Genomic DNA, 105174 nt, shown 5'->3' with positions numbered 1-105174 from the left:
TCCACACCATGACGGGGGAACCCCGGTTCTTTCATCTTGTGGCTCTGTCCTTCCTTAGGGTCTCAGAATCTTCTTCTTGATCCTGTGCGTCACGGGAAGGGAAGAAACAGAGCAAGGCAGATCACAAAGGAGAGCCAGGCCTGGAGGGGTTACCTGTCCCTTGCTCTGCCCTCACTGAATTGCCCAGAACTTACCTTGGCCACAAATCACTTTTAGTGAAGCTGGGAAACACAGCCCCGCCGTGAGCTAAGAGGGCAGTGGGCTTGGTGAACCACTGGACAGTTTTCTGCTACAGACAGATCAAACCTACATAACTGTTGGTTGATAGGATGACTTGAAATTACAAAAGTGTGTCAGGCACGGTGGCTCATGACTGTAATCCCAGCACTTTGGGAGGCTAAGGCGGGGGGATCACTTGAGCCCAGGAGTTCAAGACCAGCCTGGTCAACATGGTGAAACCCATCTCTACCAAAAATACAAAAATTAGCCAGACATGGTGGTGCACACCTGTAATCCCAGCTATGCGGGAGACTGAGACAGTAGAATCAGTTCTACTAGAATCAGTTCTAGAGGCAGTTGAACCCGGGAGGCAGAGGTTGCAGTGAGCCGAGATTGCACCACTGCACTCCAGCATGGGCAACACAGCAAGACTCTGTATTTAAAAAAAAAAAAAAAAAGCTGACTTTTTGATTCAACGCAATACCAACCAAAATTCTAACAGAGCTATTTGCAGAATTTGAACAGCCGATCTTAAAATATATGTGAAGAAGGAAAGGACCAAGAATAGCCAAAATTGTCCTGAATGTGGGGAGAAATTACCCTGTCAGGAAAAAGGGCTTGCTTTAAAGCTATAATAGTTTAAACAGTGTGGTATTGGTTCAAAAACAGAAAACTATATCAATGGACAGAATTGAGAGTCCGTAAACAGAGCCCTACATCTGTGAGGGACACCAAAGTAGATGAACCACAGATGAGCAAATAAAGAACAGACTTTTCAATGAATGGTGCTGGAATCAATTGAATGTCCTAATGTCCACATTACTATTATCCAAATTATCCACTAGTGACTTTTTTTTTTTTGCTGTTAAATAAACAGGTAAATGTGAATGGTAAAAACTTCAACACTTTTAAAAGAAAATATAGAAGAATGTCTTTAAGACCACACAGAAAAGGATTTTTTAAAAATAAGTCACAAAAGGTCAGGTGTGATGGCTCACACCTGTAATCCCAACACTCTGAGAGGCTGAGGTGGGTGGATCACTTGAGGTCAGACGTTTGAGACCAGCCTGGCCAACATGGTGAAATCCTGTCTCTACTAAAAATACAAAAATTAGCTGGGCATGGTGGCAGTTGCCTGTAATCCCAGCTACTCAGGAGGCTGAGGCAGGGGAATTGCTTGAACCTGGGAGGCAAAGGTTGTAGTGAGCTGAGATCCCACCACTGCACTCCAGCCTGGGCAACAGAGCAAGACTCCATCTCAAAAAGATAAAATAAATAAACAAGTCACAAAAATGTCATATGAAAAAAGAAAATGATTGACACAAAAATTAGGAAATTGAGTTCATCTAAAGAAGTCATAAAGAAAATGAAAAGACAGGCCGGGTGTGGTGGCTCACATCTGTAATCCTAGCACTTTGGGAGGCCGAGATGGGCAGATTACTTGAGATCAGGAGTTCGAGACCAGCCTTGCTAACATGGTGAAACCCTGTCTCTACAAAAACACAAAAATTAGCTGGGCATGATAGCATGTGCTTTTAATCCCAGCTGCTAGGGAGGCTGAGGCAGGAGAATCACTTGAACCTGGGAGGGAGAGGTTGCAGTGGGCCGAGATTGCGCCATTGCACTCCAGCCTGGGCAACAGAGTGAGATGCTGTCTCAAAAAAAGAAAATGAAAAGACAAGCCACAGCCTAGGAGAAAACATTCATGACACATATAACTGACAAAGGAGTAGTATCCAAAATATATAAAGAATTGTTACAAATCAATAAGAAAAAGAAAACAACCCTATAGCAAAATGAAATAAAGACAAGAACATACTTTCACTAAGACAGGAAATCCAAATGACCAATTAAACACATTTAATGATGTTTAGATTCATTACTAATTGTAGAAATGGAAACTACAGGGTGCATTACGATGCAAATTAAAATGACAATAAAATGTTTTCCACTCACTAGGGTGGCAAAATTGTAAAATCTAACAATTGGGGAGCAACAGGAATTCATTTACACAAGATGTGTACATATGGTGTAAATCTATAAAGAAAAAGAAGGGAATAGGCTGGGCATGGTGGCTTACGCCTGTAACCCCAGCAGGCGATTTGGGAGGCTGAGGTGGGTGGATTACCTGAGGCCAGGAGTTCGAGACCAGCCTGACCAACATGGCAAAACCCTGACTCTACTAAAAATACAAAAAAAAAATTAGCCAGGAATGGTGCCACGCACCTATAATCCCAGCTACTCAGGAGGCTGAGGCATGAGAATCGCTTGAACCTGGGAGGTGAAGGTTTCAGTGAGCCAAGATCGTGCCATTGCACTCCAGCCTAGGCGACAGAGCAAGACTCCATCTCAAAAAAAAAAAAAAAAAAAAAAAAAAAGAAAAAGAAGGGAATAATAAACATCAAATCCAGGACAGGGGTTACCTCAGGAGGGGTGGTATAAAGAGAGAGAGGCACACAGGAGGGCCTCCCAGTCTCACTACATAGGCAATGTTGGTTACACAGATGTTTCTATCATTATTTTGTGTACCTTATATGTGTTTTATATAATATTCTATTGTACACATATATGTGTATTCTATTATATATATGAAATATTCTATCATGTATTTATGTATTTATTTATTTGAGAGAGAGTCTGGCTCTGTCACCCAGGCTGGAGTGCAGTGATGCAATCTCGGCTCACTGCAACCTCTGCCTCCTGGGTTCAAGTAATTCTTGTGCTTCAGCCTCACAAGTAGCTGGAATTATAGGCATGCACCACCATGCCCGGCTAATTTTTGTATTTTTAGTAGAGATGGGGTTTCACCATCTTGACCAGCTGGTCTCGAACTCCTGGGCTCAAATGATCCATCCGCCTCAGCCTCCAAAAGTGCTGAGATTACAGGAGAAATATTCCATCATTTTAAAATTAAGTTACTAAAAATAAGATAAAATAAAGATACTATTTTGACTCTGGAAGGGCTTGAAATATTGTCAAGAAAACAGAAAACCAAATCATTCCAATATAATGTAGGTGGGTATAAGATGCCATGGGACCCAAGAGGAGAGACTTGCTAACTCCGCCTGAGAAAGTTAGAGGGGCCCTATGAAAGAGGGGAAACATTGAGTTGGGTCTTAAAGAATGAATAGGAGTTTTCTGGGTCATTTGATATCAGCAGCACTAGATTTACAAAGCATAAGAGAGAGGAAGGCAGCATAAGACAGTATCATGAGGAATTGAAAGAACTTCAATGCTCTGGTCTCACAGATATATCCATGCCATGTTTTTATTTTTGCTGTTAGGCTGAAGGCAAAATGGTTGGGTCTCTTGTGTTTTTCGAGCCATGTTGCCAGTATAAACACATATAAACTGAAAATTGAATTTCTGAAATAAATGAGATTGTGGTACGAGCATGAAACAGTCATGTAACCATGATCAGCATAGAGTCATCTATGGTCAAGGTGGTGAAGTGGCCCAGCCAGTCAGACTGCAGGATGTGTCACTGCACACCGTTCTTACCAAGCAAATAGAGGAAGCTTGAGAAGGTATTTGCAGAGCCTCAGAAAAATGCTGTGGTTATTCTAAGTAAACTTAAGCATGGCTTTGAGGGAAAAATAAATTTTGGATTTCGAGATCTGTCTAAGTTTTAGATACTTTATATCTAACCACATTACACTTACAAAAAAAAGGAGCAATTTTTTCTCATCAAACCTCTAGCTAGCCTTATTAATTAACAAAATGACTAATTTAGAATTCAGCTTTCCTCCACAACCCCTGCTATTCTCTGACAGAAAGAGGAAAGGGGAGAGGAGAGGAGATACATTTCTAGAAGGCAGGTGCCCTGAGAAAAGTAACCAGCCACTGTGGTTGGCCATGTGCACAATCAATCAGTCCATATGTAACTGACCTGCAGTAACATCAGGGAAGACAGCATGAGCCAAAGACCTGCAACCAGAATCCGTTTAATTTTAGGCCCGGTGCGGTGGCTCACGCCTGTAATCCCAGCACTTTGGGAGGCCGAGGCGGGCAGATCATTTGAGGTCAGGAGTTTGAGAGAAGCCTGGCCAACACAGCCAACTAAAAATACAAAAATTAGCTGGGGGTGGTGGTACACACCTGTAATCCCAGCTACACGGGAGGCTGAGGTGGGAGTATTGCTTGAACCTGGGAGGTGGAGGTTGCAGTGAACTGAGATTGTGCCACTGCACTCCAGCCTCAGTGACAGAGCAAGACTGTCTCAAAAAAAACAAAAACAAAAACAAACAAACAAACAAAAATCCCTTTAATTAAAGAAAAATCTTGCATTATTGTTAGAAAGTCATATTACTATTATCCAGATTCTCCAAACATTGCTTTTGTTTGATCAGCCTTCTTCATATACCCTGGGTTTGGCTGAGGGGTTTAGGTGTTTTAATAATATTATTACAATTGACCCAGTAAAGCAGTCAGAATCCATGGACACTTACACTGACTTTAACTTGTAGCTGTTTTGGTCTCTCAACAGGAATCAGGCAAAGAATCTCAGAGGAGTCTGTTAACCTCTCAAAAGTGACAACTAGGATAACAATGTCAGAAATCCCTGAACTACCCCAGTTATTGGAGAATGGGGGTATTGTGGTGCACTGACTGCTTTTTATTAAGTAATCTACATTTTGAAAAGCTTTCTGTTGCTTTTTCTTCTATGGTGGTTAATGATTTTGTTAAATCCAAAGAGGTAGTAGCAACTAAGAATGTGGGTTTGGAGTCCGACCAACCTGGTTGGAAGCCAGATTCTAGCCCTTTAGTTTTAGTAGTTTCCCTATCCAAATAAATGGACTATAATTTCTTTTTTCTTTCTTACATTTTTCTTCTAGAGACAGGGTTTCACTATGTTGCCCAGGCTGGACTCAAACTCCTGGGTTCAAATGATCCTCCCACCTCAGCCTTAAGTGTACCATAATTTCTTAACCCCATAGTTTCTACTTCTTTATATTTATGAATAATGCTATATCAAATATCTTTGTATGAAAACATTGGTTCCCTGTGGCAGACACCATTGGCTGCTTACCCAAAAGCAATTTACCCTCCTTCCTTTGGAATGCTACCCCACTGGTATTCAGGCAGCCATGTGCCTGCTGGGCCTTGAGTGGCCTGAGCCCATCATGGAGATCTCACTCCTCTTTGTTAATGAGACACATCCAGAAGGTGAAGGGAAGGGTTTACAAGCTTCTGAGAAAGGCGTTTTGGGAGAAGGTCTGTTTTGCCCCACTCTCTTCTTTTGTATTTGTCCATTGTCATATGAGGACAGGATGCTGTGAGTGCTACCATGAAGGAAGACAACATGTGCCCCCAACTCTTGATGGCAGAGTGAGAAAAGAAAGATCCCAGGTTCTTCGTTATACCATGGGGACACAAAACCACTTCCAGGGTTTCTTACTACCAAACTTATATGAGCAAGAAACGTCTGAATGCTGCAGTCACATTAGTTGAGTTGTTTTTTTTTTTTTTTTTTGAGACAGAATTTCACTCTCGTTGCCCAGGCTGGAGTGCAATGGCGCAACCTTGGCTCACTGCAACGTCTGCCTCCCAGATTCAGGTGATTCTCCTGTCTCAGCCTTCCGAGTAGCTGGGATTACAGGTGCATGCCACCACGCCAGGCTAGTTTTTGTATTTTTAGTAGAGATGGGATTTCATCATACTGGTCAGGCTGGTCTCGAACTCCTGACCTCAGGAGGTCTACCTGCCTCAGCCTCCCAAAGTGCTGGTATTATAGGCATGAGCCACCATGCCCGGCTGAGTTTTCTATCACTGGCATCTGAAAGCATTTGAGCTCTTAACCTAAATTTAATTTATTTCTAGAGTAGGTTCCCACGTGTGGAACTTCTAGACCTCATCTATACAGGCAAATCTCACTCGAGAAAAGCCTCCATTTATACCCCATCAGCATATAGGAGACTACCTTCTCACCACAGTCTCTTCAATAGTGAGCCACTGAGTATTACAGATTATCATTCTTTAAAAATCACTGCTAATTTGGTAGGCAAAATCTACTATTTCAAAATTAGTGTTTGCTCATCTGGAGTTGGTGGAGCACAGTGTGATTGGACTTGGCATAAGAGAGCCTCCTGGCAGCCCGCCCAGGCACTGCAGGGAGAGGTGTGGTCGGTATTAGGCTTCCAGAAGCAGTGACAGTGACGAGTAAGGGTCAACAGTGAACTCACATGGGAAGGATCAAGAGCTCTTCCAGGTGAGGCCAGAAATGTGAAGGCAAGGGTGTAAAGCTGGCCTGAGCCGGCAGGAGGTGACCAGGGATCACAGATAAGGGCAGGCCCCAGGCAGGAGTGGCCCTCTGGAAGGCCCCAAAGGCTTGTGTCTTCTCAGCCAGATTGTGTGTCTCTGCTCTGTGTGTTCCACCCAGAGATGATCTTAAAGATGCTCCTTAGCCCCTGAGGATCTTTCTTTATCTTTTTTTTTTTTTTTTTTGAGACAAGGTCTCACTCTGTTATCCAGGCTGGAGTGCACTGGCACGATCTCGGCTCATCGCAACCTTGACCCCCTCCAGGCTCAAGCCATCCTCTTGCCTCAGCCTCTCAAGCAGTTGCGACTGCAGGCGTGCACCACCACACCCAGCTAATTCGTGTATTTTTTTTTTTGTAGAGACGAGGTCTCACTCTGTTGCCCAGGCTGGTCTTAAACTCCTGAGCTCAAGTGATATGCCCAACTGGGCCTCCCCAAGTGCTGGGATTACAGGCGTGAGCCACCATGCCCGGCCAAGATCTTTCTTGATAAAACCCAAAACAGAGGCTGGGCATGGCGCTCCCACCTGTAATCCCACCACTTGGGGAGGCTGAGGTGGGCAGATCACCTGAGGTCAGGAGTTCAAGACCAGCCTGGCCAACATGGTGAAACCCTGTCTCTACTAAAACTACAAAAAATTAGTCGGGGTTGGTGGCAGGTGCCTGTAATCCCAGCTACTCGAGAGGCTGAGGCAGGAGAATCACTTGAACCCAGGAGGCGGAGTTTGCAGTAAGCCAATATTGTGCCGCTGCACTCCAGCCTGGGCAACAAGAGCAAAACTCCATCTCAAAAAAAAAAAACAAAAAAAAACCCCAAACAGGAAAATGGAGGAGGCCAAGATGACCTAACTACTGTAAACTGTCTGCTCAAATTTTAAACAGAGCCAAAATTAAATATGGGAATTAAGTTTCCTTACATTGAAACTCAGAAACAACACTTGCGCTTTTTGTATCAGTCAGAGTTCAGTCAGAAAGACGGAAAACACTCCAGTTATTTCAAACAGAGAAAATTTAATTTAGGAATTTATTTTTTACTTTTTATTTTTATTTTTTTGAGATGGAGTCTTCCTCTGTCACCCAGGCTGGAATGCAGTGGCGTAATCTCGGCTCAGTGCAACCCCCGCCTCCTGGGTTCAAGTGATTCTCCTGCCTCAGCCTCCCAAGTAGCTGGGACTACAGGCATGTGCCACCATGCCTGGCTAATTTTTGTATTTTTAATAGAGATGGGGTTTCACCATGTTGGCCAGGCTGGTCTTGAACTCCTGACCTCAGGTGATCCACCCGCCTTGGTCTCCCAAAGTGCTGGGATTACAAGCGTGAGCCACCGTGCCTGGCCTAATTTGGGGAATTTTCAACAAAATTGTTAGAAGGTCTAGAAGAGCAAAAGGATGAAGAAAGAGTGCTGGAGAAACAAACAAAAACAGAAACAGTGATACCCAAAGACCAGAAGCTGCTAATACCACCCTGAGTAGGACTCTGAGACCCTACATCTGCTGCCACAATTTTGGAGCCACTATTGCAATTAGTTCTAAATCCATCAAAGAGATGAAGAGATAAAACCACTGAAAATGTTCTGCTTCTATCTGGGCTTCTAGGGCCTCGGAATGACCCCACTTTCTGCTGCCTCAACAGCAACTGTAAGGACCTGCCAACAACTGCCAGGGAATGAGGGCCAGTGTAGGACTCTCCTCCCTTCTCCCTACCCTCTGGTCTCCTGCTTGTCCTCTAATTGGAGGAGCTCACGGAAATCCAGTTGGCAAAGAAGCCTGGGAAATGTAGTTTGCAGCCTCTCAACCCCAGTAGGTCAGAGTGTACCAGGGCAGGTATGGAGCTGAGAATAAATAGGAAGTAACTTGCACATTATCATATCCAATTCTACAACCTCTATTTTTCACTCTAAATTGGACTATATAACTTATTTTTATATTTGGTTCTGGGTGAAATTCTCATATGAATCTAACTGCTCTCCATGAGAGTTTTTCATAAAAGTTGACCATGAAAAACAATTTGTGTTGTCCATTCTACACAGAATGCAGGAGCTTGGCACCGAACGGTGCTGTCTTTTACATAGAAAGATGACTGCACTGATGATCCAGTCAAAGACACTATTTGAGAGGTTCTGTTTCAAGGTGTACTTTGATAGCCAACATATCTACGTCAAGGAACCTCATTCTAGGGAATGTTTTTTGTTTTTCCTCTGACCGGTTTTCTCTCCACCTCTCATCTGGCAATAGCACCCCACACCTTGCAATAGGAAGACCCAGTCGATTCTTCCTCTTTCAAGAAGTTGGATCTTGAATAGACACAGACACAGATCATGGTGCTGTGGAGTCATCTAATGGCACATGGTATAGAGCAATGGTACATGCCCAGGTCCCCAGGGGTGACCTGTTTTCTGTCTTTCCCAAGCCCTGGTTGTTCAGCTGTCCCTTAGCAGTGTATTAGTCAGGGTTCTCCAGGGAAACAGAACCACTAGGGTGGAGGTGGTGTGTCTTGAGAGGGAGAGAGATTTTGAAGAATTGGCTCATGCAATCCTAGCAGCCAGCAAGTCTGACATCTGCAGACAGGCCTGCCAGCTGGAGACCCAGGGAAGAGCTGAGGTTGCAGTTCAAGTCCACAGGCGTCCAGAAGCAGAATTCCTTCTTCCTCAACGAACTTCTCAGTCTTTTCTCTTAAGGTGTTCAACTGACTAGATTAGCAATCACCCACACCATGGAAAGTGGCCTGCTTTACTGAAAATCTGTTTATTTAAATGTCAATTACATCTAAAAAATACTTTCCCAGCAACATCTGGACCAGTGTTTGACCAAAAACTGGGCACCATGGCCTAGCCACGTTGACACTAGAATTACTTGTCACAAAGATTCTGCCAATACATCCTTTTTTTTTTTTTTTTTTTTTGCCCTAGTTTATTGGAAATATTTTCTGTTGCTTGCACTGCAGAACACGAACTGCTACAGAATATAATTTGTTTGAACACCAGGCTGTCCAAATTGAACTTTGACCTGGCAGGTTGATAATTTGCCTCAGTACACAAAGATTTGACGGTGAATAGTGGTGGTTCCTTTTCCTATGGCATCACTTAACTTTTATATGAAAATAAGGCATATATTAATAATAGCAAAAATACTTTAAAAATAATATATGGCCTATCTCTCACTAGTTCTTGTCTTTACTTGCTATTTTTGGACCTCAGGTCCCTGGAAATTCCTGGGAGATGTTTTCGGGTGTTTCACACAGATTCCCCAGCTAGCCCAGGCAGCTGAAGTGGTGCTCTGCTTTCCTTCTCCTCCCCTGTCATGTGCTGGGCCCAGACACAACTCTAACTGGTCATCACTGTTAGTGCCACTGAGCCACCCTTTCCTCCCGTGGACTGCTGCCAGGCCATGTGAGATCTTGAACTACCCAGGGCCTGCAGGGAGGCCTGGAGCTTGGCTAGGGTACCACACTCCCTTGCTCCCCACTGTCTGCTCTCCCACATCCAACCAAGCACAGAGGCATGCTTATTAGTACAAGTACACCTCCCCCTTCCACAGATAAGGCTGGCTCCTTTTTCCATTAGGAAACCTCCCTGGTCTTCCACATCCAGTCAGCTTCAGATAGCCCATGCTGTCAATTCTTCAGATGTGCCCAACAGATCTGAAATTCAGCAATGATCCCAACAGGGGGTGGGATGAAACCCCTACTATAAAAGTGATAGAGCTACAGACCTGTGGCACCTTGGATAATCAAATCAAATTTAAAACACTGGGACAAACCATTGGTTTGATCTAAATCATCCATACTCTCAGACTTTAAAACAAACCAGGGTCGGGCGTGGTGGCTCACGCCTGTAATCTCAGCACTTTGGGAGGCCAAGGCGGGAGGATCACGAGGTCAAGAGATCGAGACTATCCTGGCCAATATGATGAAACCCCGTCTCTACTAAAAATACAAAAAAATTAGCTGGGCGTGATGGTGCGCACCTGTAGTCCCAGCTACTTGGGAGGCTGAGGCAGGAGAATTGCTTGAACCCGGGAGGTGGAGGTTGCAGTGAGCTGAGATTGCGCCACTACACTCCAGCCTGGTGACAGAGCGAGACTCCATCTCAAAAAAAATAAATAAATAATATATATATATATGTGTATATATATATACACACACACACACATATATATATAAAACAAAAAAATCCATATGGCCATATGACCATATGCCTGTTAGCTAGACTATGTAGTCATGTCTTCTCCAACTGGATATAAAATTGAATGGAAGCATTACTCACCTTCATAGACACTTTGGCTTGGAAGGCAGCTCATAAAGTTCACCGAGGAAAGATAAAACTATCTGGGGGAATACAAAGCATTAACAACTACAGAATCTGAAAAGTAACAAAAAGTTCACTCATTTACAAATATGTGAACTCATATAATAGGAAATACTTTCTGATGCTTGCAACCACAAGACTAATTAATGAATCTGTTCAAACTTAAATTTTATTTAACTAGCTGCTACTCCACCTCAAGAAATTATGTATTGTGTTTGAGAATATACCCACTTTCAGCATATAACACTTAACTATTTGTGGAAATGACTATGTTTTAAAAATAAAACAATTTCATGCATTAACAATACCATAAAGAATTATGTAGAATAGTGAGGACTGAATGACACAGAAAGAGTTCATTAATGAGAATGTCATCTTCTCCATTGTGGTATCTTAGGCTTGTGAGAAAGAAAGCTGTGGGAGTTAGATAAAATGTCTAAAACTAACTTCTTAATTCAGTAATTTTTGTCTGGATCCTAAGCCGAATTTTGACTCAGCAAAAGCGGGAGCTATTTGTCTCTGCTGTCCCACACAAAGCCCACAGGGAAGCCCTCAGGCTTAGCAAAAGTTCTCGTGCGCTCAGATTTCTGAACCTGCAGGGCTTTGCATGGCTGCCACAAGGACACTCACAACATGAGAACCTCAGTGTAGAAAGGTGGTGATTGCAAATCTACAATGAAATTCTATTCTTGAATTCCACAAGAATAAAAAAGTCTTTGCTCCTCTTCTGTACTCAGGAAAGGGAACGCAGGAGGATCACTGGAGCGAGGACAATTATGGAACCATGCAACTGGACTTCCCAAATCGGTGAACTGCGCGCCTGCAAGCTTTTTCCATGGTCTGTGGCCCACCTTCACCTCACAAGATGGGGAAGAGATAAAACACTTTGGTTTTCTTAATGCAATGTTGGTGTTTCTTTAAGAAAGTATAGCCTAGACCTTTATCACAAGCACAAAGTCAAGGCACCCAAAGTCCAAACACTCCTTTACTTCATGGAGACATCCAATCTTTCAGCCCAGAGTCCACAGTGGTTTGGGAGTGGCTGCCCTCTGTCTTGAACTCATCCCACCCAGATTCTCCAGGGACATGGTCTTCATAGGGACGCCCTTGGGGCTCCACACCTTAGAACCCTCCAGCTCCTCGGCCTTTACTCACCTCCTTCCCCAGGGTCCTTTTTGCAGCTTCTCATCTATGTGGACAATCATTCCGTTTTCCTCCTGATGGTGTGGGAGGAGGACTGTACTCCTGGAGATGAGGCATCTACAAGGCAAGTAGGCCTTCATGTTGTAAAAAATGGCCCCCTCTTAGCAGTTTACTGTGTGGGTTAAGCTTAAAATATGTTATTATACTGAAAAAGGGAGGGGGTGCTGAGTTGCATTACCAAGGCCATATCTGTTAACTTCAGCATGCAGCAGGAGAGCAAAATTGCTGGGAGCTGGGGAGGATGAAGGGAAGAAAAAAAGCTCCATCCTATTACCAAATATAAAACTGAATACTCAAATTTACTTGAATAAGGTTTAAGTTAATTTGAGTTAATTAATCTGAATAAGAAAAAGTTGTCAACTTCAGCAATAAGACTCTGACCTCGTATTTTTGCCCTGTTTATCAACAGCTTCTAAAAGAGGTGCCTGATATTTTGCAGCAGATAGCAAAGTACAATAAGATCTTACTTGAAGAAAAGGCAACAAGTTTTATTCCGCCTGGCTCTTCTGGTATGCTACTTCTGCTCTGTTATCTTTTAAGGTGACAGATTTATTAGGTTTCTGGATATTACTTCCTTGCAAATACTTGACACAGAGAACTTGGCCATGAGAACAGAAAAGATGGGGAGATAATATTTTTAAAGCAGGCACATTGGATTTGGAGAGGAGCAGAAAGGACGTCCAAAATAGTTAGGGTGCTCTAGAGACTGAGCCAACAGAATGTGTATATAGATAGGTTTATCATAAGGAATTAGCTCACATGATTGTGGAGGCTTAGCCAAGTTCAAAGTCTGATGGGGCAGGCTGGAGACTCAGAGAAGGGTGGGAATCTGAATCTAAAGGTAGTCTGCAGGCAGAATTCCTTCTTTCTGCGGGGAGGTCAGTCTTTGTTCTAGTAAGGGCTTTAACTGATGGGAGGAAGTCCTCCCACATGATGGAGGGCAATCTGCTTTACTCAAAATCCACTGATTTAAATGTCAATCTCATCCAGAAAACATCCACACAGAAACATCCAGAATCATGTTTGACCAAATATCTGGGCACCATGGTCTAGCCAGATTGGCACATAAAATTAACCATCATACTAGGGAAATGGTGATAGGTCCAAGTTCCCAGAAGGAATGGCTCCTCAGGGAACAAAATCCTGGACAATGCTGGGAAGGCATGCACTAGTGGCCCCCAGGATCACATCTGCTGTTGGTGGATTTTCAGTTGGGGTACTGAGGAAGAGCAGTGGTTTCTGTAGCAATCAGAAAGACCAAGTACCAGAGAATCTAAGAACCAGAAGAGATTTTGGAATTTACAGGGCAGAGGTCCTCAGATTTGAGCATGCTTCTGAATCACCTAGAAGCTTTGTTATAACAGACGGTTAGATCTTGTCATACTCGGAGTCTCAGAGTAACAGTCAAAAATTTTGCATTTCTAACAATTTCCTAGGTGTAAGGACAGTGGCCGCACTGCAGTCAAGTATAGGCCGAGGTACACATCCAGCACAGCATGACACAGCAGGATTGGAGCACAGGCGCACAATCCCATATATTATATCATCACAGCTATGTAGCCATAACATGGGAGGGCTCATCACCTGGCTCTGAGCTACTATTGTCTGTGAGGTGCATAAATACAGCATTGACAGTGTGAGAGAGCTGCTGAACAAAGCCATGTCCCACCTACCTGTGGTCTCTCGAGTGTTCTTTCAGCTGCCCTCCCCTCATCCACCAACTCCCCTTGGACCTCAGCTTGGATCGGAACCTGACACCAGGTGACGCTGAGGCTGGCTCCTGGTCTTGGGACTACATTTTAAGAACCACGGACCTAGGACCTTGCTGTTCCAATTACAGCCCACGAACCAGCAGCATCAGCAGCATCCATGAGCTTCTTAGAAATGCAGGTCTCAGGCCCCACTCTTGACCTACTATACCAGACTCTCACGTTGACAAGATTCCCATGTAACTTGTGTGCACATTATAATGTCGGAAACACTGATATTGCAAATGAGAACAATGAGAGTGATGGAGAACCTTGCTTGACAAAGGAGAGGACTGATTCCTGATTCCTGGTCTCAGCATTCTTCCACACCCCTGTGCCTTTCCACGGCTGCATGTTAGAACCACCTGGGAACAAACACTGTTGCCCCACCCCAAGGATAATGATGTAACTGGTCTGGGGCAGGGTCTCAGGCATGGACATTACTTTCAAACTCCCAGGTGGTTCTAATGTAGCACTGGGATTAAGAAGCACTGATATAGCCCACATTTAAGGCTAGGTTTTATATCATTACCCCATTCACCTTGTTGAAAAACTATTTGAGATTTGTTTTCAAATGTCTTTCTCCATTGAGTTTTTTATTGGAAAACATTCCTGGCCCTTTAGTTAAGATGTTTACTTGAGTTTTTTTTTTTTTTTCTGGTCAAATCGCGTTTCAGAAACACCTGCAAATGGTTTGCAAGGCCAGTCCTCACTGAGCCCACAACACCTAGTGCCTATGAATTTCAGATATACCCAGCCCCAGGAAAACCTTCTCTTCCTTCTAAGCACACCCTAGAAGAAAACTCTTCCTTACCTGCCTGATGTAAGGATCTCACCATTTCCTCACTGAAGATTTTGCTTCTTTTTGGCATAGGAACCCTGTCAGGACTGAATGATGACTACAGAAAGAGCAGAAAAGAGAGAGAGCTTCCTTCCCCAGAACTCTGCTGGGAGAAGTGGGCTGGGAAGATGGTGGCTGCCTGTTTAAGGGTCCAAGTCGTCTCCTTTCTCCTCTTGTTGGTGCCAGAAGAAACAGACACATAGATGGAGGACAAGTTATTTGAGGCCAAGGTTGAATGAGTTTCCAAAAATGCCAACTCCTGCCAGGGCTGTGCTCTGTTGGCAGCTCCTCCCACCAATTCCTGACCCTGCTGGAGCCAGTAAACAGGGGAGGGGCTTATAGCTCTGGCTTTGGGTTCTGTTAAATGTCACTGACCAAAGATTACCTCGATTTCTTTGACCTGCAGTCCAAAAAAAAAGACGTTAGATTTACTGGCTTTGATGCAACAGGAGCAAATGTCCCCAGAGGAATGTGGGGACTTCAGGAAGACGAAGGAGTTGGGAGAGGCTTCTTACAGGATTGGACTCACACGGGGTGACTCTAGGAGGGGAAGAGGAAAGTAGGGGGCAATCCTAGAATGGATGCTGTCAAGGAGTACGGGCAATTTGTAATCGTATATGAATTTTATCAAGACGGTAGGAGCACTCCAGATGGCTGTCATTGGTGACGGGCAGCAGTCATTCAGGTCCATCAGAAGAGGACATTTAGTCACTTTTGTGCTTGTAGAATGGCTTTGTCTGTCTTGCGCCAAACATATTGTTGGGAGGTGGGAGCAATGTTTATGTGCAATTTGGAAACCACAGTCTGGTGGCCAGCAGGGCCAGTTGTCACCTTTTTAGTATTCAAAACTCAGTGTTCTCCTTGAGAATGAAATGAGATTGGAGATTGTTTCCTAATTTCTTTTTTGAGACAGAATCTTGCTTTGTCGCCCAGGCTGGAGTGCAATGGTGTGATGTTGGCCACTGCAAACCTCCGTCTCCCAGGTTCAAGTGATTCTCCTGCCTCAGCCTCCCCAGTAGCTACCATTACAGGCACCCACCACCACGCTCCACTAAGTTTTTGTATTTATAGTAGAGATGGGGTTTCCCCAAGTTGGCCAGGCTGGTCTTGAACACCTGACTTCAGGTGATCTGCCCACCTAAGCCTCCCAAAGTGCTGGGATTACAGGCATGAGCCACCACGCCTGGCCGTGTCCTAATTTCTTACCACTATAATCCCTGTTCTCTTCAGAACAGTTTCTGTAGGTTTCAGAGACAGGTGAACAACACAAATTCACCAATCAAAAATGTGATACTACTCACTGCATACTTTCTAAAATTTGGAATTGAGTGTTTGCACATTTCTAAAGATGCATCAGTCAAGGAGTTTATATATCTGTAAATCTGAGAAATCTGAACAGTTTTGCTTTATGAAATGAGAATCTAGGCCAGGTGTGGTGGCTTAGGCCTATAATCCTAGTACTTTGGGAGACCAAGGTGGGAAGGATCACATGAGGCCAGGAGTTAGAAGCCAGCCTGGGCAACATAGTAAGACCCCATCTCTTAAAAAAAAATTTCTGTTTTAAACTTAGCCAGGAGTGGTAATGTGTGCCTGTGGTCCCAACTACCTGGAAGACTGAAGTGGGAGGATTGCTTAAGCCCATGAGTTCAAGGCTGCAGTGAGCTATGATCGTGCCACTGCATTCCAGCCTGGGTGACAGAGAGTGAGAACGAGTGAGAACCTGTCTGAAAAACAAACAAACAAACAAACAAACAAACAAAATACAGAAGAGAGCAACTCAGACTGGTTCAGGGGCTCCACGATGCTACTGAAGACCCTGACTCCTTCCACCATCTGCTCAGCCATCCAGGCAGGATGTGTTTGACATCTAGTGATTATAGAACAGCAGCTTTGTCTTCAGCACCATGACTGTATTCCAAGCAAGAAGAAATGGAGGAACAAAAGACAGAAAAGTCAAGCCACCTGGGTCTCCCTCCTTGTAAAGAGCCTGCTGGGAAGCCTCTTGCATCAACGTGTGCATATGTCTCATTGGCCAGTGCTATGTCACATGGTTACCCCATCAGCAAGAAAGCCTAGGGAATGTTGTTTTTCCGGCTTGTGGGCCCGGCTTGTGGGCCTACATACCAAAATTGAGTTCTGTTAGCAAGGAAGAAGAGAAGAATGGATATTCAGGCACTTTGGCCATGCACTGTCTGGGACCTGTGAATCTTCCATTATGGAGAAAGAAGTTCCTAAGTGTGTTAGTCTGATGTTGGTGGCAGAGCAAATTATTCTACAATGTGATGGCTTTATACAACAAGCACTTCTTATCGCACACAATTTCTGAGAGTCAGGATTCTGGGAGTGGCTTAGCTGGGTGGTTCCAGCTCAGAGTTGCTCATGAGGCTGCAGTGACTTGAAGGCTTCACTGGGCCTGAAGAATCCACTTCCAAAATGACTGTTGGCTGGAGGCCTCAGTTCCTTGTCACGTGTGCCTTTCCCTGGGCTTTTTTGGGCATTTTCACAAACACAGGGGCTGCTTCCTCTCAGAGCTGGTGAACCAAGAAGAAGAACAAGAAGGATGTCGCGATGCCTTTCTGACCTAGTCACACACTATCACTTCCACCATGTTTTATTCACTAGAAGCCAGTCACTAAGTTCAGCCCATACCCAAGGAAAGCAAAATGAAGCTCCATCTTTTGAAGGGAGGAGTAGATGTATTTGTGGATACATTTAAAACCCCCACATCAGGAGTGGGCCACCCCTGAACTGTTCTGTCCCTTTGACTTCACCTTCCTCCTTTGCCTCTTCTCCCTCCTATTCTCATTTTCTCTCTTTCTTTCTCTTTCTCCTTTCTTTTTCTTCTCTCAGGATTTCTCCCCTCTGGCATATACTCTCTTGTGTATTTAGTAGCACAACAGCCCCTCTCCACCAAAAGCAAAATTCATCTCAAAGGCCTTTTAACAGTTCCAGTGATGGATTAGCAGGGAGCAAAGGCACCTGGTGGGGTAGGCTGATATTGATTCTGAGTACCTGGTCATGTTTTTAAGAACCAAAGAGATTGTGGCACATCCATCTTTCTCTTCTATGTAAATCGAAAACCAAAACAGCCCTGCACTGCAAAATATAAATAATGAAGCCCATCAAAGTACTGATTTTTCCCAAAACTATTTTGCTGGGTTTTTGTTTGTGTGTTTGTTTGCTTGCAGTATGAAATAGCAAGTTCTTTCCTTCTCATTGCTATTGTTTTGTTTCCAACTTTGCTGGAGCCCTGCACACATGCTCGGTTAGCCTCTTCGGTAATTCAGCCCTGGTGAGTCACATCCAAAATTACAGCTGTTAAATGAGTTCCAGGCTGCCCTGATTTACAAATACTCAATGTGTGAGAAATCCACATAGTACTGATAGTGACAGGAGTCAGCCAAATGCCTAGGCAGATAAGGGCAGGTCCCTGGTGAAACCCCACCTCCAAGTCAAAGACAGTTTAAAGCCTGAAAGCCAAGCTACATGTCAAATCCATGGACCAGATTGAGAACCTGTCTTTCCATTTGGCATGCTTTCCTCTAGTTGATCCTCACCCTTCAGCTATTCTACATATACCTACACTTTCCTAAGGGTTTTCTACAGTGTTGTGCCCACCTTTGAGTGGTATCTTCGCTTTAAACTTTTTTGCATACTCACAAACCAATCAGCACGCACTTGCCATTCTGAATCCATAAAAGCCCTGATTCAGTCACATTGGGAGAGCAACCCACCCAACTGCTGGGATGGGGGACCACCCCCGCATCCCTTCTCTGCTGAGAGCTGTTCTGTGACTCAATAAAATTCTTCTCCACCCTCTTCACTCTTTGAATTGTCCCTGTATCTTCATTCTTCTTAGATGTGGGACAAGAGCTCGGAAACCACTGAACGCAGGTACAAGACATAACACAGGCGGGCCAAGTTATGGTGGGGTGCCTCCAGCAGCAGGCTGCGGGCAAGTGAGACCTGGGAGGCAGGTGGGGGCATTGCTGGGTAAGGAGGTCCCCAGCTGGCAAAGTGGCCAAGAAAAATCCTGTGTCAGTACTGATAAACGCAACTATCTCACCACTGCACCTGCCATTGCTGTGGCCCTGGCAGCTACCAGCTGCTGTGGCTCAGGGTGCTAGTTATCTCCCAATATCTGTCTTTCCCTTCTTCTGTAAGTAACAAAAGCTCCCATTTTCAGGTGGGCACATGGCTGCCTATAATAAAGACTACATTTCCCAGCCTCCTCTGCAGCTAGGTATGATCATGTATGGTCATGTCCCTAATCTAGGGGGATGTAAGCACAAGTGTCAAGTGCAGTTTCTGGAAGATATCCTTAAAGACAGAATGTGCCCTTCTTTGTCCAGCTGTCTTTCCTGAATTTGGGACAAAATGGCTGGAGTTCAACAACCATTCTGGGCCATCAGGTAGAAATCACACACCAAGGATGGAGGAGTAATAAAGTAAAAGTTGCTTCAGTTCTTTATAATCCTGGAGCTTCTGCAGTAGCTCTGGACTGCTCACTCCTGAACTTCATTTACATGAAAGGGAAGTGTATTGTATTGTTTCAACTGTGTAACTGGGTTTCTGTATTGTTTCAACTGTGTAACTGGGTTTCTGTCACTAGCAGCTGAACCAAATCCTAGTGACACGGTTCCTTTAAGAACCTGCCCACATTGCACACAAAGGACCCTTCATCTCAGCTCTGATGGGCTGTCTAGCTTCTGCCCCTCACTGTCCCTGTCCTCCGGCTCTGGCCTTCCTGACCATTCCTCTGCTCCCTAAGCATCTGCCCTGAGTCCTAGTGGGTGCCCTGCAGATGCCCTCTTGCCCACTCTGGAACTCTCCTCCCTCACTGCCCTCGCCTGCTTTTTGTCTTAGGAAGGCCAAAATAGTCATGCACAAAATAGAACCCTTTGAGTAAAGCTCTAAGTTCCAACAGAGACAGGAAGAGAAGAGGCAAAAAAAAAAAAACAACAAAAAACAAAAAAAAACAGAGGGGCACAGACTCCTGAAGACACATTCACGGGAAAGTCATGTTGGACCAAATTCAGGATCCCTCCTGCCCCTCCTTGACCCTCCTGACTTCACTGTGAGCCCAGACTTCCTCCCGTTAGAGCCAATTGGGTTTAAAACATACGCTTAGAAAACTACAGCCAGCCCTACCGGAATGAAGGGGTTACTTTCCATTCGCAGTTTACTGTGAATTTGTTTAATCCAACTGTTATTTTTATTCACTTTTTTTCCCATTAAGCGAGTATGCATTAAGCACCTATTCTATATCCTAAGATAGAGACAGATAACTTAGGTGCCAGATATGGAGGGCAGAAATCCCACAAAACTCTCACTGGACTGAAATCAAGGAGGCGGCAGGGCTGTGTTTCCTCACGGAGGCTTTGGGGAGAGTCCTTTCTCCGCTTTCCAGCTTCTAGAGGCTGCCCACCTTCCTTAAGTCTCCTTACCTCCCCCATTAAAGGCTTCAACAGTGCGTAGAATCCTTCTCATTGCATCTCTGTCTCTCTCTCTGATCTTCCTTATCTCTCTCTGACCCAACCTAAAAGGTTCTCAATGTCATATTCGCAGACTCTTGTGATTAGATAGGGCCCACCTGGGTAATCACGGATAACCGTTCCCCTCAGCCTGTACCCTGCTTCGAGGTCCGTAACTTTAATCTTGTGCAAAGTCGCTTTTGCCATGTAAGGTAACATATCCACAAGTTCCCAGGATTAGGGCATGCATATCTTCGGGGGACTCTATTCTGCCTACCACATCCTCCCAATCCTTCCTTTCTACGCCCCCAAACTACTGCCCGAAGCAAGTGTTTTTTTTTTGTTTGTTTTGTTTTTGTTTTTGTTTTTTTGACAGAGTGTCTGTCACCCAGGCTGGAGTGCAGTGGCGCGATCTTGGCTCACTACAACCTCTGCCTCAGGTTCAAATGATTCTCCTACCTCAGCCTTCAGAGCAGCTGGGATTACAGGCATCTGCCACCACGCCCGGCTAATTTTTGTATTTTTAGTAGAGACAGGGTTTCACTATGTTGGCCAGGCTGGTCTCGGACTCCCGACCTCAGGTGATCTGCCCACCTCGGCCTCCCAAAGTGCTGAGATTACAAACGTGAGCCACTGCACCCCGCCAGCAAAGCTTCTTAAAAATCCTTTTTCCTCCCCGTCCAGTCCTGAAAGCTTCATCTGTTTTGCGCCTTTCTCCTTAATATTCCCCAGAAAAAATCCTACACAGGTGTAGTCCCTGAGCCTCTGCCTTTATCCCTGCGCCCCTTTTCTCCTGGGATTGGGAGCGGGAAGCAGCCGCTCCACGAAGCCCCTCTAGTGGGCAGGAGAGGACTGGGCGGGACCGCGAGCGAGTCCCAGGCGCCTGCAGCTGCTGCTGGGTGATGCGCGGACGGAACTCCCTGGGAAATCGGTTGGCGGCTCCAGGGCTGGTCCACCGCGGCCTTGGGAGCGACGGCAACAGTCTGGAGCGTCCACGCTTCGGAGGCCCCTGTCTCCCCCAGATTCCCCACTGATGAACAGGGACGCCGGTCTGCCTTCCCCAACTTCCCCTATTCCCTGCCAGGCAGCGTCCCTCGCAGCGATGTTGGCTGCGACAAGCTTGATCTGCAGCGAGGACACCAGGATTTCTCAATTTCTCCAAATCCAAGCCCAAGCCTGAGCTCCGACGAGCCCCGGCACTGCTTCCTGCCGCCACCTGCCTCCTCCTCCAGCTCCCGCTATCTCCCCAGCGCCGGCGCCCTGGGTGGCCACGGTCCCTCCAGCCTCCGCCCCTTGTTGCCGTCTCCAGGGCACGGGACGCCACGCGGGCAGCCGGCTCGGGACGCAGGGAGAGTGAGCGCGAGTGAGTGCGGGCGCCCGGTGGGGCGGACAGGGGCCGGAGGAGGTTGCCCCAGCCCCGAGAACTGTGCGACCCCGGGAGAAATGCTCGATCCCGGGAGCGAGGCTCCAAGGAGGCCGGGATGCCCGCAGCTCCCTACTCTCTCCAAAGGCGCACCTCCCCTACCCACCCGGAGAGCCCCAGGGCGGGGGCGGGGAACAGTGCACGCAGCTGGGCTTTTCCCGGCCTCGACCTCGGGGTGGGCAGCTAGGATTCTCTAGGAAAATATATCAAAAGCACGGGAGCCTTGGAGAGGGAGCGCAAAGCGGCCCCTCCTTGCAGGCCGTCTCCATGTCCCCTGGGACTCCGAGCGGGAACCAGGAGCCGTCCAAGCTGGGCGGGCAAGGGACCCAGAGCAGGGCCCTCCGCATCCCCTCGGGACAGAGGGCAGAGTCCAGCCGCCCCCACTCTCAGCCCCTCCTCCGGCACCCACACTGTCCCATTTCCAGGACACTGGGGAGGGAGAGTCACTTTCAGAAAAGATAAGTAAAACTTAGCACAGGGCAGGACACATACACCTTAGACCTTCAATGAATAGTCATTGATGATTCAATCAATGCTGGCTTTGAAGTGCCTAGATATTTGCTAACCTGAGCATTTACTCTATATAAAAATGACAAATTCTCGTGATACAACATTAAGTGAAAAACTCAAGATTCAAAAGTGTCTTGTTAGAGCATTTGCAGAATCTATGTGGGTAGTTTGTGCATCTGTAAATATTTTAAATGTTGGTGAGGAATATTCCATAATGTGAGCAGTAATACTGTATACTACCTGTCTTATCTTGGGCTGCCATGACGAAATACCATAGATCGGCTGGTTTTAATACACAGAATTTTCTTACAGTTCTGGAGACTGGAAGTCAGATCAAGCTGCCATTGAGGTGGGTTTCATTCGGAGGCCACTCCTCTTGGCCTGCAGTGGGGGTGTCACTATTTCTCTGAGTGCTTTTTGTTTTGTTGTTGTTGTTGTTGTTGTTTGATTCGGAGTCTTGCTCTTTCGCCCAGGCTGGAGTGCAGTGATGACATCTCTTCTCACTGCAATCTCCACCTCCCAGGTCCAAGCGATTCTCCTGCCTCAGGCTCTGGAGTAGCTGGGATTACAGGCGTGTGCCACCACGCCCGGCTAATTTTTTGTATTTTTAGTAGAGACTGGGGCCGGGGCCGGGCGCGGTGGCTCACACCTGTAATCCCAGCACTTTGGGAGGCCGAGACGGGTGGATCACAAGGTCAGGAGATCGAGACCACCCTGACTAACACGGTGAAACCCCATCTCTACTAAAAATACAAAAAAAAAAAAAAAAAAAAATTAGCTGGGCGTGGTGGCGGGCGCCTGTAGTCCCAGCTACTCGGAAGGCGGAGGCAGGAGAATGGCGTGAACCCGGGAGGCGGAGCTTGCAGTGAGCCGAGATCGCCCCACTGCACTCCAGCCTGGGCGACAAAGCGAGACTCCACCTCAAAAAAAAAAAAAAAAAAAAAAAAGAGACTGGGGCCATCGTGTCCAGCCATTCTCTGCGTGCTCTTAAGGGTCCATGTATTTGTGCCTGAAACAGTCCTGGGAGTCAGGAGACCCAGTTCTGTTTTCAGCTGAAGTAAGTCCCTTCTTTTCTTTCCTTGAGCCCAGAAGATCAAGGTTACAGTGAGCTGTGATTGCACTACTGCACCAAAAAAAAAAAAAAAGAAAGAAAGAAAAAAAGGTTGACCTCGCCCAAGAAACAGTTTTCTGTAGCTGCCAAGTCTGGTTGCTCTGCGGCAGCAGACTGGAGCACAGACTTCTGAGAGGACACCTGGGAGATGGCCATGAGTGGAGGAGGACTGCTAGAGTTAACAGTGATCCTGGTTTGCCTAGCGCTTTTCTGGTTTTAGCACTCAACGTCCTGGGTTAGACAATCTGTGAAGTCCCAACCAGAACTATGATATTTTCCCTTACCCTAGTATCTGGATGTCTACATTCTACTGGGTTCATTCGCCTTTCCAGAATGCTCTTCACCCATGATGGGATCGTTTGCTATGTAAAAATAGGATACTAACACAAGTGTGATCTAATTTGAAATTGTAAAATACTTCCAGCTAATAATTCACATAGCATCTAACAGATGTTGCTGGCTTTCTCTTGAAATTTAAATTATCCTACAGTGCCCTGTAAATCTAGGGCAGTGCCCCGAAGCACCTCAGTGCAGTATGGGAACCATGGCTTGAAAGTGTAAAGCATTACTAGAGATAAACAGGAATATTAAATAATAACAAAAGAGTTAGCTCCTCAGGAAGATATATCAGTTCCAAATGTATAGACACCTAATAACATAGCTTCAAAATATATAAAACAAATGTTGGCAGAATTAACAGCAGAGATAGATGAATTCACATTTGTATACCTCTCTCAATAGCTGGTAGAAAAAGCATATAATAAATTCAGTAGAGATAAATGTAGTGGGAAACCTCTGTAGAGATTTAAGCAGAAGAGTCATATGACCTGATTTACATTTCAAAAACATCACTGTGGCTCATAATCCATTTTACAGATAGGGAAATGGAAACTTGAAGAGGCTTCATAATTTATCTAAGGCTACCCAGTGGGTTAAGTGGTAGAGACAAGACTAAAGTCCAGACCCAGTCATCTCCAAAGTCAACGTTCTTAACCACCATGATATATTACTGTCTGGCAAGAATTGTGTCTGTAAAGGGAACTATGCCATTTAAAAATCAGTATGTTCTTGGGAATTTTTAGTAACCAGTATTAATGTTAATTGCATTCCTTTATAACTGAGTTCCAGCGGCTATTACCCCTATTTTGAAGAATCTAAAAGAACGACATGGACCCATGAATAGAGAAATTGGAAACTGAACAATTCCTTCCAGTGGTCTCCATTTTGACTCCTAGTCCCATTTTAAGATAAATGAAGCACTTCAAGATTTTCAGAGAAGATTATGCAGCAATATTTTCCTAATGTTTTTAGTGGATGAAGTATGTTCTGCTCCTTAAAAAGACACCTATATGTTGGGTTTCAAGTTACTGTTTTCAGAATCCAAGAGAAATCTAACACTATAAAACAATGCCAAGAGCAAATGAAGGAAAACACAAATCTAAAGGGGCTCCCCTGCCCATCGTTTTGATTCTTCAAAAGTTTCTGAAAACGTATGAGAAGCACTGTGCACAGTCTCAGACGTCTGTGTGTCCAGCCATCAAAAGTGACCTGAAAAGCAGCATTGACAGTGACCAGGTGCTCAGGAAGGTGAGTGTATGGTCTTGTTTTCTTATTCTTCTCTAAAATGAACTGGCTAGGGTTTACTCCCAAGCCACATGGGTCCTCAGTCCTTGTGTAACCTCCCAAGGGGTTCTTCCTGCCCGCCGCACAAATAAAGACCACAGCATTGTAGTAAAAAAAGAGTTTGATTGACACCAGGCCAGCCACGCCACGCAAAAGACGAAGTTATTACTCAAATCAGTCTCTCCGAAAATCAGGATTGAGGTTTTTAAGGGTAACTTGGTGGGTAGGGAGGGGGTCACAAAGTGGGGAATGCTGATCTGTCAGGTTGAAGATGAAATCATAGGGAGTTGAAGCTGTCCTCTTGCACTGAGTCAGCTCCTGGGTAGGGTCCACAAGACCAGATGAGCCAGCTTATCCATCTGAGTGGCGCCAGCTGGTGCTTTGGAACACAGGGCCTGCAAACTATCTCAAGCAGCGAGCTCAGGTTTTACAACAGTGACTCCTAAACCATAATTTCTAATCTTGTGGCTAATTTGTTAGTCCTGCAAAGACAGCCTAGTCCCTAGTCAAGAAGGGGTTTGTTTTGGGAAAGGGTTGTTATTGTCTTTGTTTCAAAGTTAATCTATTAACATAAACTAAGTTCCTCCCCAAGTTAGTCGGGCCTGTGCCCAGGAATGAGCAAGGACAGTTTGAAGGTTAAAAGCAAGAAGGAGTTGGTCAGGTCAGATTTCTTTCACTGTCATAATTTTCTCAGCTATAATTTTTGCAAAGGTGGTTTCACTTGCAAACCCAGAGCTGGCTGTGTCACCCGCTCTGCATTCCTGACTGAGTGGAGTCCAAAGCCTGGCTTGCCTGCTCAGCCCTTCTCCTCCCTTCCCGCTTTGACCTCCACGGCTGCCCCTCCCATCCCTTCCAGCGGGCCTGTTCTCACACCACTTTCCTGGAAGGACCACCGGCCCTCCTCCACATCTGGAAAGCCCAGCTTGAAAGTCAGCACTTTGGTTATCACTGCAGGACCTCTGCTCCCAGCGCTCCAGCCACCCCCACTGACCCCTCCAAGTGAGGGCCTCCTTCTCTTGGCTGCTGATGCGTCCCTGCCGTGAGGTCAGACCTGCTCTTGCCCGCGCCTCCCCTCCTGAGGCCAGCTCACTTGGAGTAAGACCAGCAATCAGAATTCTGACTCCAAAAGCACTGGGTTTCAGAAAATATTCTGATGTCATATCTTTTCTGAGATTAAATCTAGGGCTTGGATGTGAGGGGGAAAGAGGAGAGGAGAGGTCAGCACCGAGATGAAATGGGTAACTTGGGAAGCGGGTACCTGACAGACCAGACGGGGGCGCCTGGCACCCCAAACACAGCTGGGCCAGGCCCCAACTCTTCCCTCTGTACTCTGAACTTCCAGTTCCCCAGCTGCTGCTCCCTCTTTCCTTTCCTTCCCCCAAGGCTCTTTCCACCCAGCACATCCTCCACTCTGCCCTCCCTCATCCACCCCCAGTCTCTCTAATCCTTCCTTTCAGTGTCTTAGCTGGGGTCCCTGCAATTTTCTCCCTGCTCATCCCAATGGACGACCTTCCCAGAACCAGCCCTTTTGTGGTAAAATTGTTCGTAAGTCTTTTTTTTTTAAACTGCAGTTCTTATAATCAGCCTCCACTACGTAATTATAAGGGCTAATCATAACTTGTTCAAACTAGTTCCTTCAGCAATATTCAATTATTTGTTTCACTGCAGTCACTGTCAGAAATCCAGTTAACCTCATGACCCCATATGTAAGTGTCAGCCTGCATCAGCACCACCATAAGGGCTGTTTATGTTGGGTGGGTTGCTTGGGTGGGGTCTCCATTATGATTTTGAATATCATTAAAATAAAAGTCTCATGAGGTAATCATTATTATTTTTACTCCATAAGAGGCACTCAGACAATTTCCTTTCTTTTCTATTTTGTTAAAGAAGAAAAAAGAGGCTGGGTGTGGTGGCTCAGGCCTATAGTCGCAGAACTTTGGGAGGCTGAGGTGGGAGGTTTGCTTGAGGCTGGGAATTTGAGACCAGCCTGGGCAACATGGTGAGACTCGTCTCTACAAAAAAATTAAAAAATTAGCCAAGTGTGGTGTCACCCACCTGTAGTCTCAGCTACTTGGTAGGCTGAGGTAGGAGGGTTGCTTGAGCCTGGGAGCTTGAGGCTGCAGTGAGCTATGATCACCCGACTGTACTTCAGTCTGGGTGACAGAGTGAGACTCAGAAGGAAGGAAGGAAGGAAGGAAGGAAGGAAGGAAGGAAGGAAGGAAGGAAAGAAGGAAGGAAGGAAGGAGGAAGGGAGGGAGGAAGGAAGGGGAAGGAGGGAGCAAGGAAGGAAGGAAGGAAAGAAGGAAGAAGGAAGGAAGGAGGGAAGGAAGGAAGGAAGGAGAGAAGGAAGGAGGGAAGGAAGGAAGGAAGGAGAGAAGGAAGAAGGTAAGGAAGGAAGGAGGAAGGGAGTGAGGGAGGAAGGAAGGAAGGAGAGAGGGAGGGAAGGAAGGAAGGAAGGAAGGAGAAGAGAGGAGAGGAGAGGCGAGGGGAGGGAGCAAGGAAGGAAGGAAAGAAGGAAGAAGGAAGAAAGGAAGGAAGGAAGGGAGGGAGAAGGAGGAAGGGAGAAAGGATGGAGGGAGGAAAGGAAGGAAGGAGGGAAGGAAGGAAGGAGGGAAGGAAGGAGGGAAGAAAAGAGGGAAGGAAGGAGGGAAGGAAGGGAGGGAGGGAGGAAGGAAGGAGGGAAAGAGGGAGGAGGGAGGGAAGGAATAAAGGAAGGAAGGAAGGAGAAGAAAGGAGAGGAGAGAAGAGGGGAGGGGAGGGGAAGGAGCATGGAAGGAAGGAAAGAAGGAAGAAGGAAGGAAGGAGGGAGGGAGGAAGGGAGGAAAGGAAGGAAGGAGAGGAAAAGGGAAGGGAGGGGAGAGGAAGGGAGGGGAGGGAGGGAGCAAGGAAGGAAGGAAAGAAGGAAGAAGGAAGGAAGGAGGGAAGAAAGGAAGGAAGGAAAGGAGGGGGAGAGAGGAAGAGAGGGAGGGAGGAAAGAAGGAAGGAAGGAGGGAAGGAAGGAGGTAGGGAAGGAGGGAGGAAGGGAAGGAGGGAGGAAGGAAAGAGGGAGGGAGGGAAGGAAGAAAGGAAGGAAGGAAGGAGAAGAGAAGAGAGGAGAGGAGAGGGGAGGAGAGGGAACAAAGAAGGAAGGAAAGAAGGAAGAAGGAAGAAAGGAAGGAAAGGAGGGGGAGGGAGGAAGGAAGGAGGGAGGGAAGGAAGGAAGGGGGGAAGGAATGAAGGAGGGAAGGAAAGAGGGAGGGAAGGAAGGAAGGAGGGAAGGAAGGAGGGAGGGAAGGAAAGAGGGAAGGCAGGAGGGAAGGAAGGACAGAAGGAAGGAGGAAAGGAAGGAAGGGAGGGAGGAAGGAAGGAAGGTGAGAGGGAGGAGGGAGGGAAGGAATAAAGGAAGGAAGGAAGGAAGGAGAAGAGAGGAGAGGAGAGAAGAAAGATGCTGTCTTTTTCTTACACTCCAGTTTATGCTTGTAAGATCTGATGACTCCCCACCAAGAATCCTACCAGTTTCCTTGGAACCTTTGCTCATGACAATTCAAGATGAGTGTTACACACTGGCGAAAGAGATCTGCATCTGGGGCCTTCCACTGAGCAACCCAGAGATTGCCAGACTTGTGAGTTACGGTTTTAAAAATATTTCTTCAAACCTTAGAATTGAATATAAGCACATTATATCATGTGTTCCAGCTGTAGTTCATGTGGTTGCTGACTGATATGCTACAAGGTTTTCTCTAAAACAAAACAAAAACCAACACTATATTTTAAGTTAAATATTTCAAACATTAAAATGGAGAAAATATTAGAACTGACATCCATGGACCCATGACCCAAATGTAATATATTTTTTAAAGGCTTAAAATTTGCAGGTATTGACAAATATATTATTACATATGCATGCATGTGTTTATTTACAAAGATGGAATTACACTGTGTATATGATTTCATGACTCACTCTTTTACTCACATTATGTTGTCAAGATTTCTCCATGTTTATAAATTTTGACTGCTATCATATCACACATAACCTTCATTCTTGAAAGATAGTTTTGCTGGGGATACAATTATAGATTAACTTTTTTTTTTTTTTTTTTGAGACAGAGTCTCACGGTGTTGCCCAAGCTGGAGTGCAGTGGCCTGATCTCGGCTCACTGCAACCTCCGCCTACCAGGTTCAAGCAATTCTCCTGCCTCAGCCTCCCCAGTACCTGGGATTATAGGCACCCACCACCACACTTGACTAATTTTTTTTTTTTTTTTTTTTGAGACGGAGTCTCGCTGTGTCGCCCAGGTTAGAGTGCAGTGGCACGATCTCAGCTTACTGCAAGCTCCGCCTCCCAGGTTCAAGCGATTGCCCTGCCTCAACCTCCCAAGTAGCTGGGACTACAGGTGTGTGCCACCATGCCTGGCTAATTTTTGTGTGTGTGTGTGTGTGTGTGTTTTTTTTTTTTTTTTTTTGAGACAGAGTCTGGCTCTGTCGCCCAGGCTGGAGTGCAGTGGCGCGATCTCGGCTCACTGCAACCTCCATCTCCCGGGTTCAAGTCATTCTCTTGCCTCAGCCTCCCGAGTAGCTGGGACCACAGGTGCCCGTCACCACGCCCAGCTAATTTTTTGTATTTTTTAGTAGAGATGGTGTTTCACCGTGTTAGCCAAGATGGTCTTGATCTCCTGACCTCGTGATCCGCCCCCCTCGGGCTCCCAAAGTGCTGGGATTACAGGCCTGAGCCACCGTGCGTGGCCTAATTTTTGTGTTTTTAGTAGGCACGGGGTTTTGCCATGTTGGCCAGGCTTGTCTTGAACTCCTTACCTCAAGTGATCTGCCCCCCTCAGCCTCGCGAAGTGCTGGGATTACAGGAGTGAGTCCAGCCAATTTTTGTAGAGACAGGGTTTCACTATGTTGGCCAGGCTGGTCTCAAACTCCCAGCCTCGGGTGATTCACCCACCTCAGCACCCAGCAGATTAACTATTTTTTTAAAAAACCAAACTTCTGTTATTACTAGTGAGAAGTCATATATAGGACTTTACTTCTGAAAAGGGCAAATCCGATAATTCAGACCAACTCTTTCACTGAAGACACACACACACACACACACACGCACGCACGCGCGCACACACACACACACATATTAGGCAAGGAATCTAAGAGAGTCTGGGAGGAGACCCAGGCAGGAGAACATCACAGAGGCAATTATGTCTACAGGCATTTTATTTGTTAGAAGGCAGCTGAGAAGCTGAGAAACTTAACAGAGCTTTTGACAATCTTTCCAATGCTAGGAGACACAGACTTCCTGGGGAAGCCCTAATACATTTTCTTGTGCTTTGATTTGAGACCATGAAGGGTCATAGCCTAAGAGCAAAGCCGAACTGCAGGTAGACAGGTCCTCAAGGGACTATAGATTGATTTCTGATAATCTCAAGTCCTGAAATTAGATTGAAGGAGGCTGGATTGCTGCTGCCCTCATGGGTCCAGAAGCATATGAAAATAACCCCTGGAAGACAATTACAATGTCTTATGCCTCAAATTACAAATTATACCTGTGAACAAGTTTGTGGGGGTTTGTTTGTTCATTTGTTTGTTTTTGAGACAGTCTCATTCTGTTGCCCAGGCTGGAGTGCAGTGGCATGATCACGGCTCATTGCAGGCTCCACCTTCTAGGTTCAAGCGATTCCCCTGCCTCAGCCTCCCCAGCAGCTGGGACCACAGGCATGTGCCACCAGGCCTGGCTAACTTTTAGATTTTTAGTAGAGACAGGGTTTTGCCATTTTGGCTAGGCTGGTCTCAAATTCCTGACCTCAGGGGATCTGTCCACCTCAGCCTCCCAAAGTGCTGGGGTTACAGGCATAAGCCACCATGCCCACCCTAAAATCTTAATAAATGGGTTTAACAGCATTTTGATAGATATAGAGAGATAATTAGTTTAAAAAAGGACAGATCAGAAGAAAATATCCAGAAAGAATGAAGCATGAAATAATAAAAGAAAGAAAAGTTGGAAGAAAAGGTAAGAGGCATAAGTAGATAAGCTAGTCACTGTGGCTTGTGCCTGTAATCCCAGCACTTTGGGAGGCCAAAGTGGGAGTAACACTTGAGGCCATGAGTTTGAGACCAGCCTGAGCAACATAGCAGGACCTCGTCTCTAAAAAAAATAAAAAACAAAATTAATGAGCCAGATGTGGTGGCACATGCCTTTGATTTGAGACCATGAAGGGTCATAGCCTAAGAACAAAGCCAAACTGCAGGTAGACAGGTCCTCAGGGACTATAGATTGATTTCTGATAATCTCAAGTCCTGAAATTAGATTGAAGGAGGCTGGTTTACTGCTGCCCTCATGGGTCCAGAAGCATATGAAAATAACCCCTGGAAGACAATTACAATGTCTTATACCTCAAATTACAAATTATACCTGTAAACAAGTTTGTGGGGGTTTGTTTGTTCGTTAGTCCCAGTTACTCAGGAAGCAGAGACAGGAAGATTACTTGAGCTCAGGCGGTGGAGGCTACAGTGAGCCATGACCACACCATTGCACTCCAACCTGGACAACAGAGCAAGACCCTGTCTCAAAAAAAAAAAAGACACATAGTAGATAAGTGAGATGATGAACATATGTGTAATTGAGTCCCAGAAGGAGAAGAGAATGAGAATGGGGCAAAAGCAATACTTAACTAAACTGGTGAAAGACATAAATCACAAATCCAAATAGAGTTATTAATCCCAAGAAGGTTAAACACAAAGACAATTTAGAAACATCATAATAACACTACTAAAGACCAAAGATAAAGAGAAAATATTAAAATTAGTCAATGAAATAACACATTACCTTCAAAGGAGCTGCAATAAAACTGGTATCTGACTTTTCAACAGAAACAATGGAAGTCAGTTACCAATAGAATATCTTCAAAATGCTGAAGGGAAAATGTCAACTAAGAATTCTATACCCAACAAAAATATTTTTCAAAAATGGAAGTGAAACAAAGGCATTGTCAGACCAACAGAAACTGGAAGAATTTGTCACAAGCAGATCTTCCCTAAAAGAAATACTAAAGCACATTCTTCAAAGAAAAATGATCCCAGATGGAAGGTTGGAGGTGCAAGAAGAATCAAAGAGCCATGAAAATGGCTTTCTTATAGAACTTAAAAGAACTGACTGTTAATTTTATATGGAGATATAAGTGGCAAAGAATAAGCAAGACAATCTTGAACACGAAGAACGCAGTGGGAGAATATTCTCTAACAGATATTAAACACTTCTTATAGAGCTACAGAAATTAAGATAGTGTAATATTGCTACAAGTATACATAAATAAACCAATGGGAAAGAATAGAAAGGCTGGAAACAAAGTCTTACCTATATGGACATTTAATTATTGACAAAGATGACAATGCATGGTATTGAGGAAAAGATGGTCTTTTCAATCAATGTTAATGAGACCACTGGAGATAAATGTGGGTGACAAAGAAGCTTGACCCCTACTTCACAACATACCCCCAAATCAAGGCTGATGGATTACAGAGTTGAAAGGCAAAACAATAAAGTTTCTAGAAGATAATATAAGAAAATATCATCATGACTTTGGAGTGGAGAAACACTTTTTTAAAAGTACACAAAAAGGCCGGGCGCAGTGGCTCACGCCTGTAATCCCAGCACTTTGGGAGGCCGAGGCAGGCGGATCACGAGGTCAGGAGATCGAGACCATCCTGGCTAACACGGTGAAACCCCGTCTCTACTAAAAATGCAAAAAATTAGCTGGGCGAGGTGGCAGGCGCCTGTAGTCCCAGCTACTCGGGAGGCTGAGGCAGGAGAATGGCGTGAACCCGGGAGGCGGAGCTTGCAGTGAGCCGAGATCCCGCCACTGCACTCCAGCCTGGGCGACAGAGCGAGACTCCGTCTCAAAAAAAAAAAAAAAAAAAAAAGTACACAAAGAGCACTAATCATAAAAGAAAAGATTGATTAAGTTAGACTCCATTAAAATTAACAACTTTCATTCATCAAGAATCACCATTCAGAGAGTGAAAAGGCAAGCCACAGAACTGGAAAAGATATTTGCTACATATATAATCAAAAAGGATTCTTAGGCAGTATGTATATATAACTCCCACACATCATTAAGAAAAACACAAATTATCCAATAGAAATGTGGTCAAGAAACTTGAATAGGCACTTAACACACACACACACACACACACACACAAAAACCCATCAAATAGCCAATAAAAATATTAAGAGGTGCTCAACCTCATTAGGAATGAGTAGAATTCAAATAAAAAACATGAAGATATACCAATACACAGCCACTGAAATAGTGAAAATACAAATACATCATCATGTGTTGGTGAGGAACTGGAGCAACTGGAATTTTTATACACTGTGGTGGGAGTGTATATTCACACAGTCACCTTGGAAAACTGTACTGCAATATCTACTGATTGCAAAGTCTGTGATCCAGCAGTTCCACTCTCAGTATATATCCAACATGAATGTATGTACATGGGCACCAGGAGATTTATAGAAAAATGTTCATGGAAATCAAGAACTGGAAACAACCCAAATTTCCATCAACAATAGAATAAATAAATAAATTGTGGCATATTCATATAGTGGAACACTAGGTAGCAATGAAAATGAACTAACTGTAGCTATACAAAAATAAAATATGATGACTCTCACAAACATAATGTCGTACAAATGATGAGAGATACAAAAGAATGAATACTGTATGCTTGCATTCATGTAAAGTTCAAAAAACAGGTACAACTATAATGTTTGATTATCACAAAATTATGTTTAGGGAAGAAGGAGGAAGTAGAGAACAGGAAAGGACACTAGTAGTCATTTTCTAGTCTCTTACTTAAAAAAAAAAATCCCTTATTTTATTTCTTTGAAATGTGCTAACGTTATTTTGTATTCTGTCTAATAGTTTCAATAATCTGAATTATTTGGGGTTGATACTGTGATCTCTTGCTCCTACTGGCTCTTACTCATGGTGACACCAATTTGTGTGTTTTGTGATTTCTTTTTTACTATTAACTCATATTTCCTGGGAAAATGGTTGTGGCAATTTCCTAAGCTCTGGTTTGAAGAGAGCTTCCTCTTCAGGGCTTGAATTTGTGTCTGCCATTCACTCTGGATGCTACCATCCCAGGGTTACATTAAATTAAATTCTTGACCTGTGATTTATTTGAACCATCCAGATGGTTAATTAACGCAGGGTGCAAAACTGTATTAGAACTAGTTTGTGAGTTCTCAGGGGATATATTTTTTCCTTATATTTATCAGTCTGAGATAGGCAATTTTCCCTAAAGTCCTTTGGGAAAAAGGAGATTAGGTTTTTATTTCTAGTTATCCTTACTTGAAGAGAATAAAACTATGGCCCACTTTGTATTTGGGGTCATAACTTCATGCAGCATTTTCTGCTGGACTCCTTGTCTCCAGTGGCTATGACTTTATCTCCTATTCCCTGGACTCCACGATCCATGAAAACCAACTACTGTTTTAGTGATGCTCTCAAAGGAAAAGCTGATGTCAATGCTCTGCATACCTCACTGGGCTCCCACTTTCTCGCATTCATTGACCTTTGGGTATTCCTGGCTAAACTGCCAGCCAATCGACACATTTTAAAAAGAGATTTTTTTTTTAATCTTTAGAAGAAAACATACAGGAAAAGCTTCATCACCTTGGATTTGGCAATTATTTCTTGGAAATGACACCAAAGGCACAGGCAAACAAAAGAAAAAGTAGATAAATTGGACTACATCAAAATGTAAAATTTCCATGCACCAAAGGACATAATCAATGAAGTGAAGAGGCAAACTTATGCAATGGGAAAAATAATTGCATGTTATATATCTGATAAAGTGTTAACATCTATAATCTATATGTAAAAAAAAAAAAATCTGCTATAACTTGGCTGGGTGTGGTGGCTCATGTCTGTAATCCCAGCACTTCAGGAAGCTGAGGCAAACAGACTGTTTGAGTCCAAGAGTTCAAGACCAGCCTGGCAACGTGGTGAAATCCTATCTCTACAAAAAAATTAGCCTGGCATGCTGGCATGCACCTTTAGTTCCAGTTGCTCAGGAGGCTGAGGCGGGAGGATTGCCTGAGCACGGGAGGTGGAGGTTGCAGTGAGCCGAGATCACACCATTGCACTCCAGCCTGGGTGACAGAGTGAAACCTTGTCATGAAAAAAAAAAAAAAAAAAAAAAGGAAAAAAGAAAAAGAAAACTGTTACAACTCAACAGCAAAACAGCAAGCAACCTGATTTTTTTTTTTTTTTTTTTTTTGAGATGGTGTCTCTCTGTCACCCAGGCTGGAGTGCAATGGTGTGACCCATCTCAGCTCACTGCAACCTCCACCTCTCAGGTTCAAGTGATACTTGTGCCTCAGTCTCCCAAGTAGTTGAGACTACAGGTGCGCACCACCATGCCGGGCTAATTTTTAAAAAATATTTTTAGTAGAGACATGGTTTTACCATGTTGGCCAGGCTGGTCTGGAACTCCTGACCTTGAGCAGTCCACCTGCTTTGGCCTCCCAAAGTGCCGGGATTACAGGTGTGAGCCACCATGCCTGGCCACAACCTGATTTAAAATAGGCAAGGAATTTAAATAGACATGCATCAAAGAAGATATACAGATGGCCAATACATGCATGAAAAGATGTTCAACATCACTAATCACTAAGGAAATGCAAATCAAAAGCACAATGACATGCCAACCTCACTATCAACAAAAAAAACCAAGTGTTGGCAAGGATGCGGAAAAGTTGGAACCTTGTGCACTGTTGGTGGCAATGTAAAATGGTGTAGCCAGTATGGAAAACAGTATGATGGTTCCTCAAAAAATTAAAAATAGAATGACCATATAATCCAGCAATACCACTTGTGAATATATACCCCAAATAATTAAAAGCAGGATCTCAAAGAGAGATTTCTATACCCATATTGACAGCTCCATTATTCATGATAGCCAAAAGGTGGAAGCAACCCCAGATGAATGAATAAACAAAACGTGGTGTATACAGACAATGGAATATTATTCAGCCTTCAAAAGGAAGGAAACTCTGACACATGTTGCAGCATGAGATGAACCTTGAGGACATTGTGCTAAGTGAATAAGCCAGTCACAAAATGACAAATACTGTAGAACTCTACTTACATGATGGACCTAGAGTAGTCAGATTTATAGAGAGAGAAAATAGAATGGTGGTTACCAGGGTCTGCTGAAAGAGGAGAATAGGGAGTTATTATTTAATAAGTAGAGTTTCAGTTTTGTAAGATGGAAAGAGTTCTGGAGATGGATGGTGGTTAGGATTGCACGACAATGTGAATGCTTCATGCCACTGAACTGTATACTTAAAAATGGCTGCCGGGAGCGGTGGCTCAAGCCTGTAATCCCAGCACTTTGGGAGGCCGAGACGGGCGGATCACGAGGTCAGGAGATCGAGACCATCCTGGCTAACACGGCGAAACCCCGTCTCTACTAAAAAATACAAAAGAAACTAGCCGGGCGAGGTGGCCGGCACCTGTAGTACCCGCTACTTGGGAGGCTGAGGCAGGAGAATGGCGTAAACTCGGGAGGCGGAGCTTGCAGTGAGCCGAGATCTGGCCACTGCACTCCAGCCTGCGCGACAGAGCGAGACTCCGTCTCAAAAAAAAAAAAAAAAAAAAAAAAAAGAGAGAAAAGAAATACATTTTTTAAGTTACTTTAAATATGTATCCTGCAATTTTAGTTGCTTTTATTCAGAGCGTCAGTCGGGGTACCCAGTCCACTCAAGCTGGAAATAAGATGCTGTCCATGCATGTTAAAAGTGATCCTTAATATTTCCTTAAATGTAGCCCTCTTGCTAATCTGGGGGCTGCTGAGGAATTATATCTTGGATAGCATGGTCCTTGCCCACGGCAGTACTAGTGCCAAAGGAGTGACGCACAAACCTCTGATTAGGAGCTTTAGGACCCATTCAATAACCTATTTAGCACAGACCGATGTTAACATAGGCACTGACATGCCACATTGGCTCCTCTGTCAGAAACACGGCTTGCGGCATCCAATCCAGCACTCAAACGAGGCACCTCTCATTAAAGAGGCCTTGGGCACCAGCTCTGTAGTTAAGGTTGCAAGTGCCTTTTTAATCTCTGCCAAGGTATAATTTGGAATCCTATATCTGACCATGTCATTACCTCAAAAAACTGAATTCTCCAAACTCCACCAAAGCCTCTTCTAGGCTGAAATTATGAACTGAAGGGATCCTCAGGATGTGATGGCTCTAATTGCAAAAAGGTGACCTGTCTTCTCAGGCTGCCATAATAAAGTACCACAGACTGGGTGGATTAACGAGCAGAAATTTATTTTCTCACAGCCCTGGAGGCTAGTCGTATCAAGTTGACAGGGTTGGGCCAGGTGCAGCAGGTCACGCCGGTAATCCCAGCATTTTGAAGGGGAGGGGATCATTTGAGCCCAGGAGTTCAAGATCAGTGTGGGCAACAAAGCGAGACTCCTGTCTCTACAAAAAACAAAATTAGCCGGGCATGGTGGCACACACCTGTAGTCCCAGCTACTCAGGAGGCTGAGGCAGGAGGATCGCTTGACCCCAGGAAGTCAAGGCTGCAGTGAGCTGTGATAGCACCACTGTACCCCGGGCTGGGTGACAGAGGGAGACCCTGTCTCAAAAGAAAAAAAAAAAACTTGACAGGATTGGTTTCTTCTGAGGTCTCTCTCATTGGCTTGCAGATGGCCACCTTCTTCCTGTGTCTTCCCCGGTCTTCCCTCTGTACATGAGTGTCCAAGCTTACTCTTCTTATAAGGACACCAGTCATATTGGGTTAAGGCTTACTCTAATGACCTCATTTTAACTTAATTACCTCTTTAAATACCCTATCTCCAAATACAGTCACATTCGGAGGAACTGGGGGTTAGGATTCCCAGATAAGAATTTGGGTGGGGGGTTGGCCGGGCGCGGTGGCTCAAGCCTGTAATCCCAGCACTTTGGGAGGCCAAGAAGGGCGGATCACGAGGTCAGGAGATCGAGACCATCCTGGCTAACATGGTGAAATCCCGTCTCCACTAAAAAAATACAAAAAACTAGCCGGGCGAGGTGGCGGGCGCCTGTAGTCCCAGCTACTTGGGAGGCTGAGGCAGGAGAATGGCGTAAACCCAGGAGGCGGAGCTTGCAGTGAGCTGAGATCCGGCCACTGCACTCCAGCCTGGGCGACAGAGCGAGACTCAGTCTCAAAAAAAAAAAAAAAAAAAAAGAATTTGGGTGGGGGGCACAATTTAGCCCATAACAACATCTAAAATAATAATTTGCAATATATCTTCTCTCTTTATAAAGCTTGATGTTTCCCTTGTAATTCTTCAATGACTCTTTGTTTTAAAGGGAAAGTATTTTATTTTCATGCCACCTTTTCCTCAGATAATTAGAAAGGTATCTTGGGGCGAAAATGTTGAGGTAATTAACATGATGGACTTGTAAGCAACATTTTAAAGCACAGAGCATAGTTGTCATCATTATGTAAGCATTTTTTATATCTTGCATTCTTAGGCTTTGCTTCTGGAATCGAAGGAGCACACCACCTGCCCGTTTACCACCCTAGAAATCATTGATTGCAAAATGGATCTGTGGTCTCTAGAGCGACTTGGGAAGGCTCTGCGGTTCAGTAGTTTGCGTTCTCTTGTCCTCGATTACTGCAAGTAAGGCTGGAATTCCTGCAGGGCTCTTACTGCTGTCAGCTGAGGGAAGCAAAGATGGGGAGGGTTGAGGGGGTTGCATGTCCAGTTTCCTTGCACCTTATCAAGGCATGGCTGAAGAGGACCCTCTAAAACCTTCTTAGAGTTAATGTTTCTGAGTAAATATTAGAGTTCTCAAGAAGAGTCACTTTCATTTGTTTATTCTTTCTACAAATATTTGTTGAAGGCTAGTTTATGCAAGATATTGTGCTCAGTGCTAAGAAAGATACAAATATAGAAGGCGATGCTGCTGTTCCAAGGTGTCCTTGGTACAGTAGAGAAGAGATGCTCTTAATGCAAGGTAGAAAATCTGAAGACCACAAAAGATGCCATGTATATTATTTTGGTAGTTTGGACAAGGGAAACCACAATTCCCTAGGTGATGGGTCTTTCTACTTCATCAGATGAGGAGGTAGAAAGAAAACTGTGGTGGGCTGGGCACAGTGGCCCTCACCTGTAATCCCAGCATTCTGAGAGGCTGAGATGGGAAGATCACTTGAGCTGAGGTGGGGGATGAAAGCTGTGGTGAGCTGAGATCCTATCACTGCATTCCAGCCTGAGTGACAGAGCAAGACTCTGTCTCAAAAAGAAAACAGAAGAAAGACAGAAAGAGGAAGGAAGGAGGGAAAGAGGGAAGGACGGAAGGAAGGAAGGAAGGAAGGAAGGAAGGAAGGAAGGAAGGAAGGAAGGAAAGAAGGGAGGGACGGAGGGAGGGAGGGAAAGAGGGAGGGAAAGGTGTGGTGTTAGGGAGCAGTGGAGCAAGTCCTTCAGAGCTGGAGTACCAAGCATGTTAGGGGAGTGTCCACAAGATGAGAATAATAATAATACTCCCAGCTAATGGTTAATAAGTGTTTATTGTGTGCCAAACACGATGCAGGAATGAGCTCATTTATCCTCCCAACAACCTCATGAGCTATGCACCATTACTATCCCTAGACTGTGGAGGAGGTCCACAGACTTGTTCAAGGCTATTCAGCCCCCCGGGGATGGAACCTTGATATGGATCCAGGTTGTCTGAATCAGAGACCACCTCTGATCCATGACACTAGATTCCCTGGGGTCTGTAAGTTGCCGTCCACGAACAACTTCAAACTGTGTGTATGATCTGGAGTAAGTCACAGAACCTTTCTGGTCTGTAATGAAATGATCTCCCCCACTCCAGGAGTCTGTGATTCTGTGACTCTTCCCATGCAATTGAGTGGGGCCTTAAACTCAAAAGGCCAGTGGGCTGTGAGGAGAGAGGAGATTCGAGCCTGAGAAGTGGTAGCCCAGAGATGCAGAACTGGGATCCGGTCAGGGCCCTGGTGGTAAAAGCTGGGGAGAGAGTATTCTCTGTGGAGGTTCTCAGGGTTTCTGAAATGCTGGGAGGAACATCAGGCAGGGTCTTGTAACGGGGGGCAGTAGAAGCCCAAAGCACACAGGACACCATGCAGTGACTGCAGGATCTGCTTACGAGTCCCCCAGCTTCCCGCACTCTATTGGGCAGCACCAGACCCACTGCTAAGAGACCCCTCCAGGCCCCAGCTCCTGGGAGGGGCACCCAGAGACCTGCACTGGTGGGGAGAGAGAAAGAAGAAAGACGGAATGCTCTTGTTCAGGAGACAGCTTGTGGTAATAGTCAGATGACACACCTCCGCTGACGCCAGAACACCTATGTTGTCAGGGTTGCCTAGCTGGGAATCACCACCCGAGACCTTCACACTGGTAACATTGCAGGATACTGGCCTCTGGGGGTTGCAGTTCTCTCCTCGCCGTCTCCACTGAGAGGCTATGAGGTCCATCAGACAGTCCTTTCTCACACAAGCTGCATCCCCATGCCCACCTTGGTAGGTGGCTCAGGGAAGGCCCTCAGTAATTACTTGTTCATGAATTGATACATGTTAAAAGTTATTTCTGTTCATCTTACCCACCTCATTTTAAGGTTCAAGCTTTGACATTCCAAATTCCTTAAAGATGTTGCTTTCCCTCACCAAGCCTCAGTTTCTTGACCCATGGCTTTTACCACTACCTACCCCCAGAGGCTGTGGACAAGGCACAAGATTTCACTTTGCAAAGTAAAGCCTGCAACGCAAGAGGAGGGAACAGCCCTGCTGGAGTCTTTAGGACTCCACCTGTCTCTGCCCTTCCCTGTAGCTCTTCTCTCGGGTTTAGAGCTTGTTCTTCATCCGCTGCCTGGATTGGGTAGTCCCAACCACCTTCTGCTCCCTTTACCCAGAAGGCGCTCAAATTAGGGATCAGCAGAAATGTCGCTAATTACCCTGGAAAGGGCTTTACAATTAATAATCCAGTGAGTGGCACAGGTTTCAAAAGTCACTAATTTGGCCGGGCATGGTGGCTCATGACTGTAATCCCAGCATGTTGGGAGGCCGAGGTGGGCAGATCAGCTGAGGTCAGGAGTTCGAGACTAGCCTGACCAACATAGTGAAACTCTGTCTCTACTAAAAATACAAAAATTAGCCAGGCGTGGTGGCATGTGCCTGTAATCCTTGGTGAATTTCTGAGCAAGACTCCGTCTCAAAAAAAAAAAAAAAGAAAAAGAAAAAAAGAAAGTCACTAATTTGTTTCTATTGTGAAAATTGTCAGATTAAAATGGAGTCACTTGTGTTGAACAACAAGAAAACCTGACAAATAGAGCCAGGGAAGGCCATGAAAGAAGGGCTCTCATGTATAAATGCCTGATAACAAGAACTATCACAAAAGACCCTGCAACAACCACAGCCTTGCACAAGGCCATCATAACCTTACACAAAAAAATACTTCTATGAGGACATCTACCCAGCCACTGTCCAACCTCAGTCTGGTGCCACCCTTGTTATTGATCCTTGTAGTCAAGGATAATTATCTGAAAACAATGATGTAATCCTCCTCACTTTTCATTGAAAGACCTTTGTCTTCCTCTGCCTCCCTGAATATGCGCATAGTTTACCATGGCCTGTGTATTCCCATTCCCATTGCAATTCCAGTTCTGAATAAACAGGCTTCTTTTAGACGGCCTCTCTGTTATTTAAGTTGGCTCTGTCATTTCTTTGTAGATTTGGAAAGGAAGAACTTGAGAGCATTTTCTCAGGCCTGGAGAACAACCAAAGGCTTCAAGGCCTCAGTCTGCGTTATTGTGGTCTGGGACCTCAGAGCGGGCTAAGACTGGGTTTGGTCATCAGCCAGAGTGCCATTTGGTGAGACATGTCCCCCGCTGCCCCCTTCTTATCTTGGCTTTATTCTGTCTTGATTTATACGATCTGTTATAATTCTAATCATATTTTCTCCATTCTTGTTATTTTTACTTGCCTTTTCTTAACCATAAGAGAAGGTCCTTTAGTTAAGTTTGAAAATTAGTGGTGTCATACTGAATATATGTGCTTGGCCAGCTGACATAGTCACTAGGTCTATTTTTTATTACATGGCCTATTATTAATTAATTAATTATTATGATTATTTCTTTATTATTTTATGACTAGGTATTTTATTTCATCAGATGAAAACTTTAAATCCAAATTTGAGGAAGTAGAACTAACATAAAATAGACAATGTATTCTGCTCCCTTCCCCAGCAAGCTGTACCTTGAAGGCAATTACTTGGAATGTTCTGGAGCGCTGGCTCTTCTCAGGCCCATAGCAGACTCTGCGGAGACACAGGGGAAAGACCGGCTGACCCCAGGCTCACCAGACGCTGGAAATCCCCCTCAGCCGCTCCAAGGTAAGTGCTGGGGAACCTGGCACTGAAATCCTGTTGGGGCCACCTAAAAGGAGGACGCTTCGCTCTGTGATTAAAAGTGACCTTCTCAGTGGTCAAGTATGATTCTTCTTCTTGAATATGTGCGGGAGACAAATTAATGGCTCCCAAAGATGTCTTTGCCCTAATCTTCAGAACCTGTGACTATGTCGCCTCACATGGCAAAAGCAACTCTGCCTGTGTAAGTTAAGGATGAGATAGTGAGGTCATCTTCGATCATCCCCGTGGGTCCAGTGTAATCACCAGGATCTTTATAGGAGGGAGGCAGGAGAGTCAGAGAAGATGTGACCGTGGAAGCAGAGGTTAGAGTGATGTGAGGAAGGAGCCAGGAGCCAGGGAACGTAGGCGGCCTCTACAAGGTGGAAAAGACAAGTAAACTAATTTTCCCCAGGGCCTTTAAAGGAATACAGCTCTGCTGACACCTTGACTTTCACCTTTAAGACCTATTTCAGAGTTCAGACCTCCAGAACTATAAGATCAGAAATTTATATTGTTTTAAGGCACAAAGTGTGTGGTCATTTGCAACAGTAGCAATAGAAAACTACCATAGTTTGTTAATCAGATTATTTAGGTTAAAAGTGAAAGCAACCCAAACAAGATTAAAAACCAGTATGGGTTTATAGGCTCACATAACTGGGACATCCACGGGTACAGCTGTCTTCAGAGATGACCGAATTCAGGGGCTCAAACCACCTCATCAGGAGACCCAGATTTTGCTGCTCTTGACTCTACTTCCCTTCCAAGGGTTGACCTTTCTCCCTCCGGTTGCAGCCAGGCTTTCTCCAAGCAGGAAAAGACAGCCGCTCTGCCTGCCAACAGTCCCGGGGCTACATCATCATGACTATAATCAAACAGAAAGTGAAAGCGTCTTTCTTCCAATGACTATGTGTCAAATCCCATACGGAGATTCTGATTGGCCCTCCTTGGGTCACATACCTACCTCTTGGCCCAATCTCAGGTCAGGGCGAACTGTGATTGGCCAGGATGCACCCCACGCCCATCCTGGGAGGGTAGAGCCCTGTGACCAGCAGCCTTGCCAGCACCACTGGATTTGCCGGGAGGAATTGGCAGTCCCTCAAAGAGTAGACAGATGGGAGGACAAATGCAAGACCGACAAGAACAACAACTGCTTACTCCTCTGTAAATGGCTTTCCATAGCTGACATTTAACTTCAGCCAACAGCCACATATTAGTGGGGTGAGGAGTAGATGGGAAAGAGAGGCTAAATCTGGCAATCCTATTCCATTCCCATCACGTGTGAACAAGGTTTCTCAGTACTTCAACTATACAATGAAAAATGGAAATAGAATTGATGCTGAACTCTGCCTCATGCTAGCAGTAATATTCAATGAATACATGAATTAATTATAAAAATAAAAGTGCACCATCCGTCTCACTGAGCAATACATTCAAAAAATTTATTTTTCTATGTAATTAGAATCAATTATGTACTTCTAAAAATTGATGAATAACTGGAGAAGAAACTTTTTTTTTTTTTGAGACAGAGTCTTATTCTGTCACCCAGGCTGGTGTGCAGTGGTGCGATCTTGGCTTACCACAACCTCCACCTCCCAGGTTCAAGCAATTCTCCTGCCTCGGCCTCTGGAGTAGCTGAGATTATCTGTGCAGGCCACCACCATATCCGGCTAATTTTTGTATTTTTAGTAGAGACGGGGTTTCTCTACGCTGGTTGGTCTGGTCTCAAACTACTGGACGGCCGCGATCCATCCATCTCAGCCTCCCAAAGTTGGGATTACAGGTGTGAGCCACTGTGCCCAGCCTGATCCCAATAAATTTTTAAATTTGAGTATTTGTACATGTAACATTTTTATTACAGAAGAGTATAACAGGATTAGCTATAACATACTTTTTTTTTTTTTGAGACGGAGTCTCGCTTTGTTGCACAGGGAGTGCAGTGGCGCAATCTCGGCTCACTGCAAGCTCCACCTCCCAGGTTCATGCCATTCTCCTGCCTCAGCCTCCCGAGTAGCTGGGACTACAGGCACCCGCCACCACACCTGGCTAATTTTTTGTATTTTTAGTAGAGACAGTTTCACTGTGTTAGCCAGGATGGTCTTGATCTGCTGACCTCGTGATCTGCCTGCCTTGGCCTCCCAAAGTGCTGAGATTACAGGCGTAAGCCACTGCACCTGGCTTATAAAATACTTTTTAATGCAAGATTTTACAGAATAAATAGAATGGAAATATAAGCAAAACACAAGAAGAAAAGGGAATAATGTAAAAATGTCAATTGCTAAAGACAAGTTTGCTCATGTTTTCTGTTGTTGCGATATTCTGGTGAGTGATGGTGAGTATCAAATGGTTTGGTTTATATTCCACTTGATACGCTTAAGGGAATGATATAACAGATTTTATTTTTAAAGTCACTATATGTCATATTCTAAAAATCTCTTTTGAAAGTTTAAAAGTGATGATGGGCTGGGCCCGGTGGTTTATGCCTGTAATCCTAGCACTTTGGGAGGCTGAGGTGGACAGATCACCTGAGGTCGGGAGTTCAAGACCAGCCTGACCAACATGGAGAAACCCCATCTCTACTAAAAATATAAAATTAGCTGGGCATGGTGGCTCATGCCTGTAATCCCAGCTACTTGGGAGGCCGAGGCAGGAGAATCACTTGAACCTGGGAAGCAGAGGTTGTAGGGAGCCAAGATCATGCTTGCACTCCAGCCTGGGCAACAAGAGCAAAACTCCATCTCAAAAAAAAAAAAAAAAAAGAAAAAAGAAGTGATGATGAAAAACTTAGATACCAACCTAAAAATGTGCAAGATAGTACATAAACTTTTTAATGTTCCTCTATGTTGTTATGAGAACAAAATGTTTGAGATCACTGNATCTCAAAAAAAAAAAAAAAAAAGAAAAAAGAAGTGATGATGAAAAACTTAGATACCAACCTAAAAATGTGCAAGATAGTACATAAACTTTTTAATGTTCCTCTATGTTGTTATGAGAACAAAATGTTTGAGATCACTGCTCTTTGAGGACCAAATGTTTGATCTCCTGTTCTGTGAGTTACTCCCAGGCCTCTCGGTAACTCTTCCTTCTGGCCAGAGTCAGCCACAGTGGCTTTCAGTTGATGACAACCAAAGGGGCCCAAATGCCTTAGGACCCAATGACAAGTTTGTTTTCTTAATCTTAATTACTTGCTGCAGTGTATAAATAAAATTTTATTTGTTTTTTTTTTTTGTTTTTGAGATGGAGTCTCACTTTGTCACCCAAGCTGGAGTGCAGTCGGGTGATCTCAGCTCACTGCAATCTCCACCTCCTGGGTTCAGCTATTCTCCTGCCTCAGCTTGAGCCACCATGCCCAGCTAATTTTTATATTTTTTTAAGTAGAGATGGGCTTTCACCATGTTGACCAGGCTATTCTCGAACTCCTAACCTCAAATAATCCACCTGTCTTGGCTCCCCAAAGTGCTAGGATCACAGGCTTGAGCCACCATGCCTAGCCTAAAATACTTTTTAATACAAGATTTTGCAGAGTAAGTAGAATTGAAACGTAAGTAAAATGTCAATTTTTACATTATTCCCTTTTCTTCTTGTGGGCAGGAAATGGTGTGGGTGGGCAGGGAGGCCTGTTGGGTGGCCTGTCCTCTAGGAGAGAGCTGTCTACCCAGGTGAGAGAAGGGCAATAGCAAGGAAGGCAGCGAGAAGCAGTCAGACTCTGCATTATCCCACTTCCTAACGAATTGGATGTAGGGTACAAGAGAAAGGAAGAGTCCAGAATGACTCCAGAGTGATATGTTCTAATATGTTGCTTTAAACATGCCAAAAAAGTGTTCCTCCCTGCTACATTCTTACTAATGCCAGGGCTTTGGAGTCACTTTTATAGATGGCAGCTTTGAAATGTAAAGAGTAAGCAACAGGAGGCTGGCAGGATGGTTGTTGGGGCTCTAATTGGTTGCATGTTCACCCTGAGACTTTAAGGAAAGAAACACAAAAACCACAGGACCCAGCTGGGTGCAGTGGCTCACACCTGTAATCCCAGCTCTTTGGGAGGCTGAGGCAGGCAGATCACTTGAGGTCAGGAGTTTGAGACCAGCCTGGCCAACATGATGAAACCCTGTCTCTACTAAAAATACAAAAAATTAGCCGGTGGGCTGGTGCACATCTGTAATTCCAGCTACTCGGGAGGTTAAGGTGGGAGGATCACTTGAACCCGGGAGGCGGAGGGTGCAGTGAGCCGAGATGGCGCTACTGTACTCCAGCCTGGGTGCCAGGGCGAGACTCCGTCTCAAAAAAAAAAAAAAAACAAAACCACAGGACTGAAGTGAATGTGATCTTGACAAGAGGTCAGATCATTCCCTTTTGTGAGAAATATCTCTGCCTAAAGTGAACATAAAATAAAGGCCATAACCAACATCAAGGTGTGTCAGAAACCCATTCATTTCACTTTCAACAGGCTGCTTTTTAAAAAGTCTTTTTTTCTCGACCAGCCAAACAGAGAGGAAGTTCAACTTTGAACCAGATTACAAAATCGTCTGAAGCTGTAACAGTGAAAACTACTTCAGGGAAGAAAAAGAGAAAAAAAGGTATTTTTTTTTTTTTTTTAGTCGTTTCAACTGTTCCTTCCACTTCCCTCATCTTCTAAATCACTTCCTCCTTTCATGAGCTGTGTGTTCCACTACTAAATAGTTGGACCAAACAGAGAAAAACTCAAGTGGAGAAAAAAGAATACTCAATGTCTTGTGACTTCATGTAAACCAAACACCAAATGGCTTTGCCACGGCCATCAGAGGAATTCATCTTTGACGTGTTCAACATTTAAAAAAAAAAGAGTAATGGGGCCTCAGCTGGTTTGGGAATATTTCTGCAATGAACAGCCTGTGGCATCTGATCAATTCAGCTCACAGACTTCCATCCTATGATTTTTACTTAGAATCAGCAACTGTGTAATCTGGAAGGAATTTTAAGAAATCAACAACTCTATAACCTCTGAACTGGATTAGACTATATGAGAAGCTATCTAAGTATTAAAGATGGGCAGCTAAGCATTAGGGACCCGGATTGTATCCCGGACACTTCCACTAATGTCTGGTTCTCAGAATCCTCTTCTGCAAACTGAGAACTTTTCGCTCACAGGATCCTAAATTCCACCCCAGCTTTACCATTTTGAAATTCTAAAGAGACAACGCAAGATTATCCTTGCGTGGTCATGAACACAGTCTTTGGGAAGTTCCTTGTGGAGGCTAATCTAAATTTGTGTTGTTCTGTTTTAGTCCGTTTCATGTTTTTCCCTACCATGAGTTTGGGGGAGGGCAACTGGCCCTTATAATGAAGCTCGTGATCCTTTGGCTTTCTCTTCTTCAATATTAATCTGTTTTTCTGCAGTCTTTTTCTGTCCTGGAAATTGCCCTTATAACTCCTCCGTGAAATCTCATTGAATTAGAAAATTATAAATTCTTATGATCCAAAATGTCAAATGAAAATGTAAAGTAAGAAAATTCATCAAACTGGCCAGGTGCGGTGGCTCAAGCCTGTAATCCCAGCACTTTGGGAGGCCGAAGCAGGCAGATAACCTGAGGTCAGGAGTTCAAGACCAGCCTGGCCAACATGGTGAAACCCCGTCTCTACTAAAAAAAATACCAAAAAAAATTAGCTGGGTATAGTGGCAGGTACCTATAATCCCAGTGACTCAGGAGGTTGAGTCAGGAGAATCGCTTGAACCCAGGAAGTGGAGGTTGCAGTGAGCCAAGACTGCACCATTGCACTCCAGCCTGGGCCACAAGAGCAAAACTCTATCTCGAAAAAAAAAGAAAGAAAGAAAGAAAGAAAATTCATCAGACTGTCTCTGTTATCTGATATAGGCTAATAAAGACTATTAATATAGCCTTGTCACTGGGCAGAGCTAATTTTGGAAAGTCTATTAAGGGAAAAAAAAGAAGAAGAAAGAACCAGGTGAGTTTATAATTTGTTTTTGACAGTGTCTTAGTCAGTTTGGGCTGCTAGAATAGAATACAATAAAGTGAGTGGCTTAAATAGCAAACATTTATTCCCTACAGTTCTGCAGGCTGAGAAGTCCAAGATGAAGGCACTGGAGGATTCAGTGTCTGGAGACGGCTGCTTCATAGATGGCTGTTTTTTTCCAGTGTTCTCTCATGGTGGGAAGAAGGCTAGAGAGCTCGCTGGAGTCTCTTTCCTAAAAGTACTGTGAACCCAGGAAATCGGAGACAAGTCTCAGTTAATTTAGAAAGTTTATTTTGCCAAGATTGGAGATGCGCCCGAGACACAGCCTCAGGAAGTCCAGACGATAAGTGCCCAAGGCGATCAGGGCACAGCTTGGTTTTATACATTTAGGGAGACATGAGACATCAATCAATATATGTAAGAAGTACATTGGTTCCGTCTGAAAAGGCGGGACAACTTGAAGCAAAGGCAGGAAGGCTCAAAGCAGGGAGGGAGCTTCCAGGTCACAGATAGGCAATACACAAACTTACATTCTTTTGAGTTTCTGCTTAGCCTTTCCAAAGGAGGCAAATCAGATATGCATCTATCTCAGTGAGCAGAAGAGTGACTTTGAATAGAATGGGAGGCACGTTTGCCTTAAGCAGTTTCCAGCTTGAGTTTTCCTTAGTGATTTTGGGGACCCAAGATACTTTCCTTTCATAATACAAATCCCATTCAATGGGGTCTCTACCCTTATGACCTAATAATCCCCCGGAGGCCTACACTTCATGATTCCATCACATCTGGGTTTAGGATTTCAGCACATGAATTTTAGGGTGACACAAACATTCAGTCCATAACAGAGTTACCACACAGGAGTTGGGACTCCTGTGAAGATGAGAATAATCCATATCTCCAGGACAAGTGGCCCTGTACTGGGCTGAATGACCTCGGAGGGGAGAGGAACGCTGGGTTGCCAATCCTAACTTGGAATCTAGGCTCAGTATCTTTTACCAGAGTAAAAGAACAAAGGAGCATCTAACTGCATCACACTGTGCAGCTAACCCGGCACTGCAGAAACACCAACAGGTCAAGATCTGTTTGGGAGTTTCAAGCCCTCTGAAGGCTGGGGTCAGGCCCTGACCACTCCTATTTCTTGAGCCTTCCCGATTTTAAAAACAAAAGTTAATTAATGGCAAGGAAGGTTAAATAGATGGCATAATGTTTGAAGACTTTATGTTTGATGCAATAACTCTCCTAACACACATAAAATCCCAGCGAATACCTGCATAACATCATTAGGCAACAGTACCAGAAGCTGACTGTGGCCCTTTGTAAATGTGACTCTTCCTACGTGCCATACCCCCAGGGTAGCCCTCGCAGGTGTTAAACCCCCCTTAGAAGGTGGATAGTTTGAGAGAAAAGTTAAAAAAAAAAAAAAAAAAAAGAGCAGTACAACTACTCATCCTTCAGCTTTTAAATAACAGCATTGTTGGCCGGGCGCGGTGGCTCAAGCCTGTAATCCCAGCACTTTGGGAGGCCGAGACGGGCGGATCACGAGGTCAGAAGATTGAGACCATCCTGGCTAACCCGGTGAAACCCCGTCTCTACTAAAAAATACAAAAAAACTAGCCGGGCGAGGCGGCGGGCGCCTGTAGTCCCAGCTACTCGGGAGGCTGAGGCAGGAGAATGGCGTGAACCCGGGAGACGGAGCTTGCAGTGAGCTGAGATCCGGCCACTGCACTCCAGCCTGGGCGACAGAGTGAGACTCCGTCTCAAAAAAAAAAATAAAAAATAAAAAAATAACAGCATTGTTGAGGCCTATCATGCGTGTCCCTCTGAAGAGACCACCAACAGTCTCTGTGTGAGCAATAAAGCTTTTTAATCACCTGGGTGCAGGCGGACTGAGTCTGAAAAGAGAGTCAGCAAAAGGATATCGGGGTGGGGCCGTTTTATAGGATTTGGGTGGGTAGTGGAAAATTACAGTCAAAGGGGGTTGTTCTCTTGAGGGCAGGGGCCGGGCTCACAAGGTGCTCAGTTGGGGAGCTTCTGAGCCAGGAGAAGGAATTTCACAAGGTAATGTCATCAGTTAAGGCAGGAACTGGCCATTTTCACTTCTTTTGTGGTTCTTCAATTGCCTCAGGCCATCTGGATGTATACCTGCAGCCTTGGGCTCAGAGGCCTGACATTCCTATCTTCTTAAATTAATAAGAAAAACAAAAGAAGATAGTGGTGAACTGTTGGGGCAGTGAAAATTTTGGGGTCTGGTATGGAGAGATAATGGGCAATGTTTTGAGTGGGATTAGGGGCAGCATGGGAACCTAGAGTGGGAGAGATTAAGCTGAAAGAAGATTTTGTGGTAAGGGGTGATATTGTGGGGTTGTTAGAAGGAGCATTTGTCATATAGAATGATTGGTGATGGCATGGATATGGTTTTGTATGAATTGAGAAACTAAATGGAAGACACAAGGTCCGAATAAGAGAAGGAGAAAAACAGGTATTAAAGGACTAAGAATTGGGAGGACCCAGGACATTCAATTAGAGAGTGCCCAAGGGGGTTCAGCATAATTACTTGCTTGGTTGGTGAGTTCTGGGGCTCTATCCTTGAGTTTTTTATGTTGTCATATACCAGGCCAGATTGATTTTGGTAAAAACATCTAGAAATATGCAGAATCCAAGATGGCCAAATAGAAACAGCTCCAGTCTACAGCTCCCAGCATAAGTGATGCAGAAGACGGGTGATTTCTGCATTTCCAACTGAGGTACCGGGTTCATCTCGCTGGGGCTTGTCAGACAGTGGGTGCAGGACAGTAGGTGCAGCCCACTGACAGTGAGCCGAAGCAGGGCAAGGTATCGCCTTACCCAGGAAGCACAAAGGGTCAGGGAATTCCCTTTCCTAGCCAAGGGAAGCTGTGACAGACAGCACCTGGAAAATCAGGTCACTCCCACCCTAACACTGTGCTTTTCCAACAGTCTTAGAAAATGACACATCAGGAGATTATATCCCACACCTGGCTTGGAGGGTCCCATGCCCACAAAGCCTTGCTCACTGCTAACACAGCAGTCTGAGATCGAACTGCAAGGCAGCAGCGAGGCTGAGGGAGGGGCGCCCACCATTGCTGAGGTTTGAGTAGGTAAACAAAGAGGCTGGGAAGCTCGAACTGGATGGAGCCCACCGAAGCTCAAGGAGGCCTGCCTGCTGCTGTAGACTCCACCTCTGGGGGCAGGGCATAGCTGAACAAAAGGCAGCAGAAACTTCTGCAGATGTAAACGTCCCTCTCTGACAGCTTTGAAGAGAGTAATGGTTCTCCTAGCACGGAGTTTGAGATCTGAGAACGGACAGACTGCCTCCTCAAGTGAGTCCCTGACCCCCGAGTAGCCTAACTGGGAGGCACCTCCCAGTAGAGGCCGAGTGACACCTCATATGCTGGGTGCCCCTCTGAGACGAAGCTTCCAGAGGAACAATCAGGCCTCAACATTTGCTGTTCTGCAATATTTGCAGTTCTGCAGCCTCTGCTAGTGATACCCAGGCAAACAGGGTATGGAGAGGACCTCCAGCAAACTCCAACAGACCCGCAGCTGAGGGTCCTGACTGTTAAAAGGAAAACTAACAAACAGAAAGGACATCCACACCAAAACCCCATCTGTACATCACCATCATCAAAGACCAAAGGTAGATAAAACCACAAAGATGGGGAGAAACCAGAGCAGAAAAGCTGAAAATTCTAAAAATCAGAGCACCACTTCTCCTCCAAAGGAACGCAGCTCCTCGCCACCAATTAAACAAAGCTGGATGGAGAATGACTTTAACGAGTTGAGAGAAGAAGGCTTTGGAAGATCGGTAATAACAAACTTCTCTGAGCTAAAGGAGGATGTTCAAACCCATCACAAAGAAGCTAAAAACCTTGAAAAAAGATTAGATGAATGGCTAACTAGAATAAACAGCATAGAGAAGACGTTAAATGACCTTTTGGAGCTGAAAACCATGGCACAAGAACTACGCGACACATGCACAAGTGTCAGTAGCCAATTCGATCAACTGGAAGAAAGGGTATCAGTGATTGAAGATCAAATGAATGAAATGAAGTGAGAAGAGAAGTTTAGAGAAAAAAGAGTAAAAAGAAGTGAACAAAGCCTCCAGGAAATATGGGACTATGTGAAAAGACCAAATCTACGTCTGATTGGTGTACCTAAAAGTGACAGGGAGAATGGAACTAAGTTGGAAAACATTCTTCAGGATATTATCCGGGAGCATTTCCCCAACCTAGCAAGGCAGGCCAACATTCAAATTCAGGAAATACAGAGAACACCACAAAGATACTCCTCGAGAAGAGCAACTCCAAGACACATAATTGTCAGATTCACCAAAGTTGAAATGAAGGAAAAAATGTTAAGGACAGCCAGAGAGAAAGGTCAGGTTACCCACAAAGGGAAGCCCATCAGACTAACAGTGGATGTCTCGGCAGAAACTCTACAAGCCAGAAGAGAGTAGGGGCTGATATTCAACATTCTGAAAGAAAATAATTTTCAACCCAGAATTTCACATCCAGCCAAACTAAGCTTCATAAGTGAAGGAGAAATAAAATCCTTTACAGACAAGCAAATGTTGAGAGATTTTGTCACCACCAGGCCTGCCTTACAAGAGCTCCTGAAGGAAGCACTAAACATGGAAAGGAACAACCAGTACCAGCCACTGCAAAAACATGCCAAAATGTAAAGACCATTGATGCTAGGAAGAAACTGCATCAACTAATGAGCAAAATAACCACCTAACATCATAATGTCAGGATCAAATTCACACATAACAATATTAACCTTAAATGTAAATGGGCTAAATGCTCCAGTGAAAAGACACAGACTGGCAAATTGGATAGAGTTAAGACCCATCAGTATGCTGTATTCAGGAGACCAATCTCATGTGCAGAGACACATATAGGCTCAAAATAAAGGGATGGAGGAAGATCTATCAAGCAAATGGAAAACAAAAAAAAAGCAGGGGTTGCAATCCTAGTCTCTGATAAAACAGACTTTAAACCAACAAAGATCAAAAGAGACAAAGAAGGCCATTACATAATGATAAAGGGATCAATTCAACAAGAAGAGCTAACTATCCTAAATATATATGCACTCAATACAGGAGTACCCAGATTCATAAAGCAAGTCCTTAGAGACCTACAAAGAGACTTAGACTCCCACACAATAATAATGGGAGACTTTGACATCCCACTGTCAACATTAGACAGATCCACAAGACAGAAAGTTAACAAGGATATCCAGGAATTGAACTCAGCTCTGCACCAAGCAGACCTGATAGACATCTACAGAACTCTCCACCCCAAACCAACAGAATATACATTCTTCTCAGCATGATATCACATGTATTCCAAATTTTACCACATAGTTGGAAGTAAAGCACTCCTCAGCAAATGTAAAAGAACAGAAATTATAACAGACTGTCTCTCAGACCACAGTGCAATCAAACTAGAACTCAGGATTAAGAAACTCACTCAAAACCGCACAACTACATGGAAACTGAACAACCTGCTCCTGAATGACTACTGGGGTACATAACGAAATGAAGGCAGAAATAAAGATGTTCTTTGAAACCAATGAGAACAAAGACACAACATACCAGAATCTCTGGGACACATTTAAAGCAGTGTGTAGAGGGAAATTTATAGCACTAAATGCCCACAAGAGAAAGCAGGAAAGATCTAAAAGTGACACCCTGACATCACAATTAAAAGAACTAGAGAAGCAAGAGCAAACACATTCAAAAGCTAGCAGAAGGCAAGAAATAACTAAGATCAGAGCAGAAGTGAAGGAGATAGAGACACAAAAAACCCTTCAAAAAATCAGTGAATCCAGGAGCTGGTTTTTTAAAAAGATCAACAAAATTGGTAGACTGCTAGCAAGACTAATAAAGAAGAAAAGAAAGAAGAATCAAATAGATGTAATGATAAAGGGGCTATCACCACTGATCCCACAGAAATACAAACTAACATCAGAGAATACTATAAACACCTCTATGCAAATAAACTAGAAAATCTAGAAGAAATGGATAAATTCCTGGACACATACACCCTCCAAAGACTAAACCAGGAAGAAGTTGAATCCCTGAATAGACCAATAACAGGATCTGAAGTTGAGGCAATAATTAAGAGCCTACCAACCAAAAAAAGTCCAGGACCAGACGGATTCACAGCCAAATTCTACCAGAGGTACAAGGAGCAGTTGGTACCATTCCTTCTGAAACTATTCCAATCAATAGAAAAAGAAAGAATCCTCCCTAATTCATTTTATGAGGCCAGCATCACCCTGATACCAAAGCCTGGCAGAGACACAACAAAAAAAGAATTTTAGACCAATATCCCTGATGAACATCGATGCAAAAATCCTCAATAAAATACTGGCAAACCAACTCCAGCAGCATATCAAAAAGCTTATCCACCATGATCAAGTGGGCTTCATCCCTGGGATGCAAGGCTGCTTCAACATATGCAAATCAATAAACGTAACCCATCCTATAAACAGAACCAAAGGCAAAAACCACATGATTATCTCAACAGATGCGGCAAAGGCCTTCAACAAAATTCAACAGTCTTTCATGCTAAAAACTCTCAATAAATTAGGTATTGGTGGGACATATCTCAAAATAATAAGAGTTGTTTATGACAAACCCACAGCCAATATCATACTGAATGGGCAAAAACTGGAAGCATTCCCTTTGAAAACCGGCACAAGACAGGGATGCCCTCTCTCACCACTCCTATTCAACATAGTGTTGGAAGTTCTGGCCAGGGCAATCAGGCAGGAGAAAGAAATAAAGGATATTCAATTAGGAAAAGAGGAAGTCAAATTGTCCCTGTTTGCAGATGACATGATTGTATATTTAGAAAACCCCATTGTCTCAGCTCAAAATCTCCTTAAGCTGATAAGCAACTTCAGCAAAGTCCCAGGATACAAAATCAATGTGCAAAAATCACAAGCATTCCTATACACCAATAACAGACAAACAGAGAGCCAAATCATGAGTGAACTCACATTCACAATTGCTTCATACAGAATAAAATACCTAGGAATCCAACTTACAAGGGATGTGAAGGACCTCTTCAAGGAGAACTACAGACCACTGCTCAACAAAATAAAAGAGGACAGATACAAATGGAAGAACATTCCATGCTCATGAATAGGAAGAATCAATATCGTGAAAATGGCCATACTCCCCAAGATAATTTATAGATTCAATGCCATCCCCATCAAGCTACCAATGACTTTCTTCACAGAATTGGAAATAACTACTTTAAAGTTCACATAGAACCAAAAAAGAGCCTGCATTGCCAAGACAACCCTAAGCCAAAAGAACAAAGCTGGAGGCATCACGCTACCTGACTTCAAACTATACTACAAGGCTACAGTAACCAAAACAGCATGGTACTAGTACCAAAACAGAGATATAGACCAATGGAACAGAACAGAGCCCTCAGAAATAATACCACACATCTATAACCATCTGATCTTTGACAAACCTGAGAAAAACAAGAAATGGGGAAAGGATTCCCTATTTAATAAATGGTGCTGGTAAAACTGGCTAACCATATGTAGAAAGTTGAGACTAGATCCCTTCATTACACCTTATACAAAAGTTAATTCAAGATGGATTAAATACTTAAATGTCAGACCTAAAACCATAAAAACCCTAGAAGAAAACCTAGGCAATACCATTCAGGACATAGGCGTGGGCAAGGACTTCATGTCTAAAACACCAAAAGCAATGGCAACAAAAGCCAAAATTGAGAAATAGGATCTAATTAAACTAAAGAACTTCTGCACAGCAAAAGAAACTACCATCAGAGTGAACAGGCAACCTACAGAATGGGAGAAAATTTTTGCAGTCTACCCATCTGACAAAGGGTTAATATCCAGAATCTACAAAGAACTTAAACAAATTTACAAGAAAAAATCAAACAACCCCATCAAAAAGTGGGCAAAGGATATGAACAGACACTTCTCAAAAGAAGACATTTATGCAGTCAACAGACACATGAGAAAATGCTCATCATCACTGGCCATCAGAGAAATGCAAATCAAAACCACAATGAGATACCATCTCACACCAGTTAGAATGGCAATCATTAAAAAGTCAGGAAACGACAGGTGCTGGAGAGGATGTGGAGAAATAGGAACACTTTTACACTGTTGGTGGGACTGTAAACTAGTTCGACCATTGTGGAAGACAGTGTGGTGATTCCTCCAGGATCTAGAACTAGAAATACCATTTGACCCAGCTATCCCATTTCTGGGTATATACCCAAAGGATTATAAATCATGCTGCTATAAAGACACATGTACATGTATGTTTATTGTGGCACTATTCACAATAGCAGACTTGGAACCAAGCCAAATGTCCATCAATGATAGACTGGATTAAGAAAATGTGGCACATATATACCCTGGAATACTATGCAGCCATAGAAAAGGATGAGTTCATGTCCTTTGTAGGGACATGGATGAACCTGGATACCATGATTCTGAGTCAACTATTGCAAGGACAGAAAACCAAACACCGCATGTTCTCACTCATAGGTGGGAATTGAACAATGAGAACACTTGGACACAGATTGAGGAACACCACACACCAGGGCCTGTGGTGGGGTGAGGGGAGGGGAGAGGGATAGCATTAGCAGATATACCTAATGTAAATGATCAGTTAATGGGTGCAGACACCAACATGGCACATGTATACATATGTAACAAACCTGCACATTGTGCATATGTACCCTACAACTTAAAGTATAATAAAAAAAATTCTCATAAAAAAGAAATATGCAGAGTCCTCCTGTTTCAGCAGTGAGTGAGTCAAGGCCTATTCCTGTCTTCTTATATTCATAATAAGAAAAATAAAACAAAATAGTAGTGAAGTGTTCATGTCATGAGGGGAAGAGGAAGCTGTTCAGTTCTATTTGCAAATTGAATTTTGTGAGTAAGGAAAACTAGTATGCCTGTGCCTGTCCAGTTAGCAGGTAAACACATGTAGGTGGAGGAGCCACAGAGGAAGAAGAGATTTTTTTAAGGCAAAACTGGAAATGTAAAGTGAAAAGATGAGAAGAAAAACTGGTCTTGAGGGACAGAAGTTGGAAGGCTAGCTACTTCTTTAGTTACTTTATTAGCATAAGCGTTGCCTTGAGTGATGGGATCTGATGCCTGTTGATGGCCCTTTCAGTGAATGACCCTAACTTCCTTGCAAGTAGAGCAGCTTTAAGAAGAGTTTTTATTATGGAGGCATTAATGATGGAGGACGTTTGTGTAGTGAGGAAATCTCTTTCTGCCCATAAAACAACATGGTGGTGCAGGATATGGAAGGCATATTTAGAGTCAGTATAAATATAAATATTGACGTGTAGTCCCTTTGCAAGAGCGAGGGCCTAAGTTAAGGCAATGAGTTCGGCTTACTGAGAGGTAGTGAGCGGGGCAGAGCAGTAGCCCCAAGGATAGACGTGGAAGATACTATAGCATAGCCTACCTTTGCTGGTGGGTGGTGATTGGGTCTGGAAGAACTATCATCAATAAACCAAGTGTGGTCTGGGTGGGGAACAGGAAAAAGGGAAATATGGGGAAATGGGGAGAATGAATGGTTTAGTTAGGATGGCAAAACCAGGTATCCAAAGGGGAAAGTACCTAACCATGCCTATGAAGGAAAGGAGTTGTTGTTTTGTAGAAGGGGGTTGGGGTTTGGAAGATTAGCCAGACACAATCAGCAGGGAGAGCATGTGTGTTTTTATGAAGAATTATGCTGAGACAGGTAACGGATGAGGAAGAAATTTGGGCTTGACTGAAGTAATGGGGGCTGTCCCTGAAGCCTTGCGGCAGTACAGTCCAGGTAAATTGCTGAGGCTGATGGGTGTCAGGGTCAGTTCAAGAGAAAGTAAAGAGAGGCTGGGATGAAGGGTGCAAAGGAATAGTAAAGAAAGCATGTCTGAGATTCAGAACAGAATACTGGGTTGTGGAGGGAGGTATTGAGGATAGGAGAGGATATGGGTTTCGCACTACGGGGTGGAGAGGCAAGACAATTTGGTTGATAAGGTGCAGATCCTGAACTAACCTGTAAGCCTTGTCCAGTTTTTGGACAGGTAAAATGGGGGAATTGTAAGGAGAGTTTATAGGCTTTAGAAGCCCATGCTATAGCAGGCGAGTGATAACAGGCCAGGCATTCCTCCAGGACCTCCTTCCCCAGGATCTTGTTTCAAGTACCAGAAATCTGGCCACTGGGTCAAGTTATGCCCGCAGCCTGGGATTCCTCCTAAGCCATGTCCCATCTGTGTGGGACTCCACTGGAAACCGGACTGTCCAACTCGCCTGGCAGCCACTCCCAGAGCCCCTGGAACTCTGGCCCAAGGCTCTCTGACTGACTGCTTCCCAGATGTTGTAGGCTTAGTGGCTGAAGACGGATGCCTAATCGCCTCAAAAGCCTCCTGGACCATCACAGATGGAAAAGAAGGTAATGTGCAGTGGGTAGCCTCTGTATTGAGTAAGAATGGGACAGACTTACCCTCCACTGTAAGAGTTACCCAAAGCATCTGTGATAACAGGCTTTAACCTTTTTAAAGCATGCTGTGGGATGGGATATTGGCGTTGAGTGGGGTAAGGGTGATTAGGTTTTAATGGAATGATAAGGGGTGCATGATTGGTCACCAAGGTAGGTGTAGAAGTGTCTTATATTTGTGGATTAAGGTAGGGAGACACAAGGGGAGTCTGCAAAGGGGGCTTTGAACTGGGGAAAAGGGGAGCAATGAGGTGTGGCCGCCAGATGGGCCATGAACTGGGCTAGGTTTTTATATTTGATGAAAAAGAGCCTAAATGCTAACTGATTTGGGAGAGGTCGGATAAAGAAAAAGGGGCATTAACCTTGGCTATGCCTTCAGCTCCAGCCACTTCTTTAAGAGGAAATTGTTGGGCAGGTCGGGTAGGGCTAGTCGTGGAATGAAACTGTAAGCCGGACCAGGTATGAGGAAGGGAGGTGATAAAAGGATTATAGGGTCGGGGAGCGGAGGCTGAGGAAGAATTGGGACCTGGCTCGGCCTGGCGAGGAGCAACCTGGGGAGGAGGGGAGAGGTCAGATGGGTCCATAGAAAAGGAAGATTGAAAAGACTCAGCGACACTTGGAGTTGGTGAAGGATCAAGGCAGGCATCCCCGCGGTGATCAGACACCTCTGAAATGTGAGTGAATAATCAAGCAGGCGTCCTGGCAGTGATTAAACACCAAGGGAAGACTGTCTTCCAGAGTCCGTGACCGATACTGGAGTTTTGGGTTCACAGCTAAAATGCATCTCCTCTGTCTCTACCAGAAAAGGAAAGGAACTGAAATTAAGGGAAGGGAGAGATTGAAGGGTGGTGCCGATATTGAAAGGAGAAAGAGGTTGAGGGATAGTAAGAAAGGTTGGAGAAGAGAGTAAAAAGAGGCCGCTTACTCGATTTAAAATTGGCGCGATGTTCCTTGGGCTGGTTGGTCTGAGGACCCGAGGTCGTAGGTGGATCTTTCTCATAGAGCAAATAGCAGGAGGACAGGGGATTGATCTCCCAAAGGAGGTCCCCCATCTGAGTCACAGCACCAAACGTCACGTGGGTTCGTGTGAAGAGACCACCAACAGGCTTTGTGTGAGCAATAAAGCGTTTTAATCACCTGGGTGCAGGTGGGTTGAGTCTGAAGAGTCAGCAAAGGGAGTTAGGAGTGGGGCAGTTTTATAGGATTTGGGTAGCTTGGGCTCAGAGGTCTGACAAGGTCCAAGTTACAACAGTGCCTTTCAGCTACTAATACTCCATTACAGACAAAGGAGGCAGCCCTGAGCTTACAAAATGAGGGGCTTATATGGGGGAGAGAAACCCTGGGGTTGTTTGTTGGTTAACTCTGCCACATATCACCCTGTGGAGTTTATGGTACCGGAGGGTGTAGGTAAAGTTTGTCTATGCATGACCTCCCGCTGTGTGGTCCGGATGGTTTGTAATTGGGGTTTGCTTTATAGCAGTAAGGCCTGATAGGTAAAGTCTGCTGGCTTCACCGTGGTGCCTAGATAAGGGCTTAGAAATGTAAAAAGGCTTGGGGGAAGGGGAGTGGTGTTGGCGATACCAAGAATCTCTTTTGGGGGTGGTTTGTCTCTAACATTCCAGCCTTTTAATAGGTAATGGAGAGGGACAGCATTGTCGTTTGGCTACTTCCTACTGGGAAGGGGTGACGGTTATGGGGGGAGGCTGGACAGTAGGGACTGCTGTTCTTGGAGCTATTGGTATTCCTGGAGCAGCATCATATTTTGTGTTGTCCAGTGGGTGAAGGCTCTGATATGGTCCTGTAAAAACTGGATTAGAAGGCATAGGAGACATGAGCCGAATGCTAGAAAGAGAAGAACGATTATGGCAGGGCCTAGGAGGGGCATTAGCCATGGAAACCAGGTACTAAAGGACCAGGAGGGCCACGCTGGCCATCGGGGGACATTTTTCTTAATTTTTTTGTTCAGTTCGTTAGTCTTTTTACAGCATCTTGTACTAAGCCAGATTGGTTAAGATAAAAGCAACACTGTTTATCTAGAAAAAGGCAGAGTCCTCCTTTTTTGGCTGTGAGTAGGTTTAAGCCTCTGCGGTTTTGAAGAACTACTGCTGCTAAAGAATCTATTTGCGATTGGAAAGTTGTAATGGATTTAGCTATGTCTGCCAAGCTATTTGTGAGGTCTTTGGAGAGGGATTGGTAATAGGAAACGGAGGTGGCTAATCTCGCAATCGCAGTTCCAACTTCTGTAATTATTCCGAGGGCTACTAACAAAGGTATGAGTTGTATAGCATGGCGGTGTCGGATAGGGGTATCAACTGGGATTGGTAGGGGCTGGTCTCCTAGGGCAACGTTGATTTTTGGACTGAGGAAAACCAGGGTGCAGGTGCCTCTCCAGTTAGAGGGGAGGCAAATATAAGTTGAGGTACCACAGAGGAAAAGTATGCCTTGGCTTGGTAGAGAGAACTTGTTGTGTATGCTGAAAAGATATACTATTTTGTTATTTTCATGCATCCATACTTCTAGGGTCCTGGCTAGGGCTGCTGCTGTAAGTGGTTGTAAAGAAGTGTTTGGTTTCGGCTGGGAGGCTTTTGGGCTGTTTTTTCCCAATGTAAGAGGAAGGGTTTTTTCTTTTTTTTTACTAAGATTCATGTGGAGGTGTTGCTGGATGTTGGGATAAGGAGACAGTTGCTGGTGGTGGGTGCAGGAATGGTGCATGGAGAGGGGAGCGAAGGGTAGAGGGATAAACAGGGGAGATGTGGCCATTGCAGGGCTCTGAATTTTTGTTAAGGAGGTGGGAGGTGTCAAGGGTGGGGGTGCTAGAGAAAGGAAGCCTATCTTTATTGTTGGCAGCTTTGACAGTAGTATGTTTGGTGGAAGGTTTGAGTTGTCGGGTATAGTTGCACAGTTTGGAATTTAGGTGGCTGAGAGGACTGCCAGAGGGTAGATGTTGTTGGATGCACAGTGGTGCTGGATAAGATAAGATTGTGTGGTTGTTATGGCTCCTAATATGGGTTTTATTACAGCTGTGGTAGGGGGACAGGTTGGGGATAGGTTGCGTAAGTAGGGATGTAAGGTTGTAACAGCTGGACCAAACTCGCTAGCTAACTGGGGGGGAGATTTTTGTTAATGCCTGTATGTTGAGTTTGAGGGGGCTGTTAATAAGGATTTTAGGATGGTAGGTTACTTGGGTGGAAGTTCAGTTATAGGCTGAGACAGGGATTGTATTGTATGTTGTGGAGAGGAGGGATATGCAGAGCCAGCAGTCTCTTGCCACGGAGGAACTGGAGTTTTTTAGTTTCTGTGTAGGTCTTTAGGGGTTGTAGGTATTGGTTGGGCTGAAAGAAGGGTTGGGGTATTGATTATGGGACAGTTTCGAAAGGCAGAGAGTGAGCAGAACAGTAAGTAGTTTGATTTTATCTAGAGTGAAGCCATAGAGAGAGCCTTGGAGGAAAAGGTCGGTTTTCCACACGAAACAGGCTTCCAGGGTGTTGTTCTGTGTGTGGAACCAGGAAATACTCTGTGAGAAGCGTGAAGGAAGAGAGTGAAGTGGCAGGATAGACAAAAGCAGGGCATCTAGGGAGGCTGTGGGAATGCTTGTTTGTGAGTGATTGTAATTTTTGCTGTAAGGATAAAGATTAGGCAGAAGGCTAAAGTGAGGGAGAACTTTTGGCTGGTATCCCAATTGGAAGGAGTCACACTATATAATTTTACTGTAAACAATAGGGTAAGTAGTATAATAGATGGGGAATGCAGGCCTCCTTGAAAGGAGGCAGCAGAGCATATATGTCAGTTTGAAGTTACGTTTTTTAGTGAGGTGAATAGGTGAGGGAAGAAGTATGGGCGGAGGAGAAGATACAGGGGATGTGCATTAATATGGAAGGATTGGTGGAGAGATGTCAGGATTCTGTCGGTTTGGCCCTGGGGAAAGACTAGCTTCTGGTCCTTAACTCTCCAGCTTCCCTGGAGGAAGGCTCCTTGTAGTAATGAGGCTTTTTCAGTGGGGGAATATTGAGGTTGGATTGCAGGGGTAATGAGGAGGAGGGAGGCAGGAGCAGAAGAAAGGGAGGCTACTTTTGCTGCCTTATCGGTCTTTCTGTTCCCTCTTGAGATTTTGTCTCTTCCTGTTTGATGTCACCAACAGTGTATAACTCCCACTTCGGCTGGGAGGTGTGCGGCCTGAAGGAGTTGGTAAATAAGGGGGCCGTTAGTGATGGGGGTCCCTTTGGCAGTCAGAAATCCTCTCTCATGCCAGATGGCAGTGTGGGAATGAAGAATGTGATATACACATTTGGAGTCTGTGTAAATGTTGACTCGTTTGCCTTTGGAGAGGGTTAGGGCTCTGGTGAGAGCTGTCACTTCTGTTTTCTGAGAGGAGGTGACTGGAGGTAGGGGCTTAGCTTTGATTACTCAGTTAAGGGAAGCAACTGCATACCCAGCCATTTTTTGGGGAGCCAGTGGGCCCGGAAGAGAAGCCATCTCTAAATGGCTGGTCATCGGGGTTGGTGAGAGGCTCAGAGGAAATGTTTGGAAAGTGTGGCTGCAGGTAATCTAGGATGTCAGGGTAAGAATGAGTAGGAGGGGAAGCAGATACAGAGAGTAAGGATGCTGGGTTGAGGGGAGCACTTTTGGCAAGCCTGAATTTAGGATTTTTGATAAAGAAGGCATGGAGTAATTGAATTTGGGAAGGAGGAAGGGAGCCTAACGCTCAAGAGGAGAGGAGATCCTGTATATTATGAGGACTGTAAATGGTGGTATTTTGACTGAATATTAGCTTTTTGCTTTTTTAGAGTTAAAGTGGCCGCTGCTGCTAGCCTTTTAAGACAGGTTGGCCATCCTCCGACTGTGTTGTTTAACTGTTTAGAGAAGTAGGCTACAGGGAGCAAAGGAAGGAGGATTTCCTTTTTGTTGTCATAAGACACCGAGGGCTGTTCCTCGGCTTTTGGCAGTATAGACAGTGAAAGTTTGGGAGATATCAGGTAAGGACAGAGCTGGTGCAGTGACAAGAGTGGTTTGGAGTTTGTGGAAGCTGGGGAGTATGATATGTGAGCAATTTAGGGGTTTATTGAGAGGGCCTTTGGCCACTTTACAGAGGGGGCGAGCTAGGATGGCAAAGTTGGGAATCCATAGTTTAAAGAAGCCTGCTAACCCTAGGAAGGAAAGGATTTCGCTTTTGGAGAAGGGAGCGGGTAGACGATCTATTAATGCTGCTTGGGCTGGCCTCAGCCCGGGCATCAGGGGAAAGTTGAATTTCTAAGTAGGTCACCGTGGAGGTGGAGAGTAGTGTGGAGTTTTGAAAGGATGTCTCTGCCTAGGAGCGGAGTTGGACGTGAGGGCAGGACTAAGAAAGAGTGAGTGAAGGGAAAGGTGTGCAGGGAGCAGAAGAATGGAGCAGGGACTCGGGGTGTGGAGACTTGTCCATCAATTCCTCCAACAGAGACCCGGGAGGACTTGGTGCGTTCTGAAAATTTAGGTAAAGCAGAGTAGGTTGTCCCAGTATTAATTAGAAAAAACATACCGGCCTACCTGCCACCATCAGGGTTACCCTTGGCTCGGATGAAGTGATGGTAGTTGCCAGGGCTTCCGTTCCAGGGAACCATCAGTCTTCAGTGGCAAGGCCAATGAGATCCTAGCAGCAGGTTTTGGCTGGCCCAGGAAGGGATGGGGGCGGTCCTTGTGGGGGCTGCTCACAGTCCAACTTCCAGTGGGGTCCTCCGCAGAGGGGGCACAGCCTGGTGGGCTTACCTGGGTTAGGGCATTGTCTGGACTAGTGGCCTTCACTGCCACACTTGAAACAAGTGCCAGGTGGAGGTGGATTGCTAGGAGGTTTCCGTGTGGAGCTGTGGCCCGGTGGGCCTGCAGGGCCTCTGATGGCAGAGGTAAGCATTTGAAATTCTGCCTGTTTTTGCCTTTTTTTCCTCATCACAGCTGTTAAAGACTTTGAAGGCTAAACTAAGAAGGTCTCATTGTGGGGTTTGAGGGCCGTCGTCAACCTTCTGAAGCTTGCGCTGAATATTGGGGGTTTTGGCTGGGGACTGCCTTTGCACCAGTAGGCTGGACAGGAGCCTGGTGATGAATGGTATCAGCATGTACCTGAGCTAGGGTACCGATACGGTCCCAGTGTTCTGGGGTGAGGGTGAAAGAGAGAATAACGCAGAGGTCATGCCAGGTTAGTTCATAAGACTGGGTAAGGTACTAAAATTCCCTAATATTAAGAGGTAGGGTCCTCTGGAAATGAACCGAGTCTTTTGTTAATTACAGAGAGATCACTGAGGGAAAACGGAACATGAATTTTAACAATACCTTCAGCTCTTGCTACTTCCTGGAGAGGAAGCAAGGGAGCTGGTTGCTGAGCATGTTGGGCCTGAGGGCGGGTGAGGGGCGGCAACAGAGAGGACTCAGAGTCAGAAGCAGGATGGTTAGAGAGAGGGAGAGAGAGAGGTAGAGCCGGAGTGGGGACATATGGTGGAGGATTATGATGCTCTCTGGGAGGGGGAAAATCAGTGGGGTCAAAGGAAGAGGAGTCATCGGCTGGGGCCGTGCTGGTGGGGGCAGGAGGCAAGTCAGGTTTGGAGAGGGCAAGGAGGATTTGGAAAGTAGAACAGGACTGACAGAGGGAAGGGTGGGTACGGAGAGTGAAGAAAACCTGAACATAAGGAATTTCAGACCATTTCCCATTGCAATGGCAAAAGTTATTTAAGTTTTTGAGCATGTCGGAATAAAAAATGCCATTTTCGGACCATTAGGAGCCACAGTCCAATTTGTATTGAGGCCATGCAGTATTACAGTAAAAGATAAGCCTTTTAGGGTGGATTTCTGAATGGAGGCTGAGAGCCCTGGGACTGTGGAGGAGACACCCAAGGAGGGTGGTCTTGGAAGGGGTAGACTGAGAGGCTCTCATAGTGAATGGAAGGGGGGTGGAGTAGAGGAAAAAGAGACTGCTGGTGATAAGGACAGCGGGAGAGGGCGTCACTTTTCCCGCGAAACTTGTCTGGAATAGAGGAGGTAATCGCCAAGTCAGATGTCCCTAAAACGGAAGAACCAGAGACGCGGAGGCCGGAGGAAACCCTTGGCCCAGAGCTGGGTCTTTTGGAAACAGAGAGACGGATGGTCAAGGGTTCCGGGGAACGGTAATAGTAACAGTCTCTTTTTCATTCACCCTGGCGGAGGCTTTGATGGTGGATGAGGTCTCCAGCAGTGGGAGAATCTAGGAGATTCTCTGGGTCTTCGGCAGGTTCGGGGAAGGGGAAGTTGGCTGGGAGAGGGGTGATAGGATAGAGAGAGAGAGAGAGAGAGAGAGAGAGAGAGAATCCTGGCCTGAGTCTATCCCCTTCCCGAGTTTCAGCACCAGAATGTAAGGTCAGCCAAGAGGCAGGACAAGAGAGAGAGACCCAAGTTCAGGCGAGTAAGTTTATTGAACCTGCCGGCTGCTCCATTACAGACAGAAGAGGCAGCCCTGAGCTTACAAAATGAGGGGTTTATATGGGGGAGAGAGACCCTGGGGTCGTTTGTTGGTTAACTCTGCCACATATCACCTTGTGAAGTGTATGGTACTGGAGGGTGTAGGTAAAGTGTGTTTATGCATGACCTCCCCCTGTGTGGTCTGGATGGTTTGTAATTGGGGTTTGCTTTATAGCAGTAAGGCCTGATAGGTAAAGTCTGCTGGCTTCACTGTGGCGCCTAAATAAGCACTTAGAAATATAAAAACGTTTGGGGGAAAGGGAGGGATGTTGGCAATACCAAGAAGCTTTTTTGGGGGCGGTTTGTCTCTAACACCTCCCTAAATTATTTTATGAAGTCAGTGTCACTCAAATACCAAAACGAGGAAAGGGCATAACCAAAATAGAAAACTACAGACCAATATCCCTGATGAACATAGATACTAAAATCCTTAACAAAATACTAGCTAACTGAATCCAACAACATAACAAAAAGATAATCCACCATGACCAAGTGAGTTTCATACCAGGGATGCAGGGATGGTTTAGCATATGCAAGTCAATAAATGTGAAACACCACAAAAACAGAATTAAAAACAAAAATCAAATGATCATCTCACTAGATGCAGGAAAAAACATTTGACGAAGTCCAGCATGGCTTTATGATTAAAACTCTCATCAAAGTCAGCATACAAGGGACATACGTCAACATAATAAAAGCCATCTATGACACACCCACAGCCAACTGAATGGGGAAAAGTTGAAAGCATTCCCTCTGAGAACTGGCACAAGAAAAGGATGCCCACTCTCATCATTCCTCTTCAATATAGTACTGGAAGTCCTAGCCAGAACAATCAGACAAGAGAAAGAAATAAAGGGCATCCAAATTGGTAAAGAGGAAGTTGAACTATCACTGTTTGCTGATGATATGATTGTTTACCTAGAAAACCCTACAGACTCCTCCACAAAGCTCCTAGAACTGATAAAAGAATTCAGCAAAGTTTTCAGATACAAAATTAATGTACACAAATCAGTAGTTCTTCTATACACCAACAGCGACCAAGCTGAGAATCAAATCAAGAACCCAACCCCTTTTATAATAGCTGTAAAAAAAATTAAATAGGAATATACCTAACCAAGGAAGCAAAGACCTCTACAAGGAAAGCTACAAAACACTGCTGAAAGAACTCATAGATGACACAAACAAATGGAAACACATCCCATACTCATGGATGGGTAGAATCAATATTGTGAAAATGACTCCTGCCAAAAGCAATCTACAAATTCAACACAATTCCTATTAAAATACCATCATCATTCTTCACAGAATTAGAAATATCAAGTATAAAATTCATATGGAACCAAAAAAGAGCCTGCATAGCCAAAGCAAGGCTAAGCAAAAAGAACAAATCTGGAGGCATCACATTATCTGATTTCTTTTTTTTTTTTTTTTGAGAGAGTCTTGCTCTGTCACCCAGGCTGGAGTTCAGTGGCATGATCTCGGCTCACCACGACCTCTGCCTCCTGGGTTCAAGTGATTCCCCTGCCTCAGTCTCCCAAGTAGCTGGGACTTGGGACCCACCACCATGCCCAGCTAATTTTTGTATTTTAGTAAAGATGGGGTTTCACCATGTTGGCCGGGCTGGTCTCGAACTCCTGATCTCAGGTGATCCGCCCCCCTTGGCTTCCCAAAGTGCTGGGATTACAGGCGTGAACCACAGCACCCGGCCTCATTTCAAACTATACTATAAGGCCGTAGCTACCAAAACAGCACTGTACTGGTATAAAATAGACACATAGACCAATGGAACAGAATAGAGAACCCAGAAATAAACCCAAATACAGTTGCAGCCAACTGATCTTCAAGAAAGCAAACAAAAACGTAAAGTGGGGAAAGGCCACCCTTTTCAACAAATGGTGCTGGGATAATTGGCTAGCCACATGTAGCAGAATGAAACTGGATCCTCATCTCTCACCTTATACAAAAATCAACTCAAGATGGATTAAGGACTTAAATCTAAGACCTGAAAGTATAAAAATTCTAGAAGATAACATTGGGAAACCTAGACGTTGGCTTAGGCAAGGATTTCATGACCCAGAACCCAAAAGCAAATGCAATAAAAACAAAGAGAAATAGCTGGGACTTAATTAAACTAAAGAGCTTTTGCATGGCAAAAGGGACAGTCAGCAGAGTAAATAGGCAACCCACAGAGTGGGGAAAAAGCTTCACAACCTATACACCTGACAAAGAACTAATATCCAGAATCTACAATGAACTCAAACAAATCAACAAGAAAAAAAATAAACAATCCCATCAAAAGGTGGGCTAAGAACATGAATAGACATTCTCAAAAGAAGATATACAAATGGCCAACAGACATGAAAAAATGCTCAACATCAGTAGTGATCAGGGAAATGCAAATCAAAATCACAATGCAATACCACCTTACTCCGGCAAGAATGGTCATAATAAAAAAGTAATAAGATGTTGGCGTGGATGCAGTAAACAGGGAACACTTCTACACTGCTGGTGGGACTGTAAACTAGTACAATCACTATGGAAAACAGTGTGGAGATTCCTTAAAGAACTGAAAGTAGAACTACCATTTGATCCAGTAATCCCACTACTGGGTATCCACCCAGAGGAAAAGAAGTCATTATACGAAAAAGAAGCTTGCACACGCATGTTTATAGCAGCAAAATTAGCAATTGCAAAAACGTGGAACCAACCCAAATGCCCATCAATTAATGAACTGATAAAGAAACTGTGGTGTGTGTATATATATATATATGTATATGTATATATATATATATATATAATGGAATACTACTCAGCTATAAAAAGGAATGAATTAATGCCATTCACAGCGACCTGGATGAGATTGGAGACTATTATTCTAAGCGAAGTAACTCAGAAATGGAAAACCAAACATCGTATATTCTCACTCATAAGTGGGAGCTAAACTATGAGGATGCAAAGGCATAAGAATGACACAAGGGGCCAGGCACGGTGGCTCATGTCTGTAATCCCAGCACTTCGGGAGCCCGAGGGGGAGGGATCACCTGAGGTTGGGAGTTCAAGACCAGCCTGACCAACATGGAGAAACCCTATCTCTACTAAAAATACAAAAAATTAGCTAGGCATGGTGGCGCATGCCTGTAATCCCAGCTACTCGGGAGGCTGAGGTAGGAGAATCACTTGAACCTGGGAGGTGGAGGTTGTGATGAGCCGAGATCGCACCATTGTACTCCAGCCTGGGCAACAAGAGCAAAACTCCGTCTTAAAAAAAAAAAAAAAAAAAAAAAGAATGACACAATGGACTTTGGAGACTTGGGGGAAAGGCTGAGAAGAGGGTGAGGGATAAAAGACTACAAATAGGGTTCGGTGTATACTGCTCAGGTGATGGGTGCAGCAAAATCTCACAAATCACCACTAAATAACTTACGTAACCAAACACCAACAATTCCCCAATAATCTATGGAAGTAAAAAAAATTTTTTTCCAAGGAAAGATTTAGGTGAGGAAGGACTTAAGTAAGGAAGAAGGGCCTTAACAAAGCAAGCCATGAGCCTGCAGGTTTAGGTACAACAAGAGGATGTGCGGAGGGCGGCCCTTGGCAAGAGGGGAGGGTCATAGCAAGGAAGAATTTGCATGTCAGGTGGAGAGTTTGTACTTAACCTAGTAGACATTGGGAGCCATTAAAATCTTTTGTTTCCCAAGGAATTATTTGCCTCAAATCCTTTTGTATCTAATATTATACTTATTTTATAGCTTCCTTTCAGTGCAGTCTAGTGTCATGCTTTCCAGAGTTTACAAAGCAAATTAAACAACAGCTTCCCACATTGGACAACTGTTTTTGCTATCATAAAGTGTTTGGGGGGTGAGTTTGGCCTTTGGTAGAAGAGTTCTACTTGTTTCAGAGTAGAGGTTCAGATTGATTTACATCAGCCTCCTAGGTGACAAGTCCAGATGGTTTCCATCTGGCTCTAACTGGAAACAGTCAAACTATTTCCACGCTGGCCTCTTTGTGGACAAGAGGCTTTTGGCTGCTTGGACAGTTGTCCCCACAATGCCATTGAGGCAAAACCCCCATTAGGAAACCTGATGCCCATTATTATTCCTCTCTTTTGGAGTGATAAGAACATTTAGAGCAATATAAGAACTTGACCACTTAACACTGAGCAACCATTTAAAAGTTGATAAAGGAAGCAAAATATCTTCTTTCTATGCTTGCAGGAGTTAAAAGATTTTTGTCCAAATCAGTCTTGCCTCAGTGCACCCCTGAGGATGAAGAGTTACCAGAACAAGGGTCCTCAAATTTGAGCAGCCTCAGAGGTACTCAGAGGGCTTGTTAAAACAGATTGCTGGGCGCCACCCCCCAGCTTCTGAGTGAGTAGGTCTGAGTGAGGCTGGACAGTGTGCATTTCTATCCAGTTCCCAGGGTCCTGATGCTGCTGGTTCGAGGATCACACTTTGAGAACCACAGTTTTGGACTTGAGAAAATCAGACTGTCTGCTCCTGATTTATTTTGCACAATGAAGAAAATCAGAGAGCAGACCGAGGCTCCTAGATGCCTCTTCTCTGCCCTGAAAATCACAGAACAGACAAGACCCAGTCCCATTTCTGTTCTGGCTTCTCTGTCTTCTTCTATACTGTCTTCTATACTGTCTTCTATACTTTCTTCTTCTGTACTCAGTGAAGCCACCTCTGAGCCCCATGGCTCTCTGTACCGTGGGGATACAGGAACTAGGAATCGTGGGCCTGGAAGTTGATCAGTGTTCAAGTGGATGATGTCTGGCTTGATCTATGCCTAGTCACAAACCTGTGAGGTCCACGAAGAGCCAGAAGATAGCTGAAGGCTGGAAGTCACTGTAAGGTCGTCAGGAATAGCCAACCTCAGTTTAGATGGTTTCTCTGAGCCCTATTCAGCCAGTGCTGCCTTGTTGTCTCAAGGCTCCCAAAGTTCTTGAAAGACCCAGTGAGGACTCAGGGGTATCCTGTGCCTATTTACTCCCAGCCCAAGCCCCACAGACAACCTCCAGGGCTGTTTTAATTCTGGAAGATTTAGGACAGGGAGAGCCAGTAAGTGACTTAGGCAGGTACATGGGGCAAAAATCCAACCATAAAATGGTGTATTAACAAACTTGGGATTGATCAGAACTTTACTACAGTACCATGCCACCCAAGTGGCAAATACATTTTCCCAAATAAGGCATTGTTGCTTATATCATAGCCACAGTCCCCAGAAATACCAGTGGCATTAAGGAATGCAAAGACCAAGTTCAAAAGTCAAGATGTAATCTTCAAAACAGCTTTATTAGTTCCAAAACAGGAAGTTGCCAGTTATAATCCTGCAATTATTTTATTTGGGACTTCATCCTGGGGTGACAGCTAAACAATGGAAACCTTTATAGAAAGGTCCCAAGGCCCAAGGTGTGAATCATCAAACACTACTTACATTTTGCCTTCTTAAGTCCTATAATCAAACAAACAGAGTTTATGTTCTGGTTTATAAGACTAGGACTTACACAGGAAATTACACGCGTTCCTTTTTGATGGAAAAAAGCTATTTTTAACAGTTAAAAAAATAATTCAACCACAAGGAGAAGGCCCTACCAGGGCCTGCCATCCACAGATGAACATTTGAGTAGTGGTTGATCTGATGCCCCCCAGAATGTAGGATGCCCACCTGTTCTGGCGGTCCCAGAAGAGGCCAGCAAGTGAAGGATATGGAGAGCCTCTCTGGGGGATGCTGGTTCCATGAAAATTTACCCTTGACCTTTGAGTACCGGCCCATTTAGGAAACAGGGCTCTCCTCGGAAGGAATGAGAAGAGGTTTGTCAGCTGTGTTAAGAGAGAAGGTTCCAGGCAGAGGGACCACATGAGAAAAGGCTAAGAGGAGGAAGGTGCCTGGCATATTAGGGATCTGGAGGGGTGACGTTCGCCACAGAGCAGTCATTGGGAAAGTGGCTGGAAATGTGACTGAAGAGGCAGTGGACCCAAATGACTGAAAGCCATGAATGCTGAGTTCAGGAGTTAGATTTCCTCCTGTGTGCAAAGGGCTGGAGCCATGATGGTTTTGAAGCAGGACAGTAGCATAGTGAGAACTGGGTTTTTGAAAAGTATCTTGGGCAGTTTTGCAGAATATGCTTTAGAGAGAGGAATAGCTAAAGGATGGGAGACTAGTTATGAGACTTTTTTTTTTTTTAGTTTAAATGCATTTTATTTTTAGACAACCTATGTGACATGTTTTTTTGTTTTTTTTTTTTTTCTTAAAAAAACAAGGCCTCTACTCCACATAAATCACAGTCAAAATAAATGAAGGGCCCATTTATCTTAAGACATGGTGTTTTGTGGATGACAAGCAGCAGCCATTTATGATGATAGGTGATATATTCAAAGTAATTGCCTAATCTGTTAATATTTACCCATTTCTAAACCATTGTTAAAGAAAATCATATATAGGGTCACACCATCCTCATGGTAGTTCAGTAGAGCAACCATGCCATCAGGATTCATGTTTTCATCAAGAAAAGAACTGGTAGTTTTTGAAATTAGCAAGGATGAGCTTGATTTGTTAGGCAGCCCTACCATAAAAGGTTTTACTCTTTCTGATCTCGCTTCTTCAAGTTCCCCTTTCATTGATTTCATGTCATCTTTAATGTACTTCTTTTTTTTTTTTGTCTTCTTCTTGAGATAGGATCTCACTCTGTGGCCCAGGCTGGAGTGCAGTGGTGTGATCATGACTCACTGCAGCTTTGACCTCCCAGCCTCAAGCAATCCACCTACCTCAGCCTCCCAAGTAGCTGGGACCACAGGTGTGACCACCATGCCCAGCTAATTTTTTTTTTTTTGTACAGACTGGGTCTCTTCATGTCTTCATGTTGCTCATGCTGGTCTCAAACTGGTAGGCTTAAGAGATCCTCTCACCTCAGCCTCCCAAAGTGCTGAAATTATAGGCATGAACCACCTTGCCCCACTGATGTACTTGTAGGCATCCTTTGCAAAGCTGGTTTCCTGCAAGTGAGGTTCATGGCAATATCAACACCAATGATGACTCTGGGTGCTTTGGGTACCTTCGCCCTTGGGGCCTTCAGAGGAGGCATTTCCACCAATGAGCAAGTCATCAGTGTTACCCTCTGTCCTGGTGATTACCTTCTCCTCCACTGTCAGCCACAGTCTATCCACGATCTCCCAGATCTCGTCAATGTCAGAGGGCTCCTCATCGTGTCTGATGAGGTCCACTGAAGGAAGAGGACAACTGCACTAGCTTAGCGGGATTCTGGAGCAGTGTTGGGAGTTGGGGATGAGAGGAGAGTGGCAGGAAAAGCAGGACGCTTTTACACTGGTTCAGGCAAGAGAAGATAAAGTGAGGCTGCAGTGATAGAAAGCTGGAGTCTGGATATATTTAGAAGGAAGAGAATTGACAGGACCTAGTAGCCAGTTCAAAGAGGGTGGTGAGAAAGATTCTGACATCCAGGACACCTGGGGAAGCTTGGCAATTGACCAAAGAAAAAATGAGAGAAAGCACGAGGCTGGGAGAGTCCATACTGGATCTGTGGAGTGGCTTCCAGAGAAGGCGTGCCATTGTCCTCCTGATCCTCAGGGAGACAGTGGTAGAAGGGAGGGCACTTGCACATGAAGGTTCTTTGCCAGGTTGCTCCCATTCCAGTGTTTCAGTGACGTATGAAATCCAGAGATAACGCTGGCAAGCGAGGCACTAAAACTGTGTACTACGTGCCTCTACCACCACTATTTCACAATGCTTCGCAGCCGTCCTCACAATGCTTCTAAGAGATGGGTATTATGATCTCTATTTTGCCAGAGGAAATTTAGATTCAGAGAAGTTAAGTGACTTTCCAAGGAGTCTCATAGCATTTTCCGGAGAGAGGTTTTAAACCTGGAGATTCCGCACATCTAAGTACACCACCCTGCCTCTTGGGCACAACCAGGCATAGCTATGCCACTGCTAAGTTCTCCCAGACAGAGGGGGTAAATTGAAATGGTCATTGTTAGTGAGCTTGTTTTTGTTTCAAAGTAAAGAAATGTAAGATTAGGTAAAAATGGGTTGCTGTGAACACAGCTGGGATGTATCAAGTATTACCAGGGCTTGAGCACATACCCGCCCTTACTCCAAGGAATTTGTTTTCAACCTAAAGAAAATAATCCAGTTTTGCCTGAACTTTGGTGAAAGCCCTGGAGCAGGAAGTTCCTGTACTGAGCAATGCCAGCCTTCCTATTATCTAACAGGGCCAACGTAACTCATTAGAGGTCTACATTCTGGAGAGTGGTTTAGACTAGCATTTTCCAAACTGCTTATTTTTCATGGGAAGAGATGACATTGTGACCTGTCTTATCATCCGCTGGAGGGAGACTTTGATTGTTTCTCCCATGGGAGTACAAGATGGACCAGGCCAATCACAGGCCTGGAAGTCCCTTCCTCTCCAAGGGCACACGTTTGTGCCACACTGGCTTAGTTAGGGATGTAGACTGGCTAAGATGATGTCTTTCCTTGCAAAGCTGAGCAGCTGTAAAGGAATTTAGCTTTTGGCCTTCAGCTTTGGCCCTATTGGCCACCACTGCTTTCTATCATGTCAGAAGGGGACAAAAAGAAATGGATGCCACATGTGATCAGTATCCACATCATCCATCATTCTGGGCAGTCAACTTACATTTTCAAATGCATTTTTCTTGAAGAGATTTTACAGATAGAAAAATCATATTTCATCTTGCTCACAAGTGGTCTCAAGGCATTATTAGCAACACTGTACTTGGAAAAGCACTGAACAGTGAGATAAAGTTTCCATAACACAATTGCACTTTACACTCTATTAGTCATTGATTCATTAATTCATTGAACAAACATTTTAAATACCTACCATGTGCCAGATACTATTCTAGTGTGAATAATGGAGCACTGTTGTATCATTCATGACAGCTGTCATTTGCTATCATTCTCATGCCTTACTTAGATGTAAAGATGAACGAGATTTAGACAAGTTAGGCTTACCTCTAATAAAATCAAAGGATGGGCCAGTGTTCATCCCTCCAACTGTATTCTAAAGGAAAATAAGTCCTGCCTATTTCTTTTTTGTTTTTCCGAGACAGAGTCTTGCTTTGTCATCCAGGCTACGCAGTGGCGCAATCTCGGTTCTCTGCAACGTTTGCCTCCCGGGTTCAAGCAGTTCTCCTGCCTCAGCCTCCCAAGTAGCTGGAACTACAGGCACATGCCACAACACCCGGCTAATTTTTGTATTTTTAGTAGAGATGGGTTTCACCATGTTGGCCAGGCTGGTCTCAAATTCCTGACCTCAAGTGATCTGCCCTTCTTGGCCTCCCAAAGTGCTGGGATTATAGGCATGACCCACCGTGCCCCGTCAATCCTATTTCATCCAACGATCCAGCAGATTAGATTCATGTCCAAAGAAACCAATCAAATCTTTTTTTAAAAAGCATGCTTTCTACTCTTTTTCCCCAACCGGCAACCTAGGAAGACCTGATGTCCAAATTTATCTCCTTTTCCTGAAAAGCAAGTTTTCCCTCCAGGCTTGAAAATTTATGCTTGATTATCCTTGACTCTGCTCTCTTCCTTGCTCTAACCATGCTAGTTAACATTCACTTAATGTCAGCTTCATAAGGGCAGGGATTTTTGTCTCTTTTGTTCTCCACTGAGTCGCTGGCACCTACACCAGTGCCTGACACATAATAGCAGCTCGAAAATGTTTGTTAAATGCTGAAGGAATTCAAGTCTTGTCTAGCTGCAGGGTTAGGCTCTCGAGTCAGCATGGTGGACAAAATTAGTGTATAGTTAAATGATCCTTTAAAATTCTGTGATTTGCCCACACATTACAATATCTAGGCATATTATCTCTAAGTCCCACACAGTTTCTTCCCCAGTTTTGGAACAGATCACTTGGTCTTTCTTCGGTTGGCTCCGGATGAAGTAGTTGGTTAGTGTTTAGGGGGCTCATATAACTTAAATACTTGTAGGTCCCCAGAGAAAGATTTGAATTTGGGACAGGCAATTCCAATTTCCCATCTCATACTTACTGAGTGGATGAGCCCGCATTATGCCCATGATTATTTCTTTTCCTCCATCCCCTTCCTGTATTTTTCTTTGCCAAACTCCTAAACTTGAACTGACATAAATTAAATGTGGACCTGATGCTGTTTCCCAGCACTAACAATAGACTCTTTACAAAAGCTGTGTCGACTGACAAGGGTGAACCAACCCCAGGATCCCTCAGCCCAGTCATGAATTCTACAAAGGCAGGATGGTTCTTTCTCCTTCAGATTTTCTCCTTTAAAGCTCAAAAAGGTAACAGCTTTTCAGGCTCCTTTAAAGGGCTGAATTCCTTCATAAGAGCTATCACTTCCCCTAGATCAGTGGGCAACTCATTCATCTTCTTCCAGGAAATATCTAGATACATCAGTTTTCTTCTTCAAAGTAAAGGCAACAATCTAAATCTTAGATGGAATTTCCTTTCATGCAGAGTAATTTTGGGCTTCTTGTTCTAAAGAAGGAAGGATGTACTGAGTATAAAACAAGGACTTTAAAAATTCGATGTACAGTATTTCCTTGACTATATTGCAAATGCATCTACTCACACAAGTCCAGTAAAGTACAATCTGAAAGAATAAAGTCAGCTTAGCTGGTGATAAACAGGGGAACTATTGTCTAAAAATAATAAAATACTCTGATTTTCTTATAGGAATCAAGAAGAAAATTGAAGGTCTGATGGAAGCTGGTCCTTGGTTAGTGAAGTTGCATTTGGCAGATAATGGCATAGATGGAAAAGGAAAAGAAGGAGAAAATGGTTTGTCGGAATTCATTCAAACTTTAACATAGTAAGTAGCAATTTAAGAGGCCTTATTTGTTCACCTTTTAAAACTAAGTGCTTGAATTAAATCATTGGGATAATTATTTAGCTGCACTTTTTTGGCAGTTTCCAGTGAGGTTTTACAGCTCTGAGAGCCAAGCAGTGACCCATCTTGGTCTTGGTACCTAACATGGCAAACAGTTGTGTGTGGACCATAAAGCAATCTTCAAGACCTCACTAGAAGCCCCATTTTAAGAAGTTGGCAACTGAGGAAAAACAGGACGTATGACCTCCCAATTTTTCTTTCTTAAAGTCAGGATATAATGTAAAATGTAATCGATGTGACCTAAGGAAGAAGGGCGGCCTACCCAGGAGTGATCACTTTTTTGTGTTTGATTACAAAGTTGTCCCAGCCTCCTCAAGGCAGAAGGACACAGCTATTCTCAAAAGCTTCTCAAAAACAGGATATTTCCTTGCCATGTTTGTGTTGAGAATCTTAGGTATTTCCCTGTCCAGGCCTACTGAGTCCACATCCCCAGTGGGCCAAGTAGGATTTGCAGCTACTGTAGAAAAAGCTTGCTGGGTGGAGACAACTCCAAGATATATAGTTTCAGGTAGTTGATAGTGACAGCAGCGCGGCGAAAGTCAAGGGCAACAACACAGCCAAGGCTTGAGGCTTGAGGGCTTGATGGATGGCTACTTATTATTGTTATTATTATTACTTTTATTTTTATTTTTGAGACACGTTCTTGCTCTGTCGCCCAGCTGGAGTACAGTAGTGCCATCTCTGCTCACTGCAACCTCCACCTCCCTAATTCAAGCAATTATCCTGTGTCAGCATCCTGAGTAGCTGGGACTACAGGCATGCGCTACCGCACCCAGCTAATTTTTGTATTTTTAGTAGAGACATAGTTTCACCATGTTGGCCAGGCTGGTCTCAAACTCCTGACCTCAAGTTATCCGCCCCCTTCAGCCTCCCAAAGTGCTGGGATTATAGGCGTGAGCAACTGTGCCCAGTCTACTTATTATTTTAGAAGAAAAAGATTCTTTCTCTGTCTGGGCATGGTGGCTCATGCCTGTAATCCCAACACTTTGGGAGGCCGAGGCAGGCAAATCACTTGAGGTCAAGAGTTTGAGACCAGCCTGCCCACATGGTGAAACCCCATCTCTACTAAAATACAAAAAAATTAGCTGGGCATGGTGGCAGACACCTGTAATCCCAGCTACTCAGGAGACTGAGACAGGAGAATCACTTAAACCCGGGAGGCAGAGGTTGCAGTGAGCCAAGATCGCACCACTGCACTCCAGCCTGGGCAACAGAAGGAGACTTCGTCATTAAAAAAAAAAGAAAGAAAGAAAGAAAAATTTTTCTCTAATATACTTATTCAGGAAGGATGGGAAGATTTTCAACTTTAATAGCTTCTCTGTTTTTCCTATAATAATCCTATTAATAAGCTTCATTTCATTGCCCTTTTAATACAATGCTGATTTAATATATTGCTGATATATTATGCTTTTAGTATTTTGCCAAAATTTTGTTAAGGATTTTTCCATCTATGCTCATGAAGCATATTAGTCAGTTCTTTTTTTTTTTGAGACGGAGTCTCACTCTGTCGCCCAGGCGGGAGTGCAGTGGCTGAATCTCAGCTCACTGCAAGGTCCGCCTCCCGGGTTTACACCATTCTCCTGCCTCAGCCTCCCGAGTAGCTGGGACTACAGGCGCCCGCCACCTCGCGCGGGTAGTTTTTTTTTTTTTGTACTTTTTTAGTAGAGACGGGGTTTCACCGTGTTCGCCAGGATGGTCTCGATCTCCTGACCTCGTGATCCGCCCATCTCGGCCTCTCAAAGTGCTGGGATTACAGGCTTGAGCCACCGCGCCCGGCCTAGTCAGTTCTTTTCTTTTCTTCTTTTCTTTTCTTTTCTTTCTTTCTTTTTCTTTCTTTCTTTTTTTTTTTTTTTTTTTTTTGAGATGGAATCTCGCTCTGTTGCCTGGGCTGGAGTGCAATGGCATGATCTTGGCTCACTGCAACCTCCGCCTCCCAGGTTCCAGTGATTCTCCCACCTCCGCCTCCCAGGTAACTGGGACTATAGGTGTGGATCACCACGCCTGGCTAATTTTTTGTATTTTTAGTAGAGATGGGTTTTCACCATGTCGGCCAGGCTGGTCTTGAACTTGTGATTTCAAGTCATCTGCCCTCCCTGGCCTCCCAAAATTCTGGGATTACAGATGTGAGCTACCACGCCCGGCTGAACTTTTCTTTTCTCGTAATATCTTTGTCTGGCATTGAGATCAGGGTAATTCTGGCCTTACAGAATGAGCTAATAAGTGTGTGCCCCTCTTCTATTTTATGAAATAATTTGTGTAGCATTAGCATTATCTCATCCTTAAAATTCAGTAGAATTATCAATGAAAACATCTGGGCCTGGAGCTTTCTGTATGGGAAGGTTTTTAACAACAAATTCAATTTTTTTTTTTTTTTTTTGAGATGGAGTCTCTCTCTGTCGCCAGGCTGGAGTGCAGTGGCACAATCTCGGCTCACTGCAACCTCCACCTCCTGGATTCAAGTTATTCTCCTGCCTCAGCCTCCTGAGTAGCTGGTACTACACGCACCTGCCATCATGCCTGGCTAATTTTCGTATTTTTAGTAGAGACAAGGTTTCACCATGTTGGCCAGGATGGTCTCGATCTCTTGACCTCATGATCCTCCTGCCTCAGCCTCCCAAAGTGCTGGGATTACAGGCATGAGCCACTGCACCCAGCCTAAATTCAATTTATTTAATAGGTATAAGGCTATGCTGGATATTTTATCTTGAGCAAAGCTTTAGTAGTTTGTGTCTTTCAAGAAATTTATTTCATCTAAATTGTCAGATTTATTGGCATAAAGTTCTTCATAATATTTTCTTATGATCCTTTTAATGTCTGTAGCATCTATAATGATGTCTCCTTTTTCATTCTTGGTATTGATTACTTGTGTTCTCTCTTTTTCTGATTGATCTGGTTAGAAATTTATTAATTTTGTTGATCTTCTCACGGAACCACTCTTGATTTTCACTACTGTTTTTCTGTTTTTAACTTTATTGATTTCATCTCTTGTCTTTATTATTTCCTTTATTCCGCTTACCTTGGGTTTAATATGCTCTTCTCTTTCTAGATTATTAAAGTGAAAGCTTAAGTTATTGATTTTAAATCTTTTAATTTTTCTAATATAAATGTTTATATTAGCACTAAGCACTTCTTTTATTGTTTCCTACAAATTTCAGTATGTTATATTTTCATTTCATTCAGTTCAAACTATTTTCTAATATTCCTTTTAATTTCTTCTCTAACCTATGGGTTATTTAGAATAGCTCTGTTTAGTTTCCACATATGTGTATATTTTTTCAGATATCATTCTGTTTTAATCAAGAGATTAAGAATCTCTTGATTCTTAATTAAATTCTGCTATGGTTGGAAAATATACCTGGTGCAATGGCATGATCTCGGCTCACTGCAACCTTCGTCTCCCGGGTTCAAGTGATTTTCCCACCTCTGCCTCCCACGTAATTGGGACTACAGGTCCCATGCCTGGTGTAGTCATGTAGTCTCAGCTACTTGAGAGGCTTAGGTGGGAGGATTGCTTGAGCTCAAGAGTTTGAGATCAGCCCTGGGCAACATAGCAAGATCTCATCTCTAGGGGGAAAAAGGAACACACTTGTTTTATTTCTTTTATGCCCCAGATCTGATCTATCTTGGTAAATGTTCCATGTGCATGAGAAAAGACTGTATTCTGCTGTTACTGGATTGAATGCCCCATAAATGTCAATTAGGTCAAGTTGGTTGGCAGTGTTATTGAAGTCTTCTATATATGTACAAATGTTTACATGTTCTATCAACTATTGAGAGAGGGGAAAATTGTGATGTTGTTTATATCTCCTTATAGTTTAATCAGTTTATGCCTCATGTATTTTGAAGCTCTGTTTTTAGGTACATAAACATTTTTTATTGTTGTGCCTCTTGATGAATTGACACTCATCATTATGAAATGGTCTTCTTTATCCTTGGTGATGCTCCCTACTTTGATTGATATTAATATAGCCACTACAGGTCTTTTTTAAATGAATATTTACATAATATATCTGTTTTCATCCTTTGGTTTTAACCTATCTGTGTTTTTATATTGAAATTGGGTTTCTTATAGACAGCATTTGTCTGAGACCTTCTTTTTTTATCCATTTGACAATCTTTGTCTTTTAGTTGTTTAGACCATTATATTTAATGTGATTATCTTTATGGTTTGGTTTTTAATCTATCATCTTGCCATTTGTTTTCTATTTGTCTCATCTGTTCTTTGTTCCTTTTAAACTAGTTTTCTGTTGCTTTTTGGATTAATGTTTATAATTCCATTTTTATATATTTAATTGGCTCGTGAGCGATACCTCTTAGTCTTTTATTTTCTAGTGGATGCTCTAGTGTTTACAGCCTTCATCTTTAACTTATTACAGTCTACCTTCAAATAACATTATACTACTTCACGTATAGTATAAGAATCTTACAACAGTATACTTCCATTCTCTTCCTATCCTTTGCGTTTTTGTAGTCATATATTTTACCTTTACAAGTGTTATAAATCCAATGATACATTATTATTATGTCTATTTTAAGCAGTTGTTTTTTTAATAAGGGGGGAGTTTTTTATGTTTATTCACATATTTACCATTTCTGGCATTCTTTATTCCTTTGGCTATATTCACATTTCTATGTGATATCATATTCTTCTGTCTGAAGGACTTACTTTATACATTTCTTATAATCCTGGTTGGCTGGTGATAAATTCTCTAAGCCTTTGTATATCTAACAAGTCTATGCTGCCTTCATTTTTAAAGTGTTTTTTCTTTTTTTTGTGTGTGGCAAGGTACAAAATATTTGATTGACAGTTAATACTTTTTTTTTTTTTTGAGATGGAGTCTTGCTCCTGTCGCACAGGCCGGAGTGCTGTAGCACAGTCTTGGCTCACTACTACCTCCACCCGCTGAGTTCAAGTGATTCTCCTTCCTCAGTCTCTTGGGTAGCTGGGATTACAGACGTGTGCCACCACACCTGGCCAATTTTTGTATTTTTAGTAGAGATAGGGTTTCACCATGTTGGCCAGGCTGGTCTCAAACTCCTGACCTCAGGTAATCCACCTGCCTTGGCCTCCCAAAGTGCTGGGATTACAGGCATGAGCCACCATGCAGAGCAGGCAGTTAATACTTTTAAGATGTTGCTGCACTATCTTCTGTTCGTATTGCTTCTGAAAAAGCATCACTATCTTCTGCTTGTATTGTTTCTGAAGAGACATCATTTTTATCTCTATTCTTTTGTATATAATTTGTTTTTATTCCTCTGTATGCTTTCTTCCTCTTTCTCTTCCTCTTTCTCCTTCCTTCTTCCTTCTTCCTTCTTCCTTCTTCTTCTTCTTCTTGACAGAGTCTCACTGTCACCCAGGCTGGAGTGCAGTGACGTGATCTTGGCTCACTGTAACCTCTGCCTCCCCGGTTCAAATAATTCTCGTGCTTCAGCCTCCCAGGTAGCTGGGACTACAGGTGTGCAACCAATATGCCCAGCTAAATTTTTTTTGTATTTTTAGTAGAGATGGGGTTTCGCCATGTTGCCCAGGCTAGTCTCAAACCCCTGGCCTCAAGTGATCCACCCACCTTAGCCTCCCAAAGTGCTAGGATTACAGGTGTGAGCCACCATGTCCAGTCTCTGACTGCTTTTAAGACTTTCTTTTTATCACTGGTTTTCAGCAATTTAAGTATGACATGCTTAGTGTGACTTTCTTCTTGTTTTTTCAGATTGGAGTTTGTTGAACTTCTTAGATCTATGTGTTTGCAGTTTTCATCAAATTTAGAAAATTTTAGACCACTCCCTTTCAAGTATTTTTTTTCTATCACTTCTGTCTTTTATCCTTCTGAAACTCTAATTACATATATGTTAGGCTACTTGATTTTATTGCACAGCTAAATGATGTTGTGTTTTTCTTTCTTTTTTTTTGGTCTTTTTCTCCCCTGCATTTCACTTTGAGTAGTTTCTGTTGCTATGTCTTCACATATTGTCTACAATGTCTACTACGCTGCAAAGTTCATCCAATGTATTTTTCTTATCTCAGACATTGTACTTTTTAATCTCTGAAAGTTCAATTTAAATCGTTTTTTTTGAAACAGAGTCTCACTCTGTCACCCAGGCTGGAGTGCAGTGGCGTGATCTCAGCTCACTGCAATCTCCACCTCCCAGGTTCAAGCAATTCTCCTGCCTCAGCCTCCCAAATAGCTGGGATTATAGGCACCTGCCACCATGCCTGGCTAATTTTTGTATTTTTAGTAGAGACGGGGTTTCACCATGTTGGCCAGGCTGGTCTTGAACTTCCGACCTCAGGTGATCTGCCCGCCTCTGCCTCCCAAAGTGCTGAGATTACAGGTGTGAGCCACCGCTCCTGGCCCAATTTGAGTTTTTTCAATATCTTCCATTTCGGTCTTCTTCATGTTCATATTTTCCTCTGCCCTCTTGAATATATAGAGTATACGTAAATGTTTTAGTATCTTCGACTATTAATTCTATCTTCAGTATCATTTTTGGATGTTTTGATTGATTAATATTTGTTCCCAGTTATAAGTCAGATTTTCCTGCTTCTCTTTTCAGTAGAGGCCAAACGTGGTGAATTTATGTTATTGGGTGATGGATTTTTTAAGTTCCCTTTTTATTCTGTTTAATATTTACAGGCCTGTCCTCTGATGCAGTTAATTTCTTGGCAATAGTTGGATCCCTTTGAGGCTTCTGGGGTGGGTTGTTTGTTTGTTTGTTTGTTTGAGACAGAGTCTCACTGTGTCACCCAGGCTGACATGCAATGGCAGTATCTCAGCTGCAACCTCCGCCTCCCAGGTTCAAGCGATTCTCATGCCTCAGCCTCCCGAGTAGCTGGGACTACAGACGCATGCCACCATGCCTGGCTAATTTTTGTATTTTTAGTAGAGACGGGGTTTGTCCATGTTGCCAGGCTGGTCTTGACCTCCTGGCCTCAAGTAATCTGCCTGCTTTGGCCTCCCAAAGTGCTGGGATTACAGGCATGAGCCACCGTGCGCAGCCGAGGCTTGTTTTAAAGCTTTATTTGGACACCTCCAGAAGAGTTTTGACTCTAGGATTAATTTGGTCCCACTACTGAGGCAATACACTTTTTAGCTGTCGATGCCTCATGTATTAGGAGGTTTTTACACTCTGGCTGGTGGGAATATTATCTGTTCTCAGCCCTGTATGAGCCTCAGGGGTTGTTCCACCTGCCTGTCCTGTGAATGTTTTCCTAACCTTAGTACCTTCCTCAAAAGCGTACTCAACCAAATTTTTGGGGTAAACTCTCTGCAAAAGGCACAGAACTCTCTATTTCTATAAGGCCCTCTCCTTTCCGGAATTCTGTCCTATAAATTCTAGCCACCTTTACCCAAACTCTGAAGTCTGTGTCTCAACTCAGTGAGACCAGCAGAATCTGATTGCCCTCCCTGCCTGCAGTGCTGGGGACCTAGAAAGGCTCTTCAGGCAGTAAGTGGGGCACTCACAGGGCTCACCTTATGTGTTCCCCTTCTCGGAGCTTGTTGTCCCATCCAGTCTGTTGTCCAATATTTGAAAACCATTGTTCAATATATTTTCTCTGGTGGTTAAAATTTGATTTTGGGCAGAGGGTAAATCCAGTCCCTGTCACTCCATCATAGCCAAAAGCAGAAGTCCTGCGTCACTTTATGGTCACCTATAATGCAATAGATGCTGTGAACATAGGTTTGTTACTCCTCACACCAACTCTCAGTCATAAATATCATTCCTCTCATTTTACAGATGAGGAAACTGAGATTCAAAATGGGTAAGTCACTTGCCCAGAAAGTCAGAGTTGTAACTGTAAAACTGGGTGTTAGGCCTGGCATGGTGGCTAACACCTGTAATCCTAGCGCTTTGAGAGGCGAAGGCAAGTGGATCACCTAAGACCAGGAGTTCGAGACCAACCTGGCCAACATAGTGAAACCCCATTTCTACTAAAAATACAAAAATTAGCCAGGTGTTGTGGCACGCACCCGTAGTCCCAGCTACTCAGGAGACTGAGGCAGGCGAATCGCTTGAACCCAGGAGGTGGAAGTTGCAGTGAGCTGAGATTGTACCACTACACTCTAGCCTGGGCGACATCTCAAAAAAAAAAAAAAAAGAAAAATTGGGTTTTAAACCTGGGTCTTAGTGACTCAAAGTCTAAGCCAATTTCCCTGTTTGAAGCATCCCTACCCTCCCAGAACCCTGGAGTACTCCCATGTTCCCCTCTCCACCCAGCTCACCTTCATTTCACTCTGATGTTTCTTGCACCACTACTGACTGTCATTCATGATGACTGCCACCTGCCTCCTTGGTTTTGCATTCCCTTTCAACTACTCCTACTCTAGCGACCTGAATGACTTGAGAGAGTCTGGCAGGAGCATTCAGCACTGGCCTTGCATTCCAGCTGCTGAATCAGTGGAACATATATTCAAGTCGTTCAGGTCGCTAGAGTAGGAGTAGTTGAAAGGGAATGTAAAACCAAGGAGGCAGGTGGCAGTCATCATGAATGAGAATCAGTAGTGGTGCAAGAAACATCAAAGCAAAATGAGCGAGACAGTAGCCTCATATTCAGTGTGGTCCCTAACTGAAATTTCATACCTGCAGCCCATGGTAAGGGCTTGAAATGGTTTTATTGATAGTCATATAACTTCTTTCAGAGCAGAGGCCTTGTGTCAAACTTCTCTTAATCCCTGCAGTGCTACGTACATAATATGCATGTAATGAGTATGCACTCAATATACCATCATTGTCATTGCATTTGCAAAATGCTTTCATAGAAATGGCTTCATTCTGTTTTCACTACAACCTTATGAAATAGGCAGAATAGCCTTTTTCAGGCCAGTTTTATAGATGAGGGAGGTGAGAGCGCATAGGCTGCCGTGATCACATGATTTGACACATGATTTGACAAGGGGTTGAAGCTGACCAGGAGTCCAGGCCTTTGCCCAGATTTCTTATTCACTCATGATGCCAGAGTCCCAAAGACCAGTTGGCAGTCCAGTGCAAGGCTTGCACTTTAAGAAATTTCCCGTCATGGCACATGCCTGTAATTCTAGCTACTTGGGAGGCTGAGGCACAAGAATTGCTTAAATTGGGATATGGAGGTTGCAGTGAGCCAAGCCTGGGTGACACAGCGAGATCCTGTCTCAAAAAAAATTTTTTTTGCAATAGTCCTTAAAGAAATTACGAATGTAACGACAGTACAGTTTACTTTTCGTAAAACTAAAGTTATTTGATTTAAAGAGCTATCCTTTGTTTTCAGACTATGCCCTTCCTACTTTGATGTAAAAATGTTTGCTCATTTACAGTGTTGACAGTTGTTATTTCTTGACATACCAAAAGTTGCCACACCTGTCTCTGTCCCTCTAAACTTTTGGACATTTGCTGATATGTAAAATCTAAAGTAGGAAGTCCTACATTACATTATATCATACCATATCTTTTGAGTAAATAAACGAATAAAGGATTTCAAACAACCAAAAATTCTTATTCTACCAACTTACCTAGGAGAAGTATCCAAACTAGAGAGATTAGATTGGTAAAAATTGGTGTTGGGATGTCTTTGGTCTCACATTGTGCCAATGCATCATCTTGGGTTTGGGGTTGGGGGAGGGGTTTAAAAAGAGAGATCATTCTCCAAAATAACTGGATTGAGGTTCTTTGAGTAACAATGCTTGACACGATGCCTCTGTGTGTGTGTGTGTGCGCGATTTTCTTTCGACAGCCTGATCAAATACTCTGCCCACTTAAGGGAAATTGACCTCGGAAACAATGTTCTGGGAGAAATGGCTGCTGCTGAAATACTTGAAGCACCGAGAGCCAGAAAGACAGGTAGAGTGTTTTCAGGTTACGTGTTTCCCCTCCACCTGCCCACAGCCACTCACTCCTAAATGCTGTACTACTCACAACTTGCTCCACTTTTTTCATTTAAGTAACTGGCCCGAACTATGCAATGACCAGGGACACTGTCATGACACAGGCCAGCCATCATTGTGTCAATTTTCCTGGTGATTTGCACAGAGTTCAAGAATTTCTAGGATGTCATATGTAGCCTTTGATCTAAGTAACACATGTTTTTAAAGGGAAATTTTCTCTATTGCTTTTTTTCTCTCTTGCTCCTCTCATCCTTGCCTATTCTCCAAGAAATGCTTCCTGCACTCTCCATTCTCTTCTCAGCCCAACCTGCAGAGAGGTCTCCAGATATCAATTAGAAAATTCAAGTAACACCCCCCATAAGATTGTGATGTGTTTTCTGGATCATCAAAGAATGATTAAATTGTGATCGGCATAGGGAAAGCAGTAAGTCTTTTATGATGCTGCAATCCTTTGAAAAGGAGAGAATCACGTGTAGAAGGAGAAGGAGTTCCTATGGCCACTCCTGCCCTCTCCATCGCCAGCACGCATGACCGGAATTAATGATGGCTGCTCGCCCTGCTAAGGCAGAGGAGGGGAAGAAATGTCATTTTAAATGAAGCTCAAAGGAAGACTTCATAAACACATTTGAAAATGCAAATTCAACCTTCAGAAAAGTAGAAAGAACTCTTGCTGTGTTACTGGGCAGGTTAAACTGAGATAATTAAGCAGTCCAAGCATCGGTCTTGACCATTTCCTCAGCATGGTCTTAGAGACATAGTATAGTCATAGATTGCATTTTTCTTTTAATGCTGTAGAGTTTTAGATAGAAGAATTATAATGATATTACTATATATTGTATTAACATTTTTAAAACTAAAACTCCAGTCAAGTGATTCCATGATGTTTAAATTATCCCTTTATTTTAGAGAAACAGAATATCTACTTTCTATTCCTTTAGAGTTGAATTCAATTTAAGCAGAATTACTCTGTTAAATTTAGTTCAAATATAGCTTTAAGCTTGATAAACTGAAGGCAGGTGAATGATTTCATTTTGTTTTTCCTGGCACCATAGTAACTTTTTCATTATACATTGAGGGAGAAGATGTTACAAGTCTGCAGGCAGTCTCGTGACCATGACTCTAGTGAATACTAATGACAATCAGTCTCAGATGACTTGATGGAAAATGATTATCTCTGAGTACGTATTTGGAGCTGGAAAACATCATGCTTTGCTTAGTAAATGTTTTAATTTGCATAAATGAGAAGATAATTATGAAATACCCACCTGAAAATACAAATACTCATTTAGAAGGCATTAAAAAGTAATTTATAGTTCAAGAAATCATTTTTTTCAAATATAGTAATATGTATAATGAGTAGCCTTAATGCATCCATCTCTTGAGCTGAAATAATTATGGTGTTTCTGATGGAACACTTCAATTGGATTGTTAGTTTGAACACCAAGAAGATTCCTCAAAACAGGGTTAACTGCTTGGATTTTATAGGGAAAATCTCTTCCCATTTTGCCCTAACAGCATCATTTTAAACATTAAAAGCAATAGTAGTATTACTGATTATGGAACGAAAGCTCTTCAATTGATTGTTTCTTAACATTTGCAAGTTAACAAGCTAATTTCTAATTCTAATTCTAATTCATTCATGAAATCCAAATTAACAGCCTGAGGTCTCTTACTTGGCTATCAAGGAGATCTTAATAACCTGCCTTTAATGATGGACTAGGCCAATGAAATCTTCCTCAGAGAAATTAGCAACCTCATTTCATTTTAAAAAAAAAAAAAAAAAAAAAAAAAAGCTAGTGAAACAGGAAGCTGTTATCCTGACTTACTGCTTTTTCACTAATAAGAAAACAGAGTACTGAAGGAACATTTCATTTATTCATTCTTCTTTCTTTATATATTTGTTAAATGCCTATCATGTACCAGGCCCTGTTCTAGACCCTGGGGAGGGGAGTCATGAATTCCTGCCTTCATGAGGCATATATATGATTGTATATCTGATGGGGATCATACTTAGAGGAAAAATAAAGCAAATAGGGGAGTAAAGTGTGTGTCAAGGTGTGGGGGTTGCCCTCTTAGTGAGGGTAGCCAGGGAAGGCGTTGCTGAGAAGGGACACTTGAGTACAGACCTAAAGGAGTGACAGAGCAGGCCACAAGAATATCTGAGAGTTGAGCATTCTGGCTAGAAGGAACAGCAAGTGCCAAGGCCTTAAAGTAGAACCTCCTGGTGTGTTCAGTAAAGCTGCCAGCATGGCTGAATGGAGTGAGCTAGAATGGGAGAGTCAGAGGACAAACAATTTGAGATGCAAGTATGCAGAGCAGAAAGCATTCTAGACCCTTGTGAGGACTTTCAGGTGTAACTGTTGACATGGAAAGGCTTTTGAGAATGATAAACCTAGAAGTAACCTAATGTAACCCACATTTTAACAGGATTGCTCCAGCTCTATGTTAAAAATAGACTATAGGGGAGGCAAGGGCAGAACAAGGATTCTAGTTAGGGAGTTTTCTCTGGAAAAACTACACAGGGCCTTTCAGCAGACCCAGAACACCCAGCAAGGTGGAAAATGTGGGTTGGGGAGAAGATACAAATATGAGAATTAAGGAAAATTGTATCCATTGAGCAGTTGAAATTCAGTCCTTACTACCGCCCCAAGCTTATCTGCCCTGCTTCCAGAAGGCTGACAGCCCTGTAGAAGATTGGGGTATTCCTTGAGAAATTGAATAGCCCTAGAAAAAGAAATTCTAGATGCTGACAACTGGCCATCTCCTCACCATTCAAAGAAGCCTAGCAGGTCAGCAAGCCCTGAACATACATGAGAGCTGCCCATCAGCCTTTGTATGTCTTATGCTTCATTGTGAACAGATACCTGAGAACCTCCAGACACTTGAGGCAAGTAGCCAACAAGAAACAGAGGGAATAAAGGAACCCTGAAGATATGGAAACAATGCAGAAAACTAAAGAAAAACAAAAAAGCTATAACATTGTAACATTCTGAATGGAAGAAAAGATAAGGCATCCATAAAAAAGGAATGGGGTACTATGAAAAAAGAACAATTAGAAAATAAGAAAAAGTTTTTGGAAAGTAAAAAAGATAGCCAAAATAAAATATTCTGGAAAAAAAAAAAAGGTTGACAGTTAAAATCAAGAAAGTCAGGCCTCTGCTCCTCCAGTTCGACAGACAACTGCATTTTCTCACGCAGCACCAGCTGCGCCCCTCAGACACCAGGGTGAAAGTGAAGGCCAGAATAAACAGATGTGTCCATAGTAGGCCCTGGTCACCAGGACTGCTTTTAACTCTGGCAAAGTGGATGTTGTCACCATCAATGACCCCTTCATTGACCACAACTACATGGCGTACATGTTCCAGTATGAGCATGTTCCAGTATGAACAAGGCCAAATTCCACATGACCTCCAAGGAGTAAGACCCCTGGACCACCAGTCAGAGCAGAGAGGACGAGGGAGGCCCTCAGCTGCTGGGGAGTACCTGCTGCACTCAGTCCCCCACCACACTGAGACTGCCCCCTCCTCAGTTTCCAAACAATTTGAGATGCAAGTATGCAGAGCAGAAGGCCTTCCAGACCCTTGTGAGGACTTTAGGGTGTAACTCTGTTGAGATGGAAAGGCTTTTGAGAATGATAAACCTAGGAGTTACCTGATGTAACCCACATTTTAACAGGATTGCTTTAACACAGACCCCTGAAGAGGGAAGGGCTGAGGAGCCCTGCTTTGTTGTGCACCATCAACAAAGTCCCCTGTACTCAGCTCACCCTCACCCAAAGAAAGAAAGTCTTCAGAAGTAAAACAAAAGATAAGAAGATGAAAAATTGGTGAGAAAATGTAAGAGACAGAGGATCAACTTACGAACGTCAGCGTCTAACTCAGAGTTTTCAGAAAGAGAAAACAGAGAAAAGTGAAGACAGGGAATTATCAAAGGAATAAATAAAGAACTGTCCCAGAACCAAGGAACGTAAATCTGCACATTGAAAGAGCCCAATGGGTGTCCAGCACAGGGAAATATAAAAAGTACATCATGATGACATTCAGAACACTAGGAATAAAAAGGGGATCCTAACAACTGACTGAAAGAAAACAATTTGCGTCCAAAGGACTGGGAATTAGAATGACATCAGACTTCCTAACTAGAAGTTAGGGGCAATAAAGTCCTACTATGACAATTCTATGAGAAGTCTATATGTTCCCAACTTCTAACCACATATGAGGCCAAAATAATGATGTTTTCAACATGCAAGCATTCCAAACATGCACCTCCTCTGAGTCCCTTCTTAGGAAACTTCCAAAGAACATGCTTGAGCAAAATGAGAAAACAAAACACGAAGACAGGCCAGGCGCGGTGGCTCATGCCTGTAATCCCCGCACTTTGGGAGGCTGAGGCGGGTGGATCACTTGAGGTCAGGAGTTCGAGACCAGCCTGGCTAACTTGGTGAAACACCCTCTCTACTAAAAATACAAAATTAGCCAGGCATGGCGGTAAACACCCATAAGCCCAGCTACTCAGGAGGCTGAGGCAGGAGAATCACTTGAACCCAGGAGGCAGAGGTTGCAGTGAGCCGAGATTGCACCACTGCACTCCAGCCTGGGTGACAGAGTGAGACTCTGTCTCAAATAAATAAATAAATAAAAATAAAATAAAGTAAACCACAAAGACAAAGAATGCCAAGTTCAGAAATCAGAAGGCCCAGTACAGGACAGTAAAAAAGCGAGTCCCAGATGATGGCTGAGGTAAATCCAAATTGGAGCAGAAAAGTCGAAGATTTCAGAAAGGAGAGAGACTTGGGTAAAAACTGAACTTATACAGCATGTGAAATACTTAAGTGTTTTATCAACTGAGGTCAGGAGTTCAAGACCAGCCTGGCCAACATGAGGAAACCCCCATCTCTACTAAAAATACAAACAAATAAATAAAAAAGAAATACTTAAGCATTTTGAAAGAAATATTGATAAGTATATGAGAAATGACAGAAACCTGTGGGAAAATATTTAGAATAGGTACACAGAAAACTCTGCAAATGAAAAAACAGGCAATTATTAACTTAGAAGATAGACATACAACGAAATATGTACAAAAAAATACCAATGAATACACCAAGTGTTGATTTAACTAAAAATTGTGATATATCTTTATTGGGAGGCTTGGCAAGAGGAAGTTACAAAAATCAATATTTACATATTTTAAATGGAAATATCAAGAAATAATATAATAAGCACTTTGCTTAAAATCAGGCAGTAAATATCATGAAAAACTGCTGAATAAGTTGAAAGTGGCTGCCTCTGAAGAAGAGGACTTGGGGCCAGGTGCAGTGGCCCACGCCTGTAATCCCAGCACTTTGGGAGGCCAAGGTGGGAGGATAAGTTGAGCCCAGGAGTTCGAGACCAGCCTGGGCAACCTAGGGAGACCCCATCTATCTCTACAAAAGAAGAAGAAGAGGAACAAAAGAGGAAGAGGAAGAAAGAAGAAGAAGAAGGAAGAAGAAGGAGGAGGAGGAAGGAGGAGGAGGAAGAAGGAGGAGGAAGAAGAAGAAGAAGAAAAGAAAAGAAGGAAGGAAGAAAGGAAAGAGAAAGAAAGAAGGAAGGAAGGAAAGAAAGAAAGAAGGAAGGAAGGAAGGAAAGAAGGAAGGAAGGAAGGAAGGAAGGAAGGAAGGAAAGGAAGGAAGGAAAGAAGGAAGGAAGGAAGGAAGGAAGACGGGCCAGGTGCGGTGGCTCACGCCTGTAATCCCAGCACTTTGGGAGACTGTGGCGGATGGATCACGAGGTGAGGAGATCAAGACCATCTTGGCTAACACGGTGAAACCCTGTCTCTACTAAAAGTACAAAAAAAAAATAGTCGGGCGTGGCTGTGGGCACCTGTAGTCCCAGCTCCGCAGGAGGCTGAGGCAGGAGAATGGCATGAACCCAGGAGGCGGAGCTTGCAGTGAGTCCAGATCCCGCCACTGCACTCCAGCCTGGGCAGCAGAGCAAGACTCCGTCTCAAAAAAAAACAGAAAAAAAGAAGGAAGGAAGGAAGGAAGGAAGGAGAAGGAAGGAGGGAAGGAAGGAAGGAAGGAAGGGAAAGGAAGGAAGGAAGGAAGGAAGGAAGGAAGGAAGGAAGGAAGGAAGGAAGGAAGGAAGGGGAAGGAAGGAAAGAAAGAAAAGAAAGAGAAAGAAAGAAAGAAAGAAAGAGAAAGAAAGAGAAGAAAGAAAGAGAGAGAAAGAAAGAGAATGAAAGAAAGGAAGGAAGGAAAGAAGAAGAAAGAAGAAGGAGGAGGAGGAGGAAGGAGGGGGAGGAAGAGGAAGAAGAAGAAGAAAAGAAGGAAGGAAGGAAAGAAAGAAAGGAAGGAAGGAAGGAAGGAAGGAAAGGAAGTAGAAAGAAAGAAAGAGAAAGAAAGAAAATTGGTCTGTAGCCAAGGGAAGGGAAGGGAAGGGAGGGGAAGGGAGAGGAAGGGAAGGAAGCAGAAAGAAAGAAAGAGAAAGAAAGAAAATTGGTCTGTTGCCCAGGCTGTAGTGCATTGGCATGATCTCAGCTCACTGTATCCTTGAACTTCTGGGCTCAAGTGATCCTCCTACCTCAGCCTCCCAAGTACTTAGGAGTACAGGCATGTGCCACCATGACTGGCTAATGTTAAATTTTTTGTGGAGATTAGGTCTTGCTGTGTTTCCAAGGCTGGTCTTGAACTCCTGAAACCCAAAGTGCTAGGGTTGCAGGCATGAGCCACTAGCCACTGCACCCAGCCAAAAATATTTTTAAAGTGAGAATTGAAAAGTGCCTAGCTTTCTCACCAGGTAATGTGTTGTTGTATAACTCCAGGCCAATACCTAATGCTAGCTTAAATCATCTTAGTCTCCACAAAAGAACAGGAACTTTTTCCCGTATCATACACTTGGGATATGCTTCACTGAAAAATGAGCAGAATTTTATAAGTGGAAAATAAGTAGAACGGATGACCGTAAGTGTGGCATCCAGGAAACATAACAGTCTTTTGTGAGCTTAGGTGACACATGAATCCTGTGAGGGCTCAGCTGGCCTCCATTCCACACTGCTGGCCCCATTTCAAATGGTCTGTAGCATATGAAACACCTCACAGCCTGCGTCATGCATCCCACACTGCCTCCTTGCCTCAGTGGTCAAGACTTTGACCTTTGTTTGCCTACTGAAGGCTTTACCTTCCCCTGCTTTGGACCTGTCCTCTTTATATTTCTAACTCTGAACTTTGTTTTTCTCCTTGACCACGATTTACCTGTTTCCGATTAAATACTGTGTCACATAGAGATAGTGTTTGGCTACAGGTAACAGAACCAGCTACAGTGCCCTACACAGTAGAAGAGGACTGGGCAGGTACAGCTACTGCCCACATCATCAATGTCCCAGATTCCTTCTCTCCTTCTCCACCATCGCCTCAGCAAGTGGCCCTTATCCTCATGGCTGCAAGGTGGCTGCCACACCTGTAACCTCTCATCTCCATTCCAGGCCAGAAGAAAAAGAAGGAAAGGACAAGGAAGAAGTGCTAGTATCTGATTTCTGGCCCGTTCCAAGTTGTGACATTCTTTTTTTTTTTCTTTTTTTTTTTTTTTTTTTTTTTGAGACAGAGTTTCGCTCTTGTTGCCCAGGCTGGAGTGCAATGGCATGATCTTGGCTCACTGCAACCTCTGCCTCCCGAGTTCAAGCATTTCTCCAGCCTCCCAAGTAGCTGGGATCACTGGCATGAGCCACCATGCCTGGCTAATTTTGTATTTCTAGTAGAGACAGAGTTTCTCCACGTTGGTCAAGCTGGTCTCAAACTCCCGACCTCAGGTGATCTGCCCTCCTCAGCCTCCCAAAGTGCTGGGATTACAGGTGTGAACACCGCGCCTGGCCTCAGGTTGTGACATTCTAAACCACATTGTCTTACACCTCCAGGTCCCTTTCCACATTCATCCACCTTGCCCTCCACTGCTCTTTCCTGTGCCCAGCCTGATTTGAGCTCATACTTGTACAACCATTTTCGTACTTCAACCTCAATTTACCCTCTGGAGCTGAAATTCAGTACTATTTTTGAACGTTCTTGTTTTTCCTCTCAACTATATTTCTTATTTTCCTTTCTGCTTTTGGCCTCTCCCTGGAGAAGCCTGGCCTCCGGAAACTGTAGTGTTAGGCACCTCCGGCCTTTTAAGCAGGACCTGGCCACGTGGCTAAATGAGAAGCAGGAAGGAGGAGAAGGCAGAGTGCCGTGGGAAAGAATATGGAGGAGGGGTTGACATAGGCTCTCTGAATAACAATTAGGGATTTGGGTCTTTATTTTATAGGAAAATCAATGAGAACTCTGGGTTTCAAATGATAGAAAACCAATTCAAACCGACTTAAGTACAAAAGTAAATCTGTTGACTCCTGTAAGTCCAGGGTGGTTCTAGCTAAAAGTCCAGCTGGAATCAAGGGTTCCCATAATGCCACCCATGTCCGTCTCCTGGGAGTTCTGCTGCTGTGTTGACTTTACTCTCAGGCAGGCTCTTTCCCACATGGGGGCAAGTTGAGTAGCATTAGCCAAAGGGTTACATTCTGCCCGGTTAATAATCTCAAGAAGGAGCTCTTCTTTGGATTTTCACTGGACAACCGTGAGTCACATGCACACCTGTTAAACAATCACTGTGCCAGGGAGATGAAATACACTAGACATCCCTGGGCTATGTGCATACCCTGGAGGGCAGGGGAGTGGAACCCTAAAACAAACTCAAGGTACTGTTCCAGAAAGAAGCTAAAATGGAAGCTGGGTAGGCGGAAATAAGAGATGTCTACTAAAGAAAGAGGGCCAGGAATGGTATTAGAGCTGGTAATGATAAGATCAGAATGTTGCTTTCAGATGATTAATCTGGAAGCAGGGTCCAGGATGGGCTTGGAGTTGGGGAAGTTTGGGATTAGGAAAACCAGTCAGGAGGCTACTCTATCATCCAGGTAAAAGACATGACAGTGAGAATGGGAAAGACAGGACAAGTGTAAATTTACTTCAGAGGTAAATTAATTGTCAGGACCACTCACGCCAAGAAGATATAAGGAAGAAGTATGAGGTCAGAGGAAAGTCGTTTGGCTAATAAGAATGTGGGAGAGCGCCTCTCTCAGAAGCCTAAGACCCACTCCCTCTAAGGTAGTTGTGAGATATCCTACCTGTTTATGATTATGTTCTTTCCCCATGCAGGTAAACTACCGGCCTTAAAAATTACAGTCACTCCCCAGATCTCTTCAGATACCTTCAGATCAATTTGGAAAAATAGCAAGAAGTCTAATACTATCCGTAAAAAGAAGAAAAAGGTAAGTTCTTGGACGTCTGTGTCAGTGAGGAGCAGCCACCAGGGAGTGCTCTGTGGAGCCTGGGCCCTTGGGGCAGATGGCACCATCAGCTGCAGGTTTTGCATTTGATTATATGAGAATTTAGGTTCTAGGTCATGCTCCTCTACACCATCATTCCAATCTGATGGATGATGATTGAACCAAGAGACAAGTAGTAAGAGAAAAACAGTTTCCTCAAAGATTGGCAGACTGGGCCTCCCCTCTTTAATTCCCACCGCTACCCAAATCCTAGTTGCTGCTCACCTATTGTGGATCTGAAAAGATAAATTTACCTTTAAATTTACCTAAACTCTTTATGAAGGCTGTGCTACCTCTTAGGAGGTAATGCTTTATGTATGTTTATTCTCTACTGTAAGAAGTTGAACTCCCTTTTTTCTATAACTTATGATGTCCTGTTTATTATTTCACAGACTAAAAACTGAATATGGGTGCTGTATTTCCATATGGATATCATCTATTTCCATGGCCAAGCAGACATGCCTAGATAGATATTGCTTATTCTATAGTAATATTTTTCACTGTAACCAAGTCCCTTTCAAGTTCTCAAATTTGATAATTATTGTATGAAAGTTTAAAGTCATGTGATAATCCTATCTTGTGATGATCCCATCACACTTGTCATTTTCTAAAATGTGGGTTTCACAAGTAAGCCTTAGTAGAAAGAGATGCAGTTCTCTGAGGCTTCATCTCTCCTGTATGTGAAATTTATAAGTTGAAGTAAGTCATAATTTTATCTAAGAAAGAATCCTCTTTCATAAATATACCTATAGTTGGGAACAATAAGAATGCTTGGAAATAATAACCACTTCCTAAAAGACACCATCCCTAAAAATGAGGATCTTCCCTAAATGAGGAAACTTTTTTTTTAAGATGGGGTCTTGCTCTGTTGCCCAGGCTGGAGTGCAATGGTGCAATCTCAGCTCATTGCAAACTCTGCCTCCTGCATTCAAGCGATTCTCCTGTCTCAGCCTCCTGAGTAGCTGGGATTATAGGTGTGCACCACCACGCCTAGCTGATTTTTTGTATTATTAGTAGAGACAGAGTTTCACCATGTTGGCCAGGCTGGTGTCGAACTCCTGACCTCAGATGATCCACCTGCCTTGGCCTCCCAAAGTGCTGGGATTACAGGCGTGAGCCACCGCACCTGGCCAAATGAGGAAACTTCAAATCCCTCTGCCCCACCATGAAGATGCAACACAGCCCCGTGAGAGATGGAAGAGGTGTGGTTGATTGATGTACGGATGACAGTGGGTGAGTTGGGTTTTATATGCCACAACAATACGGTGCAGGATGAAGAGCATGGCCTGGGCAGTTAGATGAACCAGAAGTCTCTGTAGAGGAATTGCCACTTTCCAGGTACTGAGCCTGGGCAAGTCAGTTCACTTCATGCTCCTCAGTTTCCTCTTGTAACTGAGGAACTTACTATATGTAAGATATAGTTAAGAGGAGCAGGGCTGGGTGCAGTGGCTCATGCCTGTAATCCCAGCAATTTGGGAGGCTGAGACAAAAGGATCGCTTGAGGCCAGGACTTCAAGACCAACCTGGGCAACATAGTGAGACCCCCTATCTCTACAAAAAATTGAAAAATTAACCAGCTGTGGTGGCATGTGCCTGTAGGCCTCGCTATTTGAAAGGCTGAGGCAGGGGGATTGCTTAAGCCCAGGAGGACAGCGCTTCAGTGAGCTATGATTGCACCACTGTACTCCAGCCTGGGTGAGAAAGTGAGACCCTATCTCAAAAAAAAAAAGGAAAAAAAAACAGTAGTGCCTATCTCAATTGGTGAGCATTGAATGAGACCACACACGTCAGGCATTTTAGAACAATGCCTTGTTCATATTATATACTCAGAAATAAATATGAGTGGCTCTTATTATTGCTGCTATCATTGTGGATGTTATAGAATTGAGTGGTTCCAGTTATTTCACCTATGGCAGCCACACAAGAAACATAGGAAAGAAATGAAAAAAAGAAGACTTAAGACCTCTTCGCTTTGAAGTAAAAATAAAAAACAAAAAAACATTTAACAAGTGCTAGCAAGTTTGTGGAATCAAACTAACTGTGGGGTAAGAATGGCATAGTAAATTAGCTCCACTCTCCAGGGTCTTAGGATCTAGTTAAGAAGACAAGATCTTCGGCCAGGCGCGGTGGCCCACGCCTGTAATCCCAGCACTTTGGGAGGCTGAGGCAGGTGGATCACGTGAGGTCAGGAGTTTGACACCAGCCTGGCCAATGTGGAGAAACCTCATCTCTACTAATAATACAAAAATTGGCCAGGTGTGGTGGCACATGCCTGTAATACCAGCTACTAGAGCGGCTTAGGCAGGAGAATCGCTTGAACCCGGGAGGCGGAAGTTGCAGTGAACTGAGATTGCACCATTGCACTCCAGCCTGGGCAACAAGAGCAAAACTCCATCTCCCAAAAAAAAAAAAAAAACAACCAAGATTTTCTTGCATTAAAAGTCAACAATAAAGTATATGAGTTGGAAAAATATGCGTCATTAGGCAGGATAAGAAAGGCCATAGGACTATGGAGTAACAAGATCAATGTAACAAATTTATCAGAACTGATGTATCCAATATGTGAGAGCTCCTGAGAACTGTTCCTGCTTAAAAGAAATGCAAATAGGCTGGGCGGGCGCAGTGGCTCACGCCTGTAATCCCAGCACTTTGGGAGGCTGAGATGGGTGCATCACGAGGTCAGGAGATCGAGACCATCCTGGCCAACATGGTGAAACCCCGTCTCTACTAAAAATACAAAAACTAGCTGGTCATGGTGGCGCATGCCTGTAATCTCAGCTACTCGGGAGGCTGAGGCAGGAGAATGGCTTGAACCAGGGAGTTGGAGGTTGCAGTGAGCCGAGATCGCGCCACCGCACTCCAGCATGGCGAAAGAGCAAGACTCCATCAAAAAAAAAAAAAAAAAAAGAGAAAGAAAGAAAGAAAAGAAAAGAAAAAGAAAAGAAAAGAAAATTTAAAAAGACCTTTTTTGAAATTTGCCACACATATCCACTGGGTGGGAGTGTAAAATCAGTATACCCCTTTAGCGGGTCTTTTGGCAGTGTTTATTAAAATGAAAAATACATAGCTTTCGACCCGGCCATTCTGCTTTTAGAAATTTGTTTACTGTCACATGTGTGCAAGGAAATACATATGAGGATGTTCACTGCAGCACTCTTTATTTTACATGGGAAATAACTAAATTTTTCTCAAAGAGTTTCGGGAGAATAAATCACAGTAAATGTATGTGGTAGAATACTATGCAATCATTGAAAGAATAATGTGGATACGTAAGTGCTTATATGGAAAGGCATTCAAGTAACACCATTTTTAAAAACAGGTATAGAATATGTGAAAAATTCATACAAAAATGAATTGACGTAGTATAATCCAGCAATTTCACATGTTTGTATGTATCTAAAAGAACTGAATGTAGCGTCATTAAGAGATATTTGAACACCATGTTCAAAACAGCATCATTTACAATAAATCAAAGGTGGAAGTAGCCCAAATGTCAATGGAGAGATGACTGGATAAATTAAATGTGATATATACATAAAATGGGATATTGCTCGGCCTTAAAAACGAAGGAAATTCTGACACATGCTACAACATGGATAAACCTTTAAGGATATTATGCTAAGTGAATAAGTCAGTCACAAAAATACAAATACTGCATGCCTCCACTTAGATACTTACAGTAGTCAAAATCAGAGACGGAAAGTAGAATGGTGGTTGAGAGGATGTATGAGGAGGGAGTTATTGTTTAATAGGTACAGAGTTTCAGTTTTGCAAGATGAAAAAGTTTTGGAGATTGTTTGCACAACACTGTGAACATACTAAACACTGCTGAACTGTACACTTAAAAATGGTTAAGATAGTAAATATTTTGCATATTTTACCACAATTTAAAATTTTTTTAAAAATTGATGCATCGTGTGTCTGCTTGTACATATACAGGAATTTCTGGAGAGTCTATTAATAGTACTTGGGTTTTTATTGTATTCCTGTCTTACTGTTTTTATCATTTGTGAGCTGTCAATTTTTAAAAACTTAAAATTGTTCAATAAATTATGATGAGCTTGTTAAACATCAGTAACAGCACTCTTCGCTTGCTGTGTGACCTGGTGCCAAAAGTGCAGAAGAAGCGCAGTAAATCCTGTGATTTCCTGGGAGGACATGAATATGTGGTGGCAAAGAGTGGCCAGCGAGAACACAAAGATGAGTACATTTTTTCTAAGCACAGAGGGCAATCCAGCTGAAGAAGGCAGGGGAAGTTCTGTCCGATTTTGAGGAAAAGCCAGTCCATGGTACGTTTGGATGTCTGTGCAGACCAATCTCACGAGGATCCTGCAGACGGGTGCCGGGGATGGCCTTGACAGGTAGGTCGGGGCCATATTGTGGCAGGGCTTAAATGAACAATCAGGACATTTAGATTTCATTCTGATGATAATGTGGAGCTTTGGAACATTTTGAGCAGGAGAATGTCAGAGGAAGGAAAATTAACCAGGCATGTTAGATTGAGTGGGATTTAGACTGGGGAGGAAAGGCAGGGAAGAAGTCAGGACACCGTAATCCAGAAACAGGGTGATGAGGTTAAGATTCCACAATGGGAATGGAAAGTTTGGTTGATTCTAGAAACTTCTAAAGAAAGAATGAACAGATAATTACGTATGAAGGGTGAGGAAGGGGAAAGACTGTGGTTTCAGACCAGGACAGTTATACCTAGGAGAGAATTACATCTCAGGCAAAGAAAGCAAACTGTTGAAAGAAAGCTAAATTTTGCAAGAAAGGAAATGAACTCCCTTTCACCTGTCGGGTATGAAGCAACAATGAGTCATTCAAGCAGATGTCACCAATATCTAATAGAAAAACTCAGCAGATTTCAAAAAAGAGGTAAAAGCATACACACAGTGCTATACTCATCCACACCTGCAGCTTCAGAAGATTCAATGTAGAGCAATTTTAGACAAATGGATTAAAATCGATCCCCAAAACTCTACTTTCTCAGCAAAGTCACCAGGTTTCTAAAGAAGGCATCATGAAATTTAGGCATGGGTTTCTCTCTTTCATTTTTCATCTATTCTGAAATATTCTACGTCACTTCTTTTTTCACATCTGAAATTGATTTACGTCACACAGTTGATGATTGATGTCTTACAATGAATGAAATATAATGTTGGGAGGATTTAAGGAATTCTCCAACAAAGGCTGATTGCTTTGGTCAAATGTACGCTTTCAGTATGGGGTGTGTGTGCACGTGTGTGTGTGTGTTGGGGGAGTGGGGCAGCAGGATTAATAATTTATGGCCACAGCACTGTCATCTAAGACCAAGAGAGGCAAATGAACTGGAGGGTTCCATCTGACCAAAAAAGACCAGCAAATGCTCAGGGACCTATGGACATGAACACAATTATTTCCAAGAAAAAAGATGAGCCATAACTCTTGTCTGACAAGTGTGATGGAGAGCAGACTTGCTTAGAAGGACATTGCCAGGAGGAGGTAGCATATACATTTCAGGCTAGCTTTGATCTCTAGCCTCTAGGAACAATTTTCTTGCTTTGTCATTATAGTTCCAAACATTGGTCCCTTTGGGGAAACTACTCCAGCTCAACAAGCAAATGTCATCAGGTTTGTTTTTGTTTTTATTTCTTTCCCTAGTGCAGGAAAGAAGTCCAGAATATGCCTCTATAGCATAAGGATTATTTTGAGCGAAAGGCATTTGAGAATCGACAGATGCAGGAAGAGTTGTTTTATTTTATTTTAATTTTTTCCCTGAACTTACCTGTCTAAAAGCAATGCCTCTCAAAAGAATTCAACTGTCTTAAATTCCTTCCCAGGAATTTTAAAACCAGGGAAGGTTGACCCTATCATTAGAAACAAGAAGTTGGTACTGGGATAATAAATCAGCTAATAGACTTTGTCACAAAACTATCGTATCTCCTATCTATTCTCCCGAAGGCCTGTTTATCTTTTCTGAAAGTTATTTTCCAGAAGTGCCCTTTCTCCTTCTCCCTTTCCTTTATTTAGACAGTGTATAAGCCCCAAATTCTAATTGCCCCTTGAGTCATAACTTTCTGTGAACTCTGACCACTTCGGTGAATAAAAATCTATCTTTTCTCCTGCTAATCTATGTTTTGTTGGTTTAATTTGCAATCCCCCCAAATACTGAACCTAAGAGGGTAGAGGGAAAGTTTTACTTCCCTGACAACAGGAAAACTTATTTTGTTAAAGATGAATGGCACAGAAGGGGGAAATGATGGTTGGAGTGAGGACCAAAGAAATAACAAAAATGTCCACTTGTACTGAGACAAACTTTTCCTAAATATTTGTCAGTTAGTCCTTAAATATTTTGCTTAAGAGAAGTCCTCAAAATTAAAGAAACTACGTCTTCAATGTACTGAGCAGAAGGAATGGAGACTGTGCAGCTGAGGAAGCGGGGCCTGAAAAATAAGTGTGGGTTGTGTCCCCACACACCAAGGACTGGTGAGAGGAACAACGCACAGTGGTGGAGTGGGAACTGAGCAGGCCATGAGGAGGACAGATATTTGTTTTGCTGCATTCAAGGCTGCCTATAGTTCCTGCCCTTTGGGTGCTCATGATGGCAGACAAGCTCTCATTAAGGTGAACCAAAGGAGGGAAATCACAGGAGACCCGTTGGCCCCGCCACGCCTGAACAGCTGCTGCAGCAGCCTGAACTTTCCACCTCACTCCTGCTTTCCCTTCTCCCCATGCATGCTTGCTTGTTGCACTGAACTCCGGTGCATCACTCATTCCTATTCTCTTTGTCAGGAGAAAAAGTTCTCCTGACATGCAGTGTGTGAAAACCATACTCATCTCCCCAATCCGCCTTCCACTTCCCGCCCCTATGCTCCCGCCTGGCTTCTATTCTCAAATTTCACCGCAGCCGACACCTCTCTCCAGATTTCATGGCTCAGCAAGGGCACATACCATTCCTCCAGCAAAGCCATCCTTCTCCCTTTTCACTGTTTCATCCTTTTGTCTTTCAAACTTCTCACCAACTGGGTGCGTTTTATCCTTCTCTTTGTTAGATACCTAGCATTTACAGCCATCTCTAGGCAGATGTGTGGTCGTTCAGTAAGAAGGGAACACATGTTTTGTGTGCTCACTCCAATGGGTGTCTGGCTTATAAAGTTGGTGTGGTCCAATTCCTGTCTGCTACCACCATTGTGCTCTGCTCTGCCCAACAGCTCAGAGAGGTTTGCTCTCTCCACTGGCCCTGAAGGCCCTGAAGGCCTCCCATGTTCCCCCAGTTCAAACTTCACCCCTCCCATGAGGCTTTCCCTCACTGCATCCTGTACCCTCACAGCCCTTAACACACCACTCAACAAATACACATTTCCATCTAACCGAATGTGACCCTGCGTCCATATTTATGTTTCTATAGATTAATGCATTCTTGTTTCCCCTGCCAGGCTCCATTGGCCTGGTTACCTTTTGCCCAGGTATCAGGAGATGAGGGGATGGCGAGAGGCTCAGAACCCAAACTTGACAGAGTAGTTGTCCACCACTAGGTGATGGTGGGATCAGGCATCTCCTTAGGCTGTCTGTGCTTCTGCTTTCTTTTCAATGGAGATGCCTGCTTTCTTGGAAACACATGTGATGGTGGGCTAGCAGTAGAAGCACTACTGTAATAACAACGTGATCTTTGTCATTTCACTTCTTCGGACCTCATTAGTCCTACATATAAAAAGAGGAAGTTAAACTAGCTCAAATGTACTGAGCAGAAGGAATGGAGACTGTGCAGATGAGGAAGCAGGGCCTGAAAAATACGTGTGGGTTGTGTCGCCACACACCGGGACTCCTGGGATCCTGACCTCTTTTAGGGGTCAAAAGAGGGCAAACTAGTTGCCTAACAATATTTAGAGCTATTTCTCTCTTTTCACTCTCATTCTACGAGTGTACACGGGAGTTTCTAGAAATTACATGGTATGTGAAGTTATCTTTCTAATGATAACCTCTAATGAGGTTATTACTGTGATTTTTAATGAATACATTTAAAAATGTTTTAATTTCTTAAAAAGAAACATTAATCTCTATGTACGTGTGTATACATATACAGGAAATGTATGAATATTCATTATACATGAATGTACATATATTCATTGTATATATGTATATATATTCATACATATGTGTGTGTGTATATATATATTTATACATTTCCTACATAAATAACAGCTCTTTAAGGGACTAATAATTTTTAAGTGAAAAGGAGTCCTGAGACCAAAAAGTCTGAGAATCACTGAACCAGATTTCTAGATCTTTAAGATCATTAATTCACTCAAGAAATAATTGTGCCTCTTGTGGCCAGGCATTTTGTAGATACCGAGGACAATGTGGTGATAAGAACATGTTCCCTGCTCTGATAGAGTTTTACACTTGGGAGGGAAGAGACAAACAAATAAATCAACAAGATTATTTCTGAGAGCAGTAGTTTTAATGAAGCCATAAAGCAGGACACACATTCCAGCACAATCTGTGCGCCTGCTCAGACGTAACACCCCGCAGCGCGGCAGGCGGATTCGGCAGCGTAGCCCCGAGAAGCCCCAAGCCCGCTCGGTCGCCCCAGGAGGGCGGGGGCGGGGCCTGCCTGCCCCCCCGCCGCTGGCGTCCGGTGACGTCACTGGGCCGCGCCAGCCAATCGTGGGTGGCCGGGGTCTAGGCACCACGGTGGCCTGCGGCCTGCGGGCGGCGCTGTGGCCCGTCGGGCGGCCAGGCAGAGCCGCCCTAGCCTCCCGCCTACCCCAAGCCAACGTCTTCGCCGTCGGCTCCGCGGCGCCGCCATGGCCGACGTGGAAGACGGAGAGGAAACCTGCGCCCTGGCGTCTCACTCCGGGAGCTCAGGCTCCAAGTCGGGAGGCGACAAGATGTTCTCCCTCAAGAAGTGGAACGCGGTGGCCATGTGGAGCTGGGACGTTGAGTGCGATACGTGCGCCATCTGCAGGGTCCAGGTGATGGGTAAGCGCTGCACGCAAGGCCGGGGCCGCGCTGCGGCCTCCGGGAGCCGACTTCGGGATTGGGACGGGACGGGCGCCCGCC

At 43.9% G+C, this 105174-nt stretch overlaps 2 protein-coding genes across 4 annotated transcripts in view; both read left to right on the top strand.

The window, feature by feature from the left end:
- The first annotated feature begins 24499 nt into the window (after positions 1 to 24499).
- LOC112619396 lies at positions 24500 to 96536 on the top strand. Its single transcript, XM_025377379.1, has 12 exons — positions 24500 to 24679; positions 28165 to 28317; positions 38229 to 38377; positions 41446 to 41586; positions 41961 to 42106; positions 46597 to 46692; positions 76735 to 76870; positions 86652 to 86758; positions 90106 to 90182; positions 94083 to 94131; positions 95963 to 96075; positions 96525 to 96536. The coding sequence occupies exons 1-12, from the start codon at positions 24500 to 24502 to the stop codon at positions 96534 to 96536; spliced, it is 1359 nt and encodes a 452-aa protein (XP_025233164.1).
- An 8250-nt stretch (positions 96537 to 104786) lies between these two features.
- Positions 104787 to 105174, top strand: part of RNF7 (ring finger protein 7) — an 8245-nt gene continuing 7857 nt past the window's right edge. Inside the window, exon 1 of one of the 3 annotated variants that reach the window (XM_025377163.1) lies at positions 104787 to 105093. In XM_025377163.1, coding sequence (XP_025232948.1) covers positions 104919 to 105093 — 175 coding nt within the window. In that variant the 5' untranslated portion in view covers positions 104787 to 104918. The remainder of the gene's footprint in view (positions 105094 to 105174) is intronic. The other 2 variants (XM_025377164.1, XM_025377165.1) reach the window with 2 other exon arrangements.

This window comes from Theropithecus gelada, chromosome 2 (assembly GCF_003255815.1).
Source record: "Theropithecus gelada isolate Dixy chromosome 2, Tgel_1.0, whole genome shotgun sequence".
Taxonomy (NCBI): Eukaryota; Metazoa; Chordata; class Mammalia; order Primates; family Cercopithecidae; genus Theropithecus; species Theropithecus gelada.
Note: the sequence above shows the minus strand (reverse complement) of the source record. Positions and strands in the feature narration are given on the sequence as shown.

Excerpts from the sequence above, each read along its gene's own strand:
- LOC112619396 (XM_025377379.1), top strand. The coding sequence starts at position 24,500 with ATGCCAAGAGCAAATGAAGGAAAACACAAATCTAAAGGGGCTCCCCTG. Across the intron at positions 41,587-41,960 it reads ATCAGCCAGAGTGCCATTTG|CAAGCTGTACCTTGAAGGCA; the intron begins GTGAGACATGTC and ends TCCCTTCCCCAG. Across the intron at positions 46,693-76,734 it reads GAAGAAAAAGAGAAAAAAAG|GAATCAAGAAGAAAATTGAA; the intron begins GTATTTTTTTTT and ends ATTTTCTTATAG.